Source organism: Vipera ursinii (genome assembly GCF_947247035.1).
Source record: "Vipera ursinii genome assembly, chromosome: 4".
Taxonomy (NCBI): Eukaryota; Metazoa; Chordata; class Lepidosauria; order Squamata; family Viperidae; genus Vipera; species Vipera ursinii.
The window spans coordinates 36954818-37098996 of record NC_139514.1 but is presented as its reverse complement, the minus strand read 5'-3'; the positions used below and the strand labels follow the sequence as shown (position 1 = coordinate 37098996).

At 37.2% G+C, this 144179-nt stretch overlaps 3 protein-coding genes and 1 long non-coding RNA gene across 13 annotated transcripts in view; 2 read left to right on the top strand and 2 right to left on the bottom strand.

Moving 5' to 3' along the window:
* LOC310639628 overlaps positions 1-1146 on the top strand; it is a 422292-nt gene extending 421146 nt beyond the window's left edge. Inside the window, exon 2 of the long non-coding RNA XR_014492364.1 lies at positions 1023-1146. This is a non-coding gene — a long non-coding RNA (uncharacterized lncRNA). The remainder of the gene's footprint in view (positions 1-1022) is intronic.
* Positions 1147-4055: 2909 nt separating this feature from the next.
* Positions 4056-30341, bottom strand: NSUN3 (NOP2/Sun RNA methyltransferase 3). Of its 8 annotated transcripts, none has more exons than XR_014492355.1 (9): positions 30072-30340; positions 29374-29486; positions 28041-28384; positions 27322-27476; positions 18000-18121; positions 16405-16449; positions 6810-6855; positions 5212-5313; positions 4216-4486 (listed from the first exon to the last, which is right to left on the bottom strand). XR_014492355.1 is itself a non-coding variant. In XM_083361379.1 (7 exons), exons 1-6 carry the CDS (start codon positions 30153-30155, stop codon positions 5250-5252), a joined length of 882 nt encoding a protein of 293 aa, XP_083217505.1. In that variant the 5' UTR covers positions 30156-30336; the 3' UTR covers positions 4216-4486; positions 5212-5249. The 8 variants fall into 8 exon arrangements, 2 of the variants coding, with proteins under 2 accessions (XP_083217504.1, XP_083217505.1); XR_014492353.1 differs by having other exon boundaries at positions 4371-4486; positions 5212-5684; positions 30072-30341; XR_014492358.1 differs by lacking the exon at positions 16405-16449 and having other exon boundaries at positions 30072-30337.
* Positions 30342-32656: 2315 nt separating this feature from the next.
* ARL13B (ARF like GTPase 13B) lies at positions 32657-76766 on the bottom strand. Of its 3 annotated transcripts, XM_083362032.1 has the most exons (12): positions 76296-76753; positions 74675-74849; positions 71930-72000; positions 70005-70254; positions 54222-54327; positions 51748-51950; positions 49187-49301; positions 41585-41840; positions 41030-41146; positions 39750-39818; positions 38214-38257; positions 32657-35092 (listed from the first exon to the last, which is right to left on the bottom strand). In XM_083362032.1, the coding sequence occupies exons 2-11, from the start codon at positions 74731-74733 to the stop codon at positions 38250-38252; spliced, it is 1254 nt and encodes a 417-aa protein (XP_083218158.1). In that variant the 5' UTR covers positions 74734-74849; positions 76296-76753; the 3' UTR covers positions 32657-35092; positions 38214-38249. The 3 variants fall into 3 exon arrangements, with proteins under 3 accessions (XP_083218158.1, XP_083218157.1, XP_083218156.1); XM_083362031.1 differs by lacking the exon at positions 38214-38257 and having other exon boundaries at positions 76707-76766; XM_083362030.1 differs by lacking the exon at positions 38214-38257.
* PROS1 (protein S) lies at positions 56960-110630 on the top strand. The gene is made up of 17 exons (XM_083362029.1): positions 56960-57192; positions 74682-74773; positions 80456-80700; positions 88833-88990; positions 89697-89721; positions 91709-91795; positions 93844-93966; positions 94081-94212; positions 95760-95885; positions 98427-98548; positions 99831-99949; positions 101359-101548; positions 102844-103011; positions 106114-106282; positions 107975-108126; positions 109135-109351; positions 110223-110630. Exons 3-17 carry the CDS (start codon positions 80616-80618, stop codon positions 110402-110404), a joined length of 2055 nt encoding a protein of 684 aa, XP_083218155.1. The 5' UTR covers positions 56960-57192; positions 74682-74773; positions 80456-80615; the 3' UTR covers positions 110405-110630.
* The last annotated feature ends 33549 nt before the right edge of the window (positions 110631-144179 follow it).

The following is a 144179-nucleotide window of genomic DNA, read 5'->3' as shown; positions in this document are numbered from 1 at the left end:
CGCCATGGAAATGTGGACAGTGAAGAAGATAGTGTGCTTGCTCTCTGATAAAAATTTATGTCATGCCATGCCAACCATAGCAACCATTTTGCAATAGTACCTATAACATGCAAATGCACCCTTTGGCGGGCACATTGTTATTTCTTAAACGATATAAAAACCATCTGACAGCTTTCTTTTATACTTACTTTAGGGAAAATGACTGTAGCTCAGTTATAGAAAGCACACTTTGCATCAAAATATCTCAGCTTCATTTTTTGTCAGCTTTAGTTCTGGATAAGAAGCCCCAGAGAGCTGTTACCAGTCAGCCCAACATAGCAGAAGGCAGCTTTCCTATGTGCTTAAATTGATCCTCTGAGTGATGAAAATTGAGAAAACTGTCCTTGAAACCTGAAGAAAAATCATTTTAAAGGAAGATGCTTAATATATTCAGGTGACAATCTGAAAACAGATAACACGGCAGTTAATCCTCTCAATACTGCATGTAATACAGTATTTGGAATGACCTCAAGTTAAAATTTCAGTTGGGCAACTTTGCAGAAAAATGTTCCATCAGTATTTACTATCTGAAAGTGTATCAAACAACCAGGAATATATGTAATTCAAGACATCAATCAAACATTGGTAGATGAAAATAACTTGAAGTAACACAATCTGTTTTTTAAGAAAAGTTTTATTAATGAAGTAATCCTGCAATTTTAGCCATATTTCTTTGGAAAGAAGATAGTTTCTACCAATTAAACCATATGAACGGCATCATTTGTCCCATTATTAAACATTTATTGGCACCTAGGACTATATTGCACCTTCAAGGTATTCTGCAAGCTAATCAAGGTTGGGGAAATATGTCTTTTAAATGCCTCAGAAGTTGCAAAAGGTTTGTACCTTGCTTTTGTTTATTCATATTATAGAAGATACATACAGTAAGATTAGATAGATGATAGATGATAGATAGATAGATGATAGATAGATAGATTGATAGAGATAGATAGAAAGAGAAAGAAAGAAAGAAAGAAAGAAAGAAAGAAAGAAAGAAAGAAAGAAAGGAAAGAAAGAAAGAAAGAAAGAAAGAAAGAAAGAAAGAAAGAAAGAAAGAAAGAAAGAAAGAAAGAAAGAAAGAAAGAAAGAAAGAAAGAAAGAAAGAAACTTGCTGATAATTTTCAGTATTTCAGAGGCTGAGGGAATTATTAAAATGTTCCAATTCTCAGCTGGAAACACACTCTTTTGCATTAGACATGGGCAATTTGCATCCCAGAAACTACATTCAGCCCCACAACTTTTTTTTAATGATCCTCAGATCTTTTCTTGACACCTATTGTTGAAAATCGGTGATCATTGACGTACAAAATAAAAGAGATTGAAAATTAAAATCCTCTAACTTTTAATGGGTTTAGGATCATCACCAAAGATTTGGAAGAGCTGGATTTCAAATCGCATCCCTCTTTTCTATTAGGACATAAGCATGCGGTACCTGTTTGGTGCAATATGAGTCAGTGGGTATTTCATAGTCATTTATTATGTAAATTACCATAAAAGTCTAAATTATATATTTGTTTCCCAATGCGGACTGAAAAGAGATAATTGAAGGTAGATTCTGTAAAAACTATCCTAAAAGGGACAGTGCATTACAATACTGTATATGTGTGTGTGTGTATATATGTATACACACACACACACACACACACACACACACCTGCCCTTTGGAACCAGCTGCCAGTGGAGCTTAGGACTGCCCCCGACCCCCGTTCATTCTGCCGGGACCTGAAGACCTGGCTCTTCGAGCTCTCTGGCCCAGGCTGAGAATTTTAATTTTAATTTTAATTTTAACGGGTTTTATTTGTTCAGGGACGGATATAATTTTTTTAACTGTTTTTAACTTTTGTATTTTTTGTTTTAATCACCCTGTAAACCGCCCTGAGTCCTTCGGGAAAGGGCGGTATATAAATATAATAAAATAAATAAATAAATAAATAATAAATAAATAAATATATGTTTCCCTTTAATTCTTTGTTAGCAATCCAATATGTGTGTGTGTGTGTGTGTGTGTGTGTGTGTGTATAAAGCAAAATGTTTCATTACATTTTTTACCCCATTTGAGATACCAATATTTTAGGGCCTGGCATTGGATTCAGAACAGGACATTAAAATGTTAGTGTAGGTTGCTTTGAAGCATAATAATTCTACATAAAAATTATGCTTCCATACACTATCAATATTTTAGGTTATACGCTGGACAGATTTCAAGTACACAAACATTTCTATGCTTGCATTGATAGAATATATATTGGTTGGATAAAAATGTTACTGAAGCTGTTCCTTTGTGCTTAATACATAAACAAGGGTTGGTGTTGACCTATAAAATTCTTTATGCCTAGTTACCTACAAGACAATCTTCTACTGAATCAGCCTATTCAGTACATTTTCCTTGGGTGTTTTTGGTTCTATGTCATTTTTATAGAGAATGATGGCCAGGAGGTGCTGCTTCTCTATTCCAGCTTTGGAATATTTTGGAATACTTTTCTCTTAGAATTAAGGTTTGATGCATTCCTTCTAACATTCTGGAAGCTACTGAAGCAGCTGGATCTTGAGAGTTTATTCAAAGTCTGCTATCACCATTTCAATTAGTTATCCTTTGAATTATATAAACTGACTCAATTTGTTTAAATAATTTTACTTGGCTTTATTATAGTATGTCTTATTGCTGTTAATATAAATTTCCTTGAACTTTATTTCATTAGATGTTGGCTGTTTTACCATGAACACTTTGACTGTGGACATTTGTGTTATTTCAGCAGAATGGAAACAAAACAAATGAATGAACAGTTAGTGTAGGTGTACAAAGGCTACCCTATTGTTCTCAAAAGAACAAATTCTATAGCTATTTCTGCAACTTTCTTAGAACTCATCAAGAGATAATGCAAGTTCATGAATTAGTTCCTGCACTTTTACACATCCAGTTCTCTACTTGAGAGGGAATTCATTTTAAGAATTAAGAGTTCCAAACAAATGTATCACAATATGATATACACTATATAACAGAGACTAGAGGAAAATACAATATTGTGTAGAAACTGGATATATAATTCTTTCACCCAACAGTCCATTTTTTAAAGAAGTCTGCTTTAGAGCGGTTATTCAGAAAAGACCTAACATCATTTTGAATCAATTCTTTGTTCAGTTTGCTGACTTCAGTAATTACAGAAGTAGTTATATAGAAATGCCCTTGCAATACTGGGTTGAATATAGCTATTCCTCATCCTAGATTTGCAAGTCGCTTTCACTGCTAGATAAACTACATTTATCTCCAAAGATGCACACCAAAGTACCACATTTGCTGGCAATCAGCTCTTGAAAGATGCTTTCAACAGAGCTCCCATATTGTACATTCTGGCAGCAGTAGAGGTTGCACCAATTAAGATTGTTTCAATATAATCTGTGATTTCCAGTGGCAAAAACAAGAACCTGCTGACTCAGGTTGATTTTGCTTGAAGCTAGAATAGTTTCATTATAAAAGGGTCGTTTATTTATGCATTTATATATTAACTGTTTTTCCTGATTTTTTTAAAAAAAACTATTTTACACTATATCCAGGAATGCTGAATTGCCACATATTATTATTTAGTTAGAAAAACTTAGTGACATGCAATCTGGGAAACTAGAAAAGTTGGCATGTGCTTCTCATATATAAAATAAAAGTATCTGATTATGTCAGGTGGTTATACTTTAATTTATTAACTGTTTATAAATAATTGTGGTTAAGTTGGTTTCCAGATTTGGTTTAAAGAGAAGTATTGTTTACTTTCTATCTGGCTACCAGGAAGAACCTACCTATTAAATACTGAATGTGCTTTAATTTGAAATCAGTGTTTTTCAGCATAATCCATTACACATTCAAAACAGGTTATCATATTCCATCTAACAATTGGGAACAAAAACAGGAGAAAATGTAAGTTACTTCCAATAGCTGGAACTGAAATTAACTTCAGAATAGTTTGTATCCCTAGTAATTGCTGCAATATGGCTATAGGATTTAACAGAAATCTCTACATGAATCATGCATTTTTTCAAATATTTTAAGTAGTTCAAGAAGAAAATACAGAGATTTATTAAAATTGATATTGTCAGTGGTATATCAATCACAAAATGCTCATTACTTTTGTAAAGATGTAGCCATACAAAACCTTGTCATTTTGATTCACAAGAACTACACAAGCATTTCATGAATCACACTTTCTTTAATTTAGATATATACATTGGTCCCCATGCCTTCCCTCTTTCTGGAAGTACTAAAAGTTCATGCTGTTGGACATTGGCAGCAAATCTGAATTCCTTGGATACTGAAGTGACCACGGTGTGCAAATCCACTGGCAAAACATTGTTGCAGGAATCAAGGATGTGACTTATGACATCATTATTCTCTGCCTTAGAAAGAGTACATGTAGAATAAACCAGATATCCTCCAGGACGCAAAGCTTTAATTGCAGATCTGTTAAATAATAAAAGCAAAACAAAGCAAAAAAGAGTAAATATTCTATTAAATTGGATTCATCGGCATACATATTTACACTTGGAATCTTCACCTGCCAGAAAATGTGCATGGTTATGTGCATTAAGTTTAACATTTCAGTAATGACATATGATTATTACTGCTCAGTCTATACATACAATTGAATCCATTACTAAAATGTTGGAAGGATATATTACTTCTTGCCCATAGGAGATAACTAGCTCACTGTTTTTCAAACTTTGACCAAATGTTAACCTGACAATAAATTTTGGAGAAAAGAATAAGAGATAGGAAGGGAGAAAAATGCATCAATGTAAATTGTTGTTTACTGAACTAGCTATAAGGAACTGGCTATTATATTAATCCTGGTTTATATAAAAAATAATACCTAAGCCTCACACAACACTAAGCCAAAAATAAATATATGAGGTCCACCTGTAAGTAATGGAAATTTAAGAATACAGGATTTAAACTACAGAAATCAACTGAACATTTCTTATTTCAGAGCAGCTCTCAAGATACATGGCAGTCTTATGAGGTGACTAAAGTACCACCTCACCATATTACCTGGGTTACTTTTGGGTTACTTCTGAATACGTGGATAATGAGCTCTCTAAGAGGTTGATTACCCACAGGCTGCATGCTTGTCTCTTTCCTTCTCTGGAAAGGGGCAGGAGAGGGGGGGTTCAGAAAATTATAAATACCTTGTTATGGGAGGGACCACTGTTAAAATAAGGCAGTTTCATATCCTTCTGAAGAGGCCCTCCTTGGAGTCAGAGGTATTGAACAATTTCTGTATCTTTCCCCTTGTTGAAATAAGAGATTGGAATTAACTAGAGTGCCCTGGATGGAGTAGATATCTAAATATGTTTCAAGCCGGGAAACAGGATAGAGATACCAAAATTTAGTTTTTTCCTCCTCTGTGTGTTTGTGTGTGTGTGTACAAATTATTCAGTGGGCTGAATGGCAACTGGTAATATATTGCAACCCCAGGTCACACTGGAGATGCTATCAAAGTCTCATCCTGGTGCTTGAAGACTTTTAATGGTCTGTAGGAATATTTTTGAAAGACAGGAAGAGGAAAGTCACAGCCAGGGCAATGGTCAGATAAGAAATATTTCAGCCCACTGAAGAAACAGGTTTGAAAATCGTATCAGAAGGGACCCTTCTTCCCTCCCTGGAAAGTAAAGACAAGGGGAGAGAGATGTATTTTTAGATTTCAAAGACTTTAACCTTACAATAAAGGCAGTGTTAATATTCATGGAACTGCTTTTTCATCTGGACTATTCTAAAGGACAGTATGAGGAAGTTCAAAATAAATGGGAGAGCAGATACAAAATAAATGTACTAAGATACAGCTATTTGTGTATATTGTTTCCTTGGTGCCAACTGTTATCTTTGGAGTTGCAACCCCCTCTCTCTGCAGGAACAAGCCTGTTCCTTTAGAGGACTTCCTGGACTTGCAGTTTTTGCTGAATTAGCAAGCAGAGGCCAGGACAACAAGAGCCTTCACCAAGCTTCATCTGGATGCCAACTGAGACTTGGGGCAGAGACCTGATTATGGTGGCTCAAGCCCACATAACTTTTTATACATTACTGCAATGCAGGCTGCATTTAAAGACTGCCCTAATGTTTAATTAGGTGCAAAACGTGGTAGACTGAATGCTCAGTTACTACCCAGTGGGCATCTGCTTATAACTTTGCATTAATTTCCTATTAATTTCTGGTAACATTGAAAGTGCAAGTCTTTACTTTTTTTCTTCTACTTAATTGTATCCCAATTCTCAAACTGCCTGGACAACTCCCTGAAGTTTTCTTGGCAATGTTTTTCAGAACTGGTTTGCCACTGCTGCATTCCTAGGGCTGAGATAAAAGTGACTGGCCCAAGGTCACCTAGGTGTCTTAATGCCTACAGCAGGACTAGAACTCAAGTCTCCCAATTTTTAGCATGGTTTCTTAATCACACCAAACTTGCTCGTTTCTAATCTATAAAGCAATTTATAGCTTGGCACCAGATTACCTGTATTGAATTTTGAATCTTTTCCTTTGAGTTGGCATGACCACTTGTGATTGTACCAGGAGATGCAGCTAGTTTCACTTCTGAGACACTAGAGACCAGAAATAGGAGCTTTTCTGTCATGGTGCCAGTTCTCTGGAATGGCTTCCTGTTGACTGGTTCCAACGTTATTTGCCCTCCAGAATTAGTTAAAAACAACTTTTCTGGAGTGCACTTCAAAGCTGAACCCAGGTACCGTGTTTCAGGCAATGTTTTGTATTGTATTTCTTAATTATTTATGATTACCTTAGTTTTCCTATTTTTGAACAGCCAAGAATCTCTGGATAAAATTCTGAATAATAAATTAAAAAAATGAAACAGTTTTGAAAAATTTAATTAATTTTAACTGGCAAAAAGCTGTACTTTGAAGAGGAAGAAATATGTAATTATCATTTTAAATTTTCAGCAATTCTGAAAAACCCAAGACATTTACAATTTTCTCTCAAATACTATTCACTGCAAAATGCCAAAAAGTATATACAATTTTGTGATTGGTTGCCATATTGTATTTAGGCAGTTTTATCTTTGGGTCATCTATTCACACTTAGGTGTAAAAGGATGCAGATACATCCTACGTTGGAAAAGAGAAATAATATAGCATAACAATTCACGTTACAAACTTCACTCTCTCAGCCCACTCCTTGAGAGAGTAATTACAAGTTCTGCATTCTGCTAGAATGGCCAAGAGTAATTCTCTCATTAATTTATCTATTCTCCATATTAAAAAAGGGGGGGAAAATCAGGGAAGATAAGGAAGACAGTGTGTCATACTTCAATGCTGCCATCTTGTGTTCATTAGCAGAAACTATTTTCTGAGACTGCAGAGCTGGATCTGATCAGCAGGGAAAAATGTGCTCCAAGCCAATCAAACCGCAGAAATGACATTGACATTCTCCCTTCTTATAAGAGGAATTCTGTTTCCCCCTTCCTACTTTTATTGATCAACTTGGCATCTTCACATCACAGTAATTTGATTTCAATTTCTTCTTGCAATGTCCTGCTACTCTTCCTTGCAAATTCATTGGAAGATGCAAGAAACTCTTGTTTGTATCCACAACATACAATTTATTACAGGGCTGAGCAGTACTGGGACAATGCAAATGAAGCCCCAGAAAGCTTCATTTATCAAGTCTCCAGCATTTGTTTTTCTAATCTCATAGGCACAAGTTTTCCATCAACTCCAGACTGATGGTGACTTCTCTTCAGCCTTGAGTGTTCCTTCAATTAAGGAGAGTCTTATACAAAGACTTCTGAAACTTTTTATAATTTAGTCATAACCACATGTAGATGCAGCTGCTGGAAGACTAGGTTTGCCAGACATTCTAAGAGTAATTTCTTAGAAGGCCTTGATACAGTAGATCCTTGCCATTGTTTTAACTGCTTTGCCTGGCATTGTAAAGAACCATCGACAAATGCTGTGCTGTAATCTCTATGGGCCCAGCCAAGCCAGGTTTCAAGGCAGCACATCGAAGTAATTCAGATTAAAGTGCAATGGTAACTCATTAAAGGAGAATGTTGCCTCTGCACAGCATTATATATTTTTGTTACACAATCACTAGTAGAGAAATATTAAGTCATTAGATATTTAGAGCAAAATCTCTGGGTCTTGAGTGCTAGAAGTCAAGTAAATTAAAATAAAAGCTGTCCAAGTAAAATTGATTAAAAAGCTATTTTAAGTTTTTAAAAATGTGAATTGAAATTGATACTGCACAATCAGACATTATTAAAACCTGGCCTCAGCTTGTGAAAAGTCCCCCCCCCTTATTTTAGCACTTCTGAAAGTTAAATCTGGATGAACAACGTAAAATACAGGGAGTTTCAGAAGGGATGCAAAAAAGATGCAGTATTTTTTTTCCCCAATGGAAGTCTCTATTGTATCAGAAGGATTGAAGTTTTTTAGTTTAGTTTAGTTTGTTGGTAAGAGGGGAAACCAGTTGCAAATACTGTATTTGTTTTCAGGTGATTCATAGATATTTTATAGCAATGGGATCACCATTATAACTGAAAGGCCCTGAGAGCTAACATGTGGTTGGTCAATTTTAGCTGTTTGCTTTGTTTTTACATTAATACCTTCAGTTTACCCAAAAGAGTAAAGTATGAGGGGTTTATAATGTAACAATGACATATACTGAAATGTGAAATGTGCTATGAGTCCAGCAAACATTGAATTCCAGAGACATTCAGACTCAAACCTGAGTCTACTTATTTGTTTCTATGTCTTCTGGAAGTACTCAAGAAACAACTGTTTGAATAATTGAGAGTAATATACTATTTTTACTTGTTTTTCAACATGGGTGCAATAAGCCAACTCAAAATTCTTACAAAAATGTATTCTTTAATATTAATATATATCATAACATTTCCACTGTGTGATTTATGACATTGCAGGGCTGTTTATGATAATTTTCATCCCCTCTAAATCCTAAATTTGGAGCTCTCTAGTAAATTTTGTGTTCAATTTTAGCTAGGAAACTAATGTTAGCATTTTTTTTCCCATTTCAAGATTAAACTCTTGAAATATGCTCTTGGTGAATTCCATTTGTGTAATGGTAGTGTAGCAAAGCTTCCTGGTTGCACTTTTCTACTGCATCCCAGAGGAAAATTGTATGAAATTATACAGGAGAATGGAAAATGATTCTGTAATCAAGGACTGGCACGTGGACATTTTAAAGCTTTTTGGCCTTTGAAGAACACAGGTACAATAAGTCACCAAAGGAAGAAAGTGAAAATTAGCTACTGCTGTATTGTCACTTAGCTAGGTACTATTTTATCAAACTTCAATTTCTTTTCTTCCAGGAAACAGGGTCCAATTTGATTAAATATTCTTCAGGGAAATGGGCAATTTCAGCTTGCTAGTATTTTTTTCTACCAACAAGGTTCTTGTTGTCAAAACTGTTCCATTTTAGGGACATAATTTAGAATGATTTATACAAATTTGCAAAAATTTCACTGAATGATGTATGCTTCCTACAGCCAGAAGTCCACAAATTAGATTCTATATGTCAAATACTGGAAAAAGAAAAGTGAGGGAGGTCAATGTTTTTAAATGTGATTGATTTCTCTAAAGGAAAGGGGTGACATGATGCATTACTACAATAAGACACTCATATTTTGGTTATAAATCACAGGCTTCTTTTTGGTAGGAAGTCAGTCCCTCCTAAGACAAAGGAGTAAGAAAATACAACCCTTTTTGTGATGTTGCTATGACAGATTTCCATAAAAAGCTCTACTTCTTTGAAAAGAAACTATTTTAATTCTCTCTCAATTATGTGGACAATGAGTTTATATGATCAATAGCCTGATATAAATTACCGATGAGAAAAAGAGAAAAAACTCTTGCTTATTAGTCTCCTTGCGGCATATCGTACCTGCTAGCAATATAAATTAACATTTCATCTACTGTAGATTAGTAAAACACAATAAAATATAAATCTTAAAAAGATCTATGTTCCTAGACCAATGTCTAGGCCAGGGGTATCTAACTGCCGGCCCGCGGGCCGGTTGCATCATATGGAGGCTGCGCCCACCCCAGCTCTGGCAATGCAAAAAGTCGCGATACGTCACGACACGTCATGTGATTCAGTGAGTTTGACACCCGTGGCCTAGGCCAGGGCTTTTCAACTGGTGGTATATTGGCACCTGGCAGGAGGTACGCGGCTCTGCCCAGCCTAGTGGGGGAGGGAAAGAGCCAAAGCGGCATAGTGCAGGACTTGCTGTGAGAGAGTCCACAGGAGCTACAGGACGGCTGGGGAGAGACAAAGGCCCCAGGATCAGCACTTCTGGCTCACCCAGAAGAGAAAGGAGGAGGAGGAGGGGGCGGAGACAGGAAGGGATATAAAAGGAGGCAGTTTGGGTGAGAGAGGAACAGAAAAAAAAAAGACGCAGCCTTGTGAAGATGAGTCAGCTGGAGCTTCACCTAAGGGAAAAGGAGGAGGGAGAGAGGAGTTCAAACAGGCCAGCCGGGAGCCGATCTACAACTTCTGTGGCAGCCATCTGTGCCAGGCAGGCACACAGACGGCAGCAAGAAACAGACAAGAAATGCAGCGGGGGAAGGGTTTCCTTCCACGAGGAATGAAGAAAGGCAGCATAGGCTATGAGGGAGGGAGGAAAGAAGATGGCAATGAGAAAGAGGGAGGTATAGAGAGCAGGAGGGAGGGAGGAAAACAGAAAGGAAGTGTTGGAAGAAAAAGACGGGGGCTTGCTTTCCAGCCAGGAGGCTATACCTTTAAGAGAAAAGAAAAAAAAATGAAGCAGCACTGTTTGAAATAGAGAGGAAGCCGCTGCTCAAGAGATGTTTATTGGCAGAAGCAAAGTGCCGTTTCAGCAGTTCAGTTCTGGATCAGCTGAACAACAAACCGGGAGTGTGGAAGGATTCTTATGTGATTTTGTGACTTTGAAGTTCTGGGATTTGTGCAAAATGTTTGGCAATTTCTATTGTGGCTGGTGGCTGATGTCCCGTGGTCAGATTTTGGGTCAAGGGGTTACTGGTTCTAATTCTATTGCTCTGCTATTGTTAGATGTAAATTTTGCTGCAAGGGATTTTGAAGTATTTTTGCCCTGAATGGATTTTGCCTGTAGCATTCATTTACCTATGAATGGAGCAATTTGGAGAGCCTGCCTTAGTCAGCAGCCAGTACTTGCTACATTTGTTTTTTTTTTTTAAAGTGCTGACTGCCAGCTCCATAATTTTCCTTTCTAGCCAGTAGCTAATTTTTAAAGGGGAATGCACCTTTTTAAACTAGTTCCCTCAGCGGCTTGTCTTTTCTGTCTCTGGAGGCTCTTCCTTATTTGATAAATATACGGAAGGAGGAAAATATTGGGGGGGGATCAAATTCTTCCTTCAGAAGGAAGAAGATGGGAATGAGAAACAGGAAGGGAGAGAGGAGGGAGAGAGATTGGAATGAAAGGGAGGGAGGGTCTGAAGGAAGTTCCACCTTAGCACTTGGCCACCAGCAGCCCTGCCATTGACTTTGCTTGTCAAAAGACTGCAAAAAGGGATCACATGACCCTGGCATACTGTCACTATCATAAATATGAATCAGTTGTCAAGCATCCAAATATAAATCACATGACCCTGGGGATGCTGCAACAGTCATAAGTGTGAAAAAAGGCCATAAGTCACTTCAGTGCCATTGTAATTTTGAACAGTCACTAGGTGAATTGTTGTAAATCAAGGACTACCTGTACTTTATCATTTTTTTTCTTTTGGTCATCAAGTTTTTGACATCTTGCTACGTGGTACTCAAATACTGCCATATCCTAAAAGTGATACAATCAGTGAAAAGGTTGAAAAGCCCTGGTCTAGACCATCTACCATTGAAACACAGCATCATTTATATACTGCTCAAAAAAATAAAGGGAACACTTAAACAACACAATGTACTGTATTTAATAGTAGGATGTCTTATCTTGTGTTCCCTTTATTTTTTTGAGCAGTATATTAAAAAATAAAATCAGATACTGGATCGGTATATGCCCTCAGCTTACAGTCAGTCACTATGTGATCTACAGTTTGACGTGACCTCGCAGTCAGACTGAGGGGAGGATACTATACCCCATTTATACAGACACCATGTGAAATGCGAATATGATAGGAAACTGAATGCTCTTCTTTAAAAATTTTGAATCTTAACAGGTTTAAAAGGTACGGATACTATTGGGACTTCCGGTGGCTCCGCGGCGCCGGAGACAGCCTTCCCGGGCTGCCCGCGGCTCAGCTGTGTGATTTTTCGCCCGAAACAGCGCCGATCAGCTGTTCGGGCGAATTTGAAGCCCCCTCCTCGGGAGAAGAGGAGGGGGTGAGCCCCCAGGTAGGGGTCGAGTTCTCCGGGGCCGCCTGAGCTTGGAGCTTGGGCGGCTGAAGGATTGAACTCCCCCGTAGCCTGGGCTGCTCCCAGCTGGCTAGCGTCTCTGCTCCGGACTTTATGGAGCAGAGCCAGGCGTCTGCGACCATCCCTGCTTGAAGGAGAGACTATGAAAGGAAAAGAGCAGGCAGAGCAGTACAAGAGGGAAAGATGAAGAGATGAAGAGGATTATTTTATTTTACTCTCAAGCTTGATGGACTTTGCTTAAAACTTAAAGTGAAAGTGCGTCACAATTGTAAGTAAAAGATGGCGGCTAAACCTCCCCCTAGAACTTTTCGGAGTGCTGGAAATTCTCCGGTGCAACAACAATCATTACTGCAGGCGTTGCATTCTCCTGATGTATTGACATCGAAGGATCTTGAAAAACATACCCAGTTAATTTTGGAGTCAATGGGTGTTAAATTTGCACAGATGGAGGAGAAATTGGAGAAATTGGAGCAGAGAATGGAAGAAAGGATGGAGCAGAAACTTAGAGAGATGAAGGTAGACATTTTGTCCTCAGTGCATAAAGTAGCTAAATGTGTGGAGGTGCTGGATGATCAAGTGGAAGACTTGACTCAAAAGAATGCTATATTAGAAGCAAAAGTATTGGAAATTGAAGATTTAAAAGACAAAATGGATAGCGAACAGAGTCTGGCTCAATTTTATCAGATGCAGTTTGCTGTTAGAATTAGAGGCCTAAAAGAGAATATTAAGGAAGATTTAAAGCAGCTGGTTTCTGAGGCTTTTGAGGGGGTATTGAACCATCCAGCATCTGAAATAAAACAAGGCATGGACAAAGTGTTTCGTGTGAATTCGTGGATTGCTAAGCAGAGAAAGTTGCCTAGAGATGTGGTGGTTTATTTTGTAAAAAGGGAAATTAGAGATGAAGTTATACAAGCTGCCTATGATACTAAAGTTGTGATTGCTGGTCAAGAAGTTTTGGTTCTAAAAGAAATTCCTCCAAAGATTTTAAAGAGAAGGAAGGACTTTATATTTCTTGTGCAAGAGCTCAAGCAAAGAGATATAAGGTTCAGATGGGAGATCCCAGCTGGGTTGAGCTTCATGTATGATGGCAAAAGGTACTGTTTGGGTACTGTGAAGCAAGCGCATGATTTTTACAACAATGTTTTAAAAGCAACCCCATCAACACTTCTGGAAGCTGCAGAGGGATCTGGAGAAGGAGAACATCAAGAGGATGAAGATGGACAGATAGACGAGAAGGGTACAGGAGGAGATCAAGCTGCAACTCTTTTGGATGATCCTAGAGAACAGAGGGTGACGCGTGCTGCCTTAAAACGCTCAAAAAAGATTAAAAAATAAGACCAGTAGAAATCTATGGAACTTCCACAATATACTTATAGTCAAGTGGTAGTTGTGTTTTTAAGAGTTTTGGGATGTTATGTATGGTAACAGAATTTTCAATTTGGAATTAATGGACAATTAACTACAGAGGAAGAGGAAGAAAGTTTTGTGGGTTAATGCGGGTTAATTTGTGTAAGAACTATCTATTATAGCCTATTTTGGCTAGAGAGGTTAATAGGGATAGGTGCTTGTGATGTGTAAGTGAGAATATGTCTAGGTAATAGTGAATTGTGGAAGAACATAGATGGGAATGATGCTAGTTTTCTTTTATTTTAGTTCTTTATACATATTTAGTATTGTTAAGGATTGGTTTACTTTATATAAGCTAGAGAGTGATGGATTTTAGAGTTTATAATTGTTAGTATATGATTGTTTATGATTGCTTTTTAGATATATACCTTGTATTTTGCTCTGGGAAGTCGGGGGGGGGAGGGGGGGAGGAGGGGAAGTAGAGGGGGGGCAGGGGAGGGAGGAGGGAGAGGGGGAGGGGGGGAGATAGGGGGGAGGCAGGGAGGGGAGGAGGGAGGGGGAAGGGGGGTTTTTTAAAGGAAAATTGTATTTTAAAACTTTTCAATAAAAAAAAAAAGGTACGGATACTATTTAGACTATATGTTGCAGAATGCAGAGATGGTTAGCAATAACCAAATAATGTTTTGCAAAATTGCAGTGCTAATTAAGGAATAACAGTCCTACTTTGTAAAATTCAAATTTCTATACAAACTTTTCTGAAAAGAAAGGCAGCTCTTGAACAATTCCCACTGGCCCTCTTTGCATAAAACAAATGATTCTGCCTAGCCAAGTGACTCCTCTATGTGCACCAATAACACACATGAGATGGCCCAGTTCTTTCAACTGCAATATTATATTACTGGGGGGCGGGGGGGATTGGTAGGAGGAAGACTTTTCCCTAGGACCATGGTGGCACAGTGATTAGAATTACAGACTAATTCAGGTCACTGCCAGGAGTTCGATCCTCACTGGCTCAAGGTTGACTCAGCCTTATATCCTTCCGAGATTGGTAAAATGAGGAATCAAATTGTGTGTGTGTGTTGGGGGGCGGGGGAACAATACACTGACATTTGTAAATCTCTAAGAAAGTGCTATAAAACACTATGGGGTGGTATATAAATGGTTGGAGGTAATATGCTGACTCTGTAATCCACTTAAAGGAGGCGGTATAGCCCTATGAAGCGGTATATATGTCTAAGTGCTATTGCTGTTGCTATTACTTTACTAATTTCTAAGTGTGTCTCATTGCTCTATGTCTCAACAAGTGTTGCTATGGAGAAATAGAAAAAAGAACGGCAACAGAGACAATGTTTTTAGAAAGACCTTGTTTTTATAGGACTATCTTAGAAAAGATAAGTGCTAGTTAACCTTTCAGTAGCAGTTCCCATAACTGAATGGAATAGGTTACTTTAATCTGAATTAACTCTATGCCTGCTTAAGCTAAATTTAACATCTAGCAGTCTAGTCAATGTATCCCTTTTCTCACTTTTTGCATAGCTCATTCACTGCCTCTCTCATGACCCTGTCAAGCTTATTGTGTGAAGAGGACAATAGTACTGGATCCAAGAGAAGTTAATTTTGTTAAAACCTATGTTTACAAATGTTCCAATGAATAAAAGAAGTCAAGTCAAAGGAAGTGTACAAAATGTCTCTGTGTGTCTGTCTGAGTGTTTTCCCAAGGACTGGATTGAGCCCTTGAAGTAGTCTACTCCAAAATGTAATCAGAACAAAGGAGTGGATCTAGAAAGAAGAAACTTTAATTTTAATTCATTGGGGTTTTTTAATGCCTTCAAATCAGTGTTGATTCTTTACAACTGCCTGGACAAGTCTTGCAGGATTATTATTGTTATTATTTTTGGTAAAATTGCAGTACCTTCTTCCTAGGGATGAAAGAGTGACATCTCCCCCAATTGGTTTTTTGCCTAAAGTGGGACTAGAACTCAATTTTCTTGTTTTGAGCGTGCTGCCTTAATGACTCTACCCAACTGGCCATCTTAATTAATAATTAGATATCTTAATTAACTAATAGGCACCAAATAATTCAATAATATGATTTTTTTATAATTTGGTGTATTCCTTGAAGGCATTAAGGAAACATCATCCAAGGCTTCTGAGAAATTACACCTCTGGTTTATCATTTTCTTTGCTCCAAGGTGTTCATTCCTCTTGCATTTCATCAAGAAAACAACACTCTTTTCCATTCTATTCTGATACGTAGCTAGATTTATTTTCCCACAAAGGTGTTTAAAAACATAACAGTTATGTAACAGCCAGGCAACCTTCAGGGACACTATGACCATCGCACTGCTTTCAACTGGCTCTTCTTTAGTGACAAGGGATTCGTTTATATAAAACTGTGACTTATTCAGCTTTATAACATGGCTAATACTTTGAACCAAAGACAGCTTTCATTTTTATTTTGATAAATTAAGTTGTGATCAGGACTCAGACTATAGCTAAAAGGAACTACAGTTGGTTTAAATAGAAATGGAAAATGAAATATTGAATCTTATGCTAAGATAGGGACAAAGAATTTTCCGATTAGGATGGGGAAGAGAATAGAGACTAACGCAAACAACTCTTCATATGTGAATCTTATATATAATAATTAGCCTTATACATACTGTATGTTTAAAATATGTCTCCCAGGCACTGCCCATTGCATAATACTATGGAGAAAAAGAAAATTCTGATAATAATGTGCATTGCGTGTTTGTTTGTGTGTGCTTCTCTGCTAGAGAATGTAATTTGTTATGATTCATTTTTATTTGCTTATGGACTGCATGCCCTCAATGAACTAGCCCTCTAGGTAAAGCAAAATACCCAAATTAAATTATCAATTTGGCCTTAGGTAGAAATATATAACTGGGCTTTATCTTATATTTATAACATCTCAACTTGAACTGGCAGATGACCTCTCTCAGCAGCTTTATCTTAAACAGAACCAGAGAGAGAACTGAGTTCTGAGACAACCTCTTTCCTTTTGTTAAACTGACTGAATTGACTTGCCCAGGTCAGAAAGCAGAACAGTGCCTTGAATTTCTAATCCTTGCAGGCCATTCAGAAAAATATTGTGGTTGACAATATTGAAGGCTGATAAGGTTAAATAGTGCTGCCGCTATTTAAGTTCCATCACCGGGCATCCATTAATGGCCAGCGCTGCTACCAACCCATGCTAATGTCTGAATCCACATTGTCCACTGATGGCATCCTGATGTGTTGGATTTTTAATTCCCCGACCACATTCTGAGTAGGAGTTCTGAGAATTGTAATACAATACATAGGAAGAGAAGTAGGTTAGGGACAAAGGCTGGCCTAGATCCTTCTTACAGGTACTAACTTATGACAGCAACTGGGACTAGAATTTCTGTCGCCAAACAATGGAGTCATAAAGTGTAACCATATTGGTTAGCGATTGCAATCCTTGAAATCCCAGTTGCCACTGTAATTGAATCCAACAAATGTGAGGCAAGGCTGACATCCCACAACCAAAATCAGTGTGGCAGTCAGCAGGAAGTTACAAGTCTCAGGGCTGCAGGCAGATAAGTGGCTGCTGCCAAATGGGAAACTAGGTGAGGGGATATGCAAGGTGAGTGTGAGTGTAAATGGTGATCACGTGACACTTGACAACCAGTCGTGTGAACAGGTAGCTAAGCATCCAGGCTGTGATCACGTAACCATGGGAGTTCTGGGATGACTGGAACTCTGGAACCACCACTGATTCAGGGTCAAGTAATTTGTAATTATCATAAGTTCATCAAGGATTATGTGTATTGCTTTCTTCACTCAAATTTACAGATTAACAGACACTTGGTATTCACAACTTTTACTTATTTACTACAATTTAAGAATTACAATTTTTTTTCTTTAAGGTGTTTTTAAAAAGGCATTTACCAGGCATTGATCTGTTCCTGTTGTTCAAACTACATCAAAACTCAGATATGGATGTCTGATGTTTTCCCTTCCTCCACCCTTTGGGAATGTCCTAGTTACAAATATGAAAGAACTCAGCAGGAAAACCTGAATGGTGCTCTCTATACACTATGGTAATTACTAGGAAAAAGCAGTGTAGCTCCATGCTTTTTGGAACAATGACTGGCTCAGCGTGACTACATATGGAGAGGATAATACATAGGTCAAGAAGATGTAGTTTCAGAATATGATTCAGCACGTACTTCATTCTGTGAATGAGCAGTCCTTTTTTCTTTTCAATTTTTACCTGAGCAGTTGTATCTGTACAGCAGATAATAGCTTCCTTTGTGCTAAGCGCAGAGTAGCCTGCTGGGTATCAGAAGAGAATAACCAACTTCTATCATTTGAGCAAGGAGCATCCACTAGGATCTGAATAATCAACGACAACAACAGAAAAATATCTTTAGTAGAATCACAAAACATAATCATGGAGTTAAAAAGGGCAAGCTAATTTAACCAAAGACATTTCTTACAAATGGCTATCATTTGAACAATTGAGTAACTGGTCCTACTGTGACACTGCTCTTGTTAGGAAGTTTTTCAACATTCAGTAGGATATTGTCTTCCTGGAAATTAAACCCAAGACCTACAGCCGGGAATAATAAACAGATCTTAAATCTTCTTATATGACATAGAGTAATTTAAAAAAAATGTATAAATGCTATAAAAATTCTCCTTTAATTTTCTCTTAACAAAGCTAAATTTTGCCAAAGGTAGCACAGGGTTATGAAAAATATTGTATCTGATATAACGTACTTACTTATACATTAAAAAAAACACAACCTTTTGCATTCCAAGCCATATGTATAGTCTGTATAAAAGAAAGACGGCATTAACCTCTTCTTGAGCAAATACTTATGAAAATGTAAAATAGCTTCAAAATACTTTTTACTATGCCATAGCCTATAACACAAAAGCTTCCAAAAGAGTTTACCATAATGGGTAAAAGAGGTTGGAACACTAAACTTAGTGCACTTTTTAAGTACCGTATATACTTGAGTATAAGCCGAATTTTTCAGCCCACTTTTTGGGCTGAAAAATTCCACTTCGGCTTATACTCCAGTCAACAAAAAAACTTACCGAGGACTTGTGCGCGGCCGAGGCTTTGGTGCTTCCGGGATCGCGCGCACCTCTCCCAAGCCACCGCCGTCCGGAGACCTGCCGAAGTTTGGGGAGGTTTGGGGAGGTGCGCGCGCACCTCCCCAAACGTCGGCAGGTCTCCGGACCTCCGCGCCCTGCCTGCCTGAGCGGAAAGAAGCAGGCAGGCAGGGCGCGGAGGTCCGGAGACCTGCCGACGTTTGGGGAGGTTTGGGGAGGTGCCCAAACCTCCCCAAACGTCGGCAGGTCTCCGGACCTCCGCGCCCTGCCTGCCTGAGCGGAAAGAAGCAGGCAGGGAGGGCGCGGAGGTCCGGAGACCTGCCGACGTTTGGGGAGGTTTGGGGAGGTGCCCAAACCTCCCCAAACGTCGGCAGGTCTCCGGACCTCCGCGCCCTGCCTGCCTGCTTCTTTCCACAGCGGAAAGAAGCAGGCAGGCAGGGCACAGAGGTCCGGAGACCTGCCGACGTTTGGGGAGGTTTGGGGAGGTGCTCAAACCTCCCCAAACTTCGGCAGGTCTCCGGACGGCGGCGGCTTGGGAGAGGTGCGCGCGATCCTGGAAGCACCGGAGCCTCGGCCGCGCGCAAGTCCTCGGTAAGCTCCGGGCGGTCACTTGCTTCGCGTCTCCTGAGGGAAGGGGGGGCGACTGGAGCGGGCGTGTTTCCTCGCCTGCTGGGCGCCGCGATTTGCCCGGGGAACGCGCGGGCCCCGAATGGCAGCGTGGAGCGAGGAAGCGGACAGCCAGGGCTTCCCCGAGAGCCGTGGCCACACAGGGTATTCCTGTGTATTCAGGCTTGCAAAATGGCGGATCGAGCCTCTGCTGGCGGCAGAGGCTTGCAGAGCGCGGATCCAGCCTCCGCCGGCGGCGGAGGCTTGCAGAGCATGGATCCAGCATCCGCCGGCGGCGGAGGCTTGCAGAACGGCGGATCGGCTTATACTCGAGTCAATAACTTTTTCCAGTTTTGGGGGGTGAAATTGGGGGTCTCGGCTTATACTCAAGTCGGCTTATACTCAAGTATATACGGTATATGCTTCTTTCTTAATTAGCAAATTAGTACTTTTTGGTATAAAGTTCATTAAAGGTTTTAAGAAGATAAAAGCTATCAGAAATTAATACCAAGTAAACAAAGAAAAGGAAAAGGAAAAGACTAAAGTACAAAAAGATAAAACAGAAACAGAAATCCTTTGCAGCAAATACAAGTATGATTATAAAATCTTAAGTATATTCTTATAATAAAAAGCTCAGTATTTTATATTGTCCAATGTTTTCTAATCATTAAAATCATAAATCAAAAAAAAATCTGCATCATGCAAGAAATCTATAAAGGGTTTCCAATCAGCAACAAATAGATATTGTCTTTTCTATAATCAAAGAAGTCCATTTAGTCATTTCTGCAAATTCCATCATCTTCATCAACCATTCCTCCACTGTGGGCCGTACGTTTACACTTACATGCACTTTTGAATATATAATAATTTTTACTAAAATCAGTTATCATGTAACAAATTGTTACTGACAATCTTTGTTTTAAATTGCTGGGTTGGATTATATGTATATGAATATTTTTCACTGATATTATTGCTTATATTGCTTTATAGAATTTTTATTTATTATTTTTCACATTTCTGAACTGCCCATCCCCCTCAAAGAAGGTCCAGTTAGATCCTGAAGCTCCTGAAGTTTAATGTCCTGTTGCAAATTGTCATGGGTGACATATATGTGAGCACAGCACAAGACATTGTGGGCTGTTCCCTGACACCACTGGATGACATCGCCAGGGCTCATTGCCTTGGAAGAGTGAGGAAGATTCTCAGGGATGACTCACACCCTGGATGGTATCTCTTTACTCTCCTACCATCCGGTAGGAGATATAGGAATATAGCCAGCCGTACCAACAGGCTGAAAAATAGCTTTTATCCGTGGGCTGTTAGGCTTTTAAATAGGACATAATCTTATGCAGAATTGACTTGGGAGGCCGGTGTGTGGTGTAGTTGGTTCGCATGGTGTGGTAGGATGGAGGGTTTGTTGTCACTGTGTGTTGGGGGGAGAGAGCACGGGGGGAGGCTCAGCTAATCTCAATGTACCCATGTTGTACTTTGACAATAAAGGTTTATTATTATTATTATTATTATTATTATTATTATTATTATTATTATTATTATTAATGTATAATTATTGTTGTTGTTGTTAGTTGTGACCCCATGGACAACGTTCCTCCAGGCCTTCATGTCCTCTACCATCTTCTGGAGTCCATTTAAGCTCACGTCTACTGCTTCAGTGACTCCATCCAGCCACCTCATTCTCTGTCGTTCCCTTCTTCTATTGCCCTCAATCTTTCCCAGCATTAGGCTCTTCTCCAGTGAGTCCTTCCTTCTCATTAGGTGGTCAAAGTATTTGAGTTTTAGCTTCAGGATCTGGCCTTCTAAAGAGCAGTCAGGGTTGATCTCCTCTAGGACTGACCAGTTTGAATGCCTTGCAGTCCAAGGGACTTGCAGGAGTCTTCTCCAGCACCATAGTTCAAAGGCCTCAATTCTTTGGCACTCACACACCATTTTCTTTGTCAAATACAACCACCCTGGTGTATGATATATTATCAGACTTAGACCCCTTGACACATTATACAATCTAGCATTTTCTAGGAGTCTGAAATTACTTTTTCTAACTAATAAATTTTATTGAAAGGATACACTTTCATAAGCTGCAGTTTTTAAATAAATTTTGTTAGCTGGAACAGATTCTACCATCTTTACTTCTGTCTGATATTTGATATCAGAGACCCTTCCTATAATGTCTGCTATTCAGTATTTATCATTTGAATTCTTAGCCAACTGCACAGCATCATCTGTACCCAAAAGTACACTACACCTGTAACTTCTTAAGACTGCTTACTCATTTGTCCATAAATACATAAAAAGTAATGAGAATCATACACAGACATTCCTAATTCAAAATCAAACCGTTTACTAGGATTTCATTTATTCTCATACATGTTTTCGTCCTCCCCATACATTAATACTTAGCAACCAACTTACACAAATGTTCACGCTTCGCTGTTCAACCTAACGGCATTTACGGTTTCATATTTTATTTTATTTAGAAGTCTTATGCAGCTATCCAGCTTTGGTGCCATAATCTTGAGTAGCTCACAGAATATTAAAAATCCAAATTTTTAATTAAGATTATAACAAAAGCTTCTGACACCCCAAAGAAAAAGCATTTATCAGCATTAAAGTTTTTCTAGGCTCCATCCCTACTCAACCCAAGGCTTGCGGGAAAAGTTTGCTCTTGGTTTCCAGCAGTCTAGGATGGTAGCAGTCTGCTAGATCTCAGGTGGAAGGGTGTTCCACAATCAAGGGCATTAATTTTTAGACCATTCATTTCAATTCTAGATTCAGTACATCACTGTCATTCCTCTATGAATCCCTAAAACACTCTTTCAGCGTTTCTTCACTTTGACTTCATCCCAAATGATTTCATCACTTTTACTTTTAATTCCGTTCTCTCTGTTGAAGGTTCCTCGTGCAAACCATTTTATCCACTTCCAGTTTTATTTCCACTGTAATCAATCTGCATTTTCTCTCCTTTAACCTTTCCTTGCTTGTTCTTACATCTTTTCAGCTCTGTTTTTTTTCTATAAAGACTTTACTTTCCAAATTTATGTAGCTACCCATATAAACACATGACTTTGGGCAGCATACAAAAAAAAAGTCTTTACAAATAACAATCATTATTAAAAACATTAAGAACTATAAAACACAGCTAAATAGACGAATACAGTGCTACCTCACTAGTTCACCAATTCCCTCAAGTCCCTAGGCTTGATGCATTCACTATACATTATACATTTTTCTCATTTTTTTTGCATTAATCATTCTCTTATATGCAATTTTCTCATAGATTCATCATTTATTTCATTATGCTTTTAAGGATGTTTCTCATGCATGCATTCATAACGTCTCCACACTTATCACTTGCATTCTGTAACAATTTCCACTTATTCTGTTGGAATACTAATCTATGTTTTAACATCATTTCATACTTTCCCTTCTGGCAATTATTTAACTTTGATTCTAGTTTATTTCACTTATTTCTAAGTTTTTTAAAGTTAACTGCAGCATTCCCTGCTAATGGAAGAAATATGCCTGACAATATGGGTACATTATAACTGTTGTATTACAAAGGCCAATTTTATTCCAAGCAAGTTCACACAATTCTATGTCAGTGATTTACTCACAACTTACCACCTAGGAAGCATATGCAGTGTATTCTGCACACCTGAATTCTCAGGATACCATATGGATGTAGGTATGTCTCCCACTCTAGACAGAAACATACATACATGCATTCATGGACATACATAGAATACTCTTTGGCTATTCTTAATTTTGTTTATAATTACATTTTAATTGCTAGTCCTGCATTAAGCAAGAATCTGCACTATGGGACTTCCAGGCCACTAAATCTCCAAGTACCAGCCTTGAATAATTCTGTTATTGTATTATTATCTGTAACTGCAAAAAAGCCAATGCAGTCCTTGGCTGCATCAACAGACGGATAGTATCTTGAGCAGTGATAATGCCGACTTCTGGTTTGCCATCGCGGCCACCACAAATGCCGGAAGGCGAGCTCCGTCTTCCTCATTCGATTTTGCACCACTGGGGGACCCTGGAAGGGGTCGAAAGTCACCCTGTAGGGGTGACCAGCAAGAAGGGGATCCCCACTTGACTGTGGGAGGGTCATAGACCTTCTGCTCGATCCAGGGCAGCCCTCCAAACCAGCAGACAAAAGACCAGCCATAGAAATATGGCTCGTCACTAGGCTGCAGACAGCCAAAGTCAAACTTACCACCAGGCATTCCAAAGCAGCACGGATGAGACTGGGTGAGATCTGAACCTCTCTTTAATCCAGGTATTTTTTTTCTTCTGCAAAAGCTGCCCAAAGTATTTTTCCCCCTGTGAGGAGAGAGGGAACTTTTATCCCACCCTCTAAGAATAGCGGTGACTGACTATCCAGGGGACTTAAAACACTGAAAGTATAACCTTAATCTAACTGGATTTATATGCTTCTAGAATTTGGGGACCAAAAGATTTCTTATCCTTACCGAAGACCTTGGTTTTTATTTACAAAAAAGAAATAAAATTGGAAAAAGGATTATAAAAATTTTGGACTTAAAAAACCTTAAATGGCATTGGTGACAACTTGTGGCTAAGTTTGATATTATAACTTGTTATTGTCTAAAGGAGACTTGGCTAGAATCCCAGACTACAGATAAGACTTTTCCAACCTTGACAATTATCAGCTGTCAGAAACTCAGCTGTGTTCATTCTGTGACTTAAAGCTCTTAATTTAACACACTACTAAGAGAATATGAAGACCAGGAACAGATTCTCCTTATGTTAAAAGCAATACATGAAACCATTCTTTCAGCTTGTGATGAAATAAGATGCTACAGAAAAGAACAAGATGTCAGCCTAGATATACGAACTCAAATTTTGACTACAACTAAAGAATCAACTACACAAAACATAACAGAAGAAGTGCAACAATTAAATACTATGACAGAGGATTCAACTGACCAACAAATACAGTCAATGGACAGTCCAGAAAAGAGACTGACAACACTGAAAATGGAAAAGACTTTCTATATAAACCAGAAGAAACTTGAGAGAAAGAACAGACCGAAGGAAAGATAAACATACCAGGATCTGGAATAACAGAGACACGATTTATTAGCCCTTCCAAAAAAAATGTTGACTGGATGGTCTCTTTTATTTCAAATAATATATATAATAACAGACCTAAAAGCACTGACATAGAGGGCGAGATGGCAAAGAAAGAAAGCTAGAATAAGGCTGAAGAAAATTGTGGTTTTATCACCGAGGATTTTTATTACTAATAGAATATACTTTGAATACCAGATTTTGTTATGAACTGAGCTAAGGAAAACTTTGGTCATTTAAAACTTGGAAGTATAAATACTAAAAGTTGAATTTGAATATTGATGGGAAATTAAAAATTGGGGAAAACAAATAAATAGGATATTGCTTGTTTATAAAGATTGAATGTAAAAGTAATTAAGATACATAATAAGCTAAAAAATTATTGATAAATGTAATAAATATGTTTTTATTTAATTGAGATAATAACTATTAGCTTAAATATGAGATAGTAGATATCAAGAGAAAAAGAGGAAATATTTGATGTTGAAATAGGGGAAATTTTGGTCATTAAATTTAAGACATTTAGAAACTAGTTGAAAATAATAAATGCTATATTGTATTATTAAATAGATGATGTAAGATGGTGGGAAATAGAATATATTAAAATAGGTGTATTTTGAATATTAGACTTCGTTAAAAATTGTGATAAAGGAAACTATGGTTACCAAAAATTTGGAAATTATAAATATCAAATGCTAAAAATTGGGGAAAAGTAACTACAGGACATTGACTGTTTATAAAGACTGAATGTTAAAGCAACTAGGATATGTATAAGCTAAAAATTTATTGATAAATGTAACAATGCTATCTTTGCTTAATGGATATAATAAGAATTGTATTAGTTTACATATGAGACAGCAGATATTAAGGGAAAAGGAGAGGAAATATTGGATGTGGTAGTTTGTACTAAAGATTTTTGTATGTTATTGAATTATTGATTAACCCAGCCCCCACATTGTTTTTTAAATACTGAAATGTAAAAGTAGAAAATCAATAAAATATTACACAAAAAAGATAATGCCAATTCATACTGAACTTATAAGACCATACTTGGAATACTGTGTTCAATTCTTGTCAGCACAATATAAAAAAAAAGATGTTGAGACTCTAGAAAGATTGCAGAGAAGGGCAAAAATGATAATAGGGGTTATGGAGGCTAAACCTTATTTATTTGTTTATTTATTTATTTTATTACATTTATATACCGCCCTTTCCTGAAGGACTCAGGACGGTTTACAGGGTGATTAAAAACAAAAATACAAAAGTTAAAAACAATTTTAAAAAATTATATCCGTCCCTGAACAAATAAAATCCCAGTTAAAATTAAAATCAAAATTCTCAGCCTGGGCCAGAGAGCTCGAAGAGCCAGGTCTTCAGGTCCCGGCGGAATGAACGGAGGTTGGGGGCAGTCCTAAGCTCCACTGGCAGCTGATTCCAAAGGGAAGGCGCACCCACTGAGAAGGCCCTATCCCTGGGTGTTGTCCGCCAGCAATCTCTTACCGGTGGCACCCTGAGAAGACCCTCCCTGTGGGAACGCACTGGACAAAGGGAGCTTGATGCCGGCAGCAGGTTTTCCCTCAGATATCCCGGACCCAAGCCATTTAGGGCTTTATAGGTCATCACCAGCACCTTGAATCTCACCCGGAGGGTAACCGGGAGCCAATGCAGCTCGTGGAGTAGAGGTGTTACATGGGAGTATCGGGAAACCCCCATCACAACTCGCGCGGCCGCATTCTGCACCAGCTGAAGCCTCCGAGTGGTCCTCAAGGGCAGCCCCATGTAGAGAGCGTTGCAGTAGTCTAAACGGGAGGTCACAAGCGCATGACTGTGCGTAGGGCATCTCGGTCCAGATAGGGTCGCAACTGGCGCACCAGGCGAACCTGGGCAAAAGCCCCCCTGGTCACGGCTCCTATATGGTCTTCAAAATTGAGTCGTGAATACAGGAGGACGCCCAAGTTGCGAACCCTATCAACGGGGGGTAACACCTCACCCATCGTTAGAGGTGGAATAGTCTGGTTAGCCCGAGATTCCGATATGCACAGCCACTCAGTCTTGGCGGGATTGAGATGAAGCCTGTTTCTCCCCATCCAGACCTGGACCGCCTCCAGGCAACGGGACATCACGGCGAGGGCATCGCTGGGTTGGTTCGGGGTGGAAAGAAAAAGTTGGGTATCATCAGCGTACTGATGATACCCCACCCCGAAACCATGAATGATCTCACCCAGCGGCTTCATATAGATGTTGAAGTCCACGAGTCATAAAAGAGCCAAGGCTGCCTACCCCTGGTCTACTAAAGACTTCTCCAAAACACCTGATGGCAGGACAAGAAGCAACGGGTAATTATTAAAGAGATCCAACCTAGAATTAAGGAGAAGTTTCCTGACAGAGTAATTAAATAGTGGAATGGCTTGCCTCCAGAAGCTGGGTTGCTCCATCTGTGGAGGTTTTCAAGAAGAGAATTGGACAACTATTTGTCCGAAATGGTATAGGGTCTCCTACAGAAAGGGAGTTGGACAAGAAGACATCCAAGGTCCCTTCCAGCTGTGCTATTCTATGTTCTATTAACTTATTCTTCTTGGAGACGAGACCCAAAGAAAACCAATGGTATATATCTGAACAAAAATAAAAATGCATTTTTTCTGTATTCTGTACAAAGAAAGAGCTATCACTATGATATGCTTTAATTAGATAAGTTAACTAGAGATAAGAGGAAAACATAGCCTTCATAAAATTATTAGCCAGTATAGACATACCTTATCAAACTTTTCAGGCTGAAGATTTCCTATTTCTCTTCCATCATTAGGAGAAACAGTAATTAGGCTCATCAAAGATTCTGGAATGAAGGATTCTAGTGTCTGCTTCAACCAATGAAATCTCAAGTTATCATATTCATTCGACTGTAAAAGCCCTATACAAGAAAGGTAGATTAAAAAAAAACACACATAGCCAAACCAGTTTTCTCAAGGCACTTAAGAGTATATTTAGAATATAAATTAATTCCTGGTTTCAGCCTAAAATCAAGGAAAAAAGAATGCCATGAGAGCATTCCTTATCAATGCCTTTGAATAAACTGTTAAATGTATTTTTGGGAACAAGTTTGCCAACAATGTATTATTGGGTTTACTAATGGACTAGTTTACCTGGGAAGGCATAGTGGCTCAGTGTTTAAGACGCTGGGCTTGTTGGCTGGAAAGCCAACAGTCCAAGTTTGAAACGGAGCACCATGTGATGGGGTGAGCTCCTGTTTGCCTACCTTAGCAGTTCGAAAGGATGCAAATGCGAGTAGATAAAAAGGTACCATTTTGGTGGGGAGGAAACAGCGCTCTGTGACGTCATGCTGGCCACATGACCATGGAAATGTCTTTAAACAGCACTGGCTCAACAGCCCTTGAAACACAGATGAGCGCTGCCCCCACAGTCGGTTATATCTAGCAGAGTAAAATCCACAGGGACTCCTTTCCTTCCTTCTTACCTGGGCAAGCATATTGTAGTGTGGCTACTGATTTACCCCCTGGGGCAGCACACATATCCAACACTTTTTCTCCATCTTTTACTTCCAGAGCCAGTACTGCCAGCAGAGAGGCAGCATTTAGCAGGTAGTACTGCTTTAATTGTCCGTCTCTGTGTTTCTGAGCAGGGAATCTTCCAGGAGCATCACTGATGTAACACTTCAATGATTGTGGAAAAGTGGATGAAGGTCTTGGGAAAAGGAGGCGATAGTTCTTTAAACACAAATAAGACTCCATTTCAGAAGAGAAACTGAATTTATTAAGGAGGACTGCATATTGCCAGTACTGTGGTGTTGTAAGAATTTCCCTGCAGATGAAAGAAAAAAAATCTAGGTATTTTTATTTTATTTTATTTTAATTCCATTTATATCCCGTCCTTCTCCGAAGACTCAGGGCGGCTTTACAAACTTAGCAGTATGAAGTGTATGAAGTGATATATAAGAATTCAACAATTTGTTACCATGAGTACTTGTATCTGAGATTAGAGAGGTTAAACTAGTCATTAATTTCTAGATTCAGTTACATATGAAGGCAATTAAAGGAGGATAGAATATTGCACATCTTTTAATCTGAAATAAGCCACTCTGAATGTGTATGCACAAGGTGAAAGCTGCAGAATTTGTGTTGCAAAATATGGCCTTGAAGTCAGGAAAAAATCATGTCTTTCATCATTGGCTACACAATTTATTTTCTTATCACTAAGACCTTAGAAAAAGGCATTGTATTGGCATAGTGCTTAGACTGTTGGTTTAAGGGTCAAATGATCAAGATTCAACTCTCCTGGAATTTACCAGCTGTTTTTATATGACTTAACTTAGTTACTGAATTAATTCACTTCCTGTATTCACACAACGAATAAATTAATCTAATAAGCTGTGATTCCATAATAGAAAACCAAAGTTAAAACTTCTTTATTTATATGTTAAATTAATATTCCAGTTTTGTTCAGAACCTTTAAGGCAGCACACATTCGATTATTATTATTATAACTACAAGGTCACCTGGTTAAATAAATAGTGCAAATTCAACCAATGGCTGAATTTGGACGAGTCACTGCATAGCCAGGTTTGGGTGAACAAAAATTAGGCAGGATATAAATGCCAAATATTATACCACCTTTATGCTGCCCTCCTAAAACCTTGGGTGCAGCCTATGGAGAAGAGGAAAATTACATAAAGATGTTTTGTGCTTTGGCATTTTGGGGACAAGTACAATTTTAATTGTAATTATTTTTTTAAAAAAAAATGGATTGGGGTCGGGAGGAAAGAGTAGGAAGAAAAGAAAACAGAAATTGACCTGACTGAATTCCAAGTTCCTCCTCCCAACTCTTTAGAGTACTGTTTCTCGAAGTGATTGAGAACAACCTGGCATGTTTGCTTCTGATGCTTTGTTTCCGATGGTGACTCTTTCTGATGTGGCATGGGAGAGGGAGAGAAAGAGACATGCATCAATACCAAGTATGCAAGTTATACTTTAACCGGCAAATATCTCTAAAATAGTTCGATTTCGGGGGCAGATTATTTGCAACAGGGATCGCTCACATCACTTACACCTTTTGTAGGTAAAGTGAGCAGAAAACGCCTAAAACTCAGGCATGTGCTCTTATTGTTTCCCGCAAGAAACTGTGGAACCCCATTCTATCCCGACGAGGAAAAGAAAAAAGAAAAACGCACCTTTCCATTAACACCGGAAATGAGGTCTAAATTTCCCTCTTGGTTGTATTGGCTAAGTCGCTAGGATACCGCGGGGTCTATCATTTCACTTTGTCCACTTAAGTCAGGGGTCTTCAAACTTGGCCCTTTTATGACTTGTGGACTTCAACTCCCAGAATTCCTCAGCCAGCTTTGCTGGCTGAGGAACTCTGGGAGTTGAAGTCCACAAGTCATAAAAGGGCCAAGTTTGAAGACCCCTGACTTAAGTCGACTGGCATTCTGGGAAAGGCAGGAAAACGCGGCGAAGCAAAAGATTGGTCTGCTCAACCGGTTTGCACTCACCTGGCTCCTCGCCGAGGAATACCGCTCCTTTCTGCGTCGGCAAGCGGCAACCCAATTCGCCCGAAGCATTCCCCGCGAGAGCATGCTCAACGTCGGAAGCAGCGCGCATGTTGTCCTTTCCTCCCTAGTCAGGCCGGCGGAAGCGTCTCAGAAATTCGAGTCACGGCGGAGAAGAAGAAGAAGAGGGGACCGCCAAATAGCGCCACCTGCCGGGGAGGAACTGGCAACGACTCGTGGCGCAGCGGCATTTGACTAGGCTGGGATGGAATTCGGGGCTGGAACCTAGCTCAGGGGTAGGCAACCTTGGCTCTTTTCTGACTCGTGGACTTCAACTCCCAGAATTCCTGGCTCAGGAATTCTGGGAGTTGAAGTCCACGAGTCAGAAAAGAGCCAAGGTTGCCTACCCCTGACCTAGCTAGTTCTTTAACATTTTAACACTTCTTGTGGATCGGGAGCGCAGTATATAAATGAAAAGCTAGCATCTAAAAACAGGATCTACTGGAATCCGATCTTTGCTTTCCAGTATTTTTTTCCCCAAACACAATTGATGCTTTACTGAAAAACCAAGGATCCCTTAATTTCTACTAAGAGGACAGTCCATCTAGTTTTTCTTACTAACACTAGAAAAGTAGTTCATTTGTCTCCTACTTTCTGATCTGAAGTTGAAGGCAAATTACATAGTACTCCTTTCCGTTTCCCTCACAACCACTCTGCAACATAGGCTGGCCCAAGGGTACTAGTGAGCTTCTCCAGTTGAAGGTAGACTACACCCTGGATTTCCCTGGTCCTTCACTGCTCCTCAGTGGCTTCTAATAATTGCTTCTGGATCTTAAAAACAGTGATCCGTGTCTTGGGTCTATATTTTTATGCCATTTTGAAGCAATTAGTGCAGATATACTCAGTGAAAAAAACAACTTGATACTGTCCAAACCTCGATTTTTCATGTTTGCATCACAAGGGTATCAGAAATCATTCATTGGTCACAGATAGATGTTATGTGCAATTTGAAAGTTTTAGTTGGATCCCATCTAAAGTGTACATTTTTTTGGTGACCTTAATAACAAATGTTTATAGTTTGACCACTGATTTTGTTAGTTGGTCAGTAATTCTCCATTTGGAGAAATGCCCAAGCTCCTTAAGGAATGGGATAGGACATGGAATACTTGAGAGTTATCAAAATGAACCTAGGGAAATGAGCTTCAAAGTAAATCATAGGATAATTAGTTGTAAAATTAGTTTTTGACATTTATTTTATGACTAATTTTATGCAGATTAATTACATGTGATTGTGGTTTCATTTGAATGGAAATTTCAGTGAAATCCATGATGCATCTCAGTACAGGGCTTTTGTGTCCAGGTAGCATCAAAACCAGCTGGTACTATAACTATAGTGGCCAAAATTGTGGAAACCTTTTGGAAAAAGTATACAGTAGAAATGCCACCTTTGGTTAAGTTTCCTCCAATTTTTCTTCTAATTTTTTTATAACTGTAGTCTTGTTCACTTAATACTATTTTACATCGCTTTCTGGGCAACCAGTCAACTCTTTGCACCATTACTTTAATTTTATTACGTTTTACAAGCTCACTAAATGAAAGAACACAAAAAAACCCAACCAACTTGATAGTGATCACATAACACACGGACAAATGTCCTCCTGGCGTTCATTGTGATGAACGCCAGGAGTGTTAGCCATCAAACCTGAAAAATACTTTTCCCAAAAGGTTTCCACAATTTTGGCCACTACTGTAACTGTAATGGTTCATTGAGTGCAGTGGTCTGACTGATGGTAGTTTCATGTGAATGCTGCATAAAAATCAGAATCATGAGGAACCATGCATTATATTCCTTTTTATGGCTATGAATTCCCTCATGGCTCCATTTTATCTCCTATGCTCTTTAACATCTACATTAAACTACTGGGAGATATGTAGGCTGAGATGCCAAAAATACATGGATGACACCAAGCTCTCCCTCTCCATTTTACCTAACACAAGTGAGGCAACTGATATTCTGAACTAACACCTAGACCAGGAGTGTTAAACTGCTGGCCCATGGGCCGGATGTGTCATCCCAAAACCCCACCCAACCCATTGATGTCAATGGAGAAAAAGCTCCAATACGTTGCATGACGTCACCCGACATCGTGTGTTTGACATGTCTGACCTAGACAAAGCAATGTACTGGATGACGCCCAACTAGCTGATGTTATGTTTGTGAGTTGTGCATCGCATTTAAAAAGCAGGTATGTGGTTTTTCAAACTGATACATTTTGCTGAGTAACAATAGGATATGCTAGATCCAGACTCTACAGCAGCGATATGCAACGTGCTGCTTTCTAGGTATTAAGATGTTGTAATCCAAAAGCTGTTAAGACTCCATGTTGCTAACTCTTGCTCTAGATTAGGGCTGTGCAAGTCTAGAAAAAGTAGTAGCTGCTTTAAGGTACATTAACTTCAGTGAACTGACTCATTAAAGCTCTGCATCTTTTCAGTGTCAACTCTTTAAAGCATTGCTTCCCCCCCCAGGATCAAATGGAAAAGGTTGGTTTAATGAACAATGGAGAAGTGATGTGCTCACACAAGAGTTAAAATATTTATTTAAAATAATTTCCGAAGCAAAAGTCTTATTCCATCCAATCTTGTGCTCAAATGTTTTGGGAAAAACTTCAACCGATAATTTAAAAACTTTTCTGATAAATTTAAAGGAAATAAAAGCTGTGTTCCAGATAAAGTGAATTGTATGATGAAATATTAAATCACATTTCTGTGTATCTTTATTTCATAGATAAAAACATTAAATGTATATTCAATAAATAATCCATAATAAAAGGAAAGTCAGCATGTTAAAAACACATTCCAGTACTTATGCATCTTGTAACCACAAAAATCCCATGAATATGCTTCATTATTGAATCCATTATTTATCCACTGATAAAATAGAAGGCAAATAATTGTTCCTAACTATGAGTTGCCCTCAAAATCTTCTCCAGACAGAAAATCTTCTATTTGAAACAGATGTTGAGGACTGGAGGTAGGGAAAAATACAGCATGGGTAAGGAAGAAGTCCTATTGCATAAGCCTTGAGAGGAAAAAATGTTTTTGAGCTTCAAGAAAGTAGGACAATCCTTAACAGTTTTCAGTGTTAACTAAAAGAAAAGAACATTTAACTTCTTGGGGGAAATGGAAAACAAACTTCCATTTATATAACCTAAAAATTCAGAAATATTGAAACTATATATGGAAACATGTACCATGAATTATGCACCATCTTTTACATTAGCCGGAAAGTAATCTTACAAGAGCAAACTCATTCAGCTTGTATGCATGCAACTAATTTGATGAGACTATTTTTTATATGACTTTAGGAGAGATACATATCGTGTGAAAGGATTCAAACGATCAGTTTCATGACATGGGCATTACTATCATCAAGCAGAATAAAAGCATTAATTTAAACTGCAAAGAAACAAGCTTTTGAGTAAGATAAACTGCAAAGAAACAGTAGCCTTTGAATATGATGTTGCTGGAAGGTGAGAATTTTCAAACCTCATTACATTCATAGACTTTTCAGTTTAGTATTAAGGCTTTATGCTATTTGTAAGCCACTCAACTACTTCACTATCTGAGCATACAAAAAAAACTCTGATCATATGGAAATTCTGATTATTTACCTCTAATACGCAATAAAGAAAAAGGAAGTAAAAATTGGACTGTAATGTTTTCTTTTAAAAGAAAGGCATTTACATATTTTTAAAAATGTTCACTGTTATAATAATGTTATTTGCAATTATTAACAACTGAAGCAATAAAAAATCTTCAGGGGAGAAAGATACCTTTTTCTATAAACATTTTCATTTATGTCAGCATATATGGAACCCCAACCTAACAGGGAAATGTGTTTGCATGAATGAAATAAGGATTATGGAGTAATTTGAATTCAAAGCCAAAAACATGGCTTGAATTGTGCAGGAACATGAACTTTGCATCTGCCTACTACTCTTTAAAACAGCTAAGCTTGCCACATAAGCCTGGGAGAAGACATATTTTGTTACATTTGGTGTAAGGAGATGTAATTTAATTCTACTTCTGCTTACTTTAAAGCAACCCACAGCCCTAGTTCTCCAATTCATATGTTCACATATTCGCAAAATAAAATAAGTACTGCAAGAGCAGTGGCCATGAATATCAAACTCTATACAGTAATTGAAGGATATTTATGTATATCCTTTGGAAAGTCAAAAAGTTCCCTTTCCCTCTAGCTCCAAGAACACAAAATTAATGGTCACAATGAACGCCAGAAGTGCTGTTTCCCATCAAGGAAAACATGAATATAGTTTCCTTCCAACACATACTTCTTTCTGGTGGACCAAGAACAAGATAAAACAACATAATTAACAATTAGGTAAACTGTGAAGCAAATCACACACAAATATATTGCTTTTCCAAAAAACTGTGGTAGATACTTATGAATATAGGTAGGCATTTTAATATGTCAAAATAGTTCTGCTGAACCAAATAATTTCTTAAAAACAAATAAAATACTATAAAAATATATCAAAATGTTTAAATGTATAGTTCATATCTTCACCTTTTGAACATGCATGTACTTTTAAAAAACACTTGAAGTGTTGAATATAGAAAAATATTTAGCCAAACTGAAAGCATGTATATGGATAACCAAGTTGAGTTGGGTTGTCATTTCTTTTGCAAGAATTCTGCTTGTATGAGTTTTCTTGTTCCATGTCAACTTTGAAGAGCAGCTGGTAAATTGAGGAAGCAGGATTGTTAACATTTAGAAGTAACATCCTTACCAGGAATCCCAGTGTAATCTTGGTGCCTTGCCCAGCAACTTATAGGAATAACAGGTATGTCTTCAAAAAAGAAAGCAATGTCTAATGTAATGTTATTTTAGATTCCTCTTAAAAGCTGCAAAATGACGACTAGTTAAGAAATGACACCATGTATATCGCTGTTAGGTCTTTGATGCATAGCAAGTGGTGGCAATGGCTTTCCATAGAAATCTAAAGCAAATTAGAAAAGAAACCAAATTAACAGACAACATACCTCTTACCCAACTATTGTGAATCGAACAGAAAAAAAGCATGGAATTCTGTGATTTTATATGCATACAGAAATCTTTAGGTTTCATCTGATAATTACAATTCTTATCTTGTGCAAAATTTATATACTGAAAGATACATGCTTATCAGTTTCAGTCTTTTTTTAAAAAAAATTGTCATTCCTTCTGACTGTACTTTTATTTCCAGAATGACTTGAAAAAGAGAAACATTAAACACTCAAAAAACAGTTTTAGAATTACAAATACTCACCCACAACTACTCTAATCCTAGACCTACAAACAAATATAGAGGACCTTGTTCCCAACTGGTACAAATTACTTAGGTTGAAAACAAAGGAATTATTAGTTAAGTATAATAAGAAATCTAAGTTAACTGATACCAAATGGTTAGTATTCTTTATTATATATGGTTATCTCAAAAATCCCTGTTACTGCCACTCTCAATCCACTTTATATTTCATAGATAATATATTGATTGAATCAGTCAGAATACACAAATTAAAAGGAATAATTTCAGAGGATTATTTCTATGAAGAAGCATCTGATTTTTCTTTTCCCCAACTAGTTCTAAATCAGCAGCAACCAACACTGAGGATTTAAAGTAGATATAAACATCAGTGATTTGGAGGTGTGGATAGCAGATTGCACAGAGTTGCAAAACCAAGTATCCTAAGATTTTTATGACAATGCATTTTTAATATAAGCAGAATTTCAAAGAGGAAAATAAGACAAATATCAAATTACTAAACCACTTTAGACAAGAACAGAAACATGCATTTTTTTAAAAAAAAGAATTAAAAGACATACATCAGGCAGGCTTGGAATATGCAAAATTATAAAGCTATAAAAAGATACTGGATGCATTCAGAGGAGACAGAACAGGACGTTACACTGGTTATATTCACCAGTTTTTAGGATATTTTTTTTACTTTTAGCTGTGCTGACTATAGATTTTTAAGTCATATCTATTGAAACATGTTTTGCTTTAGTTTATCAAAACTCCTTCCTCTCCAGATGTAAATGGATAATTAATGTTATCTGTTAGTACTGTTTAAACTCTACAAAGGGAAAACCTATGAAATTTCAATCTGTTGCAAGATATTAAGATATGTTTTTATTTATTTTGTACGGTATTAACATAATATTTCCTTTATAGTTTCTACAAATCAAAAATACTTCAAGTGAAGAGTTGGATTACATAATACAACTAATTTGGTTACAAATCCTTACAAGAATAATATTCTAAAACAAAAAGATCCTTTTTATAGAAGAGAACTGCTGAATCAGACCAAAGACTCTCTTAGTCCAGCATTTTGTTTTATCTGGCCAACCTATGCTCCTGCAGTGCACAGAAGCAGGAGGTAGAGACATTCAATCATCCTGCTGATGTTCTTCTGCACTTGTATTTGAAAGCACGCACCACCAGCTGAGAGGTAACATTTAGTCTTCAGAGCTAATGGACCTTGATAGAATTGTCCTTCATGATGTTTGAATCCACTCCCTTTAAAAGCCACTCAAATTACTGGACATCACATCTTCCAATACTGAATTCCAAAAATTTGCCATGTGTTGTGTGTAAGAAGTACTTTTTCTAAAACTTCCAGTCAGGTTCACAGTATGATTCCCAGACTTAGGGTTTTAATAAAGGGAGAAAAACTCCCCTTCACTTTCTCCACCCCATGCATGACATTATATACTTCAACTGTTAACTTAGTATTTTTTCTAAGCTAAAAATGATCTACATTTTCTCATAAGGAAGATGTTCAAGACCCTAGTAATTTTGATTGCCATCATCTTAACTTTTCCCAGAAAATATTAGTCTTTTTTTAAAATGTGCCGACCAAACTCTCCACAGTATTCCAGATGCAAATACACCAAATTACTAGAAAGGAATGACAATGTTTTCAATTTTATTTTCAGTCTCTTTTCTAATGATTTTGCCTTTTCACAGCTGACACATATGACAGGAACTTATGACCGTCCCAGTATCTGCAGTCAAACTGATATGCTTTGCCACTGACATACGTCTACAATTGTTGCAGTGTCTCATGGTCATAAAATAACCATTGTGACCATCACAGCCAGTTTCTGAAAAGCAAGGTTAACAGGGGAGCTGGCAATAAGTTGCAAATCACAATCATGTGACATCACACTTAACCTTGGGTGATTTGCTTAATGACTGCAGCAAAGCTGCCGCCGTAAGTCAGGTGCAATCATGATGTTACACTGCTTAGTGATAAAGTTGCAGTTCTTTAGGGAGGATTACCTGTATCTAATAATTCTAGAATTTGGAATTGTGGCTCCCCTATTCTGTTGCTAAATTTACCCTGATGTTTAATATTCTGGAGGCAAGCGGTCATTGTGCTGTTTCCCCACTATAGTTTCCTGAAAACTGCCCTTTTGCCTGCCTGATCAGAATTTCCCAACTGCCTCTCCTTTTTCTAAAGATTCATGGCTAAAATTGATCTCTTGGTCAAGGAATGTAACTTCACTTAATAGCTGATCTAAACTTAAATATAATTTTATTTTAAAACAACATAAAGAATTATAAAATTATAGAAAAAAACTAAACAAGAAAGAATAAAATTTTGGGAATATTGGTGCTTTTTTTAAAGGCTTAGATTATAGAAAAGTTCAATTATGAACTAAAATTCTAGTAATTATTTACTTTAGTTTCTAAACTAGAGTCAGTGGTATATAATAAGCCCAATAAATTCAAATAAACAGTACTCAAGTGATGTATCTCTTTCATCACCTCAAATCAAAGTTGCCCTGTATTCAAATGAAATACCGACAGAATTGAAAGAAGTACATGCAAAATTATAAGCAACTGTATTCTTTTTGGAGTTAAAATCAAAGCTTATAGGAAATAACTCATCTGTAGTTTCACAAACTTGATTTACAACGCAATCAGAAGTATTTCTTGCATAAGAATAATTCTATTCTACTTTTTAACAAAAATATTGCACAAGGAATGACAACTTTTAACTCCAGTTACAATCAGGCCCATAGGTAACAGCAAAAGGATTATAATCAGATAGCATGGCCCTTCTCCTCCCTACCTCTTTTTTTCTGTCCTTTCTCTCATTTTCTTTTCTTTATACTCCTTAAAAAGAAATATGGATAGTAAACAAACTGATGAAAATTATACTGTTGTCTATTACAAAGGAAATCAACTTATGTACAAATATAGATTTTATGAATGTATAAATTCTCCATACATCTTTCTAATCTAGAGAAGCAAATCTTGAACATCTTGGTTAATCATTTTATAACTCTTCCAAAACTCTTGCTACTTCATAAATTTTAATGCAAAAGAAGGGGAAAAATATGAAATATATAGAGCTCACCATGTTAACTGCAATTAATTAACTAATTTTAAATGCATTTAACTATAGGTGGAATGAAATTTAGTTTTTGTCTAACCGTGTCATTTTGTTTTTTTGAAGTATGACCTTTAGGTCAGGGGTGTCAAACTGCCGGCCTGCGGGCCAGACACGTCATCAGGAAACCACACCCACTCCATTGCCGGCAATGTAAAAAAAGCTGTGATATGTCGCGCAACATCACATGACATCACAAGTTTGACATGTCTGCCTTAGATATTCAATTCAAAGGTAAAATATAGCCCTTAGCTAGAGAAAGTTGGATAACCATGATCTAGTTTAATAATTACATGCTCTGAGAAGCAGGTCAAACCAACATGCCAGGCATTAGTCTTTTTCAGTGTTATTGCTCAAGATCATTTAGAGGTCCTGGAGTTGAACAGCAACCATATATATGACATATGTTCTATCACTGAACGATGCCATCTTGTCAAAACAGAAAACATTTCCAATGGTTTTACAAGTATTTACATAAAACGATACAAATACCTTGAAAATGAAACAATCCTTGTTAACAATAACTCTTATCCTCAGTGAAGAGGTTATTATAAATCAGAATCTACTAGAAAAGAACTAAAACCTTTCACATGCTATTAAAAAGATTAATAGCAAAATTATATTTTTAGAAAACCATATGACAATAAAAACTTACAAATAGTTTCTATATATTCAGATAAGTAAGTTAGGCACACAGTGGCTTCCTGCCTAATTAACTCATAAAAATCGCCCCCCTTCTGTTGCACCTTATAAAACTTAGCAGCTGATTAATCTGTGTTTAAGGTTCAATATTTATAGGTGTTAAGAAGAGAAAACATAAAGATTGTGTGAATGCTTGTCTGCTCATAAGATACTTTTCTCCTATTTCATGTGTGATCTTCAATATTTCATAAAATCTATTTATAGCAATTCATAGCAGACCTTCTTCGGGTGAATAGTTAAGAATGGATATGGTCCTATGCACTTTAATGTGTTCTATTTTTTCCCTCTGAGCAATATACAACTACATGACCACCTCAACAAGCAACAGATTTGTCCTGAAGCAAAGACAGTGAAATAAAATTATTAACAGGATTCCATTTACATATAGTTTAAAGAGAAAAACAAGGAGTGAAAATTATGGATTGTTCTTAAAGAAGCACCAAATTAGTCAAAATGAAAGCCAATATGAAAAATAAAATATATGTTGCTAAGGACAAATTCCTCTGAAATTACCATTATGATGAGTTTCACCAAGGGGCTCAAGTTTTCGAATTCTGTTAACTTTTGGTGTTTCCCATCCAACTGCAAAAATATATATACATATCAAACAGTAATTATATAATCAAACAATTCTGATGAAGCAAATATTTATCTGTGTACATGGAGAAAATCTCAAGCTACTAATAAAACCAGATCTTTTATTACTGATGAACATGGTAGACATATTGGAGTAGAAGTTAATTTTATTTTTTATTTATTTATTTATTTATTTTATTACATTTATATCCCGCCCTTCTCCGAAGACTCAGGGCGGCTTACAAGCTTAGCAGTAGCCTTCATTCTATGTATATGCCTGCTTGTTAGGGCTTTCACACACACCCCAAGCGGCATTATTACAAAGTCAGCTTATTGCCCCCAACAATCTGGGTCCTCATTTGTGTAGGATTAAGACTCTGATATTAAAAATGTACCCCTCAGATGCGGATAAAGGTATAACATTTAATAAACAAACAAATAAAACAATATTCTATAAAGGTCTCCCCCCCAAAAAAATAATACACAATAAAATGAGAAAAAAATGTTTAGTTCCCAATGGAAGTAAAAGTTTTATTTTATTGTGTTCTTTCTCTCTCTAATTCATTTGATGAATAAGGCATCATTCCTTTTTACATAGCCAGGGGTTTGGTTTTTTTCACTTGCCATGTAAATTTCTGGGATGGAATATTTAACAGACCTTGGGAGCCCAGAAGGTACAACAAAACAAAGCAGAGAATAAACAATGTCATTTCTAACAGAGAAGAGTCCAGGGGAACTCAAGAGTAAAGCCGCCCTACCAATGTATGTTATGTGTGAGATTTAGTAAGCTTTCAAGATTCTGTAATAATACTCTATTAGCAATAAATATGTTTCCAGAAATTCAAATGGTTCTTGTTTTCTAAGTTTGGGAACCATAATCTGGAAAGATCTTTATTGCGATTTGGGTAAAATAACAGAATCATGAAACTTATAAAAATAACCTCTCTCCATAAGTTATATGTAATATAATTAAGACACAGTTACTCTAAATCTCTTTCTTATGTTTTTATTTTCCCCTGGATTTTCTTCTGCATTACCCTTATCTCTCCTTTGTTCTATCATTGCCTCCTTTATGTTCCCAAAATCTGTTAGGCTTTTCATCACAATATTTAACTACATACTTACTACACATATCTTTTCTTTTGAAATACTTCATGTGAAATTGTGTTATTCATGCAAGACCTCAACTTTTAAACACTGGTGCACACTGTACTCACCTGGTGTATGTGTTGCTATTGGAGTAGGAAGGGGGGAAACAATTTCTTCTGTATTGACTGGTTCAACTCGATGGTTTCTTTTTAATTTTAGTTTCTTTGCTTTCTTTTTACTGTTTTCTAAATCAAATATAAATAAAATCACTGATGTTACATAAAAAAATATTGAACTGCAATTAGAAAACATCTGTGCTTACATTAAGACAGATTTTATTATTATTATTATTATTATTATTATTATTATTATTATTATATTATTTAAATTTATATAAATTTTAATCAGAGCATACAACTTTATTTGTAATAAGCACACAGTTCTTACTTAATTATGTATACATAATGTTCAGTTAAGACTATATATTCATGATAGACTACAGGAATTTAAGTTTGTCAGTTAATAAAAAAATCTATCAATTTTTTGGCAGTTCATTAGGTTTTCCTAGTCTGTTTTAAAAAGGTTGCCTAATAGCTATATTCTCCTCTCCTGCCAAGCTCAAATTTTGAACTGAACTTTTGAAATTGGCTGACAACAGTATTTACAAATTCTTATCAGTCTACCTGTTCCTGGATTCAAAGTGGCATTATCACCAGAGTCAAGACTTTCTGAGATGTGCTGATCATTCTCATCTTCGTGTTCCATTTGTTGTGTTCGTGCAGATTTATAGTTTTCTATCAGTCTCTGTTCGTTGGATTGTTCACTGTTCAGACTCTGAACATCTATTATCTCCTGATTTGTTTTAGGTTTCAAGGCAATAGCAATCTTTTCATTCTCTTCCCTTTGCCTCTTCTTCTCTTTCTCAATTTTCTTTTCATTCTAACAAATACAGAAGAAAATGCCATTTATTACAGCAGCATTTCAAGTGTTAGTTGGGGAAGAGTTAATGTCAACAACAAATCAGAGAATACTCTAAAAGAATTACTGACGTACATTTCATACAATAACTTTACAAACTGTTTTTATACATTATTATGGATTTAGATCAAGATTTTTTTATAAAACTGCACTTTCAAATTGTAGGAAGTCTTTTTTTCCCACAATAACTTTGCAAATAGTGCAAATGCACACACGGACACACATACACACACAATCATGGCCAGCCTACAATCAATATTTATGTCTTATACTAGCCTTTCCTACTGGATTACATATCATCAATAATATAAAATAATATTCAATTTCATATAATGGAATCTCTAATTAGAATTCAGCTCTTCTGCTTATATTGGGCTTAGATAGGGGCCTCGAGTTAAGACGTGCTAAGAGGCCCCTGATAAGATTCTTAGCCGGTTATTTTAAGAGGTTAGGGAGGGGGAGGGAGGGGGGGGGGAGGGAGGGAACCTGTAACCGGCACTCAGTCTGGACCTGTTAGAGGTCCTGACGGGACGGGGTCGGGGTCGGTGACTGCTGGTGCTGGGAATGTGGGGGTGGGGCATCGAATCCCCACGGCGATAGGGTATGGCAGCAGGTGTTTGCACGGAGGGCCATATCAACATCTGGGATCGCGCCCCCGCTATCTCCGAGCGGTGGCGCGCTCCGACCCTCCGGTTAGCACCCTCTTACCCGGGGATGAGGGTGATCAGGCCCCTGAGCTCAGGTTGGTCTATTTTAATGCTAGATCCGTAGTTAACAAAGCTCCCCTCATCCGTGATCTGATCGAGGAGGAATGTGTGGATCTAGCGTGCATCACAGAAACTTGGCTGGGCTCGGAGGGAGGGGTGCCTCTCACCGAGTTATGCCCGCCAGGTTTCCGGGTGCTGCACCAGCCACGGGCTCAGGGCAGGGGTGGTGGGGTGGCAGTGGTTATTCGGGAGACTTTGTGTCCCCGGGAGGCCACCATTGTCCAGATGGCCGGGAGTGAATCCCTCCTCTTGAGATGTGGTCCTCGGGTTCAGTTGGGCTTGTTGCTTACATACCTGGCGCCCAGCTGTGTGGCAACAGCCCTGCCTGAGCTGCTCGACACCCTCTCAGGGTTGGCGGTGGAGTTCCCCAGGCTTATACTCCTGGGTGACTTCAACCTGCCATCACTGGGAGGGTCGTCGGAGTTAGCTCGGGAGTTCATGGCTTCCATGACAGCCATGGGCCTGACCCAGGTTATTGAGGGCCCGACTCATGAGGGGGATCATACTCTCGACCTGGTGTTCCTGTCTGGACAGTGGTTGGATGATCTGGGAGGGGGTTCTCCGTCCATCACCCCTCTGTCATGGTCAGATCATCACCTCCTGAGGCTGGTTTTCCGTCATGCCACCCCCCACCGCTGGGCGGCGGAACCGACCAGGTGGTTCCACCCCAGGCGCCTAATGGACCCGGATCGGTTCCAGAGGGCGCTTGGGCCGATACCTATCACCCTTACCCACAGCCCAGTCAATGCCCTGGTGGAGGCCTGGGAAATGGCTACCACCAGGGCACTCGACTGCGTTGTACCCATGCGACCTCTGACCCGTCGCAGATCCCACTGGGCCCCATGGTTCTCTGTGGAGCTCCGGGAGATGAAGCGTTGGAGACGAGGTCTAGAGAGCGGTTGGAGATCCAGCCGATCCGAATCCGACCGATTGCAGTTAAGAACCTTTATAAGGTCTTATCTTGCGGTGATAAGGACGGCGAAGTCTAACTACTTTGCCGCCCTTATCGCGTCCGCAGATAATCGCCCGGCCGCCCTGTTTAGGGTGACTCGCTCCCTCCTTAATCAGGAGGCGAGAGAGGATCCCTTGCAGGGACGAGCCGAGGAGTTTAGTCAACATCTGGAGGACAAAATCGCTCGGATCCGGACCGGCTTGGACTCTGACTGGGCAGAGTCTGATGTGGAGGAATCAGGCGGTCTTGAGCATGTTATCTGGACTGAGTTCGACCCTATTTCCCCTGATGATGTGGACAGGATCATGGGGAGACTGAGCACCACCACCTGTTTGTTGGATCCGTGCCCCTCCTGGCTAGCTTATGCGGCTCGGGAGGGAACACGAGGCTGGTTCCATGCAGCAATAACTGCTTCCTTGAAGGAGGGTGTCTTTCCTGCCGCCTTGAAGGAGGCGGTGGTGAGACCCCTTCTCAAGAAGCCTGCTTTGGACCCGGCTGTTTTAAACAACTATCGTCCAGTCTCCAACCTTCGCTTTCTGGCGAAGGTTGTTGAGAGTGTGGTGGTGCATCAGCTCCCTCTGTTCCTGGAGGAAACTGATTATCTGGACCCGTACCAATCGGGCTTCAGGCCCGGACACAGCACGGAGACGGCATTGGTCGCGCTGGTGAATGATCTCTGGAGGGCTAGGGACAGGGGTTGTTCCTCTGTCCTGGTCCTATTAGATCTCTCAGCGGCGTTCGATACCATCGACCATGGTATCCTGCTGCGGCGACTCAGGGGGCTGGGAGTGGGAGGCACCGTTCTACGGTGGTTCTCCTCCTACCTCCAGGGCCGCTTGCAGTCGGTGTTGACAGGAGGGCAGAGATCCGCCCCGAGGTCTCTCATTTGTGGAGTTCCTCAGGGGTCGGTTCTCTCGCCTCTCCTGTTCAACATCTATATGAAGCCGCTGGGCGAGATCATTCGTGGTTTTGGGGTGGGGTATCACCAGTACGCTGATGATACTCAACTTTTTCTTTCCACCCCGAACCAACCCAGTGATGCCCTCTCCGTGATATCCCGGTGCCTGGAGGCGGTTCAGGTCTGGATGGGGAGAAACAGGCTTCGTCTCAATCCCGCCAAGACTGAGTGGCTGTGCATATCGGCATCTCAGGTTAACCAAGTTATTCCATCCTTAATGATGGGGGGTGAGGTGTTACCCCCCGTTGATAGGGCTCGCAACCTGGGCGTCCTCCTGGACTCATGGCTCAATTTTGAAGACCATATAGGAGCCGTGACCAGGGGGGCTTTTGCACAGGTTCGCCTGGTGCGCCAGTTGCGTCCCTATCTGGACCGAGACGCCCTACGCACAGTTACTCATGCACTTGTGACCTCCCGTTTGGACTACTGTAACGCTCTCTACATGGGGCTGCCCTTGAAGACCACTCGGAGGCTTCAACCGGTGCAGAATGCGGCCGCGCGAGTTGTAATGGGGGTTTCCCGATACTCCCATGTAACACCTCTACTCCGCGAGCTGCATTGGCTTCCGGTTGCCCTCCGGGTGAAATTCAAGGTGCTGGTTATTACCTATAAAGCCCTACATGGCCTGGGTCCGGGTTATTTGAGGGAACACCTGCTGCCGGCATCAAACGCCCTTCGCCCACTGCGCTCCCACAGGGAGGGTCTGCTCAGGGTGCCGCCGGTGAGAGATTGCCGGCGGGTGACACCCAGGAATAGGGCCTTCTCAGTGGGAGCGCCTGCCCTCTGGAACCAGCTGCCGGTGGAGCTGAGAACTGCCCCCGACCTCCGATCATTCCGCCGGGGCCTGAAGACCTGGCTCTTTGAGCTCTCGGGCCCAGGCTGAGGAGAAATTTTTAATTGGGTTTTTTTAAGAGTACAGGGTCAATTTAATATTTTTTAATTTGGTTTTTAACTTTTGTATGTTGGATTTTTTAATTCCCTGTAAACCGCCCTGAGTCCTCAGGGAAAGGGCGGTATATAAATGTAACTACCGGTAAATAAATAATAAATAAATAAATATAACTACATTTTAATTGCTTTAAATTTCAGGTGTTTGAAATTTTACTGTGCAAATATTCTCAATGACCTTAGTTCAGTTTATATTAGCATATGGATTTCTATGCAATTTTAGTGACATATTGCAATGGATAATGAATTTAAAATATGAAATAAAGCTTTTTTCCCCTGTGGAGAGTATTAAGCCTTTAATTACTTATATTGATTCTGATACCATGGCAGCTTTTTTCAAATTCTGAGCTATTATTCTGAGAAATTAATTGAAAACACATCAGTTATAAAACTTGGTATCCTTTAAGATTACTATCTTTTGATTGATTATATGTCATCAAGTTTGTATTGACTCTTCACAATCATGTAAATAGATTTTCTCCAAGAGAACCGTCTCTAATCTGGTCCTTCATCCTTCAGGTCTCTCATCCATGTTCTGCCCCCACTGCTGAAATTCAGTTCAACCACCTTGCTACTGGCTGCCTTTTTCTCTTTGCTTTCACCATTTCCAGCATTATAGGCATTTCCAGAGAACTAGCTCTTTGCATCAAGTGTCCAAAGTATTACAATTTGAGTCTGAACATTTTTGCTTTAAATGAGAAACTCTTCTGTTCAATGATCGATTTGTTTGATTTCATGGCTATCCATTACACTGTAAGAAATCTTCCCCAATATTAAAGTTGAAACGGATCAATACTTTCTGTCCAACTTTAACTTCCACACAAGAAAAAAAACCAATATCTGCACAATTCTGATTGTTGTATTATAAGCACATCCTGGCATTAAATATATTTACCAAGGCTTTTGATTCAACTCTACCAAGTATTAGTCTGTGGTATATTTCTTGACTATTGACTCCTTTACTGTTGATAGTTCAATTATTATGTATTAGGTATAGTTGTATTTTCAGAATAGTGCCATCACTATTGATGTTTCTTCGGTTTTAAAATAAACATATTAAATACACATATTCTTCAAATCCAGTTTGCCTTAATATGTACTCTGCATATATACTGATTTATTAAAAGGGAAAAGTACATATGCTTTTCTCACTCCTTTGACAGCCTGGGACCAATCTGCTTTGCCATATGGCTTTCTGACCCTTTAATAAATTTTGCATCAGGAAAATAAAATGTTCCAGTGTTCCTATTTTTATAAACACATTCCACAGTTTGAAGTGATCAATACAATCAAAAACATTTCTATAATCAATGAAAAAAATACTGATACGTTTTTTTTGGTATTCTTTAGCTTTCTCAATTATCCAGCATGAATTAGCAATATGACTTATTTTCCTCAATTTTTTTCTGAAGTCAACTTGAACTTCTGGAATCCTTTCATAAATGAAAGAGTACCAAATTAAATGCAAATCATTTGTGAATATTGATCCACTGATGCTATTTTATGACATATATTTTTTGCCTTATTGACTAATAATCTTTAGGAAACTGATTGCCGTTATATAAGACAAATTGGCAGGAAAAGGCATTCTGTTGTGTATTTCTTTATAAGCATTTGGAGGTGTTGTTCACGTCAGCAAAGAATTAAAAGATCAAAGACATCAAGAAAGACATTGAAGGAAGAGATCCACAAAAAACAGATATGTACAGTAGAAAACATCAGCAATAGTAAGTAGAATCTAGTTCTAGAAGGAAGGATTTGGAGTGACCTTGTTGATAAAACAATTGGATAGCAGGGATGAAAGAATCCATTTAGGAGAAACAGCTCAAGAGCTGTTTAGGAGAACTATGAAATAATAATTATTTTTTGTCTTCTGCCTCCAGGAAAGGGATCCTTAAGGAAGGACAGAATATCAAGTAAAAGTTTATCTAAGCTATCTAGAAAGAGGAATTAATATAAAAAACCCCATTATTAGGTATAGAAATTGCCTGTATCTATTGAAACAGCTGAAAAAGTTCCAACAGTTGAAGCAGTTAAGGAATTTCAAGGCAGCTCTGTAAATAAATGCATATTTATTTACCTCAATGAAGGAGGTGGTGGTTAAAAGTGATATACAAATAAATATTAAATTTCTGATTTAGACTTGTAATCAAGAACTCATGCATGCACATATACAGGATAAGTAAGGGCACTGTGACTGAACACTAACCAAATAAATTACTGTATTACTCCTTGTATTATAATAGAATAATACTTTTATTTGGCTTCCAGTTCTCTGCATTGTCCAGAACTGTTTTATCCTTTTCCACACCACGACATATGGTGGTGGCAATGGATATAGTAGGCAGCCGTTAATGTAAAAGAAAAGTAATTTAATGAAATACATTTTAAAAATTGGCCCTGCCACACAAAAATTAGTTATGTAATTAATCTTGCCTTAATAGTATCTGGGTCCATACACATCTGTTCATATCTGGTAGTAGCAAAGAAACAAGAAACCACTAAAAATATGAAGGTGCGAATCCTGTTATGAGAGGAATAAAATTCTTGGGGAAAAAGTATTTTAAGTTATGCCAAAGAACCAAGAATAGGACAGAAATTAGACAAAAAAATGAGACAAGACAGACTGGAGAAAAAATGATCAGAAAAGAGGATTCATTTGGGGTAACTGAAAGGAATAACAGTGGTACATAATTATGGCTATAGCTACTCCAGGAATGGGAGTAAGATCTTCTTCCTCATCTCATAATAAAGGTCTCAAAATATTAAAATCCCCAAATTAACAAAAGGAAAAATATAGAAGAGTTTTTTGGAATATATGATACAGAACATTTATAAAGCCCAAGCAGGAATTGGCAGTTGGGTTAGCAACCAGCTTTATAGGAAAGGTCCAAAGAACTTACTCAAGTTTACCATAACAGATTGTAATAAAGCAAAAGTTACAATATTACACCTATACAATATGCATATTGAATATGTGCATTAGTTATGCATATTCAATATGCAATATGGGGTCCTATTCAAGCCATATAAAAATACCACCTATCGACAAGTAATTATGCAGCAGAAAAGACTGATGATTATTTGGCAACCTACAGGAGTAAGAAGGCATAGAAAAATTAGGTAGTTGTTCAAAAAAGGCCATGGGGAAAAAAAGCCCAAAATTAGAGGAAACTTTAAAAAATTACAGAGAAAACAAGTAGCAACCTAACATTAGTGCAGCCTTATCTTACATGAAGCATTCCCAGAATAGGAACAGAAGTTCTCATGTGTTTGGGGAAAATACAAGTTACTTTAGTTATAACCATATAAAAACTAAAAAAGTATCTGAAAATAAATTTTGATATAGATTTATCTAAATACTCTATTATATAGCAATGGGTTGAAATTTCCCAATATGTCATAATTAGTTATCAAGCAAGCAAAAAGAGCTAGTATGGAAGCAAACATAGCAGTTATCAATAATAAAGATCTAAATAAGAGGAACAAAAAATAAAAAAGAAAGCAAAGGAAAATAAATAAATAACTAGTAGTATCAAATCACACAAAGAAAAGGAAAAAGGGATCAAATATAAAAGAAAGGAATTTGAATTTGTTTCAAAAAACACAATACTGGCTAAAGCACTCATGAACAATGAATTGATTTGTCACAAACATTTTCCACAGGTGGCTGCTTCAATACCTCACTGATTACAGCTGATATGGGCTGAAAAGGGTTTCCAGTTACAAGCTCGGAGTCTTCTTCATCCAAAATGCTCTTTCCTTCCCGTTCATTTTCTTCTCTCTCTTTCTGTTCTCTGATTATTTTAAGAAAAAAAGATACATATTTTAAATCAACTAAAATTAAAAATTCTTAGAATATTACAAATATTGAAAACAGTTCACATGCTTCATATCAAAATGCAAAAGTGTGATTGATGAACTTTTAAAAGATGGATGTGAAGTTGAAAAAACTGACCTGAAGTCAAACAATCAATGTGAAAACTTGTTTACAATTCTTCTATTAGAATAACCTAGCTTTCATTAATTTACTGACGTATATCTTCTGTTCTGCCTTTAAAGCAAAGGGTTAAAATCAAAACTGAATTCAACAGAAATAATTATAGATTTCCTATACCAAGATAATAAAAAATATGCATTATTTGCCTGATTAAGTTTGACATGAATTTGTTGTTGTTGTTTTTAAAAAAATATGAATTTCTGTATAACTGAAAAGATGGAAATATCAAGGAATTATCAGTTCTACATATATTGTAAATGTAAAATAAATAAATAAATAAATACAGATTTTGAAGTTAGTGAGTGTTCTTTTCAGGAATAAGATATATACTATTTCCCCCATAATCTGGTATGCTGGCTAAAAACGTCTCTCAGTACTTTTCTAGTTAGCTAAAAGAAAACTTAAACATAGTGAAGAGTCACTAAGAAATCTTTATCAGTTTCTATTTATTTATTTATTTATTTATTTATTTATTTATTTATTTATTTTAATTCCATTTATATCCCGCCCTTCTCCGAAGACTCAGGGCGGCTTACAAGCTTAGCAGTAGCCTTCATTCTATGTATATGCCTGCTTATTAGGGCTTTCACACACACCCCAAGCGGCATTATTACAAAGTCAGCTTAATTGCCCCCAACAATCTGGGTCCTCATTTTACCTACCTCGGAAGGATGGAAGGCTGAGTCAACCTTGAGCCTGGTGGGATGCGAACCTGCACTAATTGCAGGCAGCTGGTGTTACTTAAGGAGGCATTAGCCCACTGCTCCACCAAGGCTCTCTATTTATGTGAATAATAAAACTAGTCTAATTTCTCATTCTGAGATTTTAAGCCATTTCATCTTTTCCTGTTTGGTTAGAGCTGAAAAACATTGTTATGATTCATGTCCTATTTACTCCTCTGTTATGAAACATGCCTCATCTCACATATTGCCAAATCTAATTCCATTTTGTTTTCTAGCAATGGGCAGATTTGATGTACTTGGCCTTGGTCTGCAGTTGGAGGATTTGGGCACTAATGTGCTTTTACCAGCCTCTATGTATCCTAGCTGTCAGAGGACTACTAATGGTGCTGATAGTTGTCAAGTCTGTCTGCCATTGCTATGATTCAAATTCAAATTCCTTTCTTTTATATTTTGACACTTCTTTCCTTTTTTTTGTGTGATTTGACACTAGTGGTTATTTATTTTTTGCCCCTTTGCTTTCTATTTTGAGAGGTCCAGATGATCATCACAGTTGGCCATGTTTGTTGGAAAGGGAGGAGCTGCTAAAGTATCCCTAGCTTGGCCTGGTTCGTATCAGGCTGACTCTAATACCATTCAGTCAGTTTTGGCAGAGTAAGTAGCTGATGATAGATGTTAGAGTCACCTACATAATTTCATACTTCTTTTGCAGCCTCTCCAATTATATATCCCCATTTTTATGTTTTATGTTTTATTGGTTATTCTTAGCTTTTAAACATAAGGAAAGTCATTATTCCTCTTAAAAGACAAAGCTAAAGAATGGGGAGGGAAACCAGAATTCTATCCACTGGCTAGAAAGAAGTATTAAGTTTTCCTTCTTGCTGGAAGTGGCAGACTTAGCCGTTTTTTAAACTCCATCTGAACAAGTTAACATATGTATTAAATTGCTAAAAACAAACACTTGTAACTAAATATTTCCATCAAAGGTTGAAAATATAGATGGTAAGTTGCTTTCTTTTTTGGCTATAATTCAAATATAATACCAAATGACAAATTCCACATGCTCTCTCAGAATCTGGGACACATTATTCAAAGTTATGAAATGGGAAAATATTAATAAAGATTAACTACAGTAGCTATACTATAGGAAAAATGTATTTTTCTGTTCTACCAATCTGAAGTACCCACTTTTGCAAATTCTTCAGAGTATCTAAACCAACTTTCCCCAACCAGGCATCCACCAAGTATGGTGTTAAAGCCCATAATTTCTAGCCAATGACAAAACTGTCTTAGGATTCAACAAAGCTAATGAGCACCAGGTATGATTCTGGACCTTATTGCTTGCCTTGAATAAACAATGGTCTGAATGGAAATGTCATTCTTAGGAGATGATCACTATTAACACCTATGACTATGTCATATCATGTCTAATATGAAAACTCAATTACTGAGTGTACTACATTTTGGATCTGTCATATTCTTGTCTTTGCTGTACCTTGAAATCCAATCTGTAATGTACTATAAAATGTTTCATGTAAATTAAAGATGATTTACTCTACCTACCTTTCTTTCCTTATCTTCCTTACTCTTTCTGCTCGCTCTCTTTTTTCTTGTTCTTCAGTGGCTTTTTGTTCTGTGATGTCTTTCTGAATTCTTTCATGTAAGGCATCAAAATCTTTTGCTATAGTATGTAATAGCCAAAGTAGACCTTTCTTTATCGATTTGTCAATTTTTCTTCCATAGCCCACAATAGCAGAACAAGGCTCCTATAACCAATGGAAAAATCAGCACTACCCTTATATTAATGTGAAACTGAACAAAAAGTTATGAATCCCAAATCTATAATATACATTTGAAAATAACCACAATTTGTAATTTATTTAATTATTCTTTCATTCATTCAAAAATTAGTTGTTTCAACTGTTGAAGCAACTCAAGTTAATACTTCAATTTATATTTATTTATTTTTTTGTTTGTTTGTTTTATATACCGCCCTTCTCCCGGAGGACTCAGGGCAGTGTACAGAGCAGGCAAGTATACAATAAAGCAGTAATAAAACAAATAAATCCCAGATCTATCAGGCCAGGCCGGCTTGCTGGAATAGATAGGTTTTTAAGTCACGCCGGAAGGTGCGAAGGTCGGGGGCCATCCGGATTTCGGCTGGCAAGCAGTTCCAGAGGGTTGGCGCACCCACCGAGAATGCTCTCCCCCTGGGGGTCACCAGCCGGCATTCTCTGACCGGTGGTACCCTGAGGAGGCCCTCTCTGTGGGAGCGCACAGGACGGAGGGGTGTTGACGCTGGCAGTAGGTGCTCCCGTAGGTAATCCGGACCCATGCCATGTAGGGCTTTGTATGTCATCACTAGCACCTTGAATTTCACTCGGGAGGCAACTGGAAGCCAGTGCAGTTCACGGAGGAGAGGTGTAATATGGGAGTATCGGGAAGCCCCCAAAAGTGTTCGTGCTGCTGCACTCTGTACCAGCTGAAGCTTCTGAGTGGTTCTCAAGGGCAGCCCCATGTAAAGAGCGTTGCAGTAGTCAAGACGAGAGGTCACAAGTGCATGGGTGACTGTACGCAAGGCATCCAGGTCCAGAGTTGTAGCTGGCGTACCCGACGAACCTGGGCGAAAGCCCCCCTAGTCACTGCTCCTATGTGATCTTCTAAGGAGAGCTGTGAATCTAGGCGGACACCCAGGTTGCGAGCCCTATCTACGGGGGGCAATAGCTCGCCCCCAATATTGAGGGATGGAATATTCTGAATATCCTGGCGTGCCGGTATGTACAGCCATTCAGTCTTGTCCGGGTTGAGTTGAAGCCTGTTCCTCCCCATCCATTCCCGGACCGCTTCCAGGCAACGGGACATCACGTCGAGAGCATCACTGATGTGGTTTGGCGTTGAGATGAAAAGTTGGGTGTCATCAGCATACTGATGGTAACCTACTCCAAAACCACAAATGATCTCACCCAGCGGTTTCATGTAGATGTTGAACAGGAGAGGCGAGAAGACCGAACCCTGAGGAACTCCACAAGCGAGAGACCTTGGGGTCGACCTCTGTCCTCCTGCCAACACCGACTGCGAGCGTCCCAGGAGAAAGGAGGAGAACCACCGAAGAACTGTGCCTCCCACTCCCAGTCCCCTGAGGCGCCGCAGTAGGATACCATGGTCAATGGTATCGAAAGCCGCTCTATATGCTGCTCTATTTTCAGAAACTCTGGTTTATAATTATTAATATAATATTAAAAACAAAAGAATTAATGCATTGTACTCTATCAATCCAATGCACTACTACTGAGGGGACAGTATATTTGACATTTGCATCTCTCAAGAATACCATATGGAAAGAAGAGCTTAAGACAAACCTATTATAGGTTCAAGGGATATTTGGGATGGCTTGCACTGGTACATTCAGTTGTGCCTAGCAGCCCTACACCTATAATTTCAACACAAGTGAAATGACATTTGATGCTTACAGAAAACATTCATATGGAGAATGTTGGCATATCAGTCAAGAACGATCTTCTTCCCCAGTTAATGTGATAGTTCTTCATTTTATTAGTGAATGAAAGAAAATATAGCAGAAATGTACATTTCCATAGCATGTTGTTACTGCTGTTGTTATGGTCTTTCAAATCAATCTTAGCTTCTGATGACAGGTCCATGCATTTTATTTATAACTTTATAGGAAGTTGTGGCTCCATAACAAACCAGACAATTTTAAAAAGCCTGAACTGATTAACCTGTTTATGAACCAACAACAGATAGTAGTACCTGAATATTAGGCTTCATCAGAAAATTCATTGCTTTAAAAAAAAGTAAGCTGATATTCCATTAAGCACTTTTCTGAGAAATAACTTTCTGAAATTTGCTTATCATCCAGGTAATAAGCAACCAAATCATCTTTCTCATGGCCATCACTAATCAGACATAAAAAGACATATGATATAGAGAAAAATAAAGTGATAGAATTGCATAATTTTATTTCAAAATTTTGCAAGCATCATATTTAAAGAAATTAATCTTATTTAAAATGCACTTACAATCTGACAGAAGCATTTATGCTCATTGACAAGCTTTTCAAGAGACAAATATTCAATCACATCTGCTTCTGCCAAGGCACCTTCTTTGTCTTGTTTATTTGCTAATCTAAGGGGAAAAAAGATCAAATAAAACATATGGTAATACTACCTACTATGGTTAAAAATCAATGCAAATCAATATGGATAAGCAGAATCTATACAAATAACAGGGGACACACAAAACATTTTTCTATAGCCAAACATAAATATTACTGTTGCCTATTTATTAATAGTTTCTTCTCAGTGGAATAAATACAAATCGTTAATTTATTTTCTCACTTCTCTTAAATGTCAGAAAGCCTATATCTTGATCAAACCCATCCTAGGTGAACTAAACTCAAATAATTTTCTGTAGAAGGCAGTTAAAGCTTCATTTTCCTATTATGCTTGTCCTTTCTAGAATTTACACTTCCTTAAAATGCTGCCCTTTTTAGACTAATTCTCTGAAAAGCAAATGAGTGAAATATATGTGAAAATGCCTAAGTCTGACTCTGATGATCATACGATGACAATAGGCTTATAACAGGCATGTCAAACTCGCAATGGGGTTTTGGCGTGACGCATCTGGCTCGTGGGTCGGCGTTTGACATGCCTGGCTTACAATGTTATGTTGTAAGAAAGCAACTCTATCAGCTTTTTATGGCAGGAAGTTTCACTGGGTTCACTTCAAAATAAATACACTTAATAAGATTGCGGCAGAAGTGTTTGTGTACTGTACATGTTCCTTCATAACACAACTAATGTCACAGTAAAAGTATTATGATATCAAAAGTTAAATTAGAAAGAAAAAATATTGTTCTTGCAAGTTTTAAATTTGAAAGTTTGAAACTTGCAAACTATTCTTGGAAGCAGCTGTAAGTTTAGAAAATGTCTTGTTCTGGCAATGGATGGACATTTCCAAGTTTGTGATCTACCTATATGATAAAGTTCCGAGCTGCCCTTATTTACAGACAGGTTGGCAACTCAATGGAGGAAATATGTTTGAAAAATCCCAGGATTTAAAATAATCAGATAGAAAAGCCTATACACAAAATAGTTGATAAGATTGATCTTCCTATTTTTGTTCTTCTAAGGAAAATATCAATTTTCATTAGTCACAGCAAAGTTATTAAAAATGTTAGAATAATATTTCCCTTTCTTGGAAATGAACTACAAACCAGCATACTTAGGCAACATTCTTCCCCACTTGTACTTGTTATGATGTTTTTCAGTGTAGGTTGCAAATGTCTAGATCAGGCATGTCAAGCTGCCGGCCCACTGAGCAGATGCATCACGCTGAAACCGCGCCCATCCCATTGCCAGCAATGGGGAAAAAGTCATGATACATCATGCAACGTCATGTGATGTCACGAGTTTGACATGCCTGGTCTAGATAAATAGTAGTGACAAGATCTACATTAAAACATTTGATTTAGAACCAAGAGCACGCTTAGTAAAAAAAAAAGTGCTCTCCTTGTAGTTCACTTATTTTGTTAAATTGCTCTAAAATAGCCTTCCCCAGCTCAGTGCTTTTTTCCAAATATGTTGGACTACAAATGGAGAATATCATGATGTAGACTACCAAGCAGCATTGCAAAAAAAAAGTGACATTATATTTAGAGATACACAAAACAGAAGACAATCAGTTTCTCTGTAAATTTTTCCCTAAACGTAAGTTTGCAAATTTACCTATTTTGGCACCGGGCAACTATTATACCAGAATCACACAAGTAGTTATTTCATATCTTCTCAATTGGTTGTAATAAAATTTTAACAATTGTTTAAATGAAGTTTAATTATTCTTCCTCTAAGGAGCTTAGTATAGTATGCACTGTTCTTCCCCCAGCTGATCTGTATAATTACTCTATGAAGTGTATTGGGATGAGAGTACAAGTCCAGATTATTCAAAGCTTAATGTCAAAGAAGTATTTGAGAGAGAGAGAGAACAAAAACCTAGAGTTGTCCACTTTATTACAATACACTATCTGCAATGCTTTTCACAACTGTTTCTTTCCTCATTAATTTTAATAATAGTTCAATAGTGGAATTAATATACGGAATTCAACATCATATAAGAATTGTTTTTACCCTCTACCACCACTTTATATATTGAAAGAATGAATAAAATGTTGTGTTGTACTACATCCTCTACATCACAGCATTTCCATTGACATGTATTGGTTCAGCTATATAATAATAATTTGAAAGTACAAACAGATGGCAAAATGAGTAAAACTCAGTTTGCACTTAGACCATTTAAGAAAACTCCATAATTCTCCTCAAATCTCAGCAATAATTTCAAATATGTTTTTTTCTGTTAACAATATATTCCTTTTATTTATTTATTTTAAAAAAACTTATATATTTACTTAAGCTTTGATGGTGTACATCAAAATAGCAAAAGAATAAAAATACAAAGCTAAGTAAAAGATAACAGTTACTAATAAAACATTACTAAAACATAAACAAACTTTTGGCAATACATTCTCTCCTTCCTCAATGTTTTCCTTGCTTTCATTTTAAGTATTTGATGTTCATTTTTAGGAAAGTATTAGCATTAAGCAACAGGTATTTTCACTGTAAGCTAGAAATTACAGTAAGGAGAGAGCTAGATGAAACACTTCCTGGTATTGGCTCATTAGAATAAAAGGGCCCGCCTTGGAAGAAAGGTTGTACAGTATCTCTAACAGGCAGAACCAGATTCTCTAGGAGTAAAGTAACTAATGTGCTTTACTACTACAGTGCAATAGAACCAACTAAGACTCTCACAGATCCATGGATTTTCAAGACACACTTCCTAAGTAATTAAGTTCTAGAGCGATTAAGCAAGCAGAAACTTTTAAAACGGGAATCACATTCCAGATCTATTATGTATGCACATATGGATAGTGCAAGTGTCATATCCTTAAGTACAAAACGATACTGAGACACAGGATTTTTTAAAAGGAAGAGGGTAAGTGTATTGTGTTTATCATACACTAAATAATTTTAATTAGGAAAATGTAATATTTAATATGTGTTTAAAATAGGGTTTGCCCTCTGCTAAATGTGACGTTATTTCTGTTGTATATGTTTGTAGAAATCTATTGTTTTAATACAGAAATGTTATTTTGCTAACAAGTATTTAATGGTTTAAATGTAGTTTCATTTGAAAGCATGCCAGATTCTTCCTTTGCACAAAGTTTCCTTTTTAAAACTAAAGGGTTACTGAAAAATACGTAATAGAGGTTGTGGTCTGAACAATGGATTGACTGACATTCTCAGAGACCACAGAGAGACCTTGTTGTGAGGTTAACTGCATGGCATACAACACTAAATGAACAATTGTGTGTTTTTGTGTGTGTACCCACACTTCTAAATCATGTTTTGGTTTGGGAATGATAACATGTTTATTATACATATTTGAAAATCCTTCACTAGGACAATGTCTAAACAGGCAGTTGAGAAACTTCAGCATTTTTATTACAGGAATTATGAGAACGGGAGTGTATGTGTACATTGCTAGCAATGACATCATCTGCTGTGCATGAAAATACTGAATACAGAAACTCAGCAGTTCAGTTCAGCTATAACAAAGGATATTAACGGTGTTAACATGCAAATTTAATTTAGGACCTCCATAATTTTTAATTATGTATATTATTTGAACAAAAGTTACTAAAGAAGTAATATTATGTCTTTTTCTGTTAAGGAATATTTTCATCAGCGTGCTGCTATATAAATAGAGTGCAATGCATTATTACCTCTCCTTTGCAGTAGACAAAATATTTGTAGAGAAGCAGCCCCTCCAGCACTGGGGATGGGAATTCACAGATTTTTAATACTGATCAATAAATATCACATTACAATTCTACTTCTTGAAGGACTCTTACTTTCTTGTTCCCAGTAGCATTAGCATAGGTCACACATCTATGTTAATATAGCAGTAATATAGTACTCAAAACTCATGTTTGTTGTTGCAGATTGAGCTAGATTGTTCTAGTTTCATTGCAAGCCATTGTATACAATAACACCACCTCATTCTTAACCATGCTGTCTTTCTCTGGGAGTGTTAATTATCTCTACCTTGTATTATTAGGATCACATATAGTACAGTAATAAACATCAACAAGGACTTTCTAAATAAAAAAGTTGTGGAAAGAACAATATTTGGGCTAACTCAGGCAGAACAGCCTTGGATATTATTCTCTTCTTTTGGAGTACATAACTTAAGGGCAACACGAGATACTCAAAATACTCAGCTCTAGAGATCACAGTCCCTGTAGAAGTTGCTGCAAAATTGTATTGATTTTTTTACTTGAAAAGCAGATTAAATTATAAATTCTAATTTAATGTGACAGCAAACAAAAATTATGGAGAGCCTTAAATTAAATTTAATGCTTCACCTCTATTTTTTCTTCTTATTGTTTGGACATTCAGACCCCACTAAGTCATTCAAAGGCCAAGGTAATTTTTGGTCCAAATTACTTGTACATTTCTGATCTACTGTATATATTACTTAGAAGCAATGCTTATGTAAGAAAAAAGAAAAATAAGCTGTATTATTCCAGAAAGGACAATAGTGTTACAAAAAAGCTTTTCAAGAAATTATAGATCATTTTTTAAATGGCAAAAACACAAAAAACAAAAAGCATTTATAATTTCCTCCTCCATTACAAAGCAATATTAAATAAAAAATATATTTTTAAAAGACTAGTACCATTAAACTAAGTAAGCATGAAATAGCACAGAAAAAATAGATTTCCTAAAAATAGGGAGTTTGAAGAGGATTTAAGATGTTAATAGTGTTGATTATTTTTTGCCATCTTACTCCAAAAAAACTGTTGATTCCTTATACTGATGCTAAAGTTTGATAATGGTGTGTGTGTGTGTGTGTTTGTATGTGTGTGTGTGTGTGTGTGTGTGTGTGTGTGTGAGAGAGAGAGAGAGAGAGAGAGAGAGAGAGAGAGAGAGAGAGAGGGGTTATAAAGGTAGTCCTCATTTAGGACAGGGACCATTTGCAGTCACAATAGTGATGAAGTAGTAATTTTGTAACCAATGTCCACATTTACAACCCTCATAGTGTGTGTGTGTGTGTGTGTGTGTGTGTGTGCGCGTTCACTGCTGCATTTTTCCTTCCCCATCCACCCTGCACTCCCAGAGTAGAGACATTGCTTACAAAACATATCTCTTCCTAAGCTGCTTTTATCCAAAATATATCCCTAAAAGTGCTAACTGCAATGTAACAAGCTCAAATGAGTTGATTAGAACCCTCTGCAGGCTGGCATCTGCGGCCTGAAATTGACAAGACCTTAATCAGTTACATGCAAACATACAGTTGTTTGCCTCGCAACTGCAATAGGAAAACAGCTGGGGTAGCTCTTTCTTCACAATGTATATCTGCTTACTTCCTCCATCTCCAAAGAACATAAATAAAAACATCAATTCTCTTCCTGCTCACTATTGCAGCATTGGGGGAGCATACCAAAGGGTGGAGAAGTGGGGCAAAAAAGAGCTACAATATTTGAACTTTTATCAGGCTTCCTCAAGAGTTTTGGAAACCCTCCCCACTGTTTGAATTTTGGAGTCATATCTTTCTGACACTGTAAAGCAAAGGAAATTGAAATAAAATTGTAAGCACAGTTGCAATCACATTCCCTGATGGGGAATGTTAGGGTTTTTTAATGGGTCTTTTATTGTTTTTATTGTTATTGTAATTTTTAATTGGGCATTTGTTTAATTCCTTTTAATTTTTGTATTGTTATTTATATATGCCCTGTTAACCGCCCTGAGTCCTTCGGGAGAAGGGCGGTATACAAATTTAATAAATAATAATAATAAAATAATAATTTGAGATATCAACTGACTTCCAGTGGGAAAACCAGATATTTTTAGGAAACACTTCTAGGGAGGCAATAGTATCTATTGTGGGAAACATGTCCTGCAGATGTTTAAACAATTATGTTTAGGCATGTGATATCAGGAGTCTTTCCTGGATTGATACTCCCAGGTGACTGTTGTCAGCTCTACAATGAACCTGGCTGCAGCTATCTTGCTCGTTCTAGGTTGCCACACAAATGGGAGGAGGTATGAGGATCTTTGCTAGCCTAAACAATTCTGTGTCCTGTGGGAACCAAGGACATTCTGTCAGTTATGCTAGTGGGTTGGGTGTGGGGGGGTGTTAGAAAGCCCGCCAAACTATTCTATTTAGAAATGTAGCTGATTACACAGTACTGGGGTGGGATATTTGACTTTGTAATAGTGTAACTCTTTGGAGGGAATTTTAGACTTGGTTTCACTTTTGGCCTTGCCGATATTTTGTATTCTTTGAGGAAGCCTGAAGCCTCAGAGTTCTGATTTATTTGGCTCTATCTATTGGAACCATGACCACTGCATAAATGGACTAATTAATTTCTGCAGGTTTCGCTTTGCTCCTTCAGTAAGGACATCTGTCCTTTCTTTCTATCTCAAAAAGTGTTCCAGTATTGCTACCTGCACAATGGAGTCAACCATTTATTTTCTCTGCTGACTGGGAAACTAAGTTTTTGACAATTTGGGAGTACTGACTGCATTTTTTTTCTACCTTTAGTGGAAGGGAGAGCAAACAGACATGAGCCCATTTGCAATGGGCTTTTATGACTACCATCATCTACCACCAAGACTAATTAAAATATGAATGGGAACCTTGTACTGGATGTTTTTGTAAGCCAAGACAATGGAGACAATTAAGTACACCTCCGGTGACTTCTTTTGCATTTCATTCTGTGACATAAATTTGAATATTTTACATACCAGTTGATTCACTTTAAGTTTACATTGGCCAACCAATGCTTGTGCTCTGGAGGTATTAAAATTAAATAAGAATTTAAGTACTTCTTGATGGCACAGGATCAAACTCCTGAATCTTCAAGAAATATTCTAAGCCCCAGAGGAGTAACTGCTATTTTTCTTTCTGACAGAAACTGAGTGAATTGGCTGAAAGGAAATCTGACAAATTCTTTACTGTAGTTTAGATTTGTGTTTGTAAGAAATATGCGTCTACGCTTTTGATTCCACGGCTGTGCATAATTTGCCAGTTTTCTATCATATCACCTTATGCTCAAAAAGAGATGCTTCAACATAGATTTGTAACTAGTGCATACAGAGTGGTAATATCTTGAGAGGGGGAAAATCATTCAAATAATACAATAATTAAAGCAAAGGTATTTTCCAATTTTGAAGATGAAGTGGTTGTTGAGGGAAGTGTGATGTATTTTTTCCTAGGAACATCCCAAAAATACATTGTCTTTATTCAAAATGATGTGTAAAGTGCCACCAATGCTAGGTGTTTTGGACAACTTTTGGGAGTAATTTGAAGTTGAATATAAGGGTACTCTGACAGTGGAAGGGTAAGGAACATTAATTCCAAGTATAGGCATTTAGGAAGTGCACAGGCTAATATTTTACAAGCAACCAAAAGAAAGATAATTCAGTGTCTGTTCCTGCAACATTCATTCCTTTCCCTGCCTTGATCAGCTTATTTCTCCCAAGGGAACCACTCACAGTTTAAGAGATTCAAAACCCATTGGAGGTATCTAACCTACTACTACTGTTGTTAGGGAATAATGTGGCATGAATGAAGGTTCAGCTCTTCAAATCTGGTCATCTCTGATGCTCAGCAGTTTCCATTAATGTATCAAGGGACAGTGTTGTGTTATCCATATGATTACCAACCATGGTGGTGGTAGTGGGTGGGGGGTGGAGGCGGGAGGAGGGAGAGGATTGAAAATAAAAAGAAAAGAATGATGAAATGATAAAATCAGAAAGGATTTACAATAAGATGGTGATGTGGCTACAATCGTTATAATGAGCTCCTCCTAAAACTTATCATCTGCATTTTAATTCACCACTTATTTTTAAATTACTTCATTTTCTCACATCTTAGTGAAAATAATATGCTACTGAATCTTATTTTATTGAAAGTACATTCACACTGCAGTCATGGGGAAAGGAAGAAGTGCCAAGGTTTTGCAGAGCATTTCTACTGGAGCAACACAGGGCTAGACAAAGGGACCACCTCTTTCTCTTTCAGGAAAGAAGTATTTGGCCTTATTTCTAGAATGTATGGAGATTCTAGAGATATTAGAGCTTTTCAGCTCTTTGGATTAGAAATGAAAAAGGTGCTAGGAACACAAGCATAGCATCTGTTTCCAATAACAAACTGATCTGGAACAGCAGACAAATGCTTGATTTCAATAAAAAGTACATCCGTTTTAAGAAGCTGTAAATAAGAACATTTGCAACCTCACCCATATTGAAAAACTGTACAGCACTAATATAGGTTTATTAAAATACTAGTTTATATGTTGATCATTTTAATTTGCCCTCCCCAAAAAAGGGTAAAATGTGGGGGGGAAATAAAGTACCAATATTAAGATGTGAAAAATAGTGTGTATTTCCATACAGCTTTTGAAACAGCTTTCTAAAATGAATACAAAGAGTCTACAAGAAATTGTCTGCTACACCATGTTGCAAATTTTTGCAACTTTTCTGTACAAAAGTTTTTGCTATGTTTCTAATAAGATTGAGGATTAATAAATGCTAATGAAAGTGATTTTAATTCTTAGGTATACACTGCTGACTTGGGTTTAATACTTCTGAACCTTAATATATTCATCGGAAGATGAAAGACCGCCTTCAAGAGCTAAAGCTGAGAGCAAAGGAACTACAATTACTTGAAGAGAACAACCGTGTTGTTAATGCTATTAGAGAAGAAAAAGGAGAATTTGAACAAGCAGCTGTTATTTTTGAAAAGGAGCCCATAACTGAAAGGTACTTGCATGAAGTACAACAACTTCATAATGATATTAATCGTTTGGCAATGGATGTTCAAAAATTTAGTCGGCAGCAGAAAAGTTTGGTGACTTCCATGAGAAGATTCAGTGTGCTTAAGAAAGAATGCAGCAATACAAAAGCAATTAAAGTTCAAGCAGAGCACATTAATAAGGGCTTGGATGATCTTTCAAAAATAGTGAAGAGGGAAGAAAAAGAACATAGCTCATCATCTGCCATTAGAAGAGTCCTCAGTACTCAGCGTGCAGCCCTGTTCCATCGTTTCCAAAATATAATGATTATGTACAATAATGCCATAACAAACAAACAAGAAAAATGTAAGGATTTCATTATGCGTCAGCTGGAAGTGGCAGGAAAAGAAGTATCAGAGGAAGAACTAAATAATATGGTTGAACAAGGGAAATGGGAAATCTTCAATGAAAATCTGCTCACAGAGGTCAAGATTACTAAAGCCCAGTTATCTGAGATTGAACAAAGACATCGAGAACTGGTCAATCTGGAAAATCAAGTGAAAGACTTAAGAAGCCTTTTTTTTCAAATATCACTTTTGGTAGGCGAACAAGATGAAATGATCAACAGCATTGAAATGGAAATTATTAATACTCAGGATTATGTCCAAATATCAAGAGAAAAGTTCAGGCTGGCAGCTAAGTATCGAAAAAAGAATCCATGTAAAGCACTGTGCTGTTGGTGCTGTTCCTGTTGCAAATGATTTGTCCTCTGGGCAATTAAAACTGAAGTTCTGATCCACAAAATACTGAATAGGACTAAACATGCTATAAGGAAGGTGGTCTTGCTGTACTACTAAGAATATGTACATTTTTCACATTATATTTGCTTTCCTTAATCACATTTGCTCTCCAATGCAGAATTTGCTGAGAGAAGAATTCACTACACATTGAAAATAAGAAATGGGATCAAATATAAGGATTTTTTTTTAAAATTCCTATTTATATCCCACCCTTCTCCGAAGACTCAAGGCGGCTTACAATTTAAAGCACAAATCAATGTGCTTACCAATAGCCTTCATTCTATGCATATGCCTGCTTATTAGGGCTTTCGGGGGGGCCCAGTGGCATTATTACAAAGTCAGCTTATTGCCCCCAACAATCTGGGTCCTCATTTTACCTACCTCGGAAGGATGGAAGGCTGAGTCAACCTTGAGCCTGGCGGGATGCGAACCTGCACTAATTGCAGGCAGCTGGTGTTACTTAAGGAGGCATTAGCCCACTGCTCCACCAAGGCTCTGAATATATACCAATGGTATATTTTGCCAATATACCATTGGTATATATACTATACACTATTATTCTTTGGTAGCTAACTTAGTAATTCCTTTCTAAAACTGTGAAAAGGGGTATTGTCTTGTCCTTTCTACATGCTGCTTTAAAAACATGAATGTGGCACAAAGGAATATTATTATCAATTCATTATCATGTCACCGGTACCAGTGAAGAAGCTGTTTGAGACAAAGGCACAACTCTACTGTCATATTTAATTTTAGACAAGTTCCGTGGAATTAAATGCATCGTCCTAGCAATTTTGTTTAAGTAGTTTGGATAAAGAAAAACTGCAAACCTACTGTTAACATAAGACAGGATATACAGGAAGTCTTCAGCTAATATCAATTTGTTCAGCAACTGATCAAATTTATGACCTACCAAATGATCCTCAAAGTTCCAGCCATCTGAGTACCCCTGTGGTCATGTGATTACAATCCAAGCAAGCCCTTGGATGTCCGCCTCATGATATGTCATGTGATCATATTGTGACCTTCCTTGCTAGCTTACCACAAGCAATGTCAATGGGAGAGCTGGCAGAGAAGATTGCAAGCCACTCCTGTAAGAGCCCCCAGCTTACCTACATCCATGCAACACGCTCTAAGATTTTCCTGCAGTCAGAAAGGGCTATGTCATGTGAGTGCATCACTTAGTGATGGCAATCTCAGTTGCAGACATAACCCCAAGACATGCAGGAAGTGGAGGAGCACAAGAGGGGAGATCAGGGGAGAGCTTATGAGGCCAAATGCAGGGCTGCTGTGAGAGGATGGGGGAGGATGGGGATGTCTTGAGAGGTCCAAAACCAAACATGAATTGAGGGAGGCCCAGAGAGCTTGGGGGTCCAGTGAGTTGGGAGAGGCTGGGCAGGGATTAGGAAGCCCAGTGTAAGTTGCAAATGAGTTGGAGGATGAGGGGGTAATGGCAAAGGCTGCACATGTGACATCTTTCAAGAAATAATCATTTCAATGTATTAGTGATATTATACTCCCTGAATACCAGCAATGCATTGTAAAAATTAAGCACAACTGTGGAGCATAAACCAAAGCTATGTACGAATGCTGTGTCATTATAAAATTCTTTTATTTAGTTTAGATAAAATTTTGAAATAGCTATAGGGATGTAACTTTGCTCCAAAAACAAAAATAGAATTCTTCAATGGATTACTCTAACAAAACAAAAAAAAATATCAATTTTGGGGAAATATATAACCCAGTTTTAGGTTCAAGCCTGTGTCTTTCCTTATGTAAACCAGGCTTATAAATAGGTAGAAAACAGAAACAGAAGAAAATTAGGAAATGTTATTAACAGCATTGAAGACAATTATTACTGTAAATGAGATCTTTTTTATTGCTGTGCAAGATAATTAAAAATGTTAAAAATGTTAATAATAGCCAAATATAAAACTATTACAAACATTAAGTTCCTAACTGCAGTTTGTGTTTCATAAGGTTTACAAAGGAAAATGCTTTTTTAAAAAAGTGGCAAAGCTACAGTCTACATTCAAATTAGTTTCAGTTTATATTCTGACCTTAGAATAAACAAACAAAAATTGTGATTAAGGTATGTGTTTTTACCACTACTAATATGGGAACAGAAAGCAAGCAACTAATTTCCATTTAAAGGATAAATTTTGGACAGTCTTACTATCATTTGGTAGTTGTTATTTTCACTTGTATAAAAATGCAAATTCCTGTTTGCCTACAATAGTGTACAATATATAATCTTTGTCATCATTAAAATTCAAAAACAATAATTCAGACTATTTTTTAAGATTAAATCACAGATTCCCAATTATGTGACTAAAGGAATTCTGACTTTATACAAGCCATGAATAAAGTCTGAAAACAGAGGACATTTAGCAGGCAGGGGAATAAATATGAATTTCAAACATTTAAAATAATTCATTCATAACACATTTTGGCATTTAAACTTGAGACTTATCACAAAGAGCTTAAAAAAAATAAAGCATGAAATAATCCCCAGCAGCTGGTGATTTTTTTTTACTCTTAACATTTTTTTCCAAATCTTCAATTTATAAAAAAGAGTTATTACCTGCACATAAAAGTCAGTACTAGCCAGACAGGTTTGCCAGATCAATCTAGCCAATAAAGTTCATATTAATATTTTTTCAAACAATATCTTCCTCAGTTTAATACAGCCTTCTAATTTAAAAGCATTTGAAGAAACAGTTTTGGAAACAGTGTAATGGAAAAGATTGTGTTATTCAGGAAGATTTCTATGTTTAAAGCTAAAGGGTTTTATCTAATTGTGCCTGGAAAAAAAATTGGTTTACAGATATATATTGGAAAAAATAGGGAGAATAAAAGGTGCTGCATCATACATCTGGGGACGCTTTACTAAAAAACAGATTGTTCTATATAAACTGTCTTTGTCCTTCCAAATGACACAGAAAGTAATGTGCTGATATAAATAGAATGTGCTGATAGAAATAATTCAAACATTGGCCTATGAAAATTACTAAGAAGTTGTTGTTGTTGTTGTTGTTGTTGTTGTTGTTGTTGTTGTTATTATTATTATTATTATTATTATTATTATTATTATTATTATTATTATTATTTCCATTTATATCCCGCCCTTCTCCGAAGACTCAGGGCGGCTTACAAGCTTAGCAGTAGCCTTCATTCTATGTATATGCCTGCTTATTAGGGCTTTCACACACACCCCAGCAGCATTATTACAAAGTCAGCTTATTGCCCCCAACAATCTGGGTCCTCATTTTACCTACCTCGGAAGGATGGAAGGCTGAGTCAACCTTGAGCCTGGTGGGATGCAAACCTGCACTAATTGCAGGCAGCTGGTGTTACTTAAGGAGGCATTAGCCCACTGCTCCACATTATTCTTGTGATACTATGTGTAATTATTGACAGTTATTTGCTATATTTTCTTCTCTAATACACAATACAATTAGTTTGGTGTAGTGCTTAAAGGCCCAAAATTGAGAGAACAGAGTTTTAGTCTTGCCTTAGAAATTGGCTAGTTGGATCACTTTAGCCCAATATTTCTTTCAGCCCTAGGAAGAAGGCAATGACAAATTACTTGCCAAAATGTTGCCAAGTCACCAATTGTTAAGTCTTATGTAAAATCCACCCCTCTCAAAAAAAAAATCCTCCACCAAGATAAAGAAATAAATGCAACAATGAACAATGTGCAGTTGTATATAACTGACAGTCAAAAGCACAAGAGGTCATTTTTAACCAACTTCAAAAGAAAAAAAGCTGTGCTCTTTCTACGTCTTGCAACATAAATAAATGCTGAGTGGACATACTTTAAAGGGAGTGGCATAAGAAAAACCAGCTAAGCAAGGCTCACCATTCAAGATGGAATGCTAGATAGAGAGAAAAAAAAAAGATAAGGAGCTGCTCAAACAGTAACCTAGTGCTGGTCTAGGAAAGAAATGCATGTTGTCCCTGTCATTGCTCTGCTTCATTCTACCTGTTACACTTCACTGTTTTCTTTCAAGCAGACAATATTGCTACTACAACATGTCTTAGTTGTAAACATAACTGTGACTGCTGTTCTCCTAGTTACCTAGTACAATGTAAAAAGCTTTTAACCTCTTTAGTATTATATAAAAATGAGACTTGTTTAACTCAATAGAAAAATTAAGCTTCGGTAAGGCTACCATTACAGACGTTTTTTCTTTTAACAATGATTTGTGAAGTATATGGATTCTCACTTAATGCTAAACTATAGTAACATTATAGTTTGTAATTATGATGGTAATCGGAATTGGGATTTCCATTGCTAAGCAATACACTTGTAAAGCACGATGCCATATGGCTGCACTGCTAAGCAATTGTAATCCTGACTGTCATCAAGATCCCAGGACCATGTGGGTCATGAAATGGGAACAGGTGGAATCCCAAGCAAGGAGCATGGGGAAAGGAGATATAAAATGGAGTTGTTGGGTGTGTGGATGTTGTGAGAGGCACTATAAAATGTGGGTGGGCTTATAAATTGTGAGATATAATTCACCTGAAAAGTAATTAACCATAATTTCTAGGGAAAAAATACTGGGAATGTAAAGGATTGTAATTTTTAACAGTTATAACGCCCCCACCCCCCAGTTCTAGTTCTGTGCCTAGAATCTGTATATATTCAAGCAATTTGTGACTAATCATTTTTGTTCTAAAATGAGTCTTTCATGCTATCTACACTATCAGAAAAAAATCCTATTTAAATCTCAACTTCCTTCATTAACATATAATATAAAAAGCGCTAAAGGCATTTCAACACTAATCTGGCATGAATTTTTATCAGGAATCAACAACACTTAAAGATATATCAGCAAAAGTGGAAAGTCAGTCATGTTTACTTATTATCAAATCTCAATAGGTAGCTAGTGCATGTTGAACATTATATAATAGGCCTACAGCTGACTTTAATCACAACCGTGGCACAAAAGGATACAGGTACAGCTAAATTATACCTCAGCTTAGGAATTAGTCCACTAATAAGTTAGTGTTTAGTTTAGTTTGTTTTACTTTAAAAAACCTTTGGTGAATACCCACTGCTTTTAACATTATGGAATTAATGAGGTAGTAAACATCAAAATCTAGAGTGGTATAAGGAAAATGCAGTTAACTTATAAGGGAGGGCTTGAAATCCTTTTCATGTTGTTGAACCAATGTTCAGCAACATAGCTAGTATGACTGCTTTCCTAAATAATCACAGTCAACATAAACAGTTTTCACAGCAAGTCATTTGAATTATTCATCAATTCTGCTTCATTATTTAAAACCACATAAAACCATATATTTAAATATTTTCAAACTAAAAATGTTTCTCAGGATTAGATACAAGCACATAGACACACATTATTAACCGTAAGGAATGTCAGTGCCGAGAATGCCAACCAAAACACTTCAGATAAGAAGATCTTATTTGTACATGTAAAGGACTACATTTATTTTTATGTATACAATGAATACAAATTTTCCATTGTAAATAATGAGAGTTCTTCTGGGACACAAATATTCTCCGGAGCAATTTAGTATTTGCAAATAAATTCTGCAGCAACATGAACTAAAGAGCCTACGTCTCAATGTTATTATATAAACCAAATCCTGCTATATTATACCCAAGAATGAAATATGAAAGAAATGCAATCTGTCAACCTATAGCAAAATACAGAAGATACCATTTTAAAAATGCCCTTCTTTCTACAAATGCACTATGGAAAAGTTCAAAATGTTGCAACCTTGTAAGGGCTTTTGTATCAAGAACATTTATGAGAAAATGTTACCCATCATAATATTTCTTTGAAAATTCTATCCAATGAGAACCATCTTAACATATGGTTATTTTTTTTAGATTGTTTGATAATGTCAGTTCTCAGAAGTTAACAATATTTAGAATGCATCAATTGCACCCTCTGGTGTTGGGCATGCATATCTCTTTAATGATGTTTTAATAGACCATTTATATTTTAATACTGCATCTATCATTACTAGTTAAAATAAAATAGTTACAATAATCATAATAGCCAAAGGTTTACTACCATACAAAAAACTAGCATATAAAAAGAATACATAGAGCCATTATGGGCTTTATTTATGTAACATAATTTTCCTATTATTTCTAATTATTTTAACAGTAGTACAATCATTTTCAATATATAATATTTAAATATCTTTAAATTTATGTTACTTACACTAATACAGGTTTCCCTGATATCTTGGGATGTCTTAGAACTTCTGAGATTGTTTCTTTTGTCTCTTCCATTCTTTCCACATCACTTGAATCCACAACAAATATTACTCCATAGGATTCAGCATAGTAATTTTTCCAAATGCCCCGGATACGTTTTCCACCTCCTAAGTCAAAAATTGTTACTTCAAACCATCGTTGTTTAAGATCAATTTTAGAAAAGCCAACTGTTGGAGCCACATCTTCAGGGGATTCTGACAAAATTAAAATATATTATGAGAGGCAGTTGTTTGATGAAGCTTGAATAAGAATTTTGATTTATTTTAATAATCTAATAATGTATCGGATTGTTTGGGTCTCCCACAGGTACATTTCAAAGAATAGGCAGTATTGAGTTAATTGTAAAAATAATAAAGGCAGGATACAAATAAATAAAATAAATACATTCCCAACTTTTTAGATTTTCCCAAAAACAATATGGTAAACAGAACAGAGGGTCAGCAATTATCTGGAGCTGAGAAGAAATTACAGGGTTTCATACTTGTAGAATAAGAGTAAAGAGAAGAAACATGGGGGATATTCTGATATTACATTACTCATGAATTGTACAAACATTTATACTTATGTAATAGTTACAAATTATAAACTGTCCTATATATAACAATATCTAAGCAGCAGGTAAATATATTTCTATATGAAAACAAACATTTATTATAACTCAACCTATTGTGAATTCTGATATGACCAATTATCCCTCATTAATTCCAAGCTATAACAGAGGACTGCTAAATATTTTATTGCACAAGTAAAAAATGCTATTAATCATTAGCTTATGAGCATATTGAAGCTAATAAATGTTTCAAAGCAACAGTAATATTACAATAAAGCATGCTTTTACTGAAAATTTATTTCAGACCTTATCTATACCAGAAGAATTTGAATGAAACATTAGCCAGGATCTAGAAAATTCCATATGCAGTGTTGATATACTGAGGGAACTGAATGTTCTTTTGTGATTATCCTGCATGAACTGGAATTCCCTAACAAACAGAGACAGACTTTCCTGACTTTAAAGAACAGTCATTTAAATCAATGGGGCAGATAAGCCTTTAGGTATAAAAGGTAAAGGTAAAGGTTCCCCCGCACATGCGTGCTAGTCATTTCCAACTCTAGGGGCCAGTGCTCATCTCCATTTCAAAGCCGAAGAGCCAGCGCTTGTCCGAGGATGTCTCTGTGGTCATGTGGCCGGCATGACTAGACGCCAAAGGCGCACGGAACGCTGTTACCTTCCCACCGTGGTGGTCCCTATTTTTCTACTTGCATTTTTATGTGCTTTCGAACTGCTAGGTTGGCAGAAGCTGGGACAAGTAACAGGCGTTCACTCTGTTACACGGCACTCAGGATTTGACCCGCCAAACTGCTGACCTTCTGATCGACAAGCTCAGCGTCCTAACCCACTGAGCCACCGCGTCCCTTTCCTTTAGATATAGAGGAGCTCTTTTTATTCAGAGGAAATATTCAGGACATTTAGGGTATTCAAGGTATCTAAAATATGCATAACAAGAAACCAAATGACAAGCATACAATTATGCATATTTCCACCAACCACAGAAGTACCAAATGAAAGATGTAAGTTAAAAAATGAAATCTGCAATAGCAAAAGGCAAGAAAACTCCAGGTATATATATTATTCTTAGAGATGCTTCCTTGTCTTTAAATTCTCGGGTGTGTATGAACGGTAGTCGTGGTGGCCATGTATATACTTTCTTTCTCTCAAAACAATGAGATAATATTTGACTTAACAGAGTAAAATATTACAGTAAGTATCTCATCCTGATTACAACAGGTAGTCTAGTTTAAACATTAAAAGTGTTTTAATTCTTGTCAATGTTTTGAAAATTGTAGATTAAAAAAGAATATGCAACTTACCTCCTTGGATTCCTTTTACTGTTGCAGTTTTCCCAGCATTATCAAGACCCACCATAATCAATGTCACCTTCCTTTGAAATACCAACAAAAAGAAATTAGAATGCTGTCCTTAAAAAATTAAATAACGTTTTACAACAAATAAACATACATTCAATATTACCAGCCAAAACCAAATGGCAAATATTCAACAAAGATTTCATCTATTTTACAAAGTGGAGGTAAAGTAAGTGGTATATAACAAAATTTTAAAACACCTGGAAAAATATAGGAGGGGGGAAGCAACAGAGGAAGACTTAACTCTTATTTCAGTTGTACAATATTTAGAACACGGTACTAAAAACGTCAAGGGAATGATTTAATATATTAAGATGCATTTTGAAGAGCATTTGTGGAATATTTCGTATTGTGAAGCAAGAGAAACTATCTTGCCTCTGGATAAAAATTTGATACATATAGGTAGTCCTTGAGTTACGAGTGTAATGGAGCCTGCCCATTCCACTCGTAAATCGAAAACTAGTAGAGTGAATTTCATAAATTGAACGAGATCACTCCCTTGCTCGTTAAAATGCATGCAGCTCATTAAGTGCACTAGGTATCTCAGGGTGGGGAAGGCCCTGGGGGGCAGTCTAGTGATGGAACAGGCCCCCAAGGCCTCTCTGACCCACTACGAAACCACATGCTTCCCCCTCCCTTCCCGCTGCACCAGAGTCAATTAGCTTGCAAAATCTGCCTCCTCTCTGCGGTTTCTTTCCTTTGAGGGAGAGGAGAAAAGCTTGCAAATTTGAGGGCAGGAACGAAGCCTTCAAATGAGTGGGGACACATTGCGGGGTCAGGTCCCTCGCACCCGCATCTAAACCGGCAGTGGGGGCAACCATATGAGCAACCATGAACCCCCTCCCCAGCCAGTCAGCCACTCCACCCGACTTAGTCCTCGCCTGGCCGGCTGGATGGCACACATCCTCACAGGTCTTCTCTTCCTCCTCGTCCTCCTCACTCAAGCGGTGGCAGGAGCTTGGGTGTCTTGGCTCCGTCTGAGTGGAGGAAAGCAGAGGTGAAGCAGCAAGACTGCTCTCAAACAGTAAGACCCAGGTGCGCTGCTTGCTTGTGTGTGCTGGCCTTATTGAAAGCAATCCTGCTGCTGCGCCTCTGCTTTTCTCCACTCAGATGGAGCCGAGAAACCCAAGCTGCCGCTAATAAACTTCTTATCCAAAGGGAGACCTTGGGGGAACTGGATTCTCCCTCTGTGAGCAAATGGGGCAGTTCACAACAAAGCAAATCGCTTCATTTTCAAATGTCAGATAGGCGCACATCAGCTTCTTATCCAAAGGGAGACCATGGGGAAACTGGATTCTCCCTCTGTGCAAATGGGGCAGTTCAGAACAAAGCAAATTTGCTGTGTTTTCAAGCTCCCCATCTCACCAAGATCTCCGTTCGGATAAAAGGTGTTTGAGTGCCTATGGGAGCCGTGGAAACGCAGCAATTCGCTGCATTTTCAAGCATTGCATTCACACTCAGATGAAGCTCCCCATCTCCCCAAGGTCTCCATTGGGATAAAACGTGTTTGAACGGCAGCAGCTTGAGTTTCTCTGCTCCATCCGAGTGAAAAGAAGCAGAGGCACAAAGTGGGATTGCTCTCAATGAGGCCACGCACACGAACGAGCAACGCACCTGCGTCTTGAGAGCAATACTGGTCTATGCCTCCGTTTTCTTCCTTTGGGACGGAACGGAGAAACTTAAGCTACTGCTGCTCAAATCTCAATCTCTCTTAAGGTCTGGGTTTGGATAAAAAATGTTTGACTAGCAGCTTGAGAGGGAATGCTCACACAAGCGGCCAGCAAGCATACATGCAGCTCCATTTTTGCAAGCAGAGTGCAGGTGCACTTGCCACTCACACAAATGGAATGTGTATATACATGCTCACACGCTGATCGTGCAAGTGAGGATGCTCGTGAGCTCTCAGCAGCCATTTCCACAACCCAGTTGCAAACCCCTCACGGCCCACTAGTGGCCCACAGGTTGGAGACCCCTGATGTAGAAATCTTTTAGCAAGATCAAAGTTTGGATTACAGAGGCTTCAGTAAAATATCTTTAAGGCTAATTGTGGAGTAAATAAAGTATCGTACAACGTGCAAAAGAAATGTCTAATCCAAATTTATAGTGAACTAAGATGAAGTCCCTTTAAATGATTTGAAATGCTTATTTCCAGGTTTTTGCCACCTAGGCTGAGTTGCCTTTTACAGGACAAGCTACCAACAGACGACTCACCTTCTGTCTCTTAACTATTTATAGCTATTTTCCTTTCTATTACTTTTCCAGTCTCTTGAAAAATTTCTCTTATAAGCCCTGTTCTCTGTAAACAGGGCAATGGATAACTGGAAGTATGCCTGATGTAAGATCTTTGCAGCATGGCCAACAGAATAGGCAAAAAGCACCCAAAAAAATGTCATAAACCTAAAATGGATAATAATCTTGTGTTATGTTTCCCTCTGATCTTAATATGGACTCCCCCCATTCTCATTTCCCCCATGTATCAATAACACTTCATGCATCCAACTATACTTTTAAAAATATATGACATAATTAAATTACAGAAAATCTCCCTTATAGTATTTCAGATAATATTTTGCTTTAGTCTATCCTCTGTGAAAATGAGTTAACTACAGGTCTAAATAACTTCATACCTGCTGTACCATCTGTAATCTTCAGTTACTTAAAAAAATGAGTATTTTAAAGCTGGTTATTTACCTGACAGGTTCTCGCCACCGCTTCAGCCAGCTGCAGCAATTGGCCATCAGACTGTACATCCCTTTCCAACAGCCATTCAGAACACCAAATAAACTGCAGGTATGGTATATTGAGTAATAGCAGGATATTCAATCAAGGGGGACTCACAGCTGAAAAGATCAATTTGAATATTGACCTATCACCCAAAAAAAAGATAGGGGGGAGTAAGAATACACAATAAATTCTTTATTCTTTCAAACCAATATCACTAAAGAACTACTTCTACAACATAGCATACACTCTCCTACAATGAGCTTTTATTTTGTGGAGCCACATCTTATTTAAAATGTTATATTTACAGCCAGAGTGCAGCACACTCTTCTTTTATCCAAGAAAAGCATTTTTTTAGATATCTATGCATATGAAAATATATAGCTGTAGATTCCTACCCCATTCCTTAATCAGGAAAGAATTAACTGAATATTCTCAAAAAATGTATTTGTAGAAGCTACATTCAGTAAAAACAGGATATTCACAGAATTCCACAAAACATAAAATACTTTTATAATAAATGTTAAAACTAAAAAAAATCAAAGGAAAAGGACAAATAACACAGGTTGAATAAATGAAAATAGAATAAAAATTAAAAGCTTTCTTCATTGTGAAATGGATCAAATAGTGGGCCATAAATCCAAAGTATATTATTTTAGAAAATAGTTTACTGTATTCAAAGCAGGCCAGAAAAGAAATTGTAATGATTAACAGTGATTTAAGTACAACATATACTACAGTATTTCCTAGCAATTTTTATACTACGGGCACAGTTCTGAGCAAGCACTGGTTCTTTACAATAGACAACCACTAGCAGAAACAAAGCAGAATCATCTTACAATCTCCTTACATAAACAGGGAGGTCATTCTATAATAAATGATTTAAAGTAGGTCATTCTATAAGTAGAGTATAATAATTGATTTTAAAAAGAGAGGGCCAGATCATAAAATTGTTAATAGTATTATTTTTAATAGTAATGAAAGCTTTATGTATCCAATTGTGACATGTATTATTTGTAAGTAAGTCATGGATGAAATATTAATGTATTTTTCAATTAAGTCAGGTATAAGATCTGCTGTAGGCTGATTTGTAGAATATTTCCAAAACTTCTAATAGAGCATATGTATTTGGTTTAAAAATAAAATTAGAGATGTAGTTAACTGCCCTGGAATTTGAACCATTAACTATAAAAGCAATGGATTTATTTATTTAAAATTAGGCAATGTGGCTAAGTCAGAGAGCTTCCTGGATCAAGTATGGCTTTTAAATCATAACTAAAGTTCATTCTGCAACTTGATTCTCAGATTGAACCACCTAATTTTCCAATGCTACTTCATACAGGCATGAGTGTTTCATGACACCTTGGGTACGACATCAAATGTAAAAAATACAACTGTGATTCATGCACAGATAATTCTGATTCATGCTGCCATTGCTATGACTCCCATCAAATGCTTCTCTGCGGACAAAATTCAACTTTCCTCGATAGTGTATTCAACTGCTCAAATAATAAAAACACGGTAATCTCTATAGACTAAATATGCATACTCCCCCAAAAAGTGGACGTTGTGAGCTATTATACAAACTTACAAATAACTGTAAGCTTTGGTCCCACATTAGAAAGTAACGGCTTCTGGCTTTTATATTCTACGGTGTGTTTGCATTCTCCAATAAAGCAGCATAAACGTTAAACATTAATTGCATTTCCTCATCCATTTTAAATTCCTGAGAGAAGCCCGCGGACGGAGGCAGTTATTCAACGCCACCGAGTCGTTCGACTCGCAAATTACTGTTGTACCAGCGCGACCAGCAAACCAGACTGAACGATTTGGGCCGCTTTATGAGAACTGCCCTGTTACAGTGATTTATCAGCGTGGCCAGAGGGGAAAAAAAAAAGGGAATGCGCCAAGCCTTCGGCCTCTAACAGCAACCCGGGCGCCTCCCTCGTCCCCACGTTAAATTAAGTTTCACAAAGCTCTCCCGCCCCCGAGGCCCCCTGACCGTCTTCTCGTCTCCCCGTCGCTGAGAAATCCTAGAGTAGCCATAGATTCTCGGGTTGGCCCTTCTAGAAAGTCACGTGACCACGCCTCTTTCGCAGGTTTAAAAAAAAAACCTCTACGCCTTCACGTGACGCTCCTGAAGTGTGCTTATTGGCTAATCTCAGATAGCAACGGGGCGCAGGAAGGACGCGTAACTACGTCGGTCTCCCTTAGCTACGAAAGTGGGGGGGGAGAGAGAGAGAGAGAGAGAGAGAGAGAGAGAGAGAGAGAGAGAGGCAAACAGAGACAGAACGTAAACGAGGAAAGGAAACAGCCAATGAAGAATGCCTTGAGTGATGGCACTCGTCAATCATTAGTCCCCCAAGGAGGCAGGATTTAGTTTCCAGAGTGAGGGATGCGCGCGCCTGGAATTCTTGAATTGGATTGCTGCTTTTTTTTTTTTCCCTGTGCGCGTGCGCTCCTAGAAAACGATTTAGCGACGGATGTAAAAGGAAAATAATTAGTGAAGATTTTACAAAACTATAAAGCCGGTCCGGTATAATCTCAAATCTTGACAATTGACCGCCAAAGGGAAAAAAAAATTAAAATACTTTGTTAGTCTACTGCAGGATCACAGTTCTGGAGAAGTTTTAACATTTCCACAGGTTTCCTCCTTAGGAGAACAAGCAGAATAGGAGCTAGAGGATTATTGATACTTGCTTGGCCAGCTTCCAGAGGTCAAGCACTTTGAAAGTTCAATAAGATTTTAATCCTTATACTTGATACAGTAGCAATAAGTTTTTCAGAAGAGCGCTCTGCTACTTCCACTCTGAAGGAGTTTCACCTAGCAACATTTTTGTTTTTATTGTTATTAATGTTTCTGAGGTCTAACTGACCAATGTGGGATTACAAAAAGAAGACAGATTCTGAAGTGGTTCAGATGTCATCTGAAGAACTGTCCTGATTCTGTTTTAAGCACCTTAAATTTTTGATTGAGGGCAAGATTTGTTCTTTTGTATCAAGATAGCAAAACATAATTTACTATATTAGAAACGATAAATGTTCCAAAATGTATACATTTTAGTTGTTTTGCTGAGTTTCTTCATTTATTTTGGCTATCCTAATTTGAAGATGTATTCCATCACTACTAACCCTAGCTTGTTGAATAATTATGACTATTGAATAATTCTATATACACTATATCTATTTGGTTTACCTTAAATTTAATTAGAATGTTGCCATTCTCAAGGGAATCATTTACAAGCCTTCATAGTAAACAAGGATTTGGAATGTATAAAATATTGACCAGATGTCTTTCTCTCTTTGTGTGTATGTGTGTGTGTGTGTATTTTGGTAAACTAAGTAAAACTTGTGTATTTATCCTTTTTCACATCCTTTTTTTCCTCTCATTTTTTTTACTAAGTTGCCTTATACTGAGATCAGAAAAGCTTGTACATATATTGTGACCTCAAGTCTGAACTAAGGTTGGATTGAGGTTGGGTTTTTGTTGTTGTTGTTGTTAAATGACCACAGAGACATCCTCGGACAAGCACTGGCTCTTCGGCTTTGAAACAGAGATGAGCACCGGCCCCTACAGTTGGAAACGACTAGCACACATTTGTGGGGGAACCTTTACCTTTACCTTTTTAAAAACAAACTATACATTGACAATTATCAGACAAATATGTCCTATTACAAGAAGTAATTTTTAAAAAATTGTGAGTATATCTGGCTACTTAACTTGGCAGAGTTACAAAACTGGTTGCCCTTGATTTTTCCAGGACATTTTGTTTTTCAGCTTCCTAGTGTAACCAACAGCCCTAGAACTTCCTGTTTAGCTTCAGATATCAGCCAAGCTATTACTTGTTGGGGCTTTCAGTCAGTGCTAAGAATCGAGTCTACACATTAAGTTCCAGTTTTATTGTCCATGCCTATACACATGAATCTAGTCAATTAACAGCCAGCACTAAATTCTCACCAGATAAGAGTGAATGCAATTCAAGAAAGGATGGACTTTGGTCTTTTGTGAGAATGTAACAACTCCAGACTGATTCTTCTCTTGATTCTGCTCCCTGGCTCTGCCTGTCCTTTTCCTACACTTTCTAAAATGATCAAACTCATAAGAAATAAAATGATTCTAGTCCCTGAAAGTGTATATCAATAAACTGGTTGCAGTTCAAATCTGAACATCAGGGGTACAAAAAAAGGAGCTCCATGCAGTCTATCAAATATTCTTTTGGTGATTCCCTCCTCCCCCCAAAAGTCCCAAAATGGCTGTCTTAAGAATTGCAGATATTTCAGGGACTATTTGGCCACAAAAAATCCATAGGCATCTTCACCAATGGGTCATGATTCCTCTAGCTTTCGGAGTATAACATTGACAAGCAGGTGCATGTAGGATTGTATTGTTACAGCAATGTAACACAAGCTAATGTGTCTATTTATTTATTTATTTAGGTCAATAGGATTCACTAACAGATGCCATTTAAGATGCCATGCAAATTTCTTTCTTGTTCGTCAACAAGCTATCTCTAATTAGAATTCAATTGTAATATGTGATTAAAGCCAAGACTGAGTTACTTAAATGGTAATTCATTTAAAGTCATCCATAGCAATTCACTGATGTTGTCTTTGGAGGATAGTCTTGAAAAAGCTGTCCATTACATTAAAATTGCAACATTCTGTATTATAAACAGTGGGCATCACATGACACTTTCCCCCCAAATTAAATGCACCACCGGTTTATTCTGGAAAAAAACAGTTGTCTTAAGATTGTGTGAGATTTAAAATCCCAAAATTTGATACTCACAACTCAAAGACAAGTCTGGTTAACAAAGGCAAAGATTTATTGAAAAGAAAATTGAAAATAATAAAGAAAATAAAGAAGAAAGAAAGCGTTTGCAAACACGGCCTCTTAGACCCTTCCCAAGTTGGATTGGGTTCAAAGAGCGCGCTAAGCAAGTTTCAAAGTAGGCATTTTATACTCTTTCAGGATACATGCCATTCCTAAGAAGCTTAAGTCATTCTTTGAAGTTGTTTCCTATTTCTAAAGGGGTCCTTCTGACCATTACCATCTATCCCTTATGATCTTATCTAGATCTTATCTCGTTTACTTGTAATTTCCACCTTGGTTGTAATTTCCACCTTGGTCCGATGTTCCTGTCTCTCGGAAGCTTTTTAACATTTCAAAAGAATTTGTTGATTACCATTTCTGAGTTCTCTGTCTGAGCAGGAAAATAGCCCCACATCTTAGTGTTACATTTGATACAATTCATTGGTGTTACATTTTATACAATTTATAAAAGAATAACCTTTATTTATTTTCCTTTAATTGCATAAAACAGATCTGCAGAAGCAGCCAGAGAGGCTGGGATCGTAGGCATTAAAACTCCGATGGCTTGGTTTCTAGCTCGCTGTGCAAAAACAGCCTAACGGTTGCCAACGAGCAGTAGCTTTGATTTTGGAAGGAGGAAGTAAACTGCCCCTCTCCGTGTTATGGCAACGAAGACAACCAAACGGCAATTTCTCCTCCTCTCTGCCTCTTTCTCTCGCAGGCGCGCACGCAAGGACACAAGCGCACACAGGGTCCTTTTGAGCAAACCCTTCAGCCCCGCGGGAGGTTCAGCAGCTTCTGGGCCACTGCCATAATGTCCTCCCCCTCGGCCTTCCTGTTTACCCACCGCTTGAAATGGACAGGACCGCTTCCAGGAACTGTCTTGCCTTCGAATGAGGCCATCCCCCAACCAGTCTCCTCTCCCTCCCGCTCTGCAGGAGGACGAGAACCGGGCAGAACATTGCCCTCGCTTCCCGATACTGTGTGAACAACCAGACGACCGCTGAGAGCAGATGCTAGCCAGCATCCGCTGCTTAGCTCCGAAAGAAGATACACCGACCCCGTTCGTCTATATTACTCTCAACTTCTCCCCTAAGAATGAGACTCCTGGACGTTGTTTGCCTGCTTAATTACGGCCTCTTTATTGCAGCGACCGCGATCTCGCTCTCAGAGGCAAGGACGTGTAAGTAAAATTGGTCTGCTTTCCAACTTTCGACAGAGTTCGGTGTGACTTGCGGTTTGGGGGTTTTTTTATTACTTTTTTTTTTTTAATTTTTATTTTTTAGTTAATTTGGACCTGTTTTGGGCTTTCTTCCTCAAGCTGGATAAGGATAAGGATCATTACAGCATCAGTTAATGTCAAGTTGCAGCAAAAGCTAGGGTGATCTACCGTTGGTAAGGGTAGAACAAACTAGATTAATTTTAGCTAAAAGGCCAAGAAAATTATACATAATATTCCACGTGATCTAAATATGTGGAAGAATAACAAGAAACTCTCTCTAACTCTGTACACTGTCTGACCTGGAGTGTGTTATTGTAAATAACTCTTTAGTAAGTTAATGATAAATTATATAGATCATGGACCAACTGTTACCATTACTTTGAGCTTTAAAGTGGGGGGGAGCCTAATTGAAGATGAGAAAAGTAGTGTCTAGAATATAATTTTACAGTGTTGAATTATGGCCTACACAGGTCACCCACTTTTTTTGACTAAGTGGGGGCTGCGTTCAAAGTATTTCTCCCAGCATGTCCCAAGATGTTAGCTATCATTTGAAACTTTGAAATGCATTTTCATTTCCAACCTGCAGGTAATTTTGGTTCTATTATACAACCTCAGTTTAATACAGAATGTTCATGTGAATAATCTCTAGTTACAGACTCTGAAATTACCAAATTAACAACATAGCTAAATGTAAGAAAATATCCAAAAGAAAACTTTGTCTCCTTTTGTTAATATTGATTGGTGGGTCCAAAGGTGTTGCAGTTATCTTTGTTGCATAAATCAAATAATTCACTAGGAATGAAGATCAACATCTGTTGAAAGTAAAATCAAGCAGCTCTTCCTTATTATAAGCCAATTAGCCTGCTGAATGTTATAAATAAGCTTTATGCTAGACAACTATGTTGGAAGCTACCTATATGGCTATATGGAAACAATATAGGTTTAAGGAAAGTTGGATGACTTTGGATTAAACCCTCATTTTATAATTTTATTGAAAAATACACATGATATCTCTGATTATTTTTCTGATTACCAGTGACATTCTTTGAAATAAAATTGAGTGAACATCTATATCACCATATACCATACAGATAGTCCTCAGGTGTCAATGCAATTAGGACCTGAATTTCTGTTCCTAAATGATGTAGTCATGAATCATAATATTATTTGACCTCATCACTTAGCATGGCAATCCCAGCAGTCCTAGTTGCAGAACTGTGTAGTTGTTAAGCAGAAGAGATGGGAGTCCCAGGCAAGAACATAGTGACTTGGACAGATGCTGTGGGGTCTGCGTTAGTGCTATGGACAGAAACTCCATGTTGCAGGTGGGCCACGGTTTGGTTAATGGCAGCTGCAGTCTGTTTGGTGGAAGTCACAGATGGTCACTATGCAGTCTATACTGCAGACACTTGCAAGCCGTCTGAGCTACCAGCAGGCACAACCGTGGCGTATGAGTGGGTAGGGTTTGCTATGGAGTACAAGATCCCTCCATATCTGAGATTATCAGGAGAAAAAGGGGGTTGACTTATGGGAGTGATTTGCGACTATCTCTGCCAACTTCCCCATTGATTTTGCTTGTGGGAAGCCAGTAGGGAAATTCACAAATGGCAATCACATGACTGCAGGAAGTGCTGCAATAGCTAGATCTTCAAGGACCCATCATAAATACCATTCATTCAGCTTATCATAACTATGTAGGGTCATTGAATGAGTGGTTGTAACTAAGGACTACATGTATACATAAAATTTAATCATCAGGTCTATTATCAGAAGCAACCCCAATATAGAAAGAAATCAAACAGGTATATTTTGGGCTACTTGTTTCATTATTATATTAACTCATTGGTTGAAAGTATTACTAAGCTAAATTTCTATGTTCCTGTGTTGGTGTACAGATTTCTTCTGTTTCCAGCACTGTGACATTTTTATTTTTTATTTTTTTTTATTTTAATCCCATTTATATCCCGCCCTTCTCCGAAGACTCAGGGCGGCTCACAATCTAAGAAGCACAAATCAATGTGCTTAGCAATAGCCTTCATTCTATGTATATGCCTGCTTATTAGGGCTTTTGCCCCCCCCCCCAGCGGCATTATTACAAAGTCAGCTTATTGCCCCCAACAATCTGGGTCCTCATTTTACCTACCTCGGTAAAGGCTGAGTCAACCTTGAGCCTGGTGGGATGCGAACCTGCACTAATTGCAGGCAGCTGGTGTTACTTAAGGAGGCATTAGCCCACTGCACCACCAAGGCTCCTTATGATTGTGCAATGAAAACTAAAGTTTTCAGAGGATGTGTAGCTATGTGTCTTGATAGATGAACTTGGCTGCCTCCACTGAGGACATATGGAGAAAGGCAACAATGAAGTGAACTTTTCCTTTAGAGAAGGATATGGGTCAGATTTCAGAAACCTATCAAGTATTTATTTACTGGCCTGGTTCATGCACTATATTAAGCCAGATATAATAGTATAGATTATTTTGTATGAAGGCAACCAATTATATTTCATTTAATGAATCACAATTAAACAAAGTATGCTTTAGTGCACTATGTACAATAGATCCAGTCATTGCATCTGACAGTTTTTGGGCATTACCAGAGAGCAGCTGGTAAAAGTTAACTTGCATGTATGGATGCTAAAACAGCAGATCCTTAAGGATATTGGTTATTTTACCTCTTCACAAATAATGATGATCTTTTTAAGGACATTCGATGATCTTGGGAGTCAGGTGCCATTCAATATTTCATAAATAATTGAGTATAATAATTGAAGTGAACCCGGAACATAAAGATACACAGATATTGAGCTGCTGTGTTATCATAAACACCATATAAACTATATTCTCTTATCCAATTGTCATGTTATGAGAACATAATTCTTTGGCCACATAACGAGAAGAGGGGATTCATTGGAAAAGACCCTGATGTTTGGAAACATTGAAGGCAAAATGAGAAAGGGACAGCAGAGGATGAGATGGTTAGATAATGTCATTGATGCTATGAGCAACAACTCCGGGAGAGAGTGGAGGACAGGAAGGCCTAGGGTGCTGCGGTCCATGGGGTCTCAAAAAGTCAGATATGACTTAGTGACCGAACAACAACAGTAAATAGTTGCTACCCATATGGAGAATGTGGGGTATGACACAAAATGTTACATTTGACATACAGAAAAAAAATCTATAATACTACAAATATTGTAACAGTAATGCTACTGTTGCTAAAGATGTAGATAACTTCTCTGTCCTTGTTTACATCTAGTAAAATAAAAGGAGAAAGGATAACAATGTACCCTGTTCATGTCCAAAGGACATTTTTATATCAAGAACTAAAAAGGAGATTGTACTTCACAAAAACTCTTGTGTTGTGATACTTTTATTAAGCTTTAAGGTGCTACTTTTTAGATGCACAGATATTCTCCCCCACCCTCCCCCCAGTAGCTGCTGATGAAATTTCTCCTTGAAACATTTAAAAGCTATGGAGTGTTCTCAAGATCTGGATTTAGTAACGTTAAAGCCTCTCGAGGGATTATGTATGCATTGATTCAAATTCTTTCACTGAACTTTAGAATCAAAAGGATTTTCTGCTCTGTTGTTTACTATGATAGGCAAAATGACTCACCAAAGGAGAATTGCTGAAATTCTTAGTTCCTTTCTGCCCATTCCAGCACTTTCAGAAGTAACCAAGAAGCAACAATAAGGTTGCCTATGTTTTACTGATTTGAAAAATGCACGTGCTGCATGTAAATCACTTCTTTATTTGAAGTAATATTTTTTTAAAAAAAATCTTAATACCTGTAGGCCACAAAAATATATAGCAAATAAATGTTTCTATTAGAAACAATTTCTAATAGAATAAGGCTGCAAACTTCTACATAATTACTTGCAAGACCTACTTTTGTGTGGTGTAATACAGCACATACAAATGCACACATGCCTAGGATGTGGTGGGTTGACCTTTCTGACTCCTGAGAGGAAGGGGTCCCTCTTTCAACAATCCCTCTTTCACCTTCCCACAAGTCCTGGAACAGCCTGTTTGGTAAATGCTGATATTACCTATTTTCCTCCAGATACAAATGCTCCCACAAATAAAGTGAAGTGGTCACCAGTTCTCCTGTTGTAGCTTAACTGAGCACAAGAATGCCTGACCTCCTTGAAATCCTTTCAAAATGAGAGTCAAAGTTTCAGATAAGAATTCAAATCTTTATTATGTATATTGCACTTGCAATAATTGAAAAGGAATTTAGAAAAGGAAAACAGAAAAAACAACAACAGCCAAATTCAACAAACTATTTTAAAAGTTTAATACGTATGTCACAACTAGATCATTTCCCATAAAACAAAACCTAAGTATTCTACATCTATATCCACTGTTTCCTAGAGTGGACCCCTGAGGGCCCACGATGTCGTCACAGGAAATATGTGAAGGCTTGAAGAAATGTTAATATTTAAATCTTGAGTTAAGTCTTGGGGGGGTCTGTTGCCATGATGTATGGCCACAAAAGATATTTAAAGGGGGGGGTTCGTGGTGAAGAAAAGGTTGAACATCTCCTTTTTGAAGACCTCCATTAAGATGAGCCTATTTATTCTAATCAGATTTTTCTACTACTTAAAATCACTTAGAAAATCAGGAATTCTTAATAATCAGCCTGTATCTACTTTTCTTTCCATTTGATTTCATTTGGTCCTCACCTGTTTCTTCAGTTTTATAAAATAGGACTTTCCCCTTTTGTATATAACAGCATTTTAGACAGTCGTGGGATTCAGCCAGTTTGCACCACTTCGGCAGAACCGGTAGCTAATTTTTTGTTGCTTAGGCCCAGAATGGCCTTCCGGAAGTGGCATCCACACAGAGAACCAGTTGTTCACATTTTGAATCCCACCACTGATTTTAGATATTTATGTACAATTATTTATCTTTGGCTAGTCTTTTTTATAGAAAGTAAACATGCCTAGCTTTAAAAAAAACTGTTCCTCATAGGGCTTTGTTTTCAGATTTCAATTCATGGTAGCTCTGATCAAAATATTCTTGTATGGTGTAACTGTAGAATATTTTAATGTATTTTCTTCCTTGAATGGGATATAATGACTTTAGTAATGTAGCCTATGTGTGGGTTAGCCTTTTGAGCTTTTGCATCAAAATGCTTGTTCTTATTTAGTGGTGGTCCACTAATATTCCTAGATCATTCATATGCATGGTGTTAGTAAGTCGTATCTCTGTGTCCTCTATCTATGTATTTGATTTTCCCAATCTTAATTACTTTACAGTTAATATCTTTGAGCATCGTCCTGTTAGATTTGTTGCACTATTTAAACTTCTGAAGTCATTTGAATTTTATTTGTTTGTTTATTAATTTTTTATGCAAATTTATGCATTTATATGCATCTTCCTTATAAGATGAATTGTGGTCTTGTTTCCCTTTTTTAATTACTGTTTATTAACAGTTTTTTTCTTAATAAAAATTAGAAATAAAATAATGATAATGGAAAAATGAGAGGGGACAGGAGGGATAAAGTGAGCAAAAAAAGAGAAAGAAATGAAAAGCAGTGATTTCTAATTTCTTTTGGTGCAGTAAGATACATGATAGGGTTATAATATCAACATTTTACTTTGTCTCGTTTCCTAAGGATATTAACATATGCATCTATTGTTGTTGTCAGTTCCTATCACAACCAATGGAAGATTATTTGATTGATCTAAAAAAAGGAGAACCCTTGTGTCAATCATTTTTATACTAGAAGAAAAGCTCTTGAAAACACAAAACATCCAGGATTTTGAATAATTGTTCAAGAAAAAGTTTCACATTTATTTATGCTATGTGTGTTTCTTTTGAACTTACAGTATATTTATCTGTACCTGTTGGAAGTTAATAAACTGTATCCTAATAAAAAGGGGTAGGTTACTCAAATATTCTGTTTATTTTTTATTGGAAAAAGGTTGAAAGAATCCATCATTTATATTTACAGCCTAAAATTAGTATATATTCTATCTTTAGTCATGTACATTGTAAATAGATCAGATTTAGAAGAGACCTTAACATTTTGACATACGTACAAAAATGTCTTCTATTCCCTACAACAGGGGCTATGAGCTGTTCAAAATCAGGCCGTCTGAAGCGTGCCTGTTCCATTTGCATAAGCAGTGTGTGCATGTGCATGCCGCTCACGCAAATGGAGCTTCATGCATGTGTGCCTTGCCCACCCCTTGCGCAAAACCATCTCCTCTTCCCACACACACACCTGTCCGCAATGCCAGAAAGTTCAGTAATTCTGCCCTACAGATAAAACTCTATTCAGTTATTTTAAACTTTTACAGCTGAACTGCAAAGGTTAAGGCGCTCCTGATCAAACTCCTTGTCTCTGTGAATGCCTAAGTGAACAGAAGTTAACCAAACAGCTACATGGTTTTAAAATTAAGCACAACATCTTTTAGTAGATTTGAATACATACATACTTACAAGTTCTTTACAGATGTTCACAGACATTCGAAATGTTACAAGTAGGGTAGTGAATATGACAGTAGAATAGCAATAGCAATAGCACTTACACTTACTAATATACCCCCTCTCCATAGTGCTTTATAGCACTCTGTTTATGCACTTAACAGTTACCACTTTCATTTGTTATTAAACAGATTCATTTTTCTCACTAAAAGAACTACTCCTCACAATATTGGAATGATGAAGAGAGCACTGACACTGTGTTGGCACTGTAACAAGACTGTCATATCTGCCAATACTTCAAATTGGAAATAGGGATGTAGTTATTTCAATGTGCTTTGTGTTGTACAATGGGCAACTGTTCTTTATATTTCTTATTCTTTATTCGCCGTTACTCTGTTTCTCAAATCCTAACAGCATAGTTTTTATAAAGTCTGACAAACAAGACACCCAAACAATGATTTCTTTATCTTTGCTTCATTATCTAGAGAAACATTTACAGCCAATTCTTGGAATATTTCAGTGTCAATTGACTAAGCCCAGAAAATGTAACATCAACAGGAAAAATAATGATATATGCCTACCTACAGCATGGCTGTTTGGGTTCAGGATTTTTATGCAACAAAGTTTCACCCCAAATGATACTTTTAACACCATGGCACATTTGTGACACTTAGTACTTATGTAATATAAGGAAGATTGCTACAATGACATTTGGTGTATGAAATTCCCCACTTTGGAGTGTATGTATAAAATGATAGATAGACCTCAGTTCTCTACCCTGGAACATTTGAATTGAAACTCATGTTTCAGATCTGTAATTCCATCACAATTTAAGAAGTCTGGTTGGAAAAAGGAACAATTATTGTTTCCTAAGCTTGATTATTTGCCTGCAGATGATTCATTCCTCAACTAGGTAATATTATCAGTGAACTGATCCAAGCAAACTACCAGGGTCAGAGAGCACGAAGAGCTATGTACATTCTACTGAAAATGATGATTGATTATGACATTTATAAATATAGAAAATTTAAAGGCTGCTTAGAGTGGTCTTTTGTTTTTTAAAAAAAATCTGCTCAAGGGGGAATGCAGAAGTGCATCTCTTAAAAGAAGGAGCGTTTGTGTGCAAATAAATGTTGGCATACTTAAAAATAGCAAAATAAGATACTCATATTGATTCAAGAAGGAAAATAAGCCAAATTCATAGTTTGGTTATAACAAAGTACTGTTCATCTAAATTATCATAAAAGACAATGAAAGTTTTGAGTTCTCTAGAGTTCTTCATCAGAATTAGTACAGAAAAAAAAAACAAAGGTAAAGTACATCTAAATGTTCAAGAAACAGGCCACAGTCTGTAGGGATGCTTGAGGATAGAGGATGAGCTATATAAAAGGAACTTGATAAATTTAAAAATATTAGCTTATAAGATGTATTCTTAATCATTTAAACTAAAGTGTCTGTGGCGAATTGGTGGAATTCTGGTTTTTTCACATTTTTGAGTTAGTTTTGGGAAAATCAAGGGAAGCTTGGTATTCCCTTCCAGCTCTGCATGCTGACATAACAACAGCACTCAAAGTCATAAGAATTTTGGTTTTGTTCTCTGGCATTACATGATGACACAAGAGAAAGTCCTTAATACAAAATGTTTGCTTTCATTTAGTTTTATCTCAGAATCATGCCTCAGAGTTTTTGGTCAGAAAACGTCGTGCAAATTCCTTTATGGAAGAAAGCAAGAAGGGGAATATGGAGAGGGAATGTATTGAAGAATATTGCAATAGAGAAGAAGCCAGGGAAATTTTTGAAAATAACCCTGAAACGGTAAGAGCTCTTTGACCTATGGTGTTTTGTTTCCCCAAAATTAAAATAATCTTGGCAGAGAAATCATCCTTATTTTGTCCTAATCATGGCACACACATGCCTTGGTAACCATTTTTATCATTTGTCCTTGTGATATTGTGGTTGCCGTTGTTGAAGCAATCAAAAGTCATATTTCATTTTTCCAATTTGAAAAGAATAGTTTTTCTCTTCTTCCTAACAGTGTTTGCTGTGGACCAGATCTGGGATGCTTCACTGAGAATGTGGTTGCTAGGGTGGTTGATGGTTGGGATTTGCTGAGGTCACACTGGACACATCTTCTATAAGGGCTGTTGTGAGTCCAGAATGCCCCTTTGGTCCATGACAAATCTTTTGCAGAGCTGTTCTCCTTCTTTCAAAACAGATTATCCTTCTATGGCATTACAATAAAATGGGTTTCAGCAAACAGGTTATAATTGTGAAATATCTGAACATTGTGTTTAGTTCATACATTTTCAAAATGATGGTTTGTTACATCCATTTATTTTATAAATGCTATTTACATTAAAAAGCACAGATTAAATTTCTAATATTATTTAATAACATAAAATATAGAAAACTATGTTTTTATAACCTTATAGTCCAGCTATTAGTCATTATTTTAAACAAACCATATATATCTCTTATCAATTAATACACATTCTAATTATTTTCTTTTTTTAAAAAACAGGATTATTTCTATCCCAAGTATTTAGGTAAGTTTATTTTTTTATATAAAAATGTATTTTATAGTTTAAATGACAACAGATTTTTTTGAAACTTAAAAACATCAACAATTTTCAGTTGTAGGAAAATTTTGGATAAAACACTCCTTGTTTTTACAGCGGCAACACTTGATAAAACCATAAGCATATCCCCTGCAATGTGATTCTGTTCATCTCTATTAAAAATGTTTAGTTAACTCCATTACTGACTTGTTAATTGATGCAATTAATTTATTATTTAATCAATACTTTATTGTCTAATTAATTCATTTTGGTTGAAATAAAACATAAAGAAGAATATCTTCTGTATAATTTTATCACCTTTGTTTGTTATGTAGAGTATCCTTGAACAGTTTTATTTTTCTATTCGCTTATCCCAGATTTCATGTAATCAAGACTATTCTTTGTCTCTCTGTTACTCTTAATATGGGCACATATTTCTTCAGTATGAACCAATGGCAATAGTTTAGCAGTTTAATAATATATTACACTATCACACTAAAATATAAGACCTCACAGCAAAGAAAGGCACAAATGATTATGCAGGGCCTTCCCAGAAACCCTTTTCTGAAAGTGTGGCAGAACATGGAGCCTTGTGTAAATTTCTGAGCTGAAATGGGCATGCTGAGGCCTAGTAGAATTGATGCTGTTCCATGCAACAACTTTGCCTTTGTTACATATTTTGAACAACAAATAGAAAGACTCACGTGATTATGAGGGGTCCTTGGTGCTCTCTGAGCTTGCTTCTTTTTTTGCAGACATTTCATTACCCTAACTAGGTAATATCATCAGTGCTAGTAAGGAGTGCTGTTTGCTGTCAGTTTATATTCTGGTGTCTTGCCTGTCTGTGTGACTGGCGGCGGTCTTAGGGATTCTTTGGTTGGGCTATTTACTAATGGCTTTGTGACATTTTTGGATTTGGCCTGGTCTAGGATTGTCACATTTTCCAATTGAAACTATCTTTAAATAAAAGAAGCAAGCTCAGAGAGCACCAAGGACCTCTCATTTCAACCCTGAGCTACAAATATTCTCCTTCATGTGATTATTTCTACCTTTATAATACTAAATAAATCTTATTGCTAAATAATACAAATGACAGTAAAAATAGGCCTACTCATATGACTTTATTTCCCCAAAGAATTAAGTTTTCTAGGTGCCCCCCTAAATAAAAATAATTGCAATGTTAGTTTCTTGTTTTCGCTCTCTCAATTTGTTTTCTTCAATCTTTTGTTTTTGTTTTGGGGTTAATTATTATTAGAGACATTAGCATATACAGAGTGTGAAGTATCAGGATTATAAGGAACAAGGGGTATAGAACAAATGAATAGGCATATGGTTTAAAATCTTCTAATTTATTATAGTAAAGCTAAGAAGCCACAATGAAAAAAATTGAAATTACTTTCATATATCAAATGCAAGTTATAGGTATTCTGCCATCACTTTATAATTTTTGTTGCTTTTTCTTACGTCTACCTGAATTAGATGGTTAGAAGTGACACTCTTTTGCATCTAACCCTTATTCTGGTAAAAGCCAGATCTGCTTCAGGGTATTTGTTTAGCAAAATCATCTGCATTCATAATAAAACTAGAATATATAACATTGTGTTAATACTGGTCAAATAAAAATAAAAAAAAGCCAGCTCAATTTTCACAGAGTATGAAAAACCTTTGAATTCCGGGGTGGCCTTGGTTTTGTTATCATTTTTTCAATTCCCTACTTTTGTCAGAAACTGTCAGAAAACTGACTGATTTGTATAATAGCATAGTAAATTTCACAGTTCATTAAATCTCAGCATCACACTGTTCATTGTAAAGAAAAAAACTGATTAAACTCCTTTATTCATTTAAATAATGCATTTAAAATGCACATTTCTATAACTTCATTGAGAAGATACACAGGTTAGGAAGCACTGCACCATGTAATACAGCTTGTAGTGGCTATTGCACATCAGTAAGCAGATGCTTGATGCTTTTACAGACTGTCTGGCTTTATTCAGAACTGGAATTTTCAGAGTGCCATCACTGACTCCAGATTCGCCAGCTGATCTGCGGTCCTGTGTAACAGGTAAGATTTCCTACACATTTTATACTTTCTGAACTAATATGGAAACTTTTATGCAAAATAATTGCAATTAGTAGCATTGATTGCATTAATGCAGCAGCTCCCAACCTTTTTTATACTCCGCACCCCTAGAACGCTTCTGATATATTCTCACACCCCTTACAAAAGTTCAAAATAATGGCAACAAATTATACATATACACTATAATTTTGAAAACCCAAGTTTTCGCACCCTCTGGAATATGATCTTGCACCCCCAGGTGGTGCAAGCACCCCTGGTTGGGAACCCCTGCATTAATGCATTTATCTAATTCCTGTAATGCAACAGTGGGAAGTATTTTTTTTAAATAAACAAATGCATGCAGAGTCTATGAAAGAAATTGGTGAGGAACAACTTGAGTGAGGTTTTTTTCTTCTTGATAAGGGTTTCTTCTTAAATGTAATGATGAAATTATTGTCTGGTTTTCCTTCAGATTACATAAGGAAATTGAAAAGATCCAAAGTACAATTTATATTTTTAATTTTCAGTAACTGTTTCTACCTTTTATGCATGAGAACAGATAAGGCGTAAAGGGGATCATTTTTAATTATCTTACCTGAGAACTGGACTGCTGCACTAAAGTTTGTGCAATCTCAGATTAAATAGTGTTCTTATTAATTCTTTCTTGATGTTTCTGTATTGTCATTAAAGACTCTGGGGATGGAATCAGTGATAGGCAAGCCTGAGCATGTTATCTTGCTAAATGGTCTCTAGTGAGAATCAGTGCTCTCACTGATATTCATTTTTTCCTTAATTGGGCTTGTGTCATAGCACAAACTATTGTGACAACAGGAAAAACAAAACAAACACAAATCTAGCAATTGATAACTAAGGCTTCCCTAGCTTAAACATTTTGTAATAAAACAAATTTGCTTGTAGCCTCAGCAGAGCAAGTGCTGCAGGTTAACACTGACTGAGTTCACTGAGCTAAAATATGGTTTCTTTGATTTTGGCATAATCTACAAATACATTGTGGTTCAATGACTTCTCTGGGAAGAAGGATGTCTGAGAATTCTCTTTCATTCAGTTTTGTCACAGAGGATCCCATCAGGCAAAGTAGCATGGATTTTTTATTTTATTCATATCTGGTTCACTCACTATGACCAGTCCTGGGCAAACACCTATTCATATAATATAATTTGGCAACTTTAAGATGTGGGGATTTCAATCCCAGAAATCCCTAGCCAGCCAGCAAATCCATTCACTTCAAAGTTGCCCAGTTTGAAAACACTGATATAATGCATGTTCTAATATTTTTTCAGTTCATTTATTGTATAGCACCTTGTAAGAGGCTTCCTTTGATAAAAGTTTAAGATTTTAACATGGACAAAATGTTTAATTCCCTGATTTGACACCAGTCTTTAAAGACACCCACGGGCTACTTTAGTGTCACAATGCTCACTTCAAATTGCTAGTTTGATACCTAAAATCCTATTGACTTATGACCCAAAGGAACTACTATGCTTATATAATCCTGCTGAGGGAGCTCTTCTGGTGATACTATCACCAATTGAAATAGAGACATCAAGAACAGCTAACAGCATTTTTAATGGTAGCAATTTTGCCTCTGTGATTTCCTTCATGCAAAGGTTTAAACAAATTTTCTGCCAAAACTTGCTAGTGCTAGTGGGGGGAAAAAGAGAAACCTTTTCTGCCAGATTTTTTATTAATTTATATGGAGAACAAGAACAGATGATTTTTTGGGGTATGATTTTTTTCATTCTCAATAGAGTATTTTATTGTGATAATGCTGTAATTATATTGGAAATTTTATAAATAAATTCAATAAATGGGCAGCATTCACTTACAAAGAGATTAGAGGTTGTTCTGCATTGCATCTGAGAGCAATTTGAAAGGTCCTGCAAAAATTAAAATAGGATCTGTAGGATACAATGACTTTTATCTTCAGTCATTGAAGTCCTTTCTTTTTAAGGATGAAAATGGAGAAACAGAATTAAAAGAGGGCTGGTTATAATATTAGCACTTTTCTGCTTCTGTAATCTTCCCTGCAGTAATACCAGACCAATGTAATCCTCTGCCTTGCAATGTGGATGGCTATGAAGAATGCAGAGATGGACAAGCCACGTTCACATGCATTTGTAAACCTGGATGGCAAGGAGATAAATGTGAAGAAGGTATGGTCACTAAACTAACTGATAACAGGGCATATCTTTTCACCATATATTTCCATGTTGAAAATGCACGTGGCAGTTCAGCATATGACAATAAGTTGTTTTCTCCCCCACTAGATATAAATGAATGTGATGACCCTATCAATAAAAATGGAGGATGTGATCAAATTTGTGTTAATTTTCATGGAAGCTACCGCTGTTACTGTGAAGATGGTTATTATATACAGCCAAATAAAATGGACTGCAAGGGTAAGGAAAAAGTCAGAAAGTATGGAAACAAAAGCTCATTTTATTATTATTATTATTATTATTATTATTATTATTATTATTATTATTATTATTATTATTATTATTATTAGTTTTATTTGTATACCGCCCTTCTCCCGAAGGACTCAGGGTGGTGAACAGGGCAAACATATAAAAATACAAAGATACAAAAGTTAAAAAAGAATTAAACACAATGCCCAAGCTAAAACAATAAATAGATATATTAAAAACAACAATAAAATCCCAACCCATCCCCCATCAGGCCAGGCCAGCTTGTTCAAACAAGTGAGTCTTCAGATCGCGTCGGAAGGAGCGAAGGTCGGGCGCCATCCGGAGCTCAACCAGCAACCGATTCCATAAATCCGGGGCGCCCACAGAGAAGAACCTCCCCCTGGGGGCCACCAGACGACATTCTCTGACCGGTGGCATCCTGAGGAGGCCCTCTCTGTGGGAACGCACAGGGCGGAGGGAAGTTGATGCCGGCAGCAGGTGATCCCTGAGGTACTCCGGACCCATGCCATGTAGGGCCTTGAAAACCATTACCAGTATTATGTTATGAAATAAGACTAAAAGGCCAAATTGTAACAGTCATAGTGCCAGCGGCTATACAAGCAGATTTCAATGCCCCTGTTCTGAACATTAAATGGGAACATAGGAAACTGTTTCGTATCGAGTAAAACTTCTGTCATCTAGTTTAATGTTGTCAACAACAGCACTCCGGCTTTCAGACAAGATTTCTACCAGCCTATCAGTCTATATTTGGAATGCCCTCCATGCCCTATCACAAAGCCATGAGCCCTTCTAACTTCTACATCATAAATGCCCAAATTCCATCAGTATCCATTAATACAATGGAAAACTAGTATGTTAGCATGCTGACACAGTGTTTCAGTCAATCTACTACGCTTGTTAACAAATTTGGTCTATACTTACATGAAATTGAATCAGGACCAAAGAAAGGGGAAGGGTCGCTATATGAGTTCTTGCTTTGACTTAAGATGATTTGCTTACAAAACTTCATTTTTTTCTTCACCCTATGTTAGGCCATGGATAAGGATAATTATATTTAATTAAAAGTGGAGAGGATATATACCTCCAAAAAACAAAAAAAAACCCTGCTTACATATAATCCTTTCCATACATGTTGGATATGCATTTTATTACTCTATGGTCCATGCTAGATGATATTAATGGAGTTTCAGAAAGCCTAGGTTAGAATGAGTGCATGAAAGAAAGCTCTCCTGGTCAATTCATGGAAAATTAAATTAGCAATAATATGGAAAATGAGATAACTATCCTGAACAATTTCATGAACATTTTAGAATCAAATACTTATAGTTAGTAAAATGTCCATATCCTTTTCACTTTTGCATTGTTTGTGTTTTATATGTTCAGATTTTTCATAACTGCTTGGGTAAGTTAATATTTGCAGAACTTTTCCAGCTTTATTCCATTGTATAAAATTGCAATAGAATGAAAACGTAACAATTCCCTTTTCTGGGAAATTAATGCACATTTTATATGTATAGACAGGAATGAATGCATATTGTATCAAAACATTTGTGGGACAGCACGGTGCAAAAATACACCTGGGAAGTATGAATGTGAATGTGAAACTGGTTTCTTCTACAATTCAACTACAAAGAAATGTGAAGGTATATATATTTATTTTAAGTAGATGCCTAAACAAATACTAATTTGTTTTTATAGAGAATTCACTATAATTTTCTATAGAAATAATTGTCATTTTGATTTCATCTAAATTCCATCTTACAAAATCTACGTCAAACAAATTTGCCATGTCTAGGTTCTTGTAGAATGAAAATGTTATTTATATCTAAAATGCAAAAGTTAAAGACACTTTTTAAAATCACATGCCCACCAAATACATAGACCATAAAACATACAATGAAGCAGTGCTTTAGGTTAACAATTTTAGGGAATGATGAAATTCTGAGACCAAAAATTCAATAAATTTCCTTTTCCAAGATTGGATTATTCTCTACACCTTTATTCCTGATTCTTTAGGATACTAGGAATCTACAGCCTGAGAAAGGCCAAAAGAGATCCACAGAATGGGTTGTATAAGGGGCATTCAGCCTTGAGGAAAAGCCTTAAAACCTGGCTATGCAACTGGCATGGGGTTCTGGAGAAAAAGCTGCTGGCTGGAGATGATTGGTATATTATTGGTACATTACCTACTTCTTGGAAAACTTTAAAAAGTGAGATAGCAGCATCACCATCGTATGGAGTTTTAACTGGCTGACAAATCGCACTCAAACAGTAGTCCTTAATAGTACTATGGTACTATGTCTACATGGAGGGAAGTAAGCAGTGGAGTACCACAAGGTTCTGTCCTAGGCCTAGTACTCTTCAACATCTTTATAAATGACCTAAATGAAGAAATAGAAGGGGAACTTATCGAATTTGCAGATGACATTAAACTGGCAGGAATAACCAACATCCTAGATCAGGAGTCTCCAACCTGTGGTCCTGTTGGCCACCGGGCCACAGGAATGAGCTAGCAGCCTCGTTTACGCATGCACAGGAGAGCTAGCACCACTGCCAGCATCATGCGGGTGCTAGCGCCCTGTTTGCACACACACGTGGCAGCTATCAGCCCATTTGTGCATGTGTGTGGGTGCTAATGGCCCATTTGTGCATGTGTGTGGGCACTAGTGGCCCATTTCTGCATGTGCATTAACAGAGGGATTCAGTCAAGATCATGTGAGATACTAATACCACTCTATAAAGCATTAGTATGACCACACCTAGAATACTGCAACCAGTTTTGGTCTCCACACTATAAAAATGATGTTGAGACTCTAGAAAAAGTGCAGAGAAGAGCAACAAAGATTATAAGGGGACTGGAGGCTAAAACATACGAAGAACTGTTATAGGAACTGGGAATGGCTAGTCTGGTGAAGAGAAGGACCAGGGGAGACAAGATAGCAGTGCTCCAGTATTTGAGAGGCTGTCACAGAGACAAGGAGGATTAACCTATTTTCCAAAACACTTGAAGGCCAGACAAGGAATAACGTGGAAACTGATCAAGAAGATATTCAATCTGGAAATAAGGAGAAATTTCCTGACAATGAGAACAATCAACCAATGGAACAGATTGCCTTCAGATGTTGTTGGTGCTTCATCACTGGATGTTTTCAAGAAGAGACTGGACTGCCACCTGTCAGAAATGGTGTAGGGACTACTCCTTGGGCGGGGGATTAGACTAGGTGACCTACAAGGTCCCTTCCAACTTTATTCTATTCTATTCTATTCTGTTCTGTTCTGTTCTGTTCTGTTCTATTCTATTTTGTAAAGACACCCCATCTATTTCTTCCAAACCCTTGTTTTAGCTTGTTTTATTTTTATAATTTTAATTTTAATCCATTTTTATATTTATAAGTGCAGAACAATTGTTTTATCTTCATGTAAGCCACTTAAATATGTCTGAACTACGATATTGGCAGCAAATAAATTTGATAAATAAATAAGAAAATTTTAAAAAGTTTTAATGCTGCATTTCACATTGCTTTGTGCCTCCAAATTCTGGATTCTGTTCGGCCAGTACAACAGAGAACTCAATTTGATTCATCAAGACAATATTTTGCCCTCGGCAGCCCACATTTTGTTTCTGGAAAATTGCTTCCCAAGGCTCCCCTAGTATTCAGAATTTCCACATAGATGTACACATCTTCAATACAGTTAAATTGAACTGCTTTTTGCTATATAAAGAGAATGAATATATGTACATTCCAAACACTATACTTAAGATGTTACTGATTTTTATAAATTGTGATATACCGTAATATCATAAAGCTTTGAGTATTATTGCACAATAAACATTTATTGTTATTATTTGTTACATTTTTCTATACCTTAGCAAAAATACCTTACTGCACATCAGTAATGGCATCCTACCAAACATTCAGTAAGCCTTTGTTGTTGTTGTTATTGTTGTTGTTATTGATGGTCTAAAACTAAAAACCTATTATTTATGACATCAAGTTGACCGCGTTTGGTGTAACTGGTAACTGATTATTTTAAGTCTGCATCCATTTTTTATAAGTCATGAATTCTTAGGTGCCACCCTAATGTGCATTTGTGCTATTCTTTCAATTCTTCAATTTCATATTATTTATGCATGATTCTCAAGGATTCTGCCAGTTGATTCATTTTTTCCCATTTCCCTGCAGATATTGATGAATGTGCTGAAAACACTTGTTCCCAAATCTGTGTTAATTCTCCAGGAAGCTTCACATGCTATTGTGATGGCAAAAAAGGTTTCAAGCTTTCCAAGGATATGAGGACTTGTGAGGTGAAATATAATTATCATTTTCTTATTTTTCTTGATGCCAGGAGACAGCTAAACATCTTTTACCATCCACTTCTGCACTCTATCTGATTTATTGATTTATTCATAACTTTGTCTCTCCCTGTATTCAAAGCAGCTTATTTATATTCTATTCTATTTTTATTACCTAGATTTATATTCTTCTTTTCCTCTAAAATTTCAAAGCAGCACCCTTTAATTATATATCCACAACAATACAACAACAGTTCTGTAAAGTTAGTTGTGGGCCGAGAGAAGTCACTTGGAAAGCTTCCTTGGCTAAAGATGGACTTGAAACAGAATTCCTATATATTAATAAAATATATGTTCTTATTACTTGAAAAACCTACGTGACATAGGATCAGTTTACTTGAAAGACTGCTTTTTGCCAAGAACATCTGCCCACCCCACAAAATTCCTTCTAAACTTCTAAAAGATAGTTTAGATCAGGGGTGTCAAACTCAATTTCATTGAGGGCCGCATCAGCATTGTGGTTGCCCTCAAGGGGCCGGGTGGGTATGGCCAGGGTGGGCATGGCCTACTGGGTGGGCGTGGCTAGAGTGCATATGGCCTACTGGGTGGGCATGGCCAGCTCTACATCGTTCGCATCAAGGGTGCCTATGGGGGCCTGGTCAGGAGTGGGACAGATCTGAGGGTCTCTGGCAGAAGGAGGGTCTCTGGGCCAGGGCCAAGACAGTGGGGGCCATTCCCTCACTGTTTCTAGGATGGCTTCCCGGGCCGCATGAAACCACTTCACGGGCCGGATCTGGCCCCCGGGCCTTGTGTTTGACATGTCTGGTTTAGATATTGCATTATCATTAACCATAATAAAATACCAACTAATTATAAAGGTTAGAGTTTATCCTGAGTCCAAATTATGTCAAAATTAGACAAGCATTAGTCATTCTACAAACAACTGGGTGGCTTTAAAAAAAAAGAACAATGCAAGTACAGCAAGCTTGATTTGGATTCAGGCCCTGATACTACCCTAGGAAGTAGGATCAATGAGATTTTTAGTTTCACTGCAACAAGCAGGAATAGGAGATGTTATATACATTACTATTATAATTGACAATATATGGTTAAATCTTCCTTTCTTGCTTATTTTGTGCTTTCCTTCTAAACTTGCAATTGTATTTTTGAAAACAATGAAAATATTAACTGTACAAATGGTTATATACTAATAGGCCTCAACTGTGGCAAGCAGATTTGGAGAAGAGTTTGGAAGAATAATTACCTAAATGTTTCTTTTGCCTGTTATTTCTAGACTGTACCAGATTGTCTCCCTTTGAATCTTGAAAAAAATTATGAATTGCTTTATCTGGCAGAACAATTCATTGGAATCCCTGTTTTGTATTTAAGGTTTAGATTGCCAGAAGTTACAAGGTGAGTAGTTATGAGTAAGCATGCAGATAAATGCAGTTCTGTTGTTTATCATGAGTATGTAACTAGCTGTAAGCAGCTTTATCAATGCCAGTTAATATATTTTATTTTGTAACATTTTTTCTGATAAATAAAACAACAAAAAGAGCAAAACCAAACAAAAGAGAATGCATACACATGCACATAAAATAAACTAAATAAAATAAATATAACAAAGGTTGCAGTAGCTTCCTTCTTCCCCACCCCCTCCTTTTTTTTCAATACCAGCAATGCTGCTTAAATATTTTCACACTATGTTTTGGACATCTGTCATTATTATTGACTTCTCTTTGAATCAGTTTAATTATTTTTAACACTTTATCTTTTCCTCAAAAGCCATATTCTGTGTCTTTGCTTACCTTATTATGTTATCTATATGTTTGTCTATGTAGATTTCACATTTGGGTAGATTTCTGCAGTGAATATATACCTATATACATGTATATATACATACATACATACATACATACATACATACATACATACATACATATGTCTGTATGTTAAATTGTGATAGTTTTCATTTATATTTTCTGGACACATCTAATATTTGTGATTTTAATTCAAATTTTATTTTTGGAATTTTCTGGATATTTTGATGCATTTTTGATACTTTTGCGTCTTTTTAAATAATCATTGCATGCAACAAAACTTTCCTTCTTTGTTATGGTATATAATAAATAACAACAACAACAACAACAAGAAAGGTCATAAAATGGGGCAAAACTCATTTAACAAAGGTTTCTCTTAGCAACAGAAATTTTGAGCTCAGTTGTGCTCATAAGTCAAGGATTTTTGTAAAAGATTTGTTTTACCAATTTTCCATCACATTGTAGCATCATGTAAATGTTACAGCTTTTTCTTTAGTTCTTCGTTATTTCACTGTTATTACAGCTTTAAAGTTTTGCACCCATTTTATCATACAGTTAATTTGTGCTGTGTATATTTCATATTTGAATAGCAATTTTTAAACACACATTAATAATTATTTTGAGTCTGTGTTTTTCAAATTTTATCTCCCTCATCTGAGATCACTTTTTATTTTTCAAGTTATTTGCAAATGCATTAACCATGAAAAATTCTCATGTTCATTAAGCAATTCTTGTTTTATCTTTAGTCAGTTTTTTAAGTCCAGATGTATCATACTGGCGTACATGCAGGGCTTTTTTTCTCATAGAACGCTCAGAACGGAGTTCCGGCACCTTTTTTGGATGGAACCTTGTAGGGTAGGCAAGGCGGGTTGTATGACATGTGTGAGTTCCGGCACCTTTTTCTTTTACAAAAAAAGCACTGTGTACATGTAACAACATTCTTAATGTATATATCCAGTCTTCCTGCTGCATCCTTTTTAGGCTTGCTTTTTCTCAACTCAGATTTTCTGCAGAATTTGACTTCCGGACTTATGATAAGGAGGGTGTAATACTGTATGCTGAAACCGCAAACAGTACAGCCTGGTTTCTACTTGCTTTGCGTGAAGGAAAGATTGAAATTCAATTTAAAAACGAGCTTGGGATGAAAGTAACAAGTGGTGGTAAAGCTATTAATGATGGCTTGTGGCACATGGTAAGTCTTTTTCAGCAAATGAGAGCTTGAAAACAGTGTCACTATTGTGAATTGAGAAGCCATATGAATAATCTAAACATACAGAAAAGCAGCTTTATGAAATAAGCCTTTTTTAACGTAATGCGCTTGTAGTATAAATCTGTCACTTTCTTTAAATGAAATAATGTCATGTATTTTATAATTCTTTAAACCATAAGTCCAGACTTCCATCGGGATTTTAAATCCAGAACTTAAAAATTATTAAAACATTGATTGTTCATTCTTAGAATTATTTTAGCATTTACAGTAGAAGCAAAGGTTTCAGTTGCTTGAAAAGATTTCTTTGAGAGTAAATAACACTGCGGGATAGAAAGGTGTTATATTATACCTTTATATTATATTCTGAAGTGATTAACGATTGTCAGACTGGATGGACACATTGCATTCTGTTCTGAATTAATAACCTACCTATTGAGAATAATTAGAAAGTCATTGTTATCAATGCCCAAGTCAATATAAATGCGTATTGAAAGTTTGAGGGTTGATTTTTTTTAAAAAATTGTGGATTATATCCATTCAAACATCAGCAGTTCTTTTGTAATAACATCTGCAGTTACTGTGCACAAGAGTATGGCCACAGGATATTATGGTTATATAATCAAGATATTTTGCTATACCTTTTGGCTTAGTATCTTGATAGTAAAAGTAGAGGGCCCTCTGTACCAGATCATTCTATTCCATGCCAGTTTCCAATTTCAGCACTTTTTTCCCCAAGTAATGCTTTTCTTTATTTATTGGCCAAGACAGTCATTGAACTAACAAGTCTTTAACAGGATAACACTGTCTAGTGCATTTCAGATCATCAGCTATCAAAACAATAAAACTTAATCAGCCAGCACTGGCTAGATTTATCTTAGGGTGCTAACTATCACCTTCCTCCATCATCAGCCTTCCACTTGCTAGAGTTCCCCTAGGTTTTATCTCCCTTGGCCTGCTTAGAAGACCGTCCCCAACTCTTTTTGTCTTCTATAGTGAATTAAACTAATTCAAACTATCTGGTTATATTTATCAGTGTACTAAAACAAAGTATGTATTGGGGGTTCTGGATACATGAAAGGATGCTAAGGGCCCATCGGGTTTCACAAACTATATTGTGCCTTTGCATTGTAAACTGGCTAGTGGGTTTTTAGCAAATGTTGCCCTAATTATGTGAATCCCTTCAACCAAATCAGGATCTTATTGCACCACATCATTGTTGCTGGATTGGAACAGATTCTCGGCATTTATATACTTCTGATAACTTTTTTTGTATTTAGATCTCTGTGGAAGAACTAGAGCATAGCATCAGTGTGAAAATAGCGAAAGAAGCAGTGATGAACATCAATAACCCAAGACCTCTTTTCAAGCTTTCCAATGGCTTTTTGGACACAAAAGTGTATATTGCAGGACTCCCTCGCAGAATGGACAACAGTCTCATTAAATTGGTAATTTTTGTAGCATTTGCTGGGGTATCATATTACAGTAAATTTAGGTATAGCAATTAATATTTAGAACTTTTTTCTTTTAAAACTCATTCTTATAGAAATATTATGTATATATTGTATAATAACAAGTTTAGAGACTTATTTTTAGAAAACAGAATGTAATGCTAATCTACACCTACCATTTTTAAGAGTTTTGTTAATCTAATATTCTAAGAATTGATTATAATTTATTGAATTCTTACCAACATAACTGTTTAACTTGAGAATCCAGGAAATCACAGCTCCAACACTTCTAAAGAACCCAGGACTATGAAAGGCTGAGAAAAGGCAATAAATGTGGTGAAATGCACACACTTACACACATATACTATATTAGATATACACACCTGAGAGTCAGTTGCCTTCTAGGTTCACATGACATCTGTAGAATGAGTCTATCCACAACCAGGATCACAGTTCAAACAATGATGAAAAAAACGTAAGTTTTTTTTCCTCCAACATATTGTTTCATAACTTTCAGTGCACAGGTATTGTCTATTATTCCATGCATTAACAGGAGTGAAGTGATCTGTCCCGAAGGAGTAAAATTTGAAGAAGTATCCCATTAAGTGCTACAGCTTCAAAAAGGGTTGCTTTAAAAAAATTTTTTTTACTAACACTTATACTGAAAGTACTGATGCATTTTCATGAGCTAGAGTAGCATTTGTCCTGCAGTAATTTGGAAATAAATTATAGCTGGAAGAAGGAGCTTCAGTTTTAAGCATTCAATGAGATAGTTGTAAAAAGACAATAAGGATGTTTGCTATTAGAAAAAAAGAAAAAAAACTATGTCTCTTTACAAAGACAGTCTACCAGGCAAAGTGCTGTTCCAGAGAAAAAATATATATGTGCTTCCTACTTCGTAAAGGGCAGAGTTGCTAATAGCAGAATGAAATGGCAGAGAAGATTAATAACAGTTTAATCATGCCTGAAGTAACAGTGTAAACATAAATAACCTTGATTGTACTACTTATGAGATTCCATTATTGCTACTTTTAAAATGTAGGCATATTAAAAATTCAAGATTATCTACTGAGTTATCTGCTTTACAACATTTTTAATCTAAAGATTGTTTTCATTTTTTTTTCACACAGAAAATTGGGCATTTGCAAGTTCTACAATAGGGACGCGGTGGCTCAGTGGGTTAGGACACTGAGCTTGTCGATCAGAAGGTCGGCAGTTTGGCGGGTCGAATCCCGAGTGCTGCGTAACAGAGTGAGCGCCTGTTACTCGTCCCAGCTTCTGCCAACCTAGCAGTTCGAAAGCACGTAAAAATGCACGTAGAAAAATAGGGACCACTACGGTGGGAAGGTAACAGCGTTCCGTGCGCCTTTGGCGTCTAGTCATGCCAGCCACATGACCACGGAGATGTCCTCGGACAAGCGCTGGCTCTTCGGCTTTGAAACGGAGATGAGCACCGGCCCCTAGAGTCGGAAACGACTAGCACGCATGTGTGGGGGAACCTTTTAAGTTCTACAAAAGATTGAAAAATGCTATGCACATAAATTTCAACTGATCACTAGTTGGCTGTTGTCATGTATTTTCATATTCCAAATTTTTGTGTGAGTCAGTTGTTCCTCAGTGAACAAATGGTGTACATGGAAAATATTGAAATACAGCTTTATGGAATCCTAAACCAGGAAAATAATTGACCCTTCTGAGAATTATATGCCGAAAGATTAGCATAAAACCTGATCTGCAAAAGAGATTGTAATTTTAGCTTATCGGAACTTTAAGCATATACTGACAGCTGTTGTCACCTAGGAGCTAAAATATGACTTAGTAAGTCATACTTCAAACTATATTTCCGTATTGGTCACATTATTTGAGGTCATAAAAACAACTAAATATCAGTGTTCCATTATATGAAGATAGAAATACATTTGGCTATGGAAAGCTTTTTAACACTGCTTTGAGTTAGTGTTGCACTATTTAATAAATTAATGAGTTAGATTAAATCAATGAAAAATCTGTGAAAACAATTTGAAATGTTAGCAGCTAGCGCACAGACTATTTATAATATGCATGTATAGTTACTATAAAAAGGCAGTGCATAACATCTGAGAGAAATGCTTCACAACTCTGAAAGCACAACACACTTCTTTAACAAATGTTTTAAATATCCCTGATAGATAATTTGGCAAACAGGCACACTAACCTTTTATCACAAAACTGGCTAGCAGAGAAAGGCTAAATTTCCCTGTTTTTTCTTTGCCTACCTTGCATAATTTTCTGATACAAATAGTTCCTTGTTTATCATCCACTTGTTCAATAACCAAAGTTATGATGGGGCTGAACAAAGGGATCTTAATTACAGATTCTTGTACTTGCAGCTATTTTAGCATCTCTGCCAACACATGATTGCCATTTGGGTGCTTAGCAACCAGCTCACAATTATGACATTGCAACATCCTGAAATCACATGATCACCATTTGTGACTTTCATTGCCGGCTTGTGACATGCAAAGTCACTAGGAAAGCAGGCAGAAGGTCACAAATGGCAATCATGTGACAGGGACACTGCGGGATTTGCCTAATGACAGCAATTGGAACTGCAAACCTGCCATTGTAAGTCAGTGTGATCATATGTCACTCCTTATGATCATTTAGCTTAATGATGGAGTACCAATCCCAATTACCATTTGGTAAGTTTGAACTACCTGTGTCTACAAAGGAAAAGACTTTCTTTCCTGAAACTAGCATGGTTTTCTGTGAAGCTAGTTAAGAGATGGATTTATTCTTCCCAAGTAACTACTCTTCCACCTTTAGAGAAATTCCTTGTTATCTTTTGTAGCTAATGAATACAAATTATCTTTTGGAAATTTGTGAAATGATGAACTAAGAGAGTATGATTTGAAGAGAAAGAAATAGATGCTAGCATAGATATTTAAGTAGATTCCCAGTATGGCATCTCTACTCTGAACTGGTGTCGTGTTGTGTATATTTATACCTATCTTGTCAGTATTGTAAAAGTACAAATGGTATCAACAAATTCAATGCAAATTCCAGCCTTGGATGATATTCCTGGAATAACATAATGAGTTCTATATTTTTTTTTTACAGATTAACCCCCGTTTAGATGGGTGTATTCGGGGCTGGAACTTGTTAAATCAAGGAACCTCTGGTGTAAAAGAGTTGATTCAAGAGAAGCAAAGCAAACATTGTTTAATAAATGTTGGAAAGGGATCTTACTACCCTGGCACTGGCATGGCAAAGTTTCACATTAGCTACAGTAAGCTTGCTTGTTTAACACAGTTTCTAATCATAAACTCTGAATAGTATTGTTGCATGTGTGTGTGTGTGTGTGTGTACGTTTGTGTGTGTATAATCATAATCATAAAACTGTTAAATATACAATATGGCAAAACATCTCTCCCAAAATAAGCCTGATGAAGAGGGTTGTTTTTGAAGTTTTATCTAGCATTCGAATAAGTCTTCTTTCGTGTTTTTTCTTTTCTTTTCCTATTTTTTTTATATATATTTAATAATGTTAAGTTTTGTTTGTTCTTATATAAGTTAGAGAGTGATGGATTTTAGAATTTATGGTTGTTAGTATATGGTTGCTTATGATTGCTTTTATATATATATACCTTGTATTTAGCTCTGGGAAGTCCGGGGGGGGGAGGGGGGTGGGGGGGAGGGAGGGGAGGGAAGAGGGAGGGGGGAAGGGGGGAGGTAAGGGGGGAGGGAAGAGGTAGGGGGGAGGTAGGGAGGGGAGGGTGGAGGGGGATGGGGGTTTTTAATGGAAAATTGTATTGTAAAACTTTTCAATAAAAAAAAAGAGGGTTGTTTTTGCTTTCTTCTTCCATGTTAATAGGGAAGATACAATTTACATTTACCAGACACTTTTTCTTGTCCTCACTCCCCTAGGTTCATTAACTGATTGTTTGACTTATTATGTGCCACTGTTGACTCTCAGCAACCACATAGACCTTTTCTAGGATCCTTAGCTTTGTGACTGATAGGAATCTATAACATGCCTTCTCCATTCAGATTTGCAAAATGGGCAGATTGTGTTTGGAGCAGAAAGTCCCCCAAATAGCCAGAAGCCATCATAAACTTCATAGGTAACAGCACTTTGAATTTTACCAGGAGACCTATAAGTAACGTATGTCTAGAGGAGACCTATATAATGATCAAAAAAGTGATTTTAGTTTGTTGAATTGATTTTCTTTTGAACTTCAACATTTTGTTTATGAATATTCTTCAAAGGAAGATTGAAACAGTAATCCAAACAGAAGATGCTGAGGTTGTAAGCTATTGTACCGGAAATATCTGGGCCCAAGAATGATAATAACTGGAGTTACTTTTTGGCAAGACTTCAGAAGTGGTTTGCCTATTTCCTAGAGTTGAGAGAGAGTGACTGGCCCAAGTTCACCCAGTTAGTTTCATAGCTGACTGGGATTAGAACTCCTGGATTCCCAGTTTTTAGCTAGGTACCTTAATTACTACACCAAACTGCCTGTACCTAAATATGGAGTCTTGCCTACAAGGCAGGTGTTTCTGCCCAAATATCCTTGTAGATCTTAGCAGAAGTATTTCAAAGCTATAGCCCTAAAATGTTGTCATGATCTATCTATCCAGGTTCTTGGGTGAAAGTTGTTTATGATGGAGCACCTCTTTTCTGCAAATATTGCAAAGATACGTGCTGGAAAATAACAGAAATATTTCAAGATTTATCCTGAGTCTGCTTATCGGTTTGAGGCAGGATAGAGAAATACATAAGGTGGCACTTCTAAAAAAAAAATCTTACAAGTAGCGTTACATACATTTTTTTTTAAAAAAATATGTGTTTCAGGAAAGAGTAAAATAATCTGTTTCAAAACATTTTTGGTATGTGGGAAAGTTGAAAATAAATGATTATTTTGTTACTGGCTAATACAGTCTTTTCTCTTGCTTTCTGATTTATTTTAAAATAAAACAGATAACGTTTCAAGCAACACAGATGATTGGTTAATAAATGTGATAATGGCTATCCGTCCATCCACAGGCATTGGAGTAATGCTTGCCTTGGTTTCAGGTGAAACAGTTCCTCTTGCTTTGTCTATTGTGGATTCCAGCTTAACAAATGTACAGGTACTTTTTTCCTCCCACTATATGCATGCCAAGGCATAGGGGAAAAATAACTAGGAAACTTTTTAGTTCCTTTGCTATGAGAATGTGATGCAACTAAGATTCAGTAGACTTTTCCCTAGCTTAAGCCAGATAAGGAATTGAGAGGCAATTATGTTTAGACATCTGTATAATTAGTTTGATATTGACAAGCAAAAATTAATATTTTTCACCAACCATAGGGAGACTGAGATAAATGCCTCATTCCGCCCCCCTCTCCCTAGTCACATCATTCCTTGTTTGAAATAAATCTATGGATCTCTATAAAAAAAATCTTTTTCTGATTTATGACTTTACTGTGCAGAATTTTCATGAAAAGATAATTAAAAGAAGCAGTGACTTCAGGATGGAGGTCAAAAAAGTTAAGGTGGCAGTTTCAGCAGCCCAATTTGAAGTACTGGTATTTATTTATTTATGTATCATATTTATACGGCTGTCCATCTTGTAAAATGTGACTGCATGCATGCATGCAACAAATTGGACAGGGCTTTGATCATTCTGCCATCCTGATTTTTTTGATAAGACAAGACCCTGAATGCTTCTGATTAAAAGTAAGCCATCTGCTGTAATATGATATATATTTCTGGAAACGTGGTTCTTCATGTCAGAAATAATTTTGTTTACATTTAGAAAATAGTTTGAAAAATGTTGGTGGTAAACATTAAAGCAAGCACATCAGGGCTGCAAAAATGCTAAATTTGTATTTAATTATTTCTTATGATTTATTGAAATGTTACTAAGAAATATAAGTTGATTTATTCAATTATGAATCTTACATTCACTGAATTATCACTAGTATTTAAATATTCATATTTTTAGTATTTGTTCTTGTCACTTAACTGAAATACATTTACTATATGTTTGGTAAGCTATTGCATTCATTAAATAGGCTTTTTAAGCTGTTCTGGGAATGGAAAAATGAAATATAAACTGAAATTGATTACTCCCTCTTGTTTTGCTTCTGAATCTCAGGAAATCATTGTATCCATTCGGAATGTCATTGTTGCTCACTTAGAGTCAAGAAATTTGTGTACCTCAAAAAGAGTGCTACTCAGACTCAGGATAAGTAGACAGCAGCTTGAACTTACAGCTGATTCACATTCAGTTATCACCTATTCAGGACAACATCTCTCTGTCCTTGAACAAGCACTCAATGAATCTGTTGATACCTACCTAGGGGGCATTCCTGGTAAGTCTTGTTTTTATTGACTTTCAGTAAATGCTTATAGGATTAAGTCTCCTAGAAGAATCCACTCCAACAGTCACCAACTGTAGTGGGCTGACTTTCCATGAAATTCTGAAAAATACATAAAATATCAGCCTTCAAATGATGAAATTTCAGTTTTTCACCTGCACAATAAAGGTATTTAATTGTGTGCATAGGTCAGCTTAGCCCTGATAAAATCAATTAAGAAGTCCTTCAATATAGTAGACTGAGTTGATTCAGCATAAGCCATAGTTTTCACACTTAGTGTTTAATGCAACACCTAGTGGTTCTTATTAAAAGAAATTATTCCTTACACAAAGTTTAATCATTTGTATCAGTGGAAAAATGAGCTATAATACATTATCAGAGCGGGGAGAGGGAAGCTGCACTAACACATCCACATTCTCAGCTTTCCACAATACATTTGTACTGGATTCATCTAAAGAGAAGAGCCTATTTTATTTCTTAGGTCGAAATTCTAAACTATCTAAGAAACATATTCATCTACAGCATAATCTCCTCTCTACATACTATCTCTGATTTATAAGTAGGAATCATTAGTAACAATTCTATGCTCTCTGCCAAACCACTAAGTATATTACCAATACTATTAACTGTGAGACTTATAGAAATATAGATTCCCTATTGCTGAGGTAATACTGTGATGGGACGCAAAAAATCAGTTTGACATCAGTTTAATTACTGCGACTATAATTGTACTAAAATGATGTCAAAATTCTTTCAGAAAAACTGGATTTGACTCATATCAAATACAATTTTTCTTTTAAACATTTTTATCCTAACTGTTTTTTGACTGCATGAATTTGTATTAACTATCTTCTGTTTTATTCAGATGTTCCGGTTGAGGCAACTCCAGTCACACTTTTTTACAATGGCTGCATGGAGGTGAAAATAAATGATAAGGAGTTGGATTTGGATGAAGCCATTTCCAAACAGAATGACATTAGATCCCATTCATGCCCACTACTGTTGCAACCAAGGCCTGAAGTCATGGATTCCCTTTTTGATTTTTAAAGTCTACAGGAAAACCCTGATTGTTCTGCACAAAATGGATTGAACTGTAAATGCTCTTTTATTACCGATAATCTATTTTCTCAACATGTACATCTTAAAAATATCTCCAACATGAATGGACAGAACCAAGGTTAACTTCCCGTCAGGATAGTATTGCTGATGTCATTTCAATATTTTTAGTTTTATAGTTAACATATTTTGTATTTTACATGTGTTTTGGGAAAATAAAAAAAGCTGAAAACATCTACTCGCACTTAATTTATGTATTCTGGTTATTAAAATAGGGTATTTCATTTTTTCCCAAAGAACAATGTTAAAATCCTTTGATCATTTGAAAAGGATAGGATAGGATATAAACTCTTGATCAACATCCATTTACTTAATCTTGCAATAATGTTTCAAGGGTAAGAGTCAAACTGACAAAAGAACAAAGCATTTGTGAGAAAATTCAAACAAATATGGGTCTTAATTTATTATATTAAATGGATCTAATTTCAATCCTATATAAGCTTTTTAGTTACAGAAGTACTTGTTAAACAACTATTGTACTTCTCCTTACTGAAAAACGTAAATGTTCAATTTTGAAAAACATAATTACTACTGATCCAAGCAGATAACTTTATATTATTAAAAGTAATACAAAGCAGAATATGATGAATAGGATATATCTGATTTATTGGGTTGATTAAAGATCTATATGTATATTTACAATTTATTCTTATGAAACAACCCAGTTTCATAACTATACAGTTATTAAAAAAAGAAGTTTCTGCAAAAAAGGTGACAGTCTCATAAGATTTTGCAGATGGGAAATACAACTGTCTAGTTTTCTTATCTCACAGCATAGCATATATTTTTCTGGTTGAATAAAAATATTTTGTCAAGTGGAAGATTTATATCTGATTTGGAAAAAAAAAGCTGTGCACACAACTTATGAGTTTTAATGGCTCAGAATTATTTTTACCTTAGAAATAACTAAGCATCTAAGATCGAAGACTCCCATTGAACAATTTAATGCAAACATTCTACCTTTATAGCTGTTTAGATAGAAACTGTTATTTTGTCTACTTTCTACAGTCATAGATTCCTCTAAACAGCTGTCTGAACATTTAAAACCAAAGATAATTCACTGTTATAAAGTGGGGTAAAACTATTTAAAAAATCTCTGAATATTTCCAGCTGTCAATTTCACCTGTGAACAAGTATAAAAAATAAATAAAAGTTTCACAGAATTATTCAAATCAAGGAATGATTCAGAAGGCTGAGGAAAAAATACGTTCTAGAACTGCCTGCAAATAGGTTATGTATATAAAACAGAATCAACAGATAACTGCAAGTGACCAGCTGACTGCCTAGGAGATTTGCAAAAGGAAATATTTTCTTTGATTTCATCACAAGTCATTGTCTAAAACATGCAAAAGAAACCACTGATAAGCCTGAAACATGTTGGAATAGACTACTTTGTACCAATCAATAAAAAACTGAACTCTGGCCAAAACCCCATAAGTTATATATGGGAGGCCCAGGACAAAATGTAAACAAAAGGCTCTTGCTTCAAAGACTGTCAACTGTTAAACCTAAGGATAGCACTCTTGTGCTTTTGACATGCAATTCAGCATATGCTTAAATATAACTTCTTTTATCCAATAGTTGACTTCTGAAGCTATACAGTCCATTAATCTTAAAGGGCATTCTTCAAACCTACTAACACTAATCCAAAAAAAAATATGACTAAGAGATTCAAAAAATAATACATGAAGACACTTATCTTATTTTATTTATTTTAATTTTAATTCCATTTATATCCCGCCCTTCTCCGAAGACTCAGGGCGGCTTACAAGCTTAACAGCTTAACATCTTCATTTAAATGGCATGCTTTGCAAAAGTTGCTATGTTAATTGTAACTAAGTGATTTACAAGTTGGATACCCAATTAGGGAATGCTGAAGAGACATACATGATTGCCTATGCAGATGGTTCTATCTACCAATTCATAATTCCTAGACTTTCACATCAGTGTACACAAAATACCTTAGTAAAATTGCATATCACTAGTCCATTTTAAGAATGAAGGTTAGATTTTATATCATACTATTTTTAAGATTACCCTTAAATAATATTTACCCTTAGTAAATAAATATTACCTGGTGGGATTCTGCATCCTTTGGGGATGATTTGGGGGAAAAATGGTGCAGTGTCTCTGTTCTGGTCATTAAAACAGCCTTTCCTCTTTTTCAGCATTCTGCTACTTCTTCATTATTTTAAGCTCAAAAGGTTTAAAATGGAAGGCTCAAAAACAATGTCATGCTTTAATGAATACAGATCAGTACACTACTGACACAAGATTTGAATTTGATTTTAAAATATACATAGTTATAGTATCAACTAAACGTTCAAATTCCACTTGAAATAAAGTCACTATATTTACTTTTAATTTTCATATAAATTAATCACAAAATCAATTTAAATTCAATTTTATTTTCTACAAGGAAAGTAAAAAAATATTGAGGGATTTTTAAATAAAGTTGCTCTATTTTAATAATAAATACAACAATAAATGAGATTTTATCATTTCATTTTCATTTTTGTATTATTATATTCTTATATGGAGTAGCATCCATCCAAGATAGCTTCCAAAGCATGACAAAGAACATAATCTAAAAGCATACTCCTACTAAAGCAGCAACCAGGACTAAATAAAAAAATTATTGGGGTATCAAAAGATCCAAGAGTAGAATTTGAATGTTCAGCAATTTCTCACTTGATATTTTTATTAAAGTCCCATTTTTCTAAAACAGTCATTTTGTGGTCTGCTTTGGAGTATCATGGAAATTTAAAGAATCTTACATTACCTTGACATTACTTTATCCTTGTATTGGGACAAAATATTAACTTGTCCATTTGTGGGGGGGGGGGTCCTGTGGTTAAAATGGCTTAATACAATCATGTCCTTATTTTGGGTCCATTTAATATATGTCAAATTTTCTTCTTTCTTTCTAATACAAAATGCTTAATGATAATAAGTTTATGGAAAGATATTAAAATTGAACTGAATATTTGAAAGAGAATGGCTAGCTGCTAAATGCTGATCAGGAGCACCACACATCGCAAAATGTATATGAATGTTTGCTAATTTATTAAGTGCATTTTTACCCTTTATAGAACCTGGAAAAATGAAGCAGTACATTCCTTCATTCTTAGTTATTTTAGGAATATCTTAGATCTATATTCAGGTGTGGTACCCAATTTCTCTGCTACATTTGCTTCTATCTCAAACAGAACCATATACAGTATGCAACCTCAGTTAGTAAGATCCACTGAGAATGTCAGAAGTAATACACTGAAACCTGCCTTATAGTTTCTTGAGTTTTCTTCTACTTTATTCTTACAGTACCTGAAAATTTATCTTGGTGATGTTTTGAACTTTATCTAACTAATCCTGACAGATACCAGAAAATTTACGCAGTGCTGAAGCTAGCTACTACTTTGATGAACAACACCAGAAAACCATGAAGCTATAGGTTAAGCTGAAAAAAGACCCTAAAAGAGAGAATAGTAAATCATTTCCATACTGCTGCCAAAAAAATCAGCATGTTGCTTCTCTATAGGATTACTGCTATTATCTGCTTTTCTATACCTCTGAGGCTTCTTTAGTGGTCTGCACTTACCACTTTGAAGAGACCCATAGACTTCCCTAACAATATACCTTTGGGGACTTAATTGAAGTATGGAAATCAGCAAAGCTGCAAACCTGTAGACAGGATACTTACAAGTAAACATAGTTCTGAGCTGATTCTTAACTGATAAGTGGAAATACACAAGCCGCCAGCCATGAAACATTCACTTAAATTCTCTTTGGCTTTGAAATAAATTTGAAAAAACCAACAACTTTTCTTCCATCATATTGAATGAGAGTCGATAGAAAATAAGACTAACGAATTTTCCTACATGACACTTTTTCAAGTATTTCAAGTCCCTAAAAACAGGATTCAATGCCATTTGTTGAAAGAGACTGAAATAGTGATGTCACTTTGACAGGAAAGCTATATAAGTGTAAACCACCTGCTAACTTGAATATCAACAGGGATTTTTTTAAAATAGTTCTGCTTTGAACTTTTCACAATACACAACTGAGAGATATAAATCAAACCCCATGCAGTTTACAAGACAGGAAAAGAACAGCTGCTAAATAACTTTTAACATCTTACTTGTACTATGAGACAAATTACTTGATATAAGTTTTCATGTGTCAATCTCAGTACAAGCGGACATTCCACTTACAGTATATGGTCTAGTTGGTTTTTCAATGCCATCTATAAGGATGATGGAAATACTCCTTTTTGTTCTTAATGATGTAGTTTATCCTTTGAACTCTTCCACCATATTGAGTTGAAATTCTGTTTGGTTCTAGATTGGCTGGGACATAATTCAAATGGACTTTTTTGAAGTGGAATTGCTCCAATCAATCTTTTTTTTTATTTCAAAGGTTGAATTCCATACAAAATTACTTTGGCATAAGACATATTGAGCTTAGTCACAGGACTTTGAAATAAATATGAACAAGATCAGGATCTGCCTTGTTTTTTTTACTTTACTTAGGAAAAATATATCAGATATTTTGAGACATGGTTGACAAATATGGTTTGCCTGAAATATAGAAATTAAAATATTCTCTCAGATGCAATTAATTTCTCCCTTTAAAATGAATGAAAGCAGGACATTTTAAAGAGACCAGGGCTAGAATTCTCAAAAATAAATAAATAAATATTTCAGAAAGGTCATTTGTGTCCATAGGTTTATGTGGATGGACAGATAGACAGCTAAGAAACTCAAGGGTAGCAGTTCAACCCAGAATTTATGACATACTTTAAATTTTTGTACAATAACTGGAATCATATGCACTATTCACAATTCTAGGCAAAGCTTTTTTAACAAATCTCTAAAAATTAAATTGTTCAGAAGCAAATAACAAATGTGCTCAGTAGCATCAAAACAGTTACAACGAAGAGGGAAACAGAAAGCTTTTGGCCTGAGGAAGAAGCACTTGTTCATTCTGAAGTTCATTCTTCAAATGTCAGAGTTTTCTCTTAATCTTGGAGAGAAACTTATTGAAAGAAAAACAATTTAGAAATGGAGCCATTTCTCTAGAATGGAGTTCTCTCTCACACAAAAAGTTATGTGAAAAGATCCTTCCTATCCTGGGCAGCTAGTCGAATGAGATGATTTAGGTCAGGGGTATCAAACTGCCGGCCTGTGGGCCGGATGCATCATGGTGAAACCGTGCCCACCCCATTGCTGGCAATGGAAAAAAAGTTGCGATATGTCACAACATGTCACGTGATGTTGCGAGTTTGACACCCCTGATTTAGGTGTTTCCCTTTCTGCTGTGTGGTTTTACAATGAATTCTATCACCTCTCTCTTAGATGAGATGAACTTAGATGAGATGAAGTTGACGAAAGTGAAGTCCCACTTCCAGTATGGTTTAACAAATTGTCTCCATTACTATTGCACTGTCCTTAGAAGATAGAATTGCACATGAAAATCCTAAGAGCGCTATTCAATATTCAGTTCATCTTCATCTGGTTTCTTCTTAACAAGCATGAATAGAATACAACGTAAACCTTCCAGGATAAGCATCTTGCATTTAGAGGAGAAGGACATAATCTTTGGTGTTTGCTTGTTTGTTTTTGGAAATTGGTTTGTCGTGCAGTAAGGACCACTCGAGACAGCAGGCTTAGTTCTTGAAGCTTTATTTGCGAAGGGCACCCGGCTAAAACACAGCCGGGGGTTCCCTGTATTTATACACAACTTTGACAGGTAACCAACCAATAACAACAGAGAGTTCTCCTGCTGTGTGGCATCGGCCAATCAGCTGTCGGTGAGCTCTGACAGCTGGGAGCTGTCAACAACCGCCACGCCTCTTCTTCAGCTGGTGGCAAGCCTTTTGACAGCTCCGGCCAATGTGCATGCGTGGCCGCAGGCAGCTTTGACAGCTGTCATGAGCTGCACCTGCGCGGCCAGCTAGCGGCGGCCTTTTGACAGCTGTCAACTGTCAAACGGCTGCTGCGCCTTTTTTACCTCATGGCGTATGTGTCTTACAGACTGTAAATATACAACAGAAATGGTATGCTGATAGCATGTTCCAAGCCTGGTAAAACTAGAAAAACAATGGGCTGGGTGAAGGCAAAAACTAAATTTAAATTAAATAATATTTAGAGCTGAACTAAATCAAAATCAGTTAATATGCTTCTTCCCAGTATATTTAACAACTTGTTAAGAATTCAGTGGTTCTCTAAACTATTGTTCAAATGAAGAGCTTAGCTGCACCTAATTACTGTTCAGTATCAAGTAGCTTCATTAAGTTAACCATTAATCCTTTATGTTTATCCACTAATGAGTACAGTATTCATCTTCCTGAGGCTAACTACTAGTTGCTTTTAGATAATCAGTGATGATGAAAGAAGCAAGTTTGGTTTGTTGAGCAGCCTTAATTGTCTCTGCTTAACTATCAAGCGTAGAGAAGCTGAATTTCACCCAAAGAATGTAGGAGGACTGTTAAATCTATCTTTCTGAATTTCTATCTATCATCTTATATGCATCATTATCCATATATCATCCTCAAATCAGTTAACTATTTAGGAATGGGGAACAATAAAAATTTATGTTCCATTGGACATTAACATCTACTTAAGTAGGTATCCTGCACCTAGCTATTGGATCAAATGGTAAAAATGCCTACCAACACTGTTACTAATGATACATCAGGGAGCTATACAATCAGTAATTTAATTCCATTATACAGTCATGCATATTTTAAAAATATGGTGTTGTGCATTTGGAAACCAGAAGATGGAGCTGGATGACTGTGATAATTCAATACAAACTGAAACTAATAATATAAGAATGATAATATCACTAAATAGCTCTTCACCTATGTAGTGAAGCACATTTTCTTTTTAATATAAAATCACAATATTAACATATTTCACAATGCATACAGTTGTTTTTATTCTAATTAATTTGGGAATTCATCCAAGATTACCTTTAGGCTCTTTCAGGTTGCATCGTGTAAAGATGGTCTTCCTTCCCAAGCCCCACTATGAGAGCTAGTGAAAATCATACTTGTGAGTCTCCCAGTCTAATCTCATTGGTGTTTGTACAAAATTTGTTCAAGAGCAAACAATTGACACTATGAGATAATTAACTTCTGGAATTATTTGATATATTTTAGCTTAAATCAATAGTTATTTCTTTTCCATCTGAATGGTAACGATTTAAAAATGCAGAAGAAATATTGAGTAAATGTGCTTAGCAATATGTAGTTAGGTTGGTGCAGTTTGCCAACTGCAACCTTATCTGGGTGAAGAAGACCTGGCTTCAGATTAATGGAATCCTTTAGTTAGGATTCAAAAGATGGTTCAGAGTATGTAGAATTACCACTATAATACCAGTCTTCAACTCTTTAAGAACATTTTATCAGAGCTGCAGCAAATGCAAAGCTGCTCCTTCAAATTTCAAAACACTTTATGCATTTTATTTATGTAATTTTAATACTGGTAACCTTTAACCTTCTAAAACTCTGTTACAGGGCAGTGATATTTCCTATCTTTAATTCTATGATTTCCTTCAGTGGATTTTGTAACATTCCTTTTCAAGGCTTGATCCACAATTAAAACATGAACTCTTCAAACTTACTCTAAGTATAATATAATTGTATTAAAAAGGTAAAGGTTTCCCCGTGCATGCGTGCTAGTCATTTTCGACTCTAGGGGCTGGTGCTCATCTCCGTTTCAAAGCCGAAGAGCCAGTGTTTGTCCCAGGACATCTCCGTGGTCATGTGGCTGGCATGACTAGATGCCAAAGGCGCACAGAACACTGTTACCTTCCCACCGTAGTCGTCCCTATTTTTCTACTTGCATTTTTACGTGCTTTTGAACTGCTAGGTTGGCAGAAGCTGGGACGAGTAACAGGCGCTCACTCTGCTACGCGGCACTTGGGATTCGACCCACCAAACTGCCGACCTTCTGATCGAGAAGCTCAGCGTCCTAACCCACTGAGCCCCCACGTCCCTATAATTGTATTACACTTATATTATTTGGTGTAATACTATTTTTATCTGTTATTTTAATAGATTTGTTTTAAAATAATATCCTACAAGTTATAATACAAGAATAAAAGTCAAATGCTAATGATTCACAATACGGATTTATGCAGTGGTGGGATTCAGGCAGTTCGCACCACTTCGGTAGAACCAGTGGCTAATTTGTTGTTGCCCGGGCCCAGAATGGACTCCTGGAAGTGGCATCCACACAGAGAACTGGTTGTTCACATATCTGAATCCCACCATTGGATTTATGCTTTAAAAATACTATATTAGATAGGATAATTGCTGGTATGTTTTTTCAGTTTTGATTTTTAGCAACAGTATGCAGTAATACATGTAGGAGGAGCACATCACTGACTTTCCTTTCTGAGCAGCTTTGTGGAACATACCTCTTCTGCTGTAGGCCATGGCCTGTGCTTGCCTTTTGGACTGAGAATCCATATTGTTCCCACCCTGTTGGCATTCTCTAAAGCCTTGGAGACAGGGTTAGGGTGAGATGGATGGGGTCCTTGTTTATCCTTGTTATTTTTACTGACTGTATTTTGCATCTGGATCCCATCTTATTTTTGGTTTGTAGCGTTTTATGTTATTATTTGTGAACTTCCCAGGGTCAGCTGGAGTCAGGCCGTGACTAAATTGAAATCAATCAAACTGTCAGACTCACTGGGTAGACTAGACCAAAAAATCAAGTCCAAGGGAAGGCTCAAATGACTTTAACTGAGATTAATTATAGTAACAGAAACTTGCAAGTCTATTGTGTTGTACAGTCTCCTTCTTATCATTCAATTAATTATGGAAGTATCTGTTTGAGTCACTTCCATATGGTATATGAACATTCTGGACTTACATATTCTCCCCTCCTCACACACATACTATCTTGACAACAGAGTGTATATATTTTTTATTTTTTTATTTATTTTAATTCCATTTATATCCCACCCTTCTCTGAAGACTCAGGGCGGCTTACAAGCTTAGCAGTAGCCTTCATTCTATGTATATGCCTGCTTATTAGGGCTTTCACACAAACCCCAAGCGGCATTATTACAAAGTCAGCTTATTGCCCCCAACAATCTGGGTCCTCATTTTACCTACCTCGGAAGGATGGAAGGCTGAGTCAACCTTGAGCCTGGTGGGACTCGAACCTGCATTAATTGCAGGCAGCTGGTGTTACTTCAGGAGGCATTAGCCCACTGCTCCACCAAGGCTCTTATATATCTCTGTCAAGGTCATTTTTCTTACCCTGTACACAATGATCAATCAATGCCATTATTGGGTGTTCTTATATGCTCATGTTAGAAGTCATGTGTGCCAACATTTTTATAAATGGAATAGAATATTTTTATTTCCCCCATCTTCAAATTCTCTTCAGGATAACTTGGTCATCTTGAACAAATAAAGGCAGAAGTGTTAACCTCTGTAATTAAGCATCTGCATTTGTTGCCTACTAAAATAGATAAATCCAGAAAAAGAGCTATTAATTTGTGTTGGTGTAGGCTGGGTGAGAGCAGGATAACTAGTGAGTATAAATTGAAAACAATCTTGAAAGAATAAAAACAGACTGTTCTTCCATTTCAGCAATTCATGCCAACTTTCTAATAATATGTTTATGGATAACAGATTATTCAGCTGAGCCTTTCATGCCTTCAGTGAAGTAACATATGTTCACATCAGTACCTATCTTTCTTTTACACATTTTAAATCTCTTATGCCCTGTTATAATGTGCAAGTTCTGGCGTGTCCATCTTTGTTCTGTTGAGCTGATTGAATTCTTTTTGGCTCCAATTGTGGTGCTGTCATACTGGTGACAGACAACCAGCAGCTCCTTTTTGAGGTTTGAAAAAGCCAGCTGTGTTACTTCATCACAACAGGAACACTGGAAGACCTCTGTTGGACCAAGCCAAAAGTTTAACTAATTCATAATTCAGTATCACGTAATGGGAATGATCTTGAAAGATGAGGAGGCATCCAGGAATTTCACAGGTTAACAATGAAGGCAATGGCCTTTTCCCATAGACCTTATTCCAAAGCTGGTCTTTATAATAGAAACATACAGCTATCAAAACTAATCAAGACCTTGGTGATGACTTTACTGTGAGAAGATCAAAATAATATGTGCTACAGGAAAGGTAGTTTGGGAGCAACATTTGCCCTCAAATGATACTTGTAAAAATCAGCACATTTTTCTCTTTTGTATGTGGAGACTGTGCATGAAGGAAGGTCCACATATAGCAGATGAGGAGTCAGATTTATGGTTCCATCAGCAATCTTTGCAGCTTTCTGATCATTACATCTGTACTTTAACCTCATGGGAAGGAAGCTTTCATGAATTCTTCTGCCCCTGTCATCTTTCCTCCTCTTCAACTCTTAATACGTTACAGGATGAAAGATATTGTCCAAAGGCAAATATGCAAAGTTATATAAATAAGGATCTTGATGGCTCATATTTATGAGAGCAATAACTTACCCCTAGGAGGCAGTTTATCTATAAGACTCACTTCCCAGTGAGCAAATCAATAAAAAGTTATTAACTTCCTCTTCTGAGCATCACTGCTTTTGAAAATATTTAGCTGGTAACGCTATAAACAGTAATGTTTCACTAAACAATCCTTTTGTCTAATCTCAACATTATGTTTTGTGATCTCAGCTGAGGATGGACTTTCTGCTGAGTCAAACCCCTTAAATGTTATTTTATGAGAAGAGTTTAATGCGATACTATTCTGTGAGAAATATTTCCAAGCCAAATAAGCCACAAGGTTTAAACATCTAAAATGCAAAGAATTTCTCAATAAAATGGTGTAACTGAAGGCTGCTATAGCAGTTCTTTACAAGCATAACCATTGGTTAAAGATTTTGGCAATTCATGAGGAATTCTGGGAACTGAAGTCCTTAAAACTTAAAGTGGCCAAGCTTGAGAAATGCTGACTGTCTTATAACACTTGAACTTCCCCTCATGGCTTGAATTCTGACTTATCAACAAAAGTGAAGATTTGTGAGTGAATTATTACTCAGAGCTTAGTCTAAATCCTCAAATCAGTTTCCATATTTTCCAAGTATATTTTTGAAACCTGCTTTAAATTCTCTAGTTTAAAAAAGTTCAGCAGAAATCTGTCACATAAGCCTTTTATTTTCAGATATAGCAAGGTACATTTATTCACCAACCAACCAATCAGATAAAAATATGATACAATGATAAAATATTGTTGATGATACTGGGAGGATCTCATTTTCACCTTGGAATATACAGAGACAATAGGCAATTTGTATTTATAAAGCTGTCTGACTCTTTCATTCAATTTTTCTGAGCATATCATAAAATATTTTTGTCTAGTACTTTATCCCTTAGAACAGACATGTTGTGTGATGTATCGGAACTTTTCCCCATTGCCGGCAATGGGACGGGCGCGGTTTCTCTGTGATGCTCCTGCCCGTGGGCCGGCAGTTTGACACCCCTGCCTTAGAAGTAATATCAAGTATTTACTAGCAGAAAACATAAACTTTTTCTTGAAATGAATTTATCAACTCAAACATTACTTATTCATTCATTTGTTTTAATATTTATTATTATGTAGAAATTAGTGAAAAACAGAGACTGGGGAAAAAAAAGAAATTAAGCTTAAGAAACTTAAATATGTTCAGTAATTGCATTACAATTTTACAGGAAAATAATTTGGGCTAGATATCAGAAGGGCAAAATATTTACAGTAATATTTAAATATTTTATTCATTTTTCTCAATTCCCAATCTCTGATTAGTGTTAAAATATTCAGCTGAGAAAATAAGTTAGTATACTGGTGTTATCTTTTTTTCTTTTTATTATTATTATTTATTAAATTTATATACTGCCCTTCTCCCGAAGGGCGGTATATAAATTTACAGTAAGTTCCTAAAAGACATACTTCTCAAATCTATAGAAAATAACATGATCTCCCAGAAAGAAAGAAAGAAAGAAAGAAAGAAAGAAAGAAAGAAAGAAAGAAAGAAAGAAGAAAGAAAGAAGAAAGAAGAAAGAAAGAAAGAAAGAAAGAAAGAAAGAAAGAAAGAAAGAAAGAAAGAAAGAAAGAAAGAAACCTAGCAAGATCTAAAATACGTTGGGTGCTCATCTCAACTTCTCAAATTTATATTTCTGTAATATATTTCCTGTATTTTTAGGATGGCCTGCAATAGATACAAGTCAAAGAGAGAGAGGTAGTGATAATCACGTAAGGAGCAAAATCAATAGTGCTCCAAGCAGTTTCTTATAATTTAAAACATTATAACCAGCATATCCTATTAATATATTTCTAACATCTACATAACTCAGGATAGTTTATGGTTTTTAAAGATTTTACTTGTTACTACAATGTTTCATTCAGCTAATTTTATCAGAAGTAATTAAACATACCTGCCAGTTTGGCTACCCATAAACTGTCAGTACATCATTAAATACAAATTTGGAGCCCCCCAAAGCACTTCAAGATCAAATTTCTGTCATTCACCTGTAATGTAGTTGATTATGTAAGTTTTTTAAAATTAAAATAATACTAAAATACGTATGGAAAGATTAGAAATGTAGCTTAAAAAGCCTAGTTATTTACTCTGCTTTCCCCAAATGAAAAAAAATAAGATTTGCCCTTTAGCGTGCTGCTCTTTTCTTGCCCTGTAGGACAGAAAGATTAGAGATATAACTCACCAGATTCTTTACTTATGCTTTTCAACAATGAATATATGCCTCTCAATGCCTCTTATCAGTTCGGTTCCAATCTTCATGTATTCTTTATTAAATATTAGATATATTCCAGAGAATGAACTGCAGATTAACCAAACCATAGCATTATTTCGATAGTTTCTGCACAGGAAATGTGTGTGCCAACCATCTAAGAGATAAAATACACCCATTTCCATTCTTACTCCCAAATAAGGGCTGGAAAAAAATCAAGCTTGTCTACTTTATCATCACAGATTGAAATTCATTAAAATAATGCAGTTCTCAGATTTAAAAAAATCTAGTGCTGACATATATTCAAATATTCTGCAGATGCACATTCATTTTATAACCCAATCTTGCAAAAAATGCATGCTTTAACCAGAAATATTCAGGTCTGTCTCTGTGTTTATGCTATTTCTGGACTTTTGAAGGCAATAAAGAAGATAAACTAGATGCCAATCTTTGAAAGCCAGTAAGTGTCCACAATCTCTTATGATCCCGTAGATTTAAGATTAGTGAATAAAGCTTTCTGATATGATCAGAAATAGTCTTAAACAGAAATATAAGAATATTACTTCATGTCTAGAAGTGTAGTAGAAATATATGATACTTTGGATTTAATAGTTGTATGGGAATAGAGGCATACTAAATTTGGTTTTGCTCCTTGATACTAAATATGTTTGTCTGAAAAAAAATACTAGTTTGTTAAAGAAAAGGGTAAAATATTTTAAAAGATTAACAACATGAGATTGCATAATACATTGAAATAAGAAAGAAGTAAATTAGCATAAATCCTGGAATACTCAAGTGCTGACAGCGGACCTATTTTCCCCAATATTGTTCCTTGCAGCTGGTCCTTGAGTTATGACTGTAACGGACTCTGCCCATTATAGTTGCATGTAGTCACCCTTGGTAAGTGAAATGGCCTTGCTTAATGACCCCACCCTCTGTTTCGCCTAATGCAGACGTTCAATGAACATATGGGTTGTTAAGTAGAGTACAGGTTGCCTCAGGGGAAGAGAAGCCTCTGAGAGACCAGCACAGATGCAAGATAATCTGCCTCAGGCCTCCCAAAGCTTTCCTTTCTCCTGAGTCACCCTGAGATCTACATCTCACTATTGGAGTCCACATAGTTCTTCAGCTTTCTTCCCAGTGAGCAATGGGATCTGGCTGGCTGTAGTTTGCAAGCATCCAGCGAGCCACAGTACAGAAGTCACAGTCTCCACTTTGTAGTCCAGCATTTAGAAATTAGCCTACTTTATAAGTTCTTTGTACAATAATGGGTAGATTTTTTCACCTGAGTCCACTCTACTTATTAATAGCTGTATTTCTGGAATAAAAATCTTGTAACGCCCAATCCAATTTTCAGTCTCTGATGGTTATTCAATTAAACATGATGAGTTAGTTGGCAGAGTGTATGGAAAATTCCATATTCTGCAATTGAGATTGTTTTGGAGGAAACAGTGCAGCAGGAGATTGCCAGATGATACTATAAAATTCAAAGTTATTGTGCATGTCTGCCTGAATGACTTTCCCCACCAAAACACTCTCTTGGTGAATACCAGAACATATTTCACAGCACTCTGGAATATCTGTAGGAGATCCCATAGGTAGAAAGATTTAGTTCTTCCCTTTTCCCTTTACTAATGTGCAACTGTCAACCTGGAAGTTTGAGAGTTTTAATCAGGTCTGAAAACATGAAATAAATGAAAAGAACTTTAAACATGAAAGTCCACTGAGGCGTTTATAAGATCCTGTTGAAGAAAAGTGAATAATTCTCAGAGACTGTGAAAGGAGTTGGCAAGCATTTTGTCCTTAAAGCAATGCAATGCTTGAATGTGTGATTTAGTTAAATCAGTCAAATGCCAGGCTTTCATCTTTTGAGCTCTGGTTTGCACCATTCTCCATGCATTAATTAGAAGGGCCTTGGCTATCAGCTCTTCATGCAATTAAACTTTCACATACACGAAGAGCAACCTTGGGTCATCACACACAAACAAAATCTTTAATAAAAAACAAAGACAGGCAGAACATCCCCATAACCCCGACCCACATATGTGCACTATTAAACTACACTAAGCCTTATATGCATAATATCTGACAGTGGAAACATGATTAAATAAAATGAAGAAAGCATTGCTAAATCAATTACAGCAGGAGACATGGAGAGACTGCATTATATGTAGACATTGTACAGAGAAGGGGAAGTAGTCATGTGAACTTATACTTTAATGTGATTCACAGGGCTCCTAGGCAGAAGTGGACCTGATTTGGTGTTATTTCATGGCTGCATGGAAAACAGATTGAGTCCCTCCCTTGATCTCTGCCAGTCAATAGAATCATGGTGAGTCCGTACCATTGTGCTTGATCCTGGCTTCCTTCAGATACAATGGCAAACGTTTTGGCATTCTAATTTGGGGCAAACAGAAGACTATTTAATATAAGACTCAGTTGATTTCCTGAGATGATGTTTCAAATTAGAGCACATATATTCATGCAAACAATCCTACCTTCAATTTGTGATATCCCCAAATTAGCCTGCAGAAAAATGAATCTTTGAAACTCTGGCAAACCTCTGCTGTCACTATAGACCAGGGGTGGATAATATATGACTCTTCAGTTGCTATTGACATAAGATACTGTATTTGGCTTTTGAACCAATCCAGGTTCATTTTTCATATTTTATTAAGTTCTTAATAAACAGGCTTACCTGGTTCCCAACTGGTTATATTGTCTGAACGTGCATAAATTTAATTGAGCAATGTTCAGATTCCAGAGGCCCATACACTGACCACCCTGATAGAGGTTATATTTTTAACCAGAAGAACCAGGAACCTATTGCTGTTTCTCCTATAACATGTGTAATACATGCAAAGGCATGCAAAGATTTTTTTTGGGGGGGGGAGTTTTCACAAATTCATCATATAAAATATCTTATCCCAACCAATGTAGCAGGAGATCTGTTTTAAACAATGGTGACAAAAAAAACGCCAGGTGTTAATAAAATTTGTAGTTGGAAAAGGTGCTACCAAGCACCATGCATGGAATGGTGTAGGATTTAAAATAGATGATTGGGGGGAAAGGAAGAGAAGGTAGGTTGGTTATGCAGATACAGGTTACACCTAAGTTAGATTATCCACAGCAATGAGAATTAGAGAAAAAAATGAAGGCATAAATTGTAGGGAATTGTGATGACCACTTTAACAGCTTCTAAGGAATAGAAACAGATTTTGAAGCTCATATTTTTTACAAAGGACTTAAACATCTTAATTTGACCCTATCTTAGTGCCCTAAAATATCAGTAATGTTAAGTATTATTTCCAATTTTAGGTGATAAATCAATGGAATAGTTTCCTGATATATAAGAATTTGTCATGATTATTCAATATTTTAGTATCTTCCAAGGTTGATTACCGTACGCTGTATATGGTAATAGGGGACGCGATGGCTCAGTGGTAAAAGATGCTGAGCTTGTCAGCTGCAAAGCTGACAACCCAGATTTGAAACCTAAGAACTGCATGATGGGGTTAGCTGTCCTAGCCCTAGCTCCTGCCCACCTAGCAGTTTGGAAGCATGAAAATGTGAGTAGATAAATATGAACCACTTTGGGGGGAAGGTAACAGCGTTCCGTGCACCTTGACATATAGTCATGCTGGCCACATGACCACAGAAATGTCTTCGGACAACGTTGGCTCCCTTGGAGATGAGCACTGCCCCCTAAAATCAAACACAACTGGACAGGGAAAACCTTCACCTTTACCTATAAATAATAGGATAACAGAGTTGGAAGGGACTTTGGAGGTCTTCTAGTCCAACCTCCTGCTCAAGCAGGAACCCTATACCATTTCAGAAAAATGGTTGTTCAATCTCTTCTTAAAAACTTCCAGTGCTGGAGCACCCACAACTTCTGGAGGCAAGTTGTTCCACTGTCATTGTTCTAATTGTCAGGAAATTTCCCCTTAGTTCTAGGTTGCTTCTCTCTTTGATTAGTTTCTATCCATTGCTTCTTGTCCTGCCTTCAAGTGCTTTGGAAAATAGGCTGGCTCTTGACAATACTTTCAAGAGGTCTTTGAAAAGTTTCAGCTAATATAAAATATAACAATAATCTGATGATGGGCATAGTGTTTATGTGGAAGAAAAGGCAAGGAGTTACAGTGATGTGAACATAAACTTATATAACTTTATCCTATAAAAATTCCATATTAACTGATATCACTCAATATTGTATTAGGTACTTGGTTTTAAACACTGTATTTCTCTTGATTGTCCTCTGATAACCTTGTCTTATACCTACCTGGGTGATTGCCTTCTAAAAATCTTATTGTGTACTGACCTTGATGCACAGACATCTGGTAGCCTAAAACTGAACCTTATCACTGTAGTTAACAACTATATAACTCTCAGAAATGGAAAATTAGTAGAGACATGCCAATAAAAGAGATCTCATCTGGAATGCTCCTGGTAGGTATCTCTAATTTTTAAATCATATTACCCTCCTCACTTATAAAAAAAAGTCAAGGGAAAACAGTGTGACAATTGGAAATTAAGCAAAGACCTAACTGGAAAGATGCTATTCTCCAGCTGGCATGGGGAAAAAAGGGGTCATTTCTGCTGCAGTTTTTCTGAGTTCTCGTTTGCAGAAAAGACATTTGGGTATACCTAATTTTGTAAGTTAGAGTTGGAATTAAGATTGCCGGAAGAAATATCAACAACCTAAGATATGCAGATGATACCACTCTAATGGCAGAAAGTGAAGAAGAACTAAAGAGCCTCTTGTTGCGGGTGAAGAAGGAGAGTGCAAAAGTTGGGTTGAAACTAAACATTAAGAAAACTAAGATCATGGCATCCGGCCCTCTCAATTCCTGGCAAATAGATGAGGAAGAAATGGAGGTAGTGACAGATTTTATTTTCTTGGGCTCCAAGATCACTGCAGATGGGGACTGTAGCCAAAAAATTAAAAGACGCTTGCTCCTTGGGAGGAAAGCCATGACAAATCTAGACAGCACAGTAAAAAGCAGAGACATCACCCTGTCAACAAAAGTGCGTATAGTCAAGGCTATGGTCTTCCCAGTTGCAATGTATGGCAGTGAAAGTTGGACCATAAGAAAGGCTGAGCGCCAAAGAATTGAAGCCTTTGAACTATGGTGCTGGAGAAGACTCCTGCGAGTCCCTTGGACTGCAAGGCGATCAAACCGGTCAGTCCTAGAGGAGATCAACCCTGACTGCTCTTTAGAAGGCCAGATCCTGAAGTTGAAACTCAAATACTTTGGCCACCTAATGAGAAGGAAGGACTCACTGGAGAAGAGCCTAATGCTGGGAAAGATTGAGGGCAATAGAAGAAGGGGACGACAGAGAATGAGGTGGCTGGATGGAGTCACTGAAGCAGTAGACGTGAGCTTAAATGGACTCCAGAAGATGGTAGAGGACAGGATGGCCTGGAGGAACATTGTCCATAGGGTCGCGATGGGTCGGACACGACTTCGCAGCTAACAACAACAACAAATATTGTAAGTTATATTGCTTCCTTATGCTTGTGAGTCCTTAACTCAACAAGTCTGTTTATTGTCTTGAACCCTAAAAGAAGCTACTGGCACCTAACTAGCCATTGGGTGTTAGAACAATGGGGGACCTATAGTACATTTTAACATAAATTCACTGATTCTCAGTGTGTAAATTCAATCTATTACTTTTAATTTTTTTAAAAAAAAATAGGACTGGATTTGAACCAGAGTTCCTGAAGGACTGCTTCTTTTCCTTGAACTTGCCCAATACCTAGAATATGATAAAAGCTTTTTTTCAGGTTTTATTATTCAGGGAGGTGAGTGCTTAGGGTGGGGTTTTTTCTGTGTTTGTTCCCCTCCTTAGACAGAAGCGTCTTAAACTTTCCTTCCTAATTTGACTATCCAGCAAAGTCTGTCCTATTCTTTTGAGCATGGAAGTATTTAATTTTGTTCTGCTTACCATCAAGTTTAATTTGCTTCCACTGTGTCTTATTTCAACAGGATAATGTTTGAATTTGGCTTTGCTTTTTCATTTGGCATGTTTTTAGTTAGTCGGTGGTTATTTATTTTTACATGTTATAATATATCATATTGTACTTGTCATAATATTTTACATGTTAGTTGCTTTGAATATAATTTGCAGAAAGAGGTTACAGGATTTTTTTAAAAAATAAATATAATAAACATTAAAGTAAGCTGTTCTGCTTCAGCATTATTATTACCCATAATACTGTACATCTAGCATTTTTATCTTAAAAACTGAAAGAGATTGGAAATGCTTTTATCATCAGGGGTTGCTTCAGATCAGACTTTCTTGATGCATTGGATTACAGCTCCCATTATCTTTATCTAATATAATGCCATCATATCTTGGATACCACTCTGGTGAATATTAAAATGGAGCAAATTGTTTCTTCTACTTGAGTCTCCTTGCTGCTGCAAGATTATTTCATAAGTAATAACTAAAAAAAGTTAAGCTTCCCAGGATCTGTGCAGATATTGTTCAAAAAATGATTTGATTCCATTTCAAACCAGGAAATTGAATTAAAAAAAAACCTTTCAAAGTTAAAAGCTGTATTAGGATCTGATACATATAGAGTGTATTATGAAAGTCTTTTAATTTCATGGTTTTGTCTACTATCATTTTCAAAGTGATTGTTTCAAGAACTAAATAGACCCAAATAATTATTTAAGTGTTGCACAATAATGCCATGGAGAAAAAGTGCTTGATGAATTACAATAAACTTTATTCCAACTAAATTATTATCTAAGAGAAAATTTCATGTCCCTTTACAATAGTTGTAAGTTAAGGACTACATGTATATATCATGAACTATATTTTTCAAAGTTCCTGGAGCACTGGGGAACTACCAGAGGTTTGGAAAAGAGCTGATGTAGTTCCCATCTTCAGAAAAGGGGAAAAAATGGATCCTGGAAACTACAGACCTATCATCCTGACCTCAATACCTGGGAAGATTCTGGAAAAAATAATCAAACAACGAGTCAGCGAATTCCTTGAGGAAACAGAGTCATTACTAAAAGCCAAAATGGGTTTGTCAAAAACAGTTCATGCCAGAAAAATCTTATCGCATTCTTTGACCAAGTGACAAAATTATTGGACCAGAGGAATGCTGTGAATATATTTTATTTGGACTTCAGTAAGGCATTTGATAAAGTAGATCACAACCTACTACTTGATAAGGTAGAAAAATGTGGGTTAGACAGCATCACCACCAGATGGATTTGTAGCTGGCTGACTGGCCATACTCAACATGTGGTCCTCAATGGAACTGCATCTACATGGAGGGAAGTGTGTAGTGAGGTGCCCCAGTGCTCTGTTCTAGGCCCAGTGCTCTTTAACATCTTCATAAACGATTTGGACAAATCGTTGATGAAGATGTTGGGGAACTCATCAAATTTGCAGATGACACCAAGCTGGCAGGAATAGCCAACATTCCAGAAGATAGGCTTAAGGAGGATCTGGACAGACTGGAACATTGGGCGCTATCTAACAAAATGAAATTCAATGGTTAATAAAGTAAGGTTCTACATTTAAGCAAGAAAAATCAAATGTACAGGTATAGTATAGGTTGTTCCTTGCTCAATAGTAGTAACTGTGAGAGGGATCTCGGAGTCCTAGTAGACAATCACTTCAATATGAGCCAGCAGTGTGCTGCAGCTGCCAAAAAAGCCAACACAGTGCTAGGCTGCATTAACAGAGGGATAGAATCAAGATCACATGAAGCATTAATACCACTTTACAATGCCTTGGTAAGGCCCCACTTGGAATACTGCATCCAGTTTTGGTCACCACAATGTACAAAAAGATGTTGAGACTCTAGAAAGAGTACAGAGAAGAGCAACTAAGATGATTAGGGGACTGGAGGCTAAAACATATAAGGAACGGTTGCTGGAATTGAGTATGTCTAGTTTAATGAAAAGAAGGACTAGGGATGACATGATAGCAATATTCCAATATCTCAGGGGTTGCCAAAAAGAAGAGGGAGTAAAGCACCTGAAGGCAGGACAAGAAGCAATGGATGGAAACTAATCAAGGAGAGAGGCAACCTAGAACTAAGAAGAAACTTTCTGACAGTTAGAACAATTAATCAGTGGAACAACCTGCCTCCAGAAGTGGAGAATGCTCACACTGGAAGGTTTTAAGAAGAGACTGGACAGCCATTTGTCTCTAATGATATAGGGTTTTCCGCTTGAGCAGGGGGTTGGACTAGGTGATCTCCAAGGTCCCTTCCAACTTTATTATTATTGTTGTTGTTGTTGTTGTTGTTGTTGTTATTATTATTATTATTATTATTATTATTATTATTATTATTATTATTATTATTATTTTCAAGTCATTGCAGTAAACCAGCTGACATAAGCCTCATTCATGTGATATCTGTTTTTAAGAGAGGCTTGACAATATCACAAAATAAATACAATTAAATCACAAAAATTCTATGTTGTAATTTCCCCTTATTCATTTTGTCATCGTTCTTATATTTGGTCATATATATTGCACCATATTCATACCCTAAATAATTTCACCTGCAGCTTTAGGGGAGGGGCCTCTGTAGAAATATGCCCAATCATTGCTAGAATTCAATGAATTTTGAATTTAATCAAAAGGCCTTTTGAATTGAAATATCATATTCATGACATTCAGAAGATCCCAGATTTGATATCTTAAACCTACAGTATAGAACTGGAAGGGTTCGTCCTGGTGTCAATGTAGACAATATTTATCTAAAAGGACCAATGACAGTTATGTCATATTTTAGGTAAGATCTTTTGTTTTCTAACAGTGTACATAAAATAGTTGCAAATCCTATGTTTAAAGTAGCTGACCTTACTACAGATTGGATAGGAAGCATATCAAGGTCATGTACTTGAAAATATATTTTAAAATTTTTGAAGTGGCATTAGAGCATATGCCGAAGGGCACTGACACAGGTGGAGTTATTTAGTATTATGCAATTTTCTGCACATAAACCATGGAACAATCCATGTTAAAGATTAGGTTAATTTAGATTTGGCAGCATTTGTCTGTTAATTTGTTTCCTAAATGCACACCAGTAGGTGGACTCATTCTGAATTATAGATGAAATGGTTATTTCTTTATTAGTGAGCATGCTCTATTACATCCTGAATTGTTCTCCCCCCACTCCCAGGAAACAAGCTGGCAGAGATCACTTTGTAAATGGAATCCTTGCTGAGCCTCCATTTGAAACACATTAACATATTTGATTCAGGACAACTTGGGAAAAGTGGAGCTTGAACAGAAATGAATATTAAAGCTATATTAGCAAATTACTGCAGAAAAGCGGGTGGGGAGAAAAGATACCATCAGTGACCTTATAACTTAACAAAGAGCAGACTATAATTTAGTGGCAGAGAAGAAGCAAACTCCTGACCTTTATAGAGAAGAGTGGAAAAACTTTCATTTGTTTCCTTTACTCTGATAGGTTGACCAATTGTCCAAAAACAATTAAGGCCCTTGATTGTTTCCATTTTAGGCAAATGCCATATTTTAGCACTAAAACTATATTGAAGAATTGAGCCCATTCCTCAAAGAATTCCCCATTCCTTGTGCTGATTTGATTAAGGCAATACAAACTCAACACTTTTTTATGCATTATTTCAATACTTTGGCTTTCTCTTTAATGGGCAGTTTAGGGTTCAATGAGAAAGAAGTGGCTGATAGGGGATATTGAAGGAGCACAACTGGCAACATTATAAGGTGACCGTGGGTGATATGTGGTTGTAATCTTTATGCTCTCCGTTTGTGCTATGTATATTCTAATTTTTTAAAGATTTTTTTAAAAAAATTAATAATGATTAACCATATTTTTCTGATGATCATTTTTATAATGATTGTTTTATACTGCTGTTTTATTTGATTATTGTATACCAACTAGACTTAATTCTTGTAAGATGGGCAGTGATATAAATGTTATAAATAAGCAATAACTCCAGTGCTGAAACATTGAGGAGCTGCTTTCATTTGGAATCAAGCAACAAAAATTTTAATTCAGTGTCAGGTAGATTCTTACATTCTTACATGAAAAAAATACAAAACTTGCCTTAGAATTAGAGATGCCTCCATTTTTCTTGACTTGTTCTATAAGACAAGTGTGCAGGAAAACAGACAGGAGATCCTGCATAAACAGATGACAGGATGGTGTCAGGCTTTTGTGACTAAAAATGGTTTTGTGATTCTTATAGTTGGTGTAGTAAGATTAGTCTTTCCATCTTATCTATTTTATTACCAGAATCACACTCCTCATTAAGAAAAGCAACTATAGATAATGAAGGGCCATGGTATTGTTTCCCATAAGCTGTGTTCATTTCAGACTTAGTTACCCACCTGTACGTGCAAGGGACGCGGTGGCTCAGTGGGTTAGGATGCTGAGCTTGTCGATCAGAAGGTCGGCAGTTTGGCGGGTCGAATCCCAAGTGCCGCGTAACAGAGTGAGCACCTGTTACTCGTCCCAGCTTCTGCCAACCTAGCAGTTTGAAAGTATGTAAAAATGCAAGTAGAAAAATAGGGACCACTACGGTGGGAAGGTAACAGTGTTCCGTGTGCCTTTGGCGTCTAGTCATGCCGGCCACATGACCACGGAGATGTCCTCGGACAAGCTCTGGCTCTTCGGCTTTGAAACGGAGATGAGCACCGGCCCCTAGAGTTGGAAATGACTAGCACACATGTGCGGGGGAACCTTTACCTTTATTTTTTTACATACAAGACCCTTGAAGGAATTTCTGGAATAATCCAATTTACTATAATAGTTAGACTTTCAGAGACCCTGTATTAGGTTTGTCTGGAAGATTAGAAGCATAACTGAGAGATGAAATGTTGCAAATTAAAGTAGTAATGTCTAAGCAACTAAAGGTACAGTGATTTAATTGCTAAAAATGCCAATGTCCATTAAATTCCACAGAAGGGGTGATCAAAATCTAATGATGATCAAAACAAATGCTCTTTCCTTGATATTCAGTGAGGGACTTATCTGAAGATTTTAATGCACAAGAAGGTGGTTATGAAAAAAACTGCTTTTTTGACGTTAGATTTCATTTTAAAGTACATTATAAGCAAATATTGCTATGAATCCAATCAGTTATTCTTAAATATTTGAAAATGGAAGGGAGGGAGGGAGATTTACCTTCTATCAGATCGAATTAAAATAATCACAAAATTAGTGGTTAATGGCTAGGTTAACACACAAATCATAAATAACCAGATGGATATCAGTCACATAATAAGCTACCATAGAGAATACTAATTAAAGTAAGAATTAATCAAGCATGCCATGTGTGAATGAGCTAATAAGACTTTAAATGACCTATTAAATATAATATGCCAACCTAGTTTCTTTATTACATTGATCCAAACTATATTTTTTCATTCATAAATATGTATTTTGATACATTAATGTAATTTTTTTAAAAAAAATAAAACAGTGACTTTAAACTTACCAAATCAACTGAAGAGTTAAGAATATGGGAATGGAAAAAGGGGCACATTGCTTTCTTGTTGTATAATACTTTCCTAGAAAGTGTGCAGGGAAGAGCAACAAAAATAAGAAAGGTTCTGGAGGCTGAATCATATGATATATGGTTGAGAGACCTAGGTATAAGAAGCCTATTAGGGGGGATATGATAACTGGGTTCTGGGAGACTCTAACATCGAAGAGGGGACTGACTTTATTCTCCAAACCACCAGAGGACAGAACAAGAAGTAATGGCTGGAAGCTTATTAAAGAGAAATTAAAGAGACAACCATTTGACTAAGATGACATAGGTGAGGGTTGGAGTACAAGACCTCTGGGGTCCCTTCTAGCCCTATGATTCTATATTATATCTTCTAATATCTATTTAAATTAACGAGATGCTTTTGGGTAAACATAGTTTACCCAATTTGTGTATACTATTTTCAAATGATTTATTTGTGGCACTTTCTACCACATGAAAGATGACAGCCAGTCATTAGAGTAACATTAAAAAAAATCCCAGCCTAATATGTATTGTGTTTAAATGGTTGGAATTTACTGCTACTGTTTATTCACAAAGCCATAAATTATGTTCATCAGAATCAACCCAGGTCATGTAAGCTGACTTGAAAACTAATGGATAACCTTTGGTTATTCCTATGGCATTTATTTATCTTTTTAATCAGTTTGCTCTTCTAAAATTGAAAGACGAAGATTAACTGGGTTGAGGTGACTTAAATCAACATCCTGCATGGAAATCACACAGCGAAAGTATTTATTATGCTAAAGGTGAAATTGTCACCTATAAATTGTTTGTGCTTCACTGGTGTTTTGGAAAGCTTAAGTTAGTACATTGAATTTCCGTGAAAGAATGGAATGAAGGGCTTTTTATCTTTGAATTTTGGGGGATATCATTGGAACTTGTACAATTATTTGGATACCATTTCAGAGATAGCAAATCTAGATATTTTCTACGAAACTACACTTTTCACTAGGGAACATATATGCAGCAGCCCAAAGCAGGAGTTTGCTTTATTCCTTTCCCTGAAATTTGAGGCAATCATTGAAATGAAAATATATCTATATAGCAAGCCTATTCCCTAATGTGAAGGCTGCTTTTATGCAGGACACTAAACTCAGGATTGCCCAACCACAGTTTATTAAAACCTACTAAGCCAAAAGTAAAAAAAAATAAATTGCTTGGTACCTTGATGGACCATGATGAATCATAACAGCAGAAGTACACTGAGCAGATATTATGTCTTTCTCTACACCAGGCTGTTTGTATATTGAGGCTGAAATAAAATAGAAATTAATTCATGTAATGAGATATTAAGGTTTTCTCTTTAACATAAATGATCAGTGTAGAATCACTTTCTGAAGGTTATACCAATGAGCCTTTTTCTAAACTAGATTCAAATATTAGTGTCTTTCTATTAAAAAAAATGCAACACTTCTTTCATTCATCTTATTGCATTGCATTATCCAGATTTGTATTTAGGTGGTCTAGTAGTTCTTCATTTTTACCTTCAATTGTCTATGTAGCAGGAAATTCATTTTGAACAGCTATCTAGAAAGGTAGTAAATACATTCTGTGGCTGTTCTTTGTTGCTGTGTATCAGAGAGAGAGAAAGGGAGACAGAGTGTTATGTATTCACATGTTAATGTAACGTTAAACATACTTTAATATATAAACCAACGGGACTGAGGTAAACCGCGGCAGCTTTTGACAGCTGTCAAAAGCTGCCGGAGAGAACTACGCAGGCGCTAACCGACTGACAGCTCTCGGCTGTCAAAGTCGCCGGCTACAGCGCACGCGCCACCAGATGACAGCTCCGAGCTGTCAAACCAGCCCGACTCCGACTGGCTGAAGCGAACGAAGCGGGAAACCGGCGCAGCCCCGATTGGTCAGACATCTGACAGCTGCAAGTATAAATAGAGCGATGTTCTTCTGTTTGTTTGCCTGGTTCCTAATAAAGTTAAGTTTGCTTAACTTCGCTGTCCTGCCTGCTCCTTCAAAGCACTGGCGACGAGGGTGGGATGCCTGCTTGCGTAGCTGAAGTCACCGCCTAAGGGGAGAAGAGATTTTTTCCCTTAGCCCGAGCTAGTCACTCGCTGAAGTCACTAACTGGAAGCATAGCTTCCACAACAACGCAAGCAGCACCCACGACCGGACAGCATGACGAACCACGGCCATATTCGTGAATTCAACACCCGCCACCCTGAATGCTGGGAATCACACCTCGGCCAGGTACAAGGGTACCTGGTGGTTAAGAAGATAACCGACGATCTGGCTCAGCGGGCCGGCCATTTACGATGCCGCTGTGGGAATTTTCAGTCCAGAACCCATTGCAACAATATCCTACGCAGAACTCACTGAGGGACTGAGCAAACACTTCATGCCAACGAAGTCAGAGCTGTTCTGGAGAGTGAATTTCGCCTGACGTGTACAACTTCCTGACGAACCCGCTAATGACTTCATAACCCGAGTCAGACACGCTGCACGGCGGTGTCGGTTCCTCGACCTGGAGGACCGGATCTGTGACCAAATCGTTATCGGGCTTAAAGACGAGCGCCTGCGGAGGAAACTGATCGCCAAACCCGCTCTAACACTGGCAGAAGTTGCCATGGAGGTCATCGCCTATGAAGATAGCCACGGCGACAACCCCCGACCCCCTGATAGCGGACCCAGTGGGTCCGTGCACCAGGAGGACGGCACCTTCAGCGGGCCAGAGGACGACGACATCTCCACGGACATCGATGCCGTTCAGCAGCAATTTGAGAGACTCAAGTCCCAGCGCAACAACCGAGGGGGCCCTTCCAACAACAACAAGAGCGCTAGCTACCAGCCGAGCAGAGCCAAATGTGCCAGCTGCGGTGGAAACCACCCGAGGGCATCGTGCCGGTTCCGCAGTGCCAAATGCCACGGATGCGGAAAAACAGGTCACCTCAAAGCCGTGTGCCGCAGCCGAAACCAAGAAAAGCTACATGAATTGGAGGTGATGTCTGCAGGTACGAACCGACCCACATCCAGGGAAAAACAAAAAATTAAACCCCTAGTACAAAATGTTAAGGGAAAAGCGAGGGAAAAAACGGTCCACAGCATCCTTAAGCCCAAAGTTAAGGTGGACGTCCTAATCCACGGAGTCCCTTGCGAGATGGAAGTTGACTAAGGGTCCTCCGTCTCTCTCATCTCTTGGCAAACTTACAAGAACATTTGCAGCCGCAGCCGGCAACAACCTGCCTTACGTCCCACTAAACTCCGCCTAGCGGATTTTCAAAAAACGCCCATTAAGCTCAGGGGAAAAGCCTCAGTCCCAACGGAGTTTAGGCAATTTAAAGGACCCCTTACCATACTAGTCACCCAAAAGAACAGGACCAGCCTGCTGGGGCTGGACTGGTTCGAGGCACTAGGAATAGCACTAACAGGCGTCAACGCCACTCAGCTGTCAAACTTAGACTCCGTCTGCCATCAATTTGCGGACGTTTTTGACGGCTCGCTAGGGAAATACACAGGACCCCAGGTGTCACTAAAACTGAACCCTCACATAATGCCCATAAGAATCAAGGCTAGGAGAGTTCCCTTCGCTTTAAGAGAAAAAATAGAAAACGAATTAGACAGGCTAGTTAAATTAGGAGTTTTAGAACCAGTCAAAGGGGCCGAATGGGAAACACCGATAGTGACCCCAATCAAGCCCAATGGCCAAATCAGACTATGCGCTGATTATAAAGCCACCCTGAACCACGCATTAAATGCCCATGCTTACCCTGTCCCGGCTGTCAAAGACATCCTCGCGGCCATTAAGTCAGGCGCCATTTTCGCTAAATTAGACTTGGCGCAGGCGTACTTACAGCTGCCTGTCACCCCTGACACCGCCCTAGCACAGACAATTGTCACGCACAAGGGAGCCTTCAAAATTAACCGCCTTCAATTCGGCATCTCTGCAGCCCCAGGGATCTTTCAAGAAATCATGGAGAAAACACTAAAGGGAATCCCTGGGGTCTGCCCATATTTTGACGACATTCTAATTGCAGGGGAATCAGAAAAAGACTTAGCAACCAAGCTGGCAAATGTGCTCCTTAGGTTTAGAACAGCAGGGCTCAAATTAAGGCGAGACAAATGCTCCATAGGGGTACCCTCAGCAGAATTCCTAGGGTTCAAAATTGATGCAAAAGGGATTCACCCCACTGAGTCTAAGATAAAAGCCATCAAAACAGCACCTATTCCAAAGAATAAACAAGAACTGCAAGCCTTTCTGGGGTTAGTTAAATTCTACCATACCTTCCTGCCACATAAAGCCTCAATTGCAGAACCCCTCCATAGGCTTTTAGATAAGGGCAACCCCTAGTCTTGGTCCCCACAGCACGATGAAAGTTTCAGGCTTCTAAAAAACTTACTGACCAGCAACGCCACGGTAGAATTGTTCAATGAACAGCTACCCCTGTGTTTGGCCTGTAATGCCTCTCCCTACGGCATAGGAGCGGTCCTAAGTCACTTAACCAGGGAAGGAACCCAAACTCCTATAGCGTTCTATTCCAGAACGCTGTCAAAGCCTGAGCGCAATTACGCTCAAATCGATAAAGAGGCTTTAGCCATAGTGGCCAGCGTGAAAAAGTTTCACGACTACCTCTAGGGTCGCCAATTTACCATTTTTACAGATCACAAGCCCCTGTTAGGGATTTTTACAGTAAATAAACAAATGCCCCAAATTTTATCTCCCCGCATCCTTAGATGGTCCACCTTCTTGTCAGCCTATTCTTTCACATTAGAACACAAACCAGGTTAAAGCATGGGTCACACAGATGGGCTCAGCAGGCTGCCCCTACCAGAGATAGACCCAGACCCCGCACCAGCTGGAAAAATACTAGCTATATACGAACTGCCAGAATGCCCATTATCAGTCAGGGACATTTCTGCAGCCACAGCTGCGGACAAAATCCTGGGCAGAGTCTTAGGCTACGTCACTTCAGGGTGGCAAACCACACCCCCAGAGCCAGAATTTCAGCCCTACTTTCTAAAACAAAAAGAATTATCCTCCCACCAGGGATGCATATTATGTGGTAGCAGGGTAATAATACCTGAAAAACATAGACTGAAAGTCCTAGAAAGCCTCCACGAGGGTCACCCGGGAACTGTCAAAATGAAAGCTTTAGCCAGAAGCTACGTCTGGTGGCCTGGCCTCGACAAGCAAATAGAGACACATGTGGCTGGGTGTTACCCCTGCCAACTTGTCAGAGCAGCCCAACCCCAAGCTCCGGTACACAGATGGGAAACAACAAAAACACCCTGGTCCCGCGTCCATTTAGACTTCGCAGGTCCCTTCCAGGGACAAATGTTCCTAATAGTGGTAGATAGTTATTCTAAGTGGTTATAGGTGGCCCCAGTCACAAGCACGACCTCAGCAGCCACAATACAAGTATTAAGGGGGTTGTTTGCCACACATGGGCTTCCGGATGTGTTAGTCTCCGATAACGGCCCGCAATTTACTTCCCACAAATTCCAGAGTTTCACAACGGCGAACTCTATTAGGCACACCACCACGGCTCCGTTTCACCCCTCGACGAACGGCTTGGCTGAGGTGATGGTGAAGTCAACTAAAGAGGCACTGTGGAAAATCATCACCGGCAATTGGCACCGCAGACTTGCTCAATTCCTATTAGCACAACACACCACCCCCTGCACGACCACCGGGAAGTCCCCGGCAGAACTCCGCTGGGGCAAATGACTTACGACCAGATTGGATCGTTTACATCCAGACAGAACCCCAGCAGACCCAGAACTTCCCCTCCGGCACAGGACTCTCAATATCGGGCAAGCCGTCTGGGCTAGAAACTACAGAGGCGGGAATAAGTGGACACAGGGGGTCATCATAGAACAGACGGGTCCCCTGTCATACATCGTCGATACCGGGAACAACACCCACCTCCGTAGACAGATCGACCAGTTACGGCAACGCAGCCCACAAAATATGGGGGAAAGGGGGAACTACGAAATGCTATCAGAACACACCCCCCCCGCAAACACTGCCACACCAAAACCTCCCCGAACAAATGTCACCACAGCAAAACCCCGCACAAAATGACTTTCTCCCCTAACACAGAAGGGACTCAGAAACGACGGAGCCAAACCCCCTGCCCCCCGAGCCAGACTCTAATAGAAGCAATACACCTAGGGACAAGGAACGACCAGAGGAGACACCCCCCCCCGACACTCCGAAAGAACAAAAAGACCCCCCACCTACTTGGAAGACTTCGAATGGGGAAACCCAAAAAAGAAACAGTCGGGGAACGTCAACTCAATCAGAGGGAGGGGTAAGGGGTGTTATGTATTCACATGTTAATGTAACGTTAAACATACTTTAATATATAAACCAACGGGGCTGAGATGAACCGCGGCAGCTTTTGACAGCTGTCAAAAGCTGCCGGAGAGAACTATGCAGGCGCTAACCGACTGACAGCTCTCGGCTGTCAAAGTTGCCGGCTACAGCGCACGCGCCACCAGATGACAGCTCCGAGCTGTCAAACCAGCCCGACTCCGACTGGCTGAAGCGAACGAAGCGGGAAACTGGCGCAGCCCCGATTGGTCAGACATCTGACAGCTGCAAGTATAAATAGAGCGATGTTCTTCTGTTTGTTTGCCTGGTTCCTAATAAAGTTAAGTTTGCTTAACTTCGCTGTCCTGCCTGCTCCTTCAAAGCACAGAGAGAAAGATTAGTCCTTCAGATGTTGGTGGTGGAGATACCACTGCGGCAGAAAACCCTGATCCTGAGTCATGATTAGGGTAATTTTGATCTCCACAAAGTTAGGCCTAAAGTTCAAGTGTTAAGGTGTTGGAGTGTAAAGTCATCAAAGTTTTGTAGGTGATGGAAATTTGGAAGTTGGATTCAAAGATAATTTAATACAATATCTAAATGAAATCAATTTTGTGAATTAAGCCAACAATTTGGACTGAATCACCACTCAAATCAGATTCTTCAGATATTGTATCTGTTTACTCAGTAACATCTTCCTTAAAAAGAAAAAGCACGCAGTTGCTTAAACTTGCAAACACAGGCTACAATCCCTGTAAATGGTATGTAAACCTAGCTGGATGTTAGACCCATTAAACTCACGGGAATTTATGTTTGAGTAAACATGTGTAGGAGCAAATTGTCAATGATCCAAATATTATCAAAGTTGTTAAAATCTTCCCCATATTAATTGAAACATATATAAACAGCTGTCAAAATCACTGTCCGCTAATGTATTGTTCAGATGGTTAGAATAGTATATTATCATTTCCAGCTGCTATTTGTATAACATTTGGGGTATTAGTATTGTTCTTGTCATTATTATTATTATTATTATTATTATTATTATTATTATTATTATTATTATTATTATTATTATTATTATTATTATTACTATTATTATTATTATTATTGATATTGATATTATTGTTATTGTTGTTATTGTTGTTATTATTATTATTCAATATCATCTATATAAAGCAATGTTTATGGAGTTCATTCAGCTTCTTTAGGTTTTTTTTAACTTGGCCAGATTCTGGACAGTTTTATTAGAATAATATGTAGAGCTGTATGCTTCCTTTTAACCTCCCTGCTATTAAGTCTTTTCTGACTTTGGGGTGGGGGAGACAGAGGGAGGGAAAGGGGAGTTTTCTGCCTTCACCAGGGATCTCTGAAGCAAGGCAGTTCCATCCATCACCTGCCCCATGAGCACACTTGTAAGCAGGATGTGGCATCTTATACTTTTAAAATAGAGATGGGGGAAGAGAGAGGAAAGAGCCTTAAATGCTGAGAAACTCTGATTATTCTTTGTTCTTACGTATTAAAAATGAAAACTTTCCTGGAAGTATTCTTACAGATGTTGACTCAGGCCCTTTCCTCTTTAGAAAGGTCCTGCGTCAATTAGATAGATAACCTTTATTGTCATTTTTTTTTGTTCCTGTGGGCACAATGGCACACATTAAAAATGAAATTTATTTGCTTCCTCTCAAAGTGTACACATACACAGCACATTTAAAACACACTATATGCAACCTATGTATAGAACTACACCCTTACATGTAAGTAACATATAAATATTATTCACTGTCCATCTTGAATGCATAACGGAAGGAGGAAGCTTTAAGAGTTCAGAAGGTTAATACATTATGGAACAAAACTGTGACTGAATATGGATTTTCTGCTTCCGATACCACGAAGCCACGAAATTGCAATATTCAAGCAAGATTCAGTTTTGATACATTTCTTTCTGTCTTCTGTTTTGCTTTCTTCTCCTTTTTGGGGGGAGACGGATAAATTGTGGATATTATCTCCAACTATCGGTTATATAGATATTTTTATTTAGTTCCCTAAATTTAATCACAGAATCATAAGATTACTTTAAATTCTGTATAATATTATTTTGACCAACTATATGAAAGCAAGACAGTGGCTGCTGCTTCCGAATAGAGTTGCCATGGGAAAATTTTTGAAAAATGTCTTGTAGGACCTGCACTTTAAACATTGTCTTAATGAAAGGAATGAATGTATGAAGTTGAACCATTTTGTTTTATTCCTTCAACCTTTTATTATGAACAAATGTTATTTTTGTGCTTATATAGGCCATACAATCTATGACAAAGATAAAGACCCCAACACCTATAGTTTTACAGATTTTCAGTGAAACCAGTCAAAAGCAGTACAAACCAGTGTAAAATCTGTAATGTTTTTCATAAGGAAATACATCAGAAAAAGCAGTGGCAGCTGCAAGAAAATTCTAAACTGCTTTTTCAGTCCCAGTGGCGACATTTTAAAGTCAGTCTCAAGAATGGGTATTTCAGATCAAAGGGATTAGTCAATTGTCATTTAGAATTTTGGGACAAAATATAATTGCAATACCACACAGCTCTGAAAGGACAACACTAATGAATCAGCAGTGGAGAAATAATGAATCAGCAGACATCAGCATCTTCTAAAATATTCCTTGTCATGTGGCAGAATTGACTATGTTAATATCACTAAAAATTATCTTTTCATCATTCAGTGCAAATGAAAACAGTGAATGCTTTTCTAAAAAACAGCTTCCCAGTTTCAAATGTACAACTCACTAAAGTTGTACATTTAAAAAAAATATCTAACAGTATTTCTTAATTTCAGTGACTTTAAGTCATGTTGACTTCAACTCCCAGAATTCTGGAGTTCTAACCATTGGATTATATTGAGATAAGCAGACCCCACTAGTAGAATTCAGCTGACAACTTCAAACCAGTATAAGAGGTTAATGTAGAATTTGAGGATACCTTTTTTGAACTCTGAAATGGTTGTCAATTACTAGCATAAGCTAGGGAAAAAAAGCTTAGCCGGAGACAGCTAAACTGTTTTAAATATATGTATTTGCATTTCTAAAATCATTTCCTTTCTCAGAGAAATTCAGGATGATGTTATACAGTTTTTTAGAACAAGTCGGTGATGTATCTAGACCTATGTGATAGTATTTTAATTTTTTATTT

Bases quoted from the DNA above. Each gene is read 5' to 3' on its own strand.
- ARL13B (XM_083362031.1), bottom strand. From the start codon at position 74,733: ATGTACAGTCTGATGGCCAATTGCTGCAGCTGGCTGAAGCGGTGGCGA. The intron at 72,001-74,674 runs GTAAATAACCAG...GGTATTTCAAAG, and splicing joins CGGTGGCGAGAACCTGTCAG to GAAGGTGACATTGATTATGG. The intron at 41,147-41,584 runs GTAGACTGATAA...TATTTGATTTAG, and splicing joins CACTTTGAATCCAGGAACAG to AAAACAGTAAAAAGAAAGCA.
- NSUN3 (XM_083361378.1), bottom strand. From the start codon at position 30,155: ATGCTCTCGCGGGGAATGCTTCGGGCGAATTGGGTTGCCGCTTGCCGA. The intron at 29,487-30,071 runs GTGAGTGCAAAC...ATGCCACATCAG, and splicing joins ATTCCTCGGCGAGGAGCCAG to AAAGAGTCACCATCGGAAAC. The intron at 18,122-27,321 runs GTATGTCTATAC...TTGATTATTCAG, and splicing joins AGCCTGAAAAGTTTGATAAG to ATCCTAGTGGATGCTCCTTG.
- PROS1 (XM_083362029.1), top strand. From the start codon at position 80,616: ATGAGACTCCTGGACGTTGTTTGCCTGCTTAATTACGGCCTCTTTATT. The intron at 94,213-95,759 runs GTAAGGAAAAAG...TTATATGTATAG, and splicing joins AAATAAAATGGACTGCAAGG to ACAGGAATGAATGCATATTG. The intron at 106,283-107,974 runs GTAAGCTTGCTT...AAAATAAAACAG, and splicing joins AAAGTTTCACATTAGCTACA to ATAACGTTTCAAGCAACACA.